This window comes from Panthera leo, chromosome B4 (genome assembly GCF_018350215.1).
Source record: "Panthera leo isolate Ple1 chromosome B4, P.leo_Ple1_pat1.1, whole genome shotgun sequence".
Lineage (NCBI taxonomy): Eukaryota > Metazoa > Chordata > Mammalia > Carnivora > Felidae > Panthera > Panthera leo.
In genome coordinates, this window is record NC_056685.1 from 75304872 (window position 1) to 75448549 (window position 143678).

Genomic DNA, 143678 nt, shown 5'->3' on the forward strand with positions numbered 1-143678 from the left:
ACCTTGTGATTTACTCATTTACTCATTTGCTCTCTTGCACTCCCCGAATGCTCCTCTTGTCTCCACCTCTGCTGCCTTGTCATTCCTATCAGGATCTCCATTTTTCTCTTTCCACCAGGGATTATTTGATCTGTAATAGATTTTCTTCTGCTGTTCCCCGAAATCACCTTCCCACCCAGTGCCCTTGAATACTTCCTTGGATCCATCCAGAAACTCACCTAACCACTTGCAAGTTTGCTCCCATCACCTTGGCTTTCATCTGCATCCTTTTTAGTCCAGGTCCCTGCAGCAGAGCCGGTGCTGCCTCCCACCCTCTCCCCTGCCCTTTTGTCCACCAAAAACTAACCTCCATCTGCTGAGTTTGTCTAAAGTCTGTTCTATCCGTGTCACAAGAGAGTTGGAAGGGAATTGTGAGAACAGAAGGGGAGACGATGACAAAGTGCAAGAAGGATTGAGAATCTTGGTCACCCATCCCATTAGGCACAACACATAAAGTTATTTCAATTTCCCTTGGATATCTTCATTTTTCTTCATGCCAAACATCCTTTCCTGTCCCCGCCAAGGATAGCTTTTTTGGGCTCCCTTTCTAGGATGCCCCTCCATTACTTCTCCACCTCTTCCCTTCCATATACCTGGGGATAGAAGCCAAAAAAGGGGGGGGTAAATATACAAGGCAAGAGTTAGCTATTTGGCTGGAAGATGAGGCTGGAAATGTAGACTGGGAAACAGACTGTGATTGATTATTGGGCATCCCAAATGCATTTATTTAACAAATTGTTATTACATACTTATCATGGGCTAATTATTGCTTAGGACCAGGAATACACAATGGATTATAAATATAAATCTAGGGGTGTCTGGGTAGCTCAGTCAGTTAAGTGTCTGACTCTTGATCTCAGCTCAGGTCTTGATCTCAGGGTCGTGATTTCAGGCCCCACGTTGGATTCCATGGTGGGTGTGAGCCTACTTAAAGTGTGTGTGTGTGTGTGTGTGTGTGTGTGTGTGTGTACACACATATGTATAAATATAACATTGAGGACCTCATAGTCTCTTCATTTCAGTCTTAGGGGACTTTATGGCAGTTCTAGTACAGCAGAAGTTGTGTCTCATCACGAAACAATCCTCCTTTTCTAGCCACACCTTTTGTTCTCTCTGACACAGGGGTCTGCATGGCTGAGCATGAGAGTAACTTCAACACCCAGGCCTTCAATGGGAAAAATGACAATGGCAGCAGTGACTATGGGATCTTCCAGATCAACAGCAAGTGGTGGTGCAAAAATAACTCCTCCCCTTCAGCAAATGCCTGCAACACAATGTGCAGTAGTAAGGACACCTTCCCCTCTGAGGGCTGGGTGACATGGGGCAGGTGCACTGCTCCCTAACACCTGACCCTTGGCCAGTGCTGTAGAAGTTGAGGATAGGGAAGAAAGGGGCCCAAACAGTCTTCCACAGAGCTCTTCCTGCCAGAAAGGAGGAAGAAAGATACAATGACCTCTGACTAAGCCTCACCTTCTGGGCTCCCATCCCTCAATACATGGCATCCTGTTCCTCGCACACACATGACTGTATCACCCGTCCACATACCCCACATAGCACTCTGGACACACTAAGTTTTTCCTGAAAACAGAGGTTCTCCCGGGACCCTCAGGTATGTCCTGGGTGCCCTCCGGAAGGAACAATGCTCAGAGGCAGATTCAAAGCAAGGCAAGAAAATCCAGGCAAACAGAAGGCAAACCCACAGAAGAGCTCCAGAGATAGAGGGTTTCTGACTCCGGCTCCATTTCCTCTGGGAATTCCTCTCAAAAAATCATTGATTAATGAAACAGGAAAAGGGGTTTTTCCCTCCCTGCTCAGCCACTTTTCCTTTCAGGGTTTCTGGATGACAACATCAGTGATGACATCACCTGTGCCAAGAGGGTTGTGAAAGATCCTAATGGGATGTCTGCCTGGTAAGCAGAACATACAGGGCAATGATGAGCCACGCTGCCAGGGATGGACCCAGACAGTATTCGGGATGCTGATAAAATAAGCAGCATCTCTGCCGTAGGATTCTTCCTGGGCTTTGTAGGGAGCTGAGACTCTTCTCCCGATGTGAAATGAGGCAGAGTAATACCATGATGTGCTCACCCCATGCATCTCTGTGGCACATGTTCTTAGACGGGCAAACCCTCCCTATTGAGCCTCTCCCACAGTATAAACTGAGTCCAGCCTGCAGACCCTACATCCCCTCTCAGCTGAGCCACTATACACTCCTGCCCCTGCCTCTGATCTATGCTGTATTTCTCTATTCTTAGGGTGGCCTGGGTAAGACACTGCAGAAACAAGGATTTGTCCAGATATCTAGCCAGTTGTAATCTGTGAGACTGTCATTGAATATGGCTCCTGGAGAAAGTGGCCAAGTTCTTGGAAACTCTGAATTTCTAACCCCCCTCCCCCATCTCTGCCTCCAAAATAAAAGTTACTCAAGTTCAGCTGTCTTAAGTATCATGTTTAAGGACTGGGTTATGATGAGACTTGCTACCTGCTATAGACAGCTGAAGATCCTCATTTCTCCAAGCCCATCACTGAAGTTCCCTGTATCTCCTCTGGAAAGCCAGTTAAGGAAAATCCTTTCCTGAGAACTGCTTGAGACTGAAACTGACCGTTGAATATAGCATTCTTGATGTAAGCTCTTATGAAATTCAATAGGTAGAGGTGGCTGATATTATTCTCCATCACCATGAAGGAGAGTTCAAGACGAAAGAGAAGAAAATTGTGGGAAACATTCAGTTTAGACATAGAGAAGGACTGGAAGAATGTCAGGATGATTATGTTGGCTAGGGTAAATGACTAAGCTGCTATAACAGAACCCCAAAAACATGGCATTCTCACAAAACAGTCCAAGGTGCATAGACAAGCTCCTTTGTCCCACACAGAGATTCAGAAATTCAGATTCCTTCCATCTTGCACTTCCACCACCCTTTAAAGCAGTGCTGCTCAAAGTGCGGTCCACAGACCAACAGCATCAACAATATCTGGATACTTGTTAAAAATGTAAATTCTTAGGGTGCCTGTGTGGCTCAGTCATTGAAGCATCCAACTCTTGATTTCAGCTCAGGTCATGATGTCCCGGTTTGTGAAATTTAGCCCCACATTAGGCTCTGAGCTGACAGTGTGGAGATTCTTGTGATTCTTACACTACCTTTCTTTCGGGCTCTCCCCTGCCTGTGAAAGGGCTCTCTCCTTCTCTCAAAATAAATAAATAAAACTTTTTTTAAAAAAGCAAATTATTGGGCCCACAGTAGACCTACTGAATCACTGTTTTAATCTCTGTGGTTTTTAAATTTTTTTATTTTTATTTTTTGAGAGAGAGAGACAGAGAGTGCATGCAAGTGGGGGAGGGAGAAGGAGGGAGAGAATCTTAAACAGGCTCCATACTCAGCACAGAGCCCTACATGGGGCTCGATCTCACAACTGTGAGATAACGACCTGAGCCAAAATCAAGAGTCAGAAACTCAACCAACTGAGCTGCTCAGGCACCCCTTAATCTCTGTTTTAATGAGCTCTCCAGATGTTACTTATGCATTAAAAAAGAAATTGAGAAGCACTGCCCTAGGGTATTGTCCTACAAGGACAAAGCTAGATTGAAGACATTCCATGCTCTAAATTGAGGATGGGGAGTAAGTTTGGAGAAACATACATGCAATGTTTTAAGGTCCAGGCCTGAAGGAGGCACATGTCACTTCCATTAATACTCCAAAGACAGAATATAATCACCAGCCATTCCCAGATGCAAGGGGGCTTAGGAAACATAGTACCAGCTAGACAGCCCAGGGCCTGTTAATAATACTATTACAGGAAAAAGGGGAAATGGATTTGGATGGACAACTAGTAGTTTCTGCCACAGTAATTAATAAATCATTAAGAAAGTAAATCACAATCACATTCCTATGGTATAAATGTTTTCATATAACAGTATTTTTGTGCCCCACCATCCGTTTACACATATCTTGTGGGCAAGGTTCTTCCGCCTCTGGATAAAAACTCAGGCAGGTACCATGACTTTCATGGTCACCCTCAGATAATGAGAGCACACCAACTCTGTCCAAGGAATTTTCCCCTCCTCTCTCCAGCTCTTTTCTTGGCATCTCCAACATCTTTTATAGACTGTCAATGGAAGATTCAATTAAAGATGCAAAACAGATTCCCACAATCTCTTTTTTAAATATTTGTAGTCTCGCAACCATCCAAGCACCCTGTCCCTTCCTGTACTAGAATGAATGGTTATTCCCAATTCCTTACCCCCTCTGTCATGGGATATTCCAGAGCACTACAATGGACAGAGTACCCACCCACCACATGGATGTTGAACTTGGTCATGTGATTTGCTTTGCCAATAGAATGTTAGCAGATGTGACACAAGTAGAAACTAAAAATGTGATTGCATGGTTTCGTCTGACCCCTTGTGCTCCTGTGATTGCCCGACAAGAGCATGCCCCAGGTACTCACTGTCCCCTCACCCCCACCTGGGCTCCAGAATGAAACATGTGGAACAGACTTGAAACCAGCCCAAATCCTGGTTCCTAGAGTCCCCTCCCCCTCCACTCAATCAAAAATCCACCAGACCCAGGAGCAGGAAAAAAAAAAAAAATGTTGTTATAAGCCACTGAGTTTTGAGGTGGTTTGAGACATAACAACAACAACAACAACAACAACAACAACAACAAACTAATACTCTTTCCCACCCTTGTGTCTTCTCAGAGTCATCCCCTTTACATGACCACCACAAATCCTACCCCTCACTTAGATTACCAGCAGGACTCTTTACTGTGAGAATACAGATGCTGTACTTCCCTTGATGGATTTGTATTAATTTAGTTAAAATATATTTGCTGAGCCTTTACTTTGTGGTTAGTTGCTCTGAAAAGAGGTTTAGATGAGGGCCTTGCCCTTTTCCATATTGCAAACCCAGGGTGGAAATCTAAATTCCCTACCCAGAATAATCCAACCAGTAACTAATATAAATGGGCCCTCAATCAAAATCTAATATAGTTCCTTTCCTCTCCCTGCATAAACCAATGATGGGAGTGTATACATAGTTTTTGTAAATGTTGGTTAGGCATTTGTGAAACAAAAAAATTTTGTCTCCTCTGGGATGCTTATTTTTATTCACCGCTGAAAATGCAACAATGTTCTTTTTAATTCTATAAAAATCACTGAAGAATAGCTGAGGCAATGTAAAGAAAAACAAAACCAGAAGACTCACACTACCAAATTTCAAGACCTATTACAAAACTATAGTAATTATGATAGCACGGTATGGGGGTACAGATAGGCAAATAGACTCGTGGGACAGAATGATGATTCTCACAAACCTGGCCAACTGATAGGACAAAGGTATTGCAGTGGGGAAAGGATGATATTTTTAATAAATGGTGCTGAATCAACTGGCTATCCATATGGCTGCTCTTATTATCTTTTATTCATCTCAGAGCTCTCTGTGGTATTAGAAGAAGGAACAGACACACATCTATGATTCTAACCAGCTACGAACTTTTCCACTCATTGAATAAATAAATATTTAGGGACGCCTGGGTGGCTCAGTCGGTTGAGCGTCTGACTTTGGCTCAGGTCATGATCTCACCATTCATGAGTTCAAGTCCCACATGGGGCTCTGTGCTGACAGCTCGGGAGCCTGGAGCCTGCTTCAGATTCTGTCTCCCTCTCTCTCTGCCCCTCCCTGCTCATGCTCTGTCTGTCTGTCTGTCTCTCTCTCTCAAATAAACTTAAAAAATATTTTTTTTTAATTAAAAAAAATAAACATTTAACAGAAAGCAACAGAAGAGGTAATAGTAGACTTTTTTCACCTTCCCAAGATCCAGATATAAACTGGACTTTGAAATATTTTGCCTCAGAGCTGCAGAATCAAACAAAACATTGGCCCCAAAACCTCAGCCTTTTGTTTTGTTTTGTTTTGTTTTTCCTTTTTGCTACACCAAAGGAAGCTGCACTGGAAAGAAAGGCAAGCAAACATTTCACCCCACAGCAGAGAAGATCCCAGGATAGAGAACACCCAGCCGTGGAGTTAGCAGAGTTCTTCTCTGGTGGGAAGAACTCATGCCACACACAATTAATGCTCTGATCTCATACTGTATCATTTTACTCAAAACCAATAAGCTTCCTTTTCTCCAGAAAAAGCAGAATGAGTTTGTTGTTCGCATTTTTAGAAATCCTTATTTGAGCAATACAACCTTGCGGTTTGAAGGGAGGAAAGGAAAAGTTTGGACATCAGGGTTACAAATCCTCTCTGACAGGTATGGCCAAGAGTAGGGGAACTTTGAACAGACATTTCACCAAAGAAGATACATGGATGGCAAATAAGCATCTGATGAAAAGATGACCAACGTCATTAATCACAAGTGTAAAGTTAACAAAAACAACGAGATACCACTATACACTCATTAGAATGGCTAAAATGAAAAAGACTGACCATACCAAGGGTTGTTGACGAGGATGCAGAGGAATAAACTCTCATGCACCACTAACGAGAATATAAAATGATAAAACCATTTTGGCAAACGACGTTTTAGTTTGATCCAGCCATCACACTCATGTGTTTACCCAAGAATAAAGGAAGTGTATGTGCATACAAATGCATGTACAAAAGTGTCCATAAATGCCTTATTTGTAAAAGCCAAATTCTGGAAATAAGCCAAATGTCCATCAACGTATAAGGAATAAAGAAATTGCAATATATCCATGTAAGGGGACACTACTCAGCAATAAAAAGGAACTATTGATACACACAATATGATTAAGGTTCAAAATAATTACGCTAAATGAAAGAAGTCAGGCCAAAAAAGAGTATATAATCCCATTTATACAAATTTATATAATTCCATTTATATAAAACTCTAGAAAGTGCAAACTAACCTATAGTGACAGAAAGCAGATCGGTGGTTGCTTTGGAAAGGGGATAGAAGGAATGTGGGGGAGGGGCACCTGGGTGGCTCAGCAGGTTAAGCATCTGACTTCAGCTCAGGTCAATATCTCATGGTTTGTAGGTTTGAGACTTGCATCGGAGTCTGCTTTGGATTCTGTCTCCCTCTCTCTCTGCCTCTCCTCTGCTAGCACTCTCTCTCTCAAAAATAAACATTAAAAAAAAAAAAAAAAAGGAAGAAATGTAGGGGAGACACTACACAAAGACCCAAAAATGTTTTCAGAGGAATGGATATGTTTACTATCTTTATTGTGATGAGTCTATTATTATTCATGAGTTTATACATATGTCAAAATGTATATTTTGGCAAATTGTATACTTTAACTATGTACAGCTTATTTTATATCAATTATGCCTCAATAAAGCTATTTAAAAATGTTTTTTTAACGTTTATTTATTTTTGAGACGGAGAGAGACAGAGCATGAACGGGGGAGGGTCAGAGAGAGGGAGACATAGAATCTGAAACAGGCTCCAGGCTCTGAGCTGTCAGCACAGAGCCCGACACGGGGCTCGAACTCACGGACCACAAAATCATGACCTGAGCCGAAGTCGGCCACTTAACCGACTGAGCCACCCAGGCGCCCCAAAGCTGTTTTAAAAAAGAGGCGTGCCTGGGTGGCTCAGTCGGTTAAGCCACTGCCTCTTGATTTAGGCTCAGGTCACGATCTTATCGTTCATGAGTTCGAGCCCTGTGTTGGACAGTGACAGTGCACAGCCTGGTTGGGATTCTCTCTCTCTTCCCCTCTCTCTCTGCACTTCCACTGCTCTTGCGCTCTCTCTCCCTTTCAAAATAAATAAATAAACTTTAAAAAAAGAAAAGAAAAACTGTTAAGGGTCTACCATAAGCAAGAATAAGATACAAATCTCAAAACTGCACTCTACCTCAAAGGAAAGAGGTTCAACTAAAACTTCAAAGTTAATATTCTACACAACTGGGATAAATTCATTACAAGAATACAGACTGGTACGTGCTCCATGTAAAGTGATCTTACTCATGAGTCTATCTGGAGTCTTACATCAGCTCTGACACTAACTACTTGCTCTTATGGGTTGAATTGTGGCCCCCAAGAAAAATACGTTAAAGTCCCAATTGCCAGAACCTTGGAATGTGAACTTATTTGCAAAGTAGGGTCTTTGCAGATGTAATTAGTGAAGACCTGATCATGAGAAGTAGGGTGGGCCCCTAATCCAATATGACTGGCTTCCTTCTAAGACGACAGCCATGTGAAGACACAAATACAGGGAAAATGACATGTGATGAAGACAGAGATTGGAGTTATGAAGCTGCAAGCCAAAGAATGCCAAAAAGGCTGGCAAACCACCAGAAGCCAGGATCAGGAAAGGAAGGATCTTTCCCCACAGGTTTCTGAGGGAGCATGGGCCTGCCAACACCTTGATTTCAAACTTCTGGCTTCTGGAACTATGAGAGAATAAATTTCTCCCCCTGCATTAGTGGGGGAGGTGAGAGGACCTATTGCTCTAAGAATGCCCTTCTGCCTGCATCTGACCCTTTGTCACAGCTACTTAGGACTTCTTTCTGCTTGTTCCACTCCTTACTTGGTCCTCATCTCTAAATTACAGGACATTTCTCCTCCTGTTAAGCATTCTTTCTCAGCATTCATTGGATACCTAAATTCCTTATCCTTTGGGATTGGTGACATACTATAGATTGCCAGAACTGGAAGAATTACTACTGCTGTTATTAGTACTAATTCCACTGGGTTACACTTACTTAGTGCTTCTATGTGCCAGGCAGTTATAGATTCATCTTCATTTCACAGAAAGGGAAGTTAAGGCATAAGAGATTAACTAATTTGCCCAAAGAATTTCATATATAATTTATTACAATCCTTTTTTAAGTTAATTTATCTGAGAAAGAGAGAGAGCATGCGAGCAGGGGAGGGGAAGAGAGAGAGGAGACAGAGAATCCCAAGCAGGCTCAGCACTGTCAGTGCAAACCCTGACATGGAGCTGGATCCCATGAAGTGGGAGATCATGACCTGAGCCGAAATCCAGTCAGATGCTTAACTGACTGAGCCACTCAGACGTCCCCTCTTTTTTTTTTCTTTTAAAGTTTAGTTTATGTATTTTGACAGAGGCGGGAGGAACAGAGAGAGAATGAGAGTGCATCCCAAACAATCTCTATACTGACAGCACAGAGCCTAACCTGGGGCTGGATCTCACAAACCATGAGATTGTGACCTGAGCCGAAATCAAGAGCTGGATGCCTAACCAGGTGCCCCACAATCCTCTTTTATAAAAAGTGAGGAAACCAAGACCCATAAATATTACTGACTTAACCAAGTGTATTAGGTTCCTGGGGCTGCTGTAACAAAGTGCCATAAACTGAGTGCCATCAGACTACAAAGCATGCCCGGCCCTTATAAAGGAGAGAGGGAAGGAAAGAGGGTTGAGTAGAAAGCATCCTAAAGTCCAATGCAATTCTACACATTTCGTAAGGTCAGTGGTGAGTCCATGAGCCAAAGTAATTCTGGGAGACTGAGTTTCCCAGAAATAGGCCTGCCTCAGTACTTCTGCCACACTCATCCGGCAGTGGGAATCATGACCCTGATGTGAACATGGTGCCATGGCAGGAAGGAGAAAGTAGTTGAGAGCACTAAACTGCAGAATTTGTGCTAGTTATTTTTGCGCTTGCCTCCAAGGGGGTCCCTGACACCAAGTACAGATACAAGCTTAGGAGAAGATGCCATCAAGTGGAACTGATGGAAAAAAAAGAAGTATTGCTTGGAGTTAAAGACTCAGTGCTCCATAATGGGGGTGTGAGAAGAGATGGGAATGAATTCCCTCTCATACTACAGTATGAGCACCAAAAGGGCAGGAGCAAGCCAGCTACCTGCCCAAGAGCCTAGCATAATACTGAGAACATTAGAAGGTACTCAATAAAGGTTGTAGGTTCTAGGTTCACTTATTTATCAATTAATGTTCAAATACAAAGGAAGTGAGAAAGCAGGTAGTAGAGTAAAAGTGTGAAGGGAAGAAAATAAAGTCATGAATAGGCTATATAGAGAAGCAAAATGAGGTACTCCCACCAAGACCTATACATGGAGGTATAATTGACCTTAAAGAATTCAACCAAAAAATAGATCCATAATGGATCAGAGAAGACACATGTAAAGTTACCTTAAAAATATAGAATGGCCCAGGGGTACCTGGGTGCTAATACACATAAGACAGCATTCTCACTTGCAAAATATTAGGATATTATATTGCTGCTGGACATCATGGGAAATAGTACATAATCCAAAGTACCCATTTTTGAACACACATTAGTTGCATAAAATCCCATTCCCATTTCATCACTTCAACCCTGACATTAAGCCTGCCATTTCAACCTTCACATTTCAGTCTCTTGCCAAAGTTGCTTCCCTATTTCTTGTAATCTCTGGGCATCGGAAGACATTCCATTCTGCATATTGGCATGTAAAAATTACCTCTGTGTCCATCATCAAAAAATCAAAAGAATACCATAAAGCTGAGCCATGAATGAGGGAAAGGTATTGGAGTGAGTGCACTAAAACAAAGAAATACAAGTTGCCACTAGGTCCAACCTTTAAGAGATAATCCAAATGTCTATACTTATATTTTTAAAATAGAATAATAGGGGTGCCTGGGTGGCTCAGTCAGTTAAGTGTCTGACTTTGGCTCAGGTCATGATCTCACAGCTTGTTAGTTCAAGCCCTGCATTGGGCTCTGTGTGGACAGCTCAGAGCCTGGAGCCTGCTTCGGATTCTGTGTCTCCCTCTTTATCTGTCTCTATCTCTGTCTCTCTCTCTCAAAAATAAACATTAAAAAAGTTTTTTAATAAAAAAATAAATAACCAGAAAATTTATATAAAGGTATATGCTTTTCAAAAAAATGCTTTGTTTTATAATTTTTACTATGGAATTATATAACATTTTAAATAATTATAAAATAACCCATTTGGCAAAATAATTATTCAAGAAGGAACCATTCCAAACTGACTTAAAAATACTATAATTTAAAGTGCGCTTGGGTGGCTCAGTCAGTTGAGTGTCCAGCTCTTGATTTCGGCTCAGGTCATGATCTCACAGTTCATGGCATTAAGCCTTGTGTCAGGCTCTACACTGGGGGCTCAGAGCCTACTTGGGATTCTCTCTTTCCCTCTCCCTCTCTCTGCCCCTCCCCCCTCTCAAAATAAATAAACATTAAAAAAATACTATTATTTAAAATACATATACTATGTGGGGAGCCTGGGTGGCTTGGTCGGTTGAGTGTGCACCTCTTAATTTCAGCTCAGGTCATGGTCTCCCAGTTCGTGAGATTGAGCCCTATGTCTGGCTCTGTGCTGACTTCACAGAGCCTGCTTGGGATTCTCTCTCTCCCTAAGTAAATAAATAAACTTAAAAAAAAAAGAGAAAAGTTTAATCTAAAATGATGGTATGGACCCTAGGCTTATCATGGGGAACATGTCATAATATATAAAAATATCAAATCACTATGATGTATACTTAAAATTAATAGGATATCCTATGTCAGTCTATGTCAATTAGACTTCAATTAAAAAATAAAATGAAAAAAAAAAAAGAAAAAAGAAAACAAAGGGGCGCCTGGGTGGCTCAGTCGGTTGAGCGTCCGACTTCAGCTCAGGTCATGATCTCGCAGCTAGTGAGTTCGAGCCCCACGTCGGGCTCTGTGCTGACAGTTCAGAGCCTGGAGCCTGTTTCGGATCCTGTGTCTCCCTCTCTCTCTGTCCCAACCCACTCACATTCTGTCTGTGTCTCTCTCAAAAATAAACATTAAAAAAAAAAAAAAAAGTAAATAAATAAATAAATAAATAAATAAATAAATAAATAAAATGATGGTGGGATGCCTGGGTGGCTCAGCTGGTCAAGCATCCATTTCTCGATTTTGGTTCAGGCCATGATCTCATGGTTCATAAGATCAAGCCTGCTGTTAGCACAGAGCCTGCTTGGGATTCTACCTCTCTGTCTCTTTCAAAATAAATGAATAAACTTTAAAAATAAAATAAAATGATGGTAAAAAGAAATACATGCAAACACTAATTGAAAGAAGCTGGTATATATATATTAATGTCAGGCAAAATATACTTTAAGGCAAAAGCATTATTAGATATAAAAATAATAGATTTATTAGAGGCAGAAAGTAGGAAGAAATAATAAAGATAAAGGCACAATCAATAAAATAGAAAAAATCCGATAGAAAACAACAACTCAACCCCAAGTTGGTTCTCAGGAAAGACAAAGGAAATTGATAAACATTTGGAGAGACTAAGCCAAAAATGGAGAATGCACTGATAACCAATAACAGGAATGAAAAAAAGAAAATCACTTAATATGATTCAGTCCTCGATAGGATTATATTACAAACAACTTTGTAATAAATTTAAAGTTTATGAAATGGGAAAATTCTTAGAAAAAATATAACTTACCACAATTGACACAAGAAACAATACATTTAACAATCATTTACCATTAAATAAATTCAATCAGAAAATAAGTATTTTCCCACAAAAAGCAACAGCAACAACAATGAAAACACCTGCAGTCTCACAGTGCCACAGGCCATATCTACTAAATATTCAAGGAAGAAATAATTCTAAACTTACACAAATTATTCCAAAGAATGGAAAGAGATGATAGAAGCCCAACTCATTTTATGAGGGTAATATAGACATGACAGCAAAACAAGAAAGGAAAATTACTGGCCAAACCCAGGTGCAAAAAATCCAGTACATATGAAAACTAAATCTAGGAATCTAGGAATATGTAAAAACACTAATAAATTATTGCCAGTTGGGTTTATACAAGGAATATAAGGAATGTTTAAAATTAGAAATAAATCTATGCCTTTCAAATATTAGAGATTAAAGAAGAAAAATAATAACCATCTCAATAGATGCAGAATTATTCTAATAAAATTCAGCATCAGTGATTTTTTTTTTAATTTAGCTAACCAGAAATAGAAAGGAAATTTTTTAATCTAGTACTAGCTACAAAATAAAACTTCAGCACATTTTTTACTTTTATTAAGATTTTATTTTTTATTCTTTCTTTAAAGATTTTATTTCTAAGCAGTCTCTACACCCAGTGACCTCACAACCCCGGGATCAAGAGTCACATGCTCCACTGACTGAGCCAGCCAGGTTCCCTTAAATTGGAAGTAATCTCTACACCCAACATGGGGTTTGAACTTACAACCCCAAGATCAAGAGTAGCACACTCTACCAACTGAGCCACCCAGGCACCCCAAACTTTTTAAATCCAGTTCCTTCTGAATCCAAACCCCATTCATTTGGTCATATTTTAAGTAAACTTTTTCAAGTAAACCCATGAAGTTGAGTATGGCTGGAAAGTAGCACTTGAAAGAACATTTCTTTGAAACAATTGTCATTAGATAATTAAGGTCAGATCATGAATAGTCTTAAGTGCCATGCTAAAGAGGTTGTTTGTCTTCCTGACAATGAGGTACCAGTGAAGGTTAGAGGTTGGCATAAGCAGTGGAAAGACCAAATAAAATCATTTCAGAATGATTTTTCAGAAAATCATTCTGGCTGCAGTATGGATTTAAAAAGGTAAGACTTCAGGACACCTGGGTGGCACAGTCAGTTAAGCATCCAAATTCTTGATCTCAGCTCAGGTCTTGATCTCAGGGTCATGAGTTCAAGCCCCACGTTGGGCTCCACACCGGCTAAAGCCTACTTAAAAAAATTAACATAGGGGGTGGGGCCAAGATGGCAGAACAGCATGGAACTTTTTTTTGCATCTCTCGACCCTGAAATACAGCCAGATCAACACTAAGCCATCCTGCACACCTAGAAAACTGATTTGAGGATTAACACAACAATCTGCACAACCTGAACCAGAGAACTCAGTAGGTATGTGGTGCAGAGAGGTGAACTGGGGGAGAAAGCTGCAGAGGGCAGGAAGCTGTTTTTGCTTGAGAAGAGAGGATGGAGATGGGGGAAGAGTACGGAAAGCATCCCCCTGTCCGAAAGCAGCTGGGGAGAAAAGAAAGAGTATGCAAGGGACTGAACAAAAAAAGGAGGAAGGAGAAAGGAGAAAAGAGAGGGTTTAAATTCCATTAAGTCTCTATAAACAGGGGCAGCACAGAGTCTGAAACTCTGCAACTCAGTACCTGGTGGTGCTCTCGTGGGAAGGGTGAATCCCCAGGAGCAGAGAGCGAGATCCGAGAGGTCCTCAGACCATATGGGGAGGGGAGAGGCTGTTCCCCTTCTGGGAGGACATTTGGTAGAGGCTGTGCAGCCTTCTCACAGGCAAAGGTCCCAGTGGACCCCAGAGAACAACCGTATTCACTGTTGCTGGAACAAGGACATTAAGGGGGAAGCCTGGTGCCAGATGTGTGTTATGATTTTCCATAATCCATGAAATGCTGCTGCCACACGAGCGCGTGAATTTTTATGGGGCGGGCTAGCACCCAGTCGCAGTCTCTAGGCATCAGCAGGAGCACAGTCTCCCGAATGCTCCTGGGGGCGGGCCAGCACCCGGCCATTGCTCAGTGAGACCCTCCCTAGAAGGCCTGAGTAGGTCAAAGCCGCAGTCCCTCAGAAATGAGGGGTTGGGAAACAGCCACATCAGAGATAAAACTCAGGAGGGAGGTGCCGCCTGACAACTTGATGGCTTGGTCACGGACAGTGTAAAAGCGGGGAATGGATAGAAGCCAGAGACAGAGGAGAGGTGCACGATTGCTGGTCAGGGAGAGCACTGAGTTCTGATACTAGAGACTGGGTAGCTGGGTGGTGCCATTTTCACTCCTCCTGCACATGTGCATAGACACACACAGGGGCCACAACAATCCACCCAAGTAAGCTAAGCAGCGCCATCTAGTGGAAAACGGAGCCATTACATAAACCCCGCCCAGCTGGGCCAACCTCCCTCTTCAGGAACAACAAAAGTTTCTGCCTGCTTAGTTTACAGACTATAAAGTGCTTCATAGATTGACTTCTAGGAGAAACTGATATAATTTCAATCATAGTTCAGTCTGTTTGCTGGTCCATCCAACTTTTCTTTCCTTTTCTTCTTGAATACAGAGAAAAAATTTATTTTTATTTTCCATTTCTATTAAAAATGTTTTTAATTTTTTTCTACTATACTTTTTACTTTTTTGTAAGTTTTTCAAACTCTATTTTTTAACTTCCATCATTTCATTTTATTCTATTTCATTGTATTCATTTTTTCAAATTTTCAAATATTTTCCTTTTGTTTTCCTTTTCTTATCTTTCCCTTTTGTCTCTAATCTATCAAGCTCCTTTCAATAACCAGACCAGAACACACCTAGGATCTAGCATCCTTTATTTTTTTTGCGTTGTTTTTAATTTTAATTTTTTTTTTACCTTATTAATTCCTTTTCTTCCTTCAAGATGACAAAACAAAGGAATTCACCCCAAAAGAAAGAAAAGGAAGAAATGACAGCCAGGGACTTAACACAGATACAAGCAAGATGTCTGAACAAGAATTTAGAATCACAATAATAAGTATACTAGCTGGGGTTGAAAACAGATTAGAATCCTTTCTGCAGAGATAAAAGCTAGTTAGGATGAAATAAAAAATGCTATAACCGAGCTGCAATCTCGAATGGATGCCACAGTAGCAAGGATGGATGAGGCAGAGCAGCAAATCAGCAATACAGACGACAAACTTACGGATAACAATGAAATAGAAAAAAAGAGGGAAACTAAGGCAAAAGAGCATGATTTAAGAATTAGAGAAATCAGTGACTCATTAAAAATGAACATCAGAATGATAGGGGTCCAAGAAGATGGAGAGAAAAAGGGGTAGAAGTGTTGTGTGAGCAAATCATAGGGGAAAACTTTCCTAACGTGGGGAAAGACAGAGACATCAAAATCCAGGAAGCACAGAGGAGTCCCATTAGATTCAACAGAAACCAACCATCAACAAGGCATATTGTAGTCAAATTCACAAAATACTCAGGCAAGGAAAGAATCAGGAAAACAACAAGGGGAAAAAAAGTCTTTAACCTACAAGAGAAGACGGATCAGGTTTGCAGCAGACCTAACCACAGAAACTTGACAGGCCAGAAAGGAGTGGCAGGATATATTCAATGTGCTGATTTGGAAAAATATGCAGCCAAGAATTCTTTATCCAGCAAGGCTGTCGTTTAAAATAGAAGGAGAGGGACACCTGGGTGGCTCAGTTGGTTGAGTGTCTGACTTCAGCTCAGGTCATGATCTCATGGTTTGTGGGATCGAGCCCCACGTCAGGCTCTGTGATGAAAGCTCAGAGCCTGTTTCAAATTCTGTCTCTGGCTCTCTGCCCCTCGCCCGATTGTGCTGTCTCTAAACTAAATAAACATTAAAAAGAACTTTTTTTAATAATAAATAAAATAAAAGGAGAAATAAAACATTTCCCATTCAAACAAAAATTAAAGGAGTTCATGACCACTAACACAGCCCTGCAACAAATTTTAAGGGGGACTCTCTGAGGGGAGAAAAGACAGGGAAAAAAAAAAAAAGACCAAAAGCAACAAAGACTAGAAGGGACCAGAAACACCACCAGAAACTCCAACTTTACAGACAACGTAATGGCAATAAATTCGTATCTTTCAGTACTCACTCTAAACGTCAATGGACTAAATGTTCCAATCAAAACACACAGGGTAACAAAATGGATAAGAAAACAGGATCCATCTATATGCTGTTTACAAGAGACCCACGTTAGATCTAAAACACCTTCAGATTGAAGGTAAGGGGATGGAGAACCATCTTTCATGCTAATGGTCACCAAAAGAAAGCCAGAGTAGCCATACTTATTATATCAGACAATCTAGACTTTAAAATAAAGACTGTAACAAGAGATGAAGAAGGGCATCATATCATAATTAAGGGGTCCATCCACCAAAGAGACCTAACAATTATAAACATTTATGCTCCAAATGTGGCAGCACCCAAATATATAAATCAATTAATCACAAACATAAAGAAACTCATTGATAATAATGCTATAGTAGTAGGTGACTTCAACACTCCACTTACAGCAAGGGACAGATCATCTAAAGAGAAAATCAACAAAGAAACAATGGCTTTGAATGACACAGTGGTGCAGATGGACTTAATAGATACATTCGGAACATTTCATTGTAAAGCAGAGGAATAAACATTTTTCTCTAGTGCACATGGAACGTTCTTCACTTCTCCAGAATAGACCACATACTGGGACACAAATCAGTCCTCACCAAGTACAAAAAGATCGAGATCATACCATGCATATTTTCAGACCACAATGCTATGACACTAGAAATCAACCACAAGAAAAAACTTGGAAAGATAACAAATACTTGGAGACTAAAGACCATCCTGCTAAAGACTTAATGCGCTAACCAAGAAGTTAAAGAGACAATTAAAAAGTACATAGAAGCCAATGAAAATGATAACACCACAGCCCAAAACCTCTGGGACGCAGCAAAGGCGGTCCTAAGAGGGAAGTATATAGCAATCCAAGCCTTCCTAAAGAAGGAAGAAAGGTCACAGATACACAACCTAACCTTACACCTTAAAGAGCTGGCAAAAGAAGAGCAAATAAAACCCAAATCCAGAAGAAGGCAAGAAATAATAATGATCAGGGCAGAAATCAATGCTATCAAAACCAAAAACAAACAAAAAACAAAACAAACAAACAAACAAAAACACACAGTAGAACAGATCAATGAAACCAGAAGCTGGCTCTTTGAAAGAATTAACAAAATTGATAAACTCCTAGCTAGTTTGATCAAAAAGAAAAAGGAAAGAACCCAAATAAGTAAAATCAAGAACAAAAGAGGAGAGATCACAACCAACACAGCAGAAATACAAACAATCATAAGAGAATATTACAAGCAATTATATGCCAATAAAATGGGCAATCTGGAAGAAATGGACAAATTCCTAGAAACATATGAACTACCAAAATTGAAACAGGAAGAAATAGAAAATTTGAACAGACCCATGAACAGTAAAGAAATCGAATTAGTAATCAAAAATCTCCCAAAAACCAAGAGTCCAGGGCCAGATGACTTTCCAGGGGAATTCTACCAAATATTTAAGGAAGAGTTAACACCTATTCTCTTGAAGCTCTAATCAAAAAAAAAAAAAAAAAAAAAAAAAAGGAAGGAAGGAAAACGTCCAAATTCTTTCTATGAAGCCAGCATTACCTTGATTCCAAAACCAGACAAAGATCCCACTAAAAAGGAGAACTATAGACCAATTTCCCTGATGAACATGGAGGCAAAAATCATCAAGATACTAGCTGACTGAATCCAACAATGCATTAAAAAATTATTCAGGGCGGGTTCAATATCCTCAAAACAATCAATATGATTCATCATATCAATAAAAGAAAGGACAAGAACCACATGATCCTCTCAATAGATGCAGAGAAAGCATTTGACAAAATACAGATCCTTTCTTGATGAAAACCCTCAAGAAAGTAGGGTTAGAAGGATCATACCTGGAGATCATAAATGCTATATATGAACGACCCACTGCTAATATCCTCCCCAATGGGGAAAACAGAGCTTTCTCCCTAAGGTCAAGAACAAGACACGAATGTCCACTCTCACCACTGTTATTCAACATAGTATTGGAAGTCTTAGCCTCAGTAATCAGACAGCAAAAAGAAATAAAAGGCATCCAAGTTGGCGAGGAGGAAGTCAAATTTTCCCTCTTTGTAGATGACAAGACACTCTGTATAGAAAACCCAAAAGATTCCACCAAAAAACTGCTAGAACTGATCCATGAATTCAGCAAAGTTGCAGGATATAAAATCAATGCACAGAAATTGATTGCATTCTTATATACCAATAATGAAGCAACAGAAAAAGAAATCAAGGAATTGATCCCATTTACAATTGTACCAAAAAACATAAAATACCTAGGAGTAAATCTAACCAAAGAGGTGAAAAATCTATACACTGAAAACTATAGAAAGCTTATGAAAGAAATTGAAGACACAAAAAATGGAAAACTATTCTATGCTCCTGGATAGGAAGAACAAATATTATAAACATGTCAATACTGGGGCGCCTGGGTGGCTCAGTCGGTTGAGCGGCCGACTTCAGCTCAGGTCATGATCTTGCGGTCCGTGAGTTTGAGCCTCACATTGGGCTCTGTGCTGACAGCTCAGAGCCTGGAGCCTGTTTCAGATTCTGTGTCTCCCTCTCTTTGACCCTCCCCTGTTCATGCTCTGTCTCTCCCTGTCTCAAAAATACATAAAAACGTTAAAAAAAAAAATTTTTTTTTAAATGTCAATGCTACCCAAAGTAATCTACATACTCAATGCAATACCTATCAAAATAACACCAACATTCTTCACAGAGCTAGAACAAACAATCCTAAAATTTATATGGAACCAGAAAAGACCCCGAATAGTCAAAGCAAATCTTGTAAAAGAAAACCAAAGCAGGAGGCATCACAATCCCGGACTTTAAGCTGTATTCCAAAGCTGTAATCATCAAGACTGCATGACACTGGCACAAAAACAGACACTCAGTTCAATGGAACAGAATAGAGAACCCAGAAAAGGACCCACAAATGTATGGCCAACTAATTTTTTGACAAAGCAGGAAAGAATATACAATGGAATAAAGATAGTCTCTTCAGCAAATAGTGGTGTTAGGAAAACTGTGGACAGTGACATGCAGAAAAATGAACCTGGACCACTTTCTTACACGTACACAAAAATAAACTCAAAATGGATGAAAGACTTAAATGTAAGACAGGAAGCCATCAAAATCCTTGAGGAGAAAGCAGGCAAAAACCTCTTTGACCTTGGCCACAGCAACTTCTTACTCAACACGTCTCTGGAGGCAAGGGAAACAAAAGCAAAAATGAACAATTGGGACCTCATCAAAATAAAAAGCTTCTGCACAGCAAAGAAAACAATCAGCAAAACTAAAAGGCAACCGACAGAATGGGAGAAGATATTTGCAAACGACATATCAGATAAAGGGTTAGTATCCAAAATCTATAGAGAACTTATCAAACTCAACACCCAAAAAACAAATAATCCAGTGAAGAAATGGGCAAAAGACATGAATAGACACTTCTCCAAAGAAGACATCCAGATGGCCAACCGACACATGAAAAAATGCTCAACATCACTCATCATCAGGGAAATACAAATCAAAACCACAATGAGATACCACCTCAAACCTGTCAGAATGACTAACATTAACAACTCAGGCAACAACAGATGTTGACGAGGATGTGGAGAAAGAGGATCCCTTTTGCACAGCTGGTGGGAACGCAGACTGGTGCGGCCACTCTGGAAAACAGTATAGAGGCTCTTCAAAAAATTAAAAATAGAACTACCCTACGACCAAGCAATTGCACTACTAGGTATTTATCCAAGGGATACAGGTGTGCTGTTTCGAAGGGGCACATACACCCCAATGTTTATAGTAGCACTATCAACAATAGCCAAAGTACGGCAAGAGCCCAAAAGTCCATCAATGGATGAATGGATATTACTCGGCAATCAAAAAGAATGAAATGTTGCTATTTGCAACTACATGGATGGAACTAGAGGGTATAATGCTAAGCGAAATTAGTCAAAGACAAATTATCATATGACTTCACTCACATGAGGACTTTAAGATAAAAAACAGGTGAACATAACGGAAGGAAAGCAAAAATAATATAAAAACAGGGAGGGGTACAAAACATAAGAGACTTAAATATAGAGAACGGAGGATTGCCGGAGGGATTGTGGGAGGGGAGATGGGCTAAATGGGTAAGGGGCTTAAGGAATCTACTCCTGAAATCATTGTTGCACCATGCACTAACTTGGATGTAAAAAATAAGTAAATGATAGAAAAAAAATAAAAAAGAAAAAAAGAAAAAAATTAAAAGGGTAAGATTTCAAGCTGGGAGAGGAGTAGGGGGCTATTGTCTTTCTCAAGAGAGAACAAGGGGTTGCAAATTCCAATGTCTGTAGGAGCCTGACATTAAGTGAATGAAGCAGACAGGGTCTAAGACAAGAGAGAGGTGAGATCTGTGGAAAATGAAAAGCACGTATCCCTAAAAAAACACTATTCGGCTCCAGTCAATTGTTTCATTCAAGAATATTGCTCAGTGGCAGCTTTTTCTACCCACGGGTCCTGTCCTCATGCTTTAATAAAATCACCTTTTTGTACCAAAACAAAACAAAACAAAAAAGGAATATTGCTCAGTATCGCTAGAGCTTCCAAATTATCAAGACATTTTTAATGTAACTTTTTTATTTTCACAATTGTGCAAAAAAGTCCTCACATATAGGCCAAACCTGGTAATGAAGGTCATCAGTTTGCAACCTGTGGCCCAAAATAAGGTAATGTCAGTAGAGATGAAGAAAGGAAACAAACTCAAGGGACATTATGAAGGAGGAATTGTGATAGCAATCAATCAGGTGTGGGCAGAAGAGAGAACAATGGAATACTTCTAGATTTCCAGTTTGGTCACTGGGTGGATGGTATGCCATTCACTAAGCCATGAAACACAGGTAGAAGAGGTAAAAGGAACATTTGGGTAGCTGTAACTAATCAGCTGAAGGAATGACTGGGGTTGGAGCTGAAGTCATTTTCCAGCTATATCCGTTCTCTAGGCACCACCACTCCCATCCCTACATCTTTGGTTCAGCTCCATCAGTGATACCTAGTCAACTGATGAAACATGGGACATCAAAGTGACACCTGGTACTAAGCAGACTAAGTTTGAGAAAAGCTGGGTAGATACATCCATCAAATGGAACCATCCATGGAGGCTAGCAGTGAAGCCAGGTGGTATTGTGTAATGTTACAATGGTGACAGTCCTGGTGACCTAAGGTTACAACCAAAGTGGCCAATCATTGCAGGTTGAGAGATCTGGGGAGCTGAGCCAGTTGGGGACCTCAAAGTGTTAGGAAAATGAAACAGGGAACCCAGAAAATATCCTCTCCTCTTAAAGGAAACTTAATTTCAAACATTGAGACTATGATCACCTGCCCATTACACCATCCCTGGTTGCTGGAATCTGAAGGCATTAACCTATCTTTATTTATCCCAGCCACACACTGGTCAAAAGGCTTCCTGAGAGAAAGGAAATCCTGCCATTTGGGACAACATGGATGGACCTTGAAGGCATTATGCTAAGTAAAATAAGCCAGAGAAAGACAAATAGTGTATAATCTCACCTACACATGGAGTCTTAAAAAAAACCAATTCACAGAAACAGGGAACAGACTGGTGGTTGCCAGAGACAGGGGTGGGGATAAGGGAAATTGGTGACCATGGACAGAGGTACAAACTTCCCATTACACAATGAATACATTCTGGAGAAGTAATTAGAGATTGAAAAAAAAAATAAATGGGAAGTAGGAGAGCCAAAGGGGTTTCTTAAAAGGAGGCCTCTTTCACCTGCAGCACAAAAGCACCCAGAACTGAGTAACGGGCTGAGATTTAAGAGGTAAATTCTAAAAAAAAAGCTCCAATGCTCAACCACAGTACTTATGCTAAGGTCAGGAGCCTGATTGGAAAAACCTGAGATCTTATAGTATTAACACATCTGGGTAGAAGCCCCCAAGAATACTGGCTCTGCAGACTTCCCTGAACTGTATTTGCAGAGGTGGCCCATCACTCCCTAGCAATAGCTAGCACTTCCCTCATGCAGGCGGGCTCTTATAGCCTTCCTCACACAAAGCTGTCTCAACCTCATCTCTCTTCTGCCAGGCTAGTAACCAGGGTTAAATCCCAGCATAATCCAGCTGGAAATGCAGTGGGTCAAATAAAGATACTGTACCACAAACGAACTAAGAACTAGCTAGCATATACTGGTAGGAGGCAGGGGAATACCAAGGGTATGCCTAATCAAGGGCACCAGAACATAAAACTGGGTAAGTCATGGACTTGGGAGCATGTCCTCAGTACTCAGGATTTAACATCTTGGCCAGGAGCCCAGGGAATGGGGTAAACTAGCTTCCAGGGAGCCTTTCAGAAACCTGGGGAAAAAATGATAGCAAGCACTCAGCGAAATGAAAATGCCAGAACTGCCCTGGCAGAAGGCAAAGCAATCAAAAGGTGCAGAGAGGAGGATATGCCAAATTGGGTCCATTTTGAGAGGCCCAGAGGACATCCTCATTCACCAAAGCCATCAGGTAAGCAGGGCACCAATATTACTAAGTTCAGTGCGCCTTCTCTGGAGGCCAGGACCGAGCTTGGTAATACCTGTGAAGATCATGGGGCTACTAAATAATGTAAGTCAGGTGGGCAGCACTTTAACTGACAAAAATCAAGGGACAATTACAGGTATACCTCATTTTATTGTGCTTCACTTTATTGCACTTCGCAGATAATTGCGTTTTCTCACAAAATGAAGGTTTGTGGCAACCCTGCATTGAGCAAATGTATTGGCACCATTTTTCCAACACCATTTGCTCACTTTATGTCTCTAGGTCACATGTTTAATTCTTGCAATATTTCAGACTTTTTCATTATTATATATGATCAGTGATTAGACTTGCTGAAAGCTCAGATGATGGTTAGCATTTTTTTAGCAATAAAGTATCTTTTAACTAGGTATGCTCTTTTTTTAGACATAATGCTACTGCATACTTTAAATAGACTATAGTATAAACATTTTTATATGCATTGGGAAACCCGAAAATTCACCTGGCTCTTTATCTAGATACTTGTTTTACTACAGTGGTCTGGAACCTAACCCACAATACCTCTGAGTTAAGCCTATAATAGATAACTTCTAGCATAGGTAACTCAAACCTAAATGAACTTCTATTTTAACCCTATCTTTAGATTCATCATCAAAATGATCTTGACAACTTATGTCTCTCTCAGTGATCTAGCATCAGGCCTGACTTCAATGGAAGTTTTACATAAATATATATTCCAAGCTCTGGAGAATTCTATGATAACCAGACATTAACTGGGAGAAAGAAAGGCAAGTGGAAGTAGGGGACACAGAGAGCAGGATGAAAATAAGGAAGATACTTGGAACTAGTAGGCTTTAATAAGGAAATTCCACCCCTTTCTACCTACTTCTTACAGGTTTTTATGTTATCCTCCAAACCAAACCAATTTACCGAAAATGTATCTACTTCTTGGAAAGAAGTTTATCTGTCCTGTTTTCCCTTTCCCATCAGAGACAACTCCCTAAGGACTCCAAAATATATATATGTTCACAAATATAAACAAAACATGCATTCAAGTGATTGTTTTACATTTTCATAACATTTTAACATTTAATAGAAACTATATACAATAATTTTTTATTGTATCTTACATAAGATAGCCACTACAGAAATTTACATAGGTTAGAAGCAAGATGGATGGTTAAGGAGGGCCCAGTCCTGTGGGCTATTCTCAGAGGTTATAGGTCAGAGTTCACTGGAGGGTTGAGGGGGGGTTCAGATTATCCAATCAGGTGAGAGGTGAAGAAAGGCTAAAACACAAGCCATTAGATAGAGAAAATCAAACACTGGGTTTCATCAATATCCGAAGGGTACACATCTCCTGCCTAAACACCTATGTGGATTTATTCCAAGACTTGGGAATTCCCATTACAAAGATGTCTCTCCCCTCAGGCATGGTCCCAAATACTCTCTCAATCCCAGCAGCTCTGACATGAATCACCGATCTCTCTTCCTTGCACAAAGTGAGAAGGCATCCACAACCTGTAGATACTACTGGTCCCTTCCCCCCAAATTTGGTTTGACTACAGCACTCAATAACCCAGAGGAAAAACAACGTAATCGGAGTTGTCCTTCAGTGAGAGAGAGTCATAAATATTTGTTTAAAGAATGGAAAATTCAAATCCTCCAAAGTCAAATGGTTCCCAAAACAAACTATCAACTGATAGAAGAAGGTTCTGGCTTCCCATTTGCAGTAGCCACTCCACTTTGAGGCAGTGGTGCAGAGACTTTCTCAGAATTTCGAGACCCCTGTGATCTGCACCCATCTCCAGCCATCTGTATCTGGCCCTGTTAAAAGAAAATCACTTTGGTTACAAATCCATTCATTAGGGTCTGAAACATGAATCTGAATTATCAAGATCAAGACAGCAGACATAAAACAACTCTGAGCAGATGCTCTTCCCCATACGTAACAATCTCTGACCCTTGGGAGTAAGCAGTCATTAGCTATAGCATTCCTGAGGCTCTCCCAATGGGAAGGAGAACTGTGGGTTGTTTCTTCCAATGAAACAGCCATTCTTTGCTGAGACTCCAGAACAGCCAGCAAATCACAGGAAGATAGTTCTTTGGGCCTCTGCTTGAAACCAACAGCATAATACAACTGCTAGTCTTCAGTCAGAGCCACTGGTACCCCACCCAAGAATCAAAGAAAGAAGCCATATCACATTACTTGTCCATACTCTATGAGAAAAACAATTCCAGTGCTGAACCCTCCCTTTAAAAAGAACCATTTATGTAGACTCCTTGTCTTAACCTCTTCTAGTTAACTACATAAACAGTTTCCTGCTGAGATTCTGGGACTAGTGTCCATCAGGTGTTCTCTCTAAGGGCCCATCTGGAGAACTGCCATCTGGGGCACCTTATAGTCCTCTTGTGATAACAACCCCACTCACTGGGAGTACATGCTAGCCATAGCCAGCAGGGAGACCTGTGTCTGGATGGGGTTGTTCTTCACTTGCCAGAATATCCACTGAGCCTTCAGCAATTTCTTTGACTGAATGATCTTCAAGGGTTAGTGAAGGATCAAAAAGCAAGGGTGAAGGAGGGCACTGCATACCATCACCCACAACATCCAAGTCCTAGGAAAAGAAAGAGAAAAGCCTATCAGGAACACCAAGGGAACCAATAAGCTTAAGTTGGCATATTTTTCAATAAACCTCAAAGCAATTCTCCCATAGTTCCCTCACCTCCTTGCCTACTTTTAATCAAAAAAAGATCTTCCCCAAATGTCTAACAAATGGGGTAAGATCCAAAAAGCACTAAAAACTTTTCCTTGCTGCTGAGTATAAAGCACAGACCACTACAGTAACTTAAACCCATATTTTCAAATTGAAAAATTCAGAGACAGAAAGAATAGTAACTGGAGGGAGAGAGGAAACAGGAGTTTTAGTTCAATGGGCACAGAGTCTCTGGGCTGATGGGAAAGTTCTGGAGATGGTGATGGTTGTGCAATACTGTGAACGTACTTAACACCACTGAATTATACACTTAAAAATGGTTGAAACAGTCAATTTCATGTTACAAATATTTTACAAAGAAACTCTATTAAAAAGAAAGCATATTCCCTCTAAGACTAACTGTAATCAAGATCTACATTCACCGACGTTGAATATAATACAGACAATCAGCATAATCACAAACTAAAATATTGCTTTAACAGATTGGACAATATGAGGGGTGCCTGGCTGGCACAGTCGATGTAACATGCGACTCTTGATCTCAGTGTCATGAGTAGCCCATGCTGGACACAGAGCTTACTACAAAAAAAAAAAAAAAAAAAAAAATGGACAATAGAAGATTGCTTGATTACAATGCCCTAACAGCCATAGTGAACTACAAAATTCTACTCTGATTAAGTCCCTATCCCCAAACAGCAAATCCCTGATTTTTACACATACTCCAGTTGCTGAGAGAGAAAGGAAAAAAGCAAAAAAGGAAAAGGAAAAGGAAAAGGAAAAGGAAAAGGGGAAGGGGAAGGGAGAAAAAGTATGAACAATTCTATAAACTATGTTCTTCCAATTGAACTAGCCATTCCCATTGGGGTGCTGAATGGCTAACAGACCACAGAAACACATTACTCTTGGCTCCTGTTTGAAACCAACAGCTACAGCAAACCACTGGTCTTGATTCAGGGCCTAAGCATTGCAAAGCCATAGACAATGTGTCAAACTGACTTTCATGCCACCAAGAGTCTACTGCTAACCTCTCCTTCACAAGAGTGAATATTACCCAAGGGTTTCTACTCCCCTACACCCAATCCACTTAGCCCCACAAAGCCCCAATAGAGGTTCAAAGTTTCCAGTAATCTAGCTTCACAAGAAGCTTAGTTCTATGCTTTTAAATTAAGTCTAAGAATATGAAACCCTTTCGCTTTCTTTGGTGTGCTAATCACACTTCACAATTAAGGTAAAGAATATAATTAAAGAATGTACTAGACTTAAAGCTGATTAAAGCAGAAATTTGGAAAAGGGTACGGCCGGCTAACATCTATTTCAGATGTGTAAGAAACTTCTGTACTATTCACAGAAACCAGTGTTTGCACATGGTTAAGCCTGTGAACTATTTTCTCCAATTCTTTTAATATGCACATTATACAAATAATTAACATGGAATTTAAAAGAACCCGTTTAGGTGGTACACCACAAAGTTTCCAAATCTCAGGACAACAATGGTAAGGAAATGTCTTCAAAACAAAATAGATACTGAAAAGGCTTTTCTCACATAGTTATGTTGTCTGTTACAAGAATTAAAATTGGGGGAAAGAACCTAAAACAAGAGAGGAAGAAGGGATCAGCAGAAATGCCTATCACAACAGCAATATTCAGAGATATAAATCCATCAGGACACAAAGAATATATATTTTGTTCTGATCTCAAAAATCACACACAAAAAGAGAGGAACCTCAAAGTAATAGAATTAAGGTATTAGGTACTTGCCAAACATCCTTGGATCAAAGCACAGAAAACAGGCAAATATAACACCCAGATGAAAGACTGAATTTTAACCTAGATTAATACCTAATACCAGGTCTTCCCATAGGTAAAGTTCTTAACTTCTGGTAAAGTTACCAGAAATTATTAACAAGTTATAGAAATGGTGTATAAGGCAGAATATAGGTTACAAGCTAAGAATGCTTGGTGAAATTCATACAGTTAAGAAATCATTTTTTTCCCAAATTTTTTATGCTAATAAATATATCCAGAATTATAGGACAAAATTTCTTTTCTAAAACTGGATTTTGTTTCAACATTTTCTGGAGAATTTTTACCTCCAAAGATTAAGAATAAAACTAACTTTTAATGACCAATATGGTTTATCAAAAGTACATTAATATGAACATAATAGATGTTCAAGTACAAAATGGAATGTTTATCATTTTTAAATCTCTAATGTCAAAGGTCCATCTTAAAAACTCACTGGGTTCCCAAAAATAAGGGGTTACTTCTCATACATTCTTTTTAAGTTTATTTATTTTGAGAGCGAGCAAGCACGTGCATGAGCACACTCACAAGTCAGGGAGGGGCAGAGAGGAGACAGAATCCCAATCATGGTCTGCACCATCGGTGCAGCGCCCAGTGCTGGGCTCGAACTCTCGAACTCATGAGATCGTGACGTGAGCAGAGATCAAGAGTCAGATTTTTAACCAACTGCACCACCCAGGCGCCGCTCCCATACGTTCTTTTTAAAAAATCCAAACAACAAATAAGAATTAACAGATTTGATAGTATATTTTAAAATATTTTTTAAGATTCCTTAAATGTCAAGCTTCACCTATGATCACATCTTATAATCTCTAATGTTTTGTGAAAAATTCTCCAAAAAGCAATACTGAGATGACAAAAACAGGTGAAAAGGGAAAAGCAAAAAGGTCAAACAGAAATGGTTCTAAGAAATTAAAATCAGATGATATAGAATTTACTAACCTAATACATCTATATAAAATACATTTGCTACTTTCTACATATGTACATTAGTACCTGAAAGGAATCTGGTGATGTGCTTATTAGGTTAATTTTTAGATCCTATAAAGCTGCTCATGTTACTAAAAGTTAGGAAGAAAAGAAAAGAAAAGAAAAGAAAAGAAAAGAAAAGAAAAGAAAAGAAAAGAAAAGGAAAGAAAAAAAAGAAAAGGGCACCTCTGCATTTTCTTCACATTTAAAATGAAGGAAAGTGGACAAACTCTGTCCTTATCAATCTAGGACTATGTATTCATTTACCCTCTTCAACATAATCTCTTTGGAAAAATTTGGAAAGCACTTAAGTATATAATAAGGTCCCTTTCTAGTTTTCATATTCTATGAAATGTGTGAAAAATTTTTAATAAGAATTAAGATTATAATAAAAATTGTAATTTTATTATAAATGAAGTAATGAAAATCAAAGTCTAATAAGCATGTAAACCATACATAATCAAAACAGGGGGGTTATGGAAAAAAATTAGAATCAGTTTATTCTTTTGTTTTTTAAGTTTTTATTTATTTTGAGAGAGAGAGAGAGAGAGATCTCGGGGTTGTGGGTTTGAGTCCCACATTTGGTGTAGAGATTACTTTAAAAAAATAAAATTTTAGGGGCGCCTGGGTGGCTCAGTCGGTTAAGCGGCCGACTTTGGCTCAGGTCATGATCTCGCGGTCCGTGAGTCCGAGCCCCGCGTCAGGCTCTGTGCTGACAGCTCAGAGCCTGGAGCCTGTTTCATATTCTGTGTCTCCCTCTCTCTGACCCTCCCCCGTTCATGCTCTGTCTCTCTCTGTCTCAAAAATAAATAAACGTTAAAAAAAAGATTAAAAAAATAAAAAAATAAAATAAATAAAATTTTAAAAAACAAGCACACCTGGCTGGCTTAGTTGGGAGAAGCACGCAACTTTTTTGTTTAAGTTTTTTTATTTTGGGGAGGGGCAGAAAGAGAGGGAGACAGAGAATCCTGCCCAAGCAGTCTATGCACTGTCAGAGATCATGACCTAAGCCAAAGTCAGACGCTTAACCGACTCAGCCACCCAGGTGCCCCAGGATCTTTTTCAGATATTACCCTGTCCTGGTATATCCCCTTTTTTAGCAAGCAATACCCTTGAGGCCACTCAAACTTTGCTTCTACCCTTTGCAAAAATCTTAAAACCTATATTCAATCTTCCATTTAGATTTGTCACATTAAATGTGACATGGTTATATATAATACACCTTTTATTATGAAATTCAGAAGAATTATCTTCAGAATAAATAATGAAGACCTTTATCCAGAGGGCTAAATATTAAGCAAAGTACTAAGCTAGAGATGGTGTGTCAACTGATGCCTGAAGTCAGACAGTAGGGTAGTGCTAATTAGGGAAACGAAATCAGAGATGGGTTTATGGGCTGGGACCAATTGAGGAACAAGCTTCAAAAAGTAGTGTACATACTTAGAAGGCTATAAAAATAAATAAAGAGATCACTGCTGTTCTAGTCCATTCACAATAGAATCTATGATAACGTATCAAAAATAAAGCCAGTAGCCAGAGCTAAGTTTACAGTCATTTTCTGGGGGGCACGTTAACCTGAAAACGAAACCTTTACTACGACAGAACAAAAACACAAGCTTACAACTGTCAAGAGTAGATCTCAGAATCCATTTGTATTACTAAGATTCTAGTGAATCACTCACCTTGTGGGTACCAAATTTCCTGGCTACACCAAATCCATCCATAATCTTAACTTTCCAACTTCCCATAGGTTACAGTTTATTTTCCTTATCATTCTTGCAGTAAAACTTGCCAATTTAACTGTCTCTAAATCAATATGCTAACATACAAATACAACCATACATATATCATTTCAAAAACTTTATCAACTCTCCTGGCCACAAAAGACTAACCTAGTCTCACCATTAACAAATAAGGCCTTGCCTCAAGGGCCAACCAGAGCAGAGCTTCTCTAACTTACATCACTGAACTCCAGAGGTAAACTCTCAGTGGGCTGAAGCTCGGCAGCACTCAAGTACAGATCCATGGGGCCGGCTTCCAGATCGTGTGGCACAGACAGTACCTGCTCGGGCTTATACATCTGAGGAGGCAACTGGAAATGCAGTGGGCAGCAGGGATCCTCAGAGAGGCTTACAGGAACTGGTTTGTTGCAGGGTACCTCTTCAGACCCCTGGCAGCATTTGAAGAGAACCTGATTCGTGTCCTGACAAATATCTGTAGAAAAACGGTCAAGGGAAATAAAATGGATCTATCGGAGGCACAAAATAGGAAAGAGTTGTCTGCCATGTAAAATTCAAGGTGTGGACTACGGAGACAACTGGTTACATTTGAAACAGAACCAAACCCAGTTAGCAATTTTTAAAGTTCTTCTCAAAATAAGTGTCATTCACTAGCATCTAATTCTAGCTCAAACAGCAATTTAAATCTAGTCCCCAATCTACACTTCAGGATCCCAGTCATTTAAACCAGAGACATTAATCTTGTTCTCACTGAGGAGAGTCAAACGCAAAACATCTGAAAACAGTGCTAAGCAAATAGCAATAACAATTCTAGGTCTCTACACCTATTCAGAAGAAACATGTTATGGCAAAAGCAGGTGGATAGCTTGCAGAGGCGGTACCACCTCCTTCCAAGAATCAAGACACAAATGTTTCTGCTCTGTTAAGCAGACTGGCAAAAGATTACAAAAACTTTTTGAATTTTATTTCCAAACTGTTCACAGGTTTTATACTTAAAGCAGCAGAGAACTGGGGAAAATAGAACCTCTAGTAACTAGGGATCTTATCTTGACAATAAAAATAAACTTATTTTATTTCCATGCCCCCTTCCCTTTTGAGGGGGTGGGGGTACTAATGCAGAGGAGTTGCATGCTCCCCCAGAAAGAAAGGAAATAGAATTTCCCATGGAAAGGAACTACTCCAGGAACATTTCAGGAGTACTAACAATTACTTCTATTAAGAGTAAAACAGAAAAGGGCCAGTTTCCAAGTTGGCAAAGAAGCTCTGTAAAATGAATCAAAATTAAAATCATGGTTAGGTAAAACAACAAAATTTAGTTCCAGTTACTCTATGAAATAGTTTTTTACTCAAATGATACCACTTCTTGAAATCTTAACTACATGTTTTTTCCCTAGATTAACAGACAACTGTTATTTCAAATGTGGGTTTATTTTTAAACCAGAAAGCTCCATTTCCTATAAACTACGTGTACCCAGGATTATAGAATTATGAGTAAACTTTTCTCCCACATTTTGTGATAATTCCTAAAAATTAAAAAAAATCTAACATACAATTTATTTTTAAACCAAGTAAAACTTCTTGAATAAGCCATTTCTCACAATCACTTCTTGGAAATCTAAGGCAGGGTTTCACAACCCTGGCACTATTGACGTTACTGGCTGCCCAGTGCACTGCCAGGTGCTTAGCAACACTCTGGCCTCTACCCACTAGATGTCAGTAGCATCTCACTGTCACTCCTGAATTAGAACAAGCAAAATTGTCTCCACACATTGCCAAATGAGGATAAAATGGCACCCAGTTGAGAACCACTCCTCTAAAAGAACAGTAAATAGTACAAAGTAAACAATATTTATTGAATGAAAACGAACAATCAAATGAACAAGCACATGAATCTAATAGGAACAATCAGATTTGCATTGCTTAAGAAAATCTAAACAGTCTCCAATGTGCTTAAAAAGCCCAATCTTATTAAATTATTAATACTTAAGATCAATCCATTAAATTAAATGTTTTAATCAGAACTTTTTTCATGGAATTCAAAGAACTTTCGTAAGTCTCTTATTTAATACAATATATATATCTTGGAAAAACCCTCCCCCCCATCCTCCTCCACCCCCTTTCCTTTCAGATGGGGACAAGAGAGACAAAGAGAAGGGAATGGTTGACCTACAACTAGAGTCTGGGTCCTTCACTTTCAGTCCAGTGCTGTCTCCATTAGACCAGAGTAAAGAGTTAACAGGTCCCCAATGGCAGTCGCATCTTTCTCTGGGAGAAGGACTTAAGGAAGGGTAAGTGACTTAAGCAACTATGGAGCGGAAAGGAAAAGAGCATAAAACAAAAAAAATCATACTTCCCTTCTCTTTTCAAATACATTTCATTTTCAACTCTGCTTTTTAAAATATTAATATTCTAATAAGCTATTTGAGAATAATACTGTAAGTCTAAAATACTCCTTAATATCTGTAAATTGAGTTTTTTTGACTTATAAATTCAAGCTCACTGAAGAAAACCTGCAAGTACAAGGCAGAGGAATAAAGGGCATTCACAACCCCACCATCCAAAAATAGTCAATTTTTACTTCCCCTCCCAGGATTTGATTATATGGAATTCCATACCCTATTTTTGTCACTATCAAACATTTTTCTATGTCACTCATTAATTTTATTAAATAAAATGTTTAACCCCTGACCTATTCCATATTATATAATAATTTTCTTCTTTGTTCCCCATCTCTGAGAATTTCAAGGCTGTCTCTAGTTGAAAAAGTTTTATGTAAAAATATTGGTCTTTGCATTTGATTATCTCCTTAAAATAAATTCCCAGAGGTGACATTATCATATCAAAGAATATGAATACTGTCAAGCTGCTTTCTAAAAAGTTTGTGCCACTTGATCTTCCCACTGACAGTATTTAGAAGGATCCATTTCACCATAACCTCAACCTGAAATTCACTGAATAAACATCATATATATACAAACATCAAATTCATAGATTAAAATTTTCATTTCCTGTTTCACTTATGTACAGTGAAAACACTTTTCCACTATTAGCCATTTCTACTTTTAAATCTGTCCACCTTTGCCCAATTATGTTTTGAGCATTTATCTATAGTTTTTAATTACCTTGCACAAGTATTTTGTGTATTAAGGACAGTAATCCTTCATCAGACATTTATTGCAATAATTAATAAACTAGTAAAACATTCAATAAATAGAATAGAAAAAAGTCTTCTTTTCAAAGACCAAGAAAAGGTTCTCCTTTTTCTATTAAAAAGATATTTTATTTTCCATATACTTTATATCTCCTTCCAGGCAAATGAAATCCATCAAGATTTATGCCTTTAGATAATAGTATTTAACAAGTGCTTTACTGTGAAAGCAACTTACTCGATATCCATAATAAAGATGCACTTTCACAATCGAATAAACAAGTCAAAAAGTCTTGTAACCTGATAGTAAACGTGACCTCGTAGCCGAATCAAGAAATGCTATGATGGTTCAAAGGCAAACTAATTGGGAGGGTAGGGGTGGGAGCATTCCATTTTTGGAAACAGATAAGCTTCCAATTTGAATAAAGTCTAAAATACACAAATTGGCCATACAAAAGATTAATTCTCAAAGGAAGGTCACAGTTCAGAACCTATTGTTTTTTTGGTGGAAAACCCACAGTAAATTTTTTTTTTTGATAACTGGACTTAACAGTATTATAATTCCAATGAACAAGTTCTATCAGGGATCTCTATAGTTTGGAATCCCAGTATTAATCAACAACAAATAAATATTAGCCCACACCTATCTCTAATGACTCAGATGTTTCTTTCTAATGAACTGACCATTACATTTCCAAAGTTCTGAAATGGCCAACAGACCATAGAAAGACATTTCTTTAGGCTCCTGCTTGAAACCAACAGCTTCGACAAACTGCTGGCCTTGATTCAGGGCCAAAGGAAAACAAAGACCTTCAATTAAGCAAACTATGAGATATTCCCACCAGCCTTTAGCCTAGCTAGCAAACTGAAAGGAATAAAAAAGATACGGGTAAGGCAGTGTCTGGTCATTGGAAGAGACTGATTGGAACATCGAACATCATCCACAAAGGCCAAGCACCTCTGACTGGAACGAGTCGTATGAGCCTAAAACGGAGAAAATAAATAAACGTTCAAAAGAAAATACAACCAGTTATCTATGACAATACTAACTTATATAACATGTAAGGTACACCCTTAAAGGCTAAAGAAAAAAAAAACCCTCAATATTTGACAAATTTACTCACAAGACTATATGAAAGAAAAAAAAAGTTAAAACCTCATGTTCAAATAATGAGTCAACCCTAATCCAAAATACTTCTCCAGATTATAAGAATGTGATCAGCCTAATGGTTTTCAAACTATTTTGTCTTTTAGAAACCCTTCCCCCCTTTTTACGGCTTGAACTCATAACCTCAAGATCAAGAGTGGCATGCTCCAAAGACTGAGCCAGCCAGGCACCCTAGCAAACCACTTTTTAAAACTGTAATTTTATAGGCGCCTGGGTGGCTCAGTCAATTAAGTGTCTGATTTCGGCTCAGGTCATGCTCTTGCAGTCCATGAGTCTGAGCCCCACATTGAGCTGTGCTGACATCTCAGATCCTGGAGCCTGCTTCAGATTCTGTGTCTCCCTCTCTCTGCCCTTCCCCTGCATACACTCACTCTCTCTCTCTCTCTCTCCCTCACACAAATAAATATTTAAAAAAAATTTTTTTAATTGTAGTTTTATGTGGAGCCTCAACAAATAAAACAGATAAAAATGGAATTATCATTGAGGCAGAGACCAAGGGCTTAAAAAACAAATTAAGAATGATCACTTAACTGTGCTCTTTTCAATTTACCCGACATCCAATTAAAAATTAAGTCAGATTTCAGAGCCAAGACTATACAATATTTTGACTATTTGTGACTTTGTAAACAACGCAAATATATGCCCCTTAGAGGTATAAACACAAATTACCTGTTGGGCAGCACCATCTGTGGCCAGCATTCTGCGTTCCTTCAGCTGCCTATGTAATAAGGCTTCCACTCCATAGCGCTGACGATACCGCCGAAGACATTTTAGACGCTTTAAGTTCTCTCGTTCTTTGGCCAAAAGTCCCTCTGGGCCAGTCAGGAGACTACTACCTGGTGAGTCACAACAGTCAAGACGCTATGTGCCAAGTAACCAATGAAGGATGGCTTCCCCAAATTAAGAAGAAATAAACTGGGAAATCTTTAGCCGTAAGACAGCCATCTTCAAAAGCAAATTTTTCACTCCAGGTACCAAGACAGAAATACATCTAAGTACTACCAAATGCACATGTTGAACCCACAATACAACAGCTTATTGGAACTTAGCATAAAACTTGCCTAGAGCTTCATGTTCCACTTTGCGATTATGTAAATAACGTCGCTTCTTCTCTTTGAGCAGATGCTGAAGTCGTTTAAACTGATCGATGTACAAAGACTGCAACCGAATTAGTTTCTCACGCATAATCAGGGCAACTTCTTCTGCTGTATAAACACCAGCATGTCTACAATGAAACAGAATTCAGCAAAGCATAAGAAAACACAATAAACCCCAAGCTTAAAAGGACACAAGGTTAGAGGTGAGACTTAACCTTGTTACTTAACAAGAAGTCACCCAACTGCCCATCAACAGATGAAGGTAATGATGTGGCATATATATAAATGGAATATTTACTCAGCCATCAAAAAGAATGAAATCATGCCACTTGCAACGTGGATGGAGCTAGAGTGTATTATGATGCTACACAAAATAAGTCAGTCAAAGAAAGACAAATACCATATGATTTCACTTATGTGGGATTTAAGAAACAAAACAGATGAACATATGGGATGGCGGGATGGCGGGATGGCGGGATGGCGGGATGGCGGGATGGCTGGACGGCTGGATAGATAGATAGATAGCTGGCTGGATAGATAGATAGATAGATAGATAGATAGATAGACAGACAGACAGACAGACAGACAGACAAAAAAGAGGGAAAGAAACCATAAAAGACTCTTTAACTACAGAGAACTGAGGTTGCTGGAGGGGAGGTGGGTGAGGGATGGGCTGGAAGGGTGATATGTATTAAGGCGTGCACTTGTGATAAGCACTGGGTGTTATGGAGTCTTTTTTTTTTTAAGTTTACTTATTTATTTTTGAGAGAGAAAAAGAGAAAGCACATGTGCACAGAAGGGGGAGAGCCAGAGAGAAAAAAATCCCAAGCAGGCTCCACACCATCAGCACAGAGCCCGATGCAGGGACTGAACTCACGAACTGTAAAATCATGACCTGAGCAGAAGTTAGTCATTTAACCAACTGAGCCATCTAGGCGCCCCAAGCATTGGGTGTTGTATGTAAATGATGAATCACTGAATTCTATTCCTGAAGCCAATATTACACTGTTTGTTAACTAACTAGAATTTAAATAAAAATTAGAAAATAAAAAAGAACTCACCACTGAGACAATCACCTTATTAAATATGAACATTGTCATGCAACATGCAAGTTGTTATTAAAAAACAAAACAACAGGGGCGCCTGGGTGGCTCAGTCGGTTAGGCGTCTGACTTCAGCTCAGGTCACGATCTCGCGGTCCGTGAGTTCGAGCCCCGCGTCAGGCTCTGGGCTGATGGCTCAGAGCCTGGAGCCTACTTCTATGTCTCCCTCCTTCTCTGCCCCTCCCCCGTTCATGCTCTCTCTCTCTCTCTCTCTGTCCCAAAAATAAAAAAACGTTAAAAAAAAATTTAAAAAACAAAAACAAAACAACAAAGAAAATCTCCAAGTATGGATGCTAATGTATAATCTCACAATATGAGGAAGGGGAGATGTTTCATTATTTTCCCCAGTTATGTTACATTATGTTTAAGAAAAAGTGAAGATATGGAACACTCAAAAATTTTTATTAATCTACATTCTTACCCCATTTCATAATTTAGTCACTTACCAGTCAGGACAGCTTAAAAGTATTCAATTTAGTAGCATTTATATCTTAATATATTTTAAATTAAGTACAAAAGGTAACAAATAATTTCAATTTCTAATTTAAAATACATTCTTTTTTTTTTTTTTTTAATTTTAAGTAGGCTCCACGCCCAGCCCAGAGCCCAACTTGAGGCCCAAACTCATGACCTGAGATCAAGACCTAAGCTGAGATCAAGAGTTGGACATTCAACCGACTGAGCCACACGGATGCCCGGTAATTTAAAACACATTCCTATATTGGGGTTTACGTGGGCCCTTAAAACACTGGTCCACAAACGCTATTCACTGTCCTCCAGCTCATTTCCTTGACAAATTTCTCAAAATACAGTACCCTAGGTTAACCTTTAATTGCCAAAGATCTAGATCCACACCAATTTTACTAAGCTTTGCCACCAATTATAAACAGAATTTTTTAAAGTTATTGTGCTGATTATGAGGTCACAAAGCCAATGAGTTAAACGGCGGTTTAAATGGAGACTTTCCAGACTGATTTAAGTAACTCAAATGAAAAGACTAGTTGCAAATTTAAAAGACTTTTGGTTCCATTTGCCTTGTGTGATCATTAAACAGGAAGAGCAAACTAGGTATGTACCTTGACTTGCTATTTTCATTCTGAGTAAAAAATTATTTCCTTCACTTAAAACACAATGCATGCAAATTACATACTCTAATTTTAGGGGCACCTGTGTGGCTCAGTCAGTTAAGTGCCCTACTCTTGATTTTGGCTCTGGTCACATGCTCACCGTTGAGCCCCATGTCAGGCTCTATGCTGACAGAGCAGAGCCTGTTGGAGATTCTCTCTCCCTCTCTCTCAGCCCCTCCCCTGCTCACAATCTCTCTAAATAAACAAACAAATAAATATGGCTGTTCCAGACATTCATGGCTAATTATTAAAATCATGTTATTAAAACCAGGACACACGGGTGGCTCAGTCAGCTAAGCATCTGACTCTTGATTTTGGCTCAGGTCATGATCTCACAGCTGTTGAGATCAAGCCCTACATCAGAATCTATGCCAACAGGGGGGCCTGGGCGGCTCAGTCGGTTCAGCGTCTGACTTCGGCTCAGGTCATGATCTCACCATTCATGAGTTTGAGCCCCATATCAGGCTCTCTGCTGACAGCTCAGAGCCTGGAGCCTGCTTCGGATTCTGTGTCTCCCTCTCTCTTTGCCCCTCCCCCACTCGTACTCTGTGTCTGTCTCAAAAATAAATAAAACATTTAAAAAAGTTAAAAAAAAAAAAAAAAAAAAAAACCATGCTGACAGCCAGAGCCTGCTTGGAATATTCTCTCTCAAAATAAACAAACATTAAAAAAAAATTTTTTTTAATAAAAGCATGCACCAACTTCCCTTACTCTGATACTCATAAATTTAAGTCAGAGATTTATTATCTGACTGCATCTTCTTTTTTTTTTTAATTTTTTTTTTTTTAACATTTATTTTTGAGACAGAGAGAGACAGAGCATGAATGGGGGAGGGGCAGAGAGAGAGGGAGACACAGAATCGGAAGCAGGCTCCAGGCTCTGGGCCATCAGCCCAGAGCCTGACGCGGGGCTCGAACTCACGGACTGCAAGATCGTGACCTGAGCTGAAGTCAGACGCTCAACCAACTGAGCCACCCAGGCGTCCCTCTGACTGCATCTTCAACAAAGAGGGAATCATCTTACATTCCTTGTATATTAGTGTCTCTTATCTAAGGGCATTCCTCCAAATTTATTTTAATAACAATGAAGACTCAATAACTTGAAATGACCTTTACCAAAACTAACTCTGAATGCCTGTAGAAGTCATATAATAAAAATTACTTTCTAAAAAGGGAACGATTGAACAATTACTCTTTTTTTTTTTTTTTTTTAAACTTTTCTTGGCTGGCTATTTCTGTTGTTGTTGTTTATTTTAGAGACAGAGAGGGGGAGAGGGGCAGAGAGAAAGAATCTTAAGCAGGCTCCACACCCAATCTTACCATTGTTGAGATCAGGACCTCAGCTGAAATCAAGAGTCAGATGTTTAACCGACTGAGCCACCCTGGCGCCCCTAACAGTTACTCATAGGCTAAAACTTCACCAGTGCTGGATGTTGTTATAAATGGACTTTTCAGATTCCTTTTTTTTATTTTTTATTTTTTATTTTTTAGCATTTATTTATTTTTTGAGAGGCAGAGAGAGACAGTACGAGCATGGAAAGCACAGAAAGAGGGAGACAGAATCCGAAGTAGGTTCCAGGCTCTGAGCTGTCAGCACAGGGCCTGATGCAGGACTCGAACTCACCAACAGTGAGATCATGACCTGAGCCACCCAGGTGCCCCTCAGATTACTTTTTACAAAGCAATTAAGTAAATGGTTACTTTGAGGGAAATCACATACACATACCTATAAGGGGGAAAAGAAACTATGCCAATATTAATCCTAGTTAGGATAAAATCTCTAATGACATCATAAACAATACAAAAAGCACCCTCCTGGAACAAGCAAATGAAGACGATATATGCTGTAAATTGCTAACGATTCAAAAAGTGGTCCTAGTGACAATAAGACACTGGCACCAGAGATGAAATTCAAAGAATTTCATTAAATACTCTTTTATTAAATTTAACAAGACAGTAATATGCAACCACATTAACAAATTTAATACTCTAAGACATTTCACAACTGTATTTACATCCCTAAAAATGCAAATATCTTAGGAGGTCAAAATTTTTTGGATAATCTCATGGGGGAATTAAGGAAAGCCTTATATTTAGTTGCCTAATAGTTGACCATACTTGGGGCTTTACTTTCCCCCTTGGAATGTTCCTTTTAGGAGAAATTGACACCACATACCTAGTCCTTTTAACATTTATACTTCTCATTAACTGGTATTTTTAAGCTACACTAGCATAAATGTGTCCCCAAGAGACTGATCCACTCTAGATTACTACTGACAAAATCAAGTTTCTGGACCTTCAAAGCTATTTACCATACCAAAGGACAGTCACTTTGTGACCCTACAGAGCATATACCTCTTCAAAGCAGCAAGTCTGGCATTTCCAGAAGCACAATGGGGGGGAAAGAATGTTTGATATTAAGTTACCAAGTAAATAAACCAAACAAACCGAAGTTACTATGAGAGAATTCTGCTAGATAATGACTAGATAACGAACATTCCTTTGCAAACTACTTAGATGGAACTTTCCAATAAGTACTTCCTGAAGAGCTGACTACACTGACATTACTCAAGAAAAATAGACGCAATTATTATACTCAGAAAATGTAAACCTAAATGACTTTTTATGAACAGACTAAAAATTCATTACCCCTCCCACTATTTATAATACTTCTATGCAAATGGTCAGTGGGAAGTATTAGACAGTAATCAAAAAGAATGAAGAAAACAAAAAAAGAAAAAACTCAAGTAAACACAAACCATGAGACTTTTGAGTGGCAACGTTTTTGTTTCTGTAACTCCAAGGTGACCCATGGGTTAAATGAAGAGTAGAACCTTAGTTAAGATATAATTACATACACATATTACTCACTTCTGGTTTCTACCTCAGTTTCTCTTAGCCATGAAACCAAAGGGCACTCTTGAACATCTTTTTATTTTTCCACCAGGGGGAAAAAAAAAAAAAAACACTCATAAAATGTAACTCTGAAAAAAATGTATTCAAATACAATCACATTATTGTTCCTGAGATTTAAGCCAGGAATCCACTTACATCAGTTTCCTCTTCTCTAACTGATCTAAGCCATTTCTCAACCAACCTTCCACTCCTATGTCCAAGAAATTTCCTATTTTTTCCCCTATACTTTCTCATGTGTAGAATTTGATACCTAAAAACTTCCCCAAATTCCAAGACTTCCAAACAAGAATCAAATTTTGCCTTGCAGCAAGATGGTGATGAACCAGGACACTTTAACATACAGAAGCTATTGAGCTATTACTGCTCACAAATAACTAAGTTATCTTCAACACGGCTAGGTTATTAACCTATTAATAGTTTACTATAGTTAATTAACAGCATTACTGTAGTCCACACACTGACTGCAAAAAATATTTAAAAGCCTTATGTGGAGTTACAACTTACTTTAGGGGATCTTCTTGATCACTGTCTATGCTATCAGCTTCACTGTCAGGGTCACCTCTCCATGTCTGATCCACAGTAATGGGTTCCTGCTCCCCATCACTCCAGCTGTCTTCATCTGAGGCAAGGAAGGGAGAGCAGCCATTAAGACTTCCCACCTCTGTAACTCCACCACACAAAACTAGATTACTTAACACATCAACCCAAACCTTAAAATTTAAAACAAAACAAACAACTCCCCCCCCCGCCACCTCCCCCCCAAAAAAATTTTTTAGCAGAAAGGCACTGGCAAATTAAGTCAGCTTAAAAAATACAACCCAGGTAAGCGTACTTATAACATAAAGGAGGTAACCATGCCCTCAAAAAGACAGAAAGGTCAACTCAAAATTACTCTTGCTTCCTGAAATTACCTTGCCTAACAAAGACAAGCATAAAAACAGCTATGAAGGAAACAGTCATAAAGTCAAGAAAGTAAACCCAAGCACAGGCTACTTCAAACTGAAAAGAACTGGTGAACATAGCAATGCTGGAATTCTCATCAAATTGTCAATGAATTATATTATTACCGTATTATCACGTGTCCTATATGTTCAAGATACTGTGCTAAATAAACCAAAATAAGTTCTTTAACTTACTTTTTCCTTTTTCATTCTAAGGAGAGAAGATCCTTACCCAGAATTCGGCTGGCTTCGCTGCGGCTACTTTCTGGAGTCTGAGACCCCAGCTCTGTCTTAGCATAGGAGCTCAGCTGGCACAAGAGTGTTTCACCCATAGGCCCTGGATTAGTCTTCTTCATTTGAGCATGAAGTGCCAGGGCATTCCTACGGGCATGTTCAGCACAGAAAGACACCCTAAGAAGACAAAATATTAACATTTTATACTCAGGTCCCTTCTTGAAAGAGTTCTACCATTTTCACTGTCACTAATCTTTAGATCATTTTTAGGAAATTAAAATTACTATTACCTTCATTTATAAATTAAAAAGGCCAGTGAAGCAGAGTAATTTAACTAGCCCAAGGTCAACTCATTTGGTATTACTAAGGGGAAATGCAGGTATCATAATCTGGTGCTTCATTCATCAAACAAAACATTCCAACTATAAAAACGCTGACATCATCTTAGAACAAATCAAAGAGATCCTCTTTCATCTTTCAAAATTGGTTCTGGAAGGCAACTCTACACTTTAATTCAGTATCAATCCACTGAAGGTAAGAAGATGTGGGACACAATTTTAAAACCAAAATATACATGCAGAATTCACTAGCCAAGTTATGTGAATACTTTTGCTTCTGTGATGAAACCTATAAAGCTTTTCTGGGGAACCAGAATACACATACACGCAGTTTTGCATATTACTTAACAAGGATCAGGGATGACCCACAGGGCCATGGACTCCAGAGTTAAGAATAATCTAGAATATCCCTTTATTTTATAGACAAGAGAAAAGGTCTAAACAGATTAATTGAGTGGACCAAACGGAAGTGGTCTCTCCAGTTTTCAACGTTTTTATTTTTTCTCCCCAAGGATATATCCATAACCCCAATTTTACAAAAATCCCAGATATTCCCAAGCCCACAATATACCACATCTCCCCTCTCGCTTTAAAAGTACAAACGACATAGATTATTATCTACACATATATACCCATCTTTCTTCTCAGGCTTTGGAGCAGCACTGGGACATCTTTTTCCATTCTTCGTCGATATATAACTACACTGCTTGAAGGGTGCATTCTTGTCTTCAAGGATATGCTTAATACAAAACTCCTGCCCCTCCAGACGAGGTTGCGAGCATGGGCGATGAGTGAATGAACAAGACAGAGGCTCCTGAGACCTGGGCACTGGGGTTATCCTCCCCCGATTGGTCGGCAAGACGTGGATCCGAATCCTGTTCATACCAAAACCTGCAGGGTCACACACACAAAAAGCCCTTACCCTTCCCGAAAATTCCTGCTCTACGACATCCGGGCAGACTGCAGATAGTTTCCAAAGGACAAGCAGAAGTCACGCTCTGTAACTCCCCTCCGCACAGGTCTCCCCAGGCCATTAGACAATTTGTCTCACTTCAACCTCTGCGCCATGCCCGCCCCCACCCTGAACACAAGCACGTCGTATCTCAGACTCGCATGGCCGGCGCACGAGGAAGGAGCGCCCGCCCCACGCGGTGGCGGCAACGCCGCAGCGCCGCGCCCGGCCTCCGCCTCCGCCTCTTTGCACGCCGCCTTTGTCCCAGCCCGCCTCAGAGCTCACGGCTGGGCCCTGCCCGTCCTCGGCCGCCTGTGCAAGCGCCATTTTGTCCTCCGGCTCTGGGCACCAGAGAATCTGGCTTCTGGGAGCCCAGAGCAGGAGAGCGACATCCAGGCTGTTTGAGACAAAGTAACAACTCGGAGAGGGCAGGAGGAGCGAAGCAGCAGCCTAACCGCAGAAGAGAGATCAAGCACCGCGGCCATGTTACCTGTGCCGCCGCGCCGCGCCGCTAGGCCTCTGCCCGCGCCAGCCGCTTCTAACTCGGCCCCCCGCTCCTTTCCAGGCTCCCAATTCCTGATTGGCTACTGTGCCCACGGCGGTGTGTCACCATTGGCCGAGGCCAGCTACCTATCATGTCTGGGGGGGCGGGGCGCTGAGAAAAAGCGCGGCTGGGGTGGCTAAGAAGACCTGTCCGTCAGTCAACAGCTCCGCCCCGGGGAGGGTGAGGTTGAGGGTGATCTTGCTGCCGGAGTCTTTGGCGCGGCGGTGCTGTTTTTTTCTACGTCACAGCGTGGCTTCCTTTCGGTATACTTTTGGGACTACTTTTGGCCGCTGTGTGGTTCTAGGGTGCTGTTACCTCACCGTCCCTACACAGCGGGTAAAAAAAATCAGTCATATAGAGGCCAAAGGATCACGGTACAGTTGACTCTTTATACAGGAAAAAGCTGTAGTTTTCTTTTGTGAGCAGTTGGTTTGAGTACGGAGTCTGGGAAATTAAACACTTGATTTTTCAGAGCAACCCTAAGAGGCAGAGGCTATTATTTCCATTTTACAGATAAGATAACCAAGGAATAGAATAGGCCTAAGTCTAGTAAATGGCAGAAGGAGAATTTGAACCCAACCCTCATTCTTTATCCCTTTATAGTACAGAGCATTGGACTGAGATAAGGAAATATGAGTTCTGGTTTAGGCCTTGGTTATTGAAAATTCTCTACAATTTCATGCTAAATAATGGAGGTATATAGAAATGGTAGACACTATCCCAATTTTATCATACGTTAGCAATTTTTAGTTAAAAACATCTTTTTTCATCACCACACCTCTTGTAGAAATGAACCAACAATCTTTCCCTCTAACCCTTCTGGATCTTTTTTGCATCCCAACATTCCCAAAGCTTCTTTATCTAGTGTCAGTTTCATTTAAAACGTTTCTCCAGTACCAATGAGCAGGTATGATTCACAGTGCAGGTGAGTATAGAGAATCTACAATGCTCCAACAACAGCAGTCAGCTTAGTCACAAGGGATTAAAACAAAAATGGGAGGTGGAGTAGGTAGAGGAGATGCCAATTCCAGATTAGGGCATCCCTAGAAGGCCCATTACTGAAATTCATTCAAGAAATATTTACTGAGTGCCTAAGTGCCATGCACTAGACATACAGAGAGAACAGGAAAGATAACCATGCTCTTTTGAAGTAAACATGCTTGAGCAGTTTGAGATTGTGGATGCAATACAAACATAATATTAATAGCAACTGCGATTTATACACATAAGCAAACACTCCGACCTTCAAAAGGGGTACAAAGAAGATATTTGTTATAAACACTCTATAACTCCAAACTAACTGGAGGAAACCACATTACAGAAAATATGGGAATCAGAATCTACAACCAAGGACACCTGACTGACTCAGTCAGTAGAGCATGCAACTCTTGAACTTGGCATTGTAAATTCAAGCCCCACGTTGGGTAGAGAGATTACTTAAAAATAAAACCTAAAAAAAAAAAAAAAAAAAAAAAAAAAAAATCTGTAACCAAATGTGGTAATATCATAAAGGGATATTAAAACTCTACTATACTGAACAATGAAAAGAGGCTTTAGGAACTAGATAGGGATACAGCAGACTTTAACTAGGTCTACCATAGGTCTTAGTTGAAATAAAACCCTCCTGCTAAATCCAAGAAAGGCAAAAAAGTTGCTATGTAGAGCCACTTCCTTCTAAGTGAGTAAGAGGGCAGATATTATTGAAGGGTCAAGATGTTAGCAAACTTTTTGTGCTGTTTAACAAAGTAGATGGCTGTTTGTAATCCACTGAACACTCTGCTAGGCATTAAATAGGTTAAAGTGGACCTGAGGATCTTTGTAAAGAAAAATTGGCAAAGATGAATTTTTTTAATCTTTTTTATTTAAGTAACCTCATTTGGGGCTCAAACTCATGAACCCAAGATCAAGAGTCGCATGCTTTCCTGACTGAACCAGGAGGCCCCACAAAATCAGGTGCCCCACAAAAATGAATTCTTGAGAGTTTTTCAGAATTTGGAGTTTTGGGGACCAGTCCTAGAGAAAGGTATGCATGTGAGACAGAGACAGAATGAATATGAATGAATGCCAAACTCCTCCTCTTTCTATAGTCATTCTCATCTCAGTATGACAACTCCATCCTTCCAGTTGGTCAGGCCAAGCACTGGGAATCATCCTTGACTTCTCTTCCAACCTTACAGCAGATCCTATGGCTCCATCTTCAAGATACGTAATTTCTCACTACCTAGTCCGAGCCACTCTCATCTGTTACCTTAATTATTATGAAAGCCCCTTTAGCTTTGACTCATGCAATCCATCTTAAATACAGCAGTCCAAATGAACACTTTAAAACCTAAGCCAGATCTTGTCACTTGTCAGCTCAAAGCGTTTCGATGGTGCATTTCACTGTCTACAGAATGGCTTACAAGGCCTTATAGTATCTAGCTTTCCATTGCCTCTCTAACCACATATCCTGCTACTCTCTGTTCCTCACTTATGTCCCTATTAGCTACACTGGCCTCATTGCTATTTCTCAAACCTGCCAGTGTATTCTCACTTCAGAACCTTTGCACTTGTTTCCTGGAATGATCCTGTAAAGTTCTTACCCCAACTATTCTCACGGCTTGCTCTCACCTCTTCCAGATCTTTGCTGAACTGTAATTTCACGAGGCCTTCCTTCCTAGCCATCTTATTTCTGATTTCAAGAGCCTTACCTACACACACACAAAACATCTCTATCCCTCCTTCTCCCCTTTACATTCTCCAAAGTCCTTGTCATCTAACATACTAAGTTCTACTTATTTATTTGTTTCCCCTACAACTACAATGTGTAAGTTCTGTGAGGGAAGGATGTTTGTGGTTTACCGCCATATCCCCATCAGTAAGCGGTACACAGCACTTGATAGGTACTATTTTCTTTTTTTTTTTTTTTAATGTTTTTATTTATTTTTGAAGGAGAGAGAGAGAGAGACAGCATGAGCAGGGGAGGAGCAGAGAGAGAGACACAGAATTGGAAGCAGGCTCCAGGCTCTAAGCTGTCAGCACAGAGCCCGATGCGGGGCTCGAACCCACAAACTGTGAGATCATGACCCGAGCCGAAGTCGGACGCTTAACCGACTGAGCCAGCCAGGCACCCCTGATGGGTACTATTTTCTAATGAAGGAATAAATGTAAGGTAGAAAAGTGCCTGAAACTACTCTTCAGAAAAGGTTGATCTAGTATTCAATTTTAACTTGCTTTTATCGCTGTGGCTTTTTGGTTACCTGTTGGTTTTGTGTTATGTGAAATGAAGAAAAGGTGCAAAAAGGTAGCACACATAGGACAGGTGACATAAACCACATGAGTTCAGAAATAGGCCCCAGAGCTACAGATTGCAGTGAACACATGCCTCTTATACAGTAAATGCAGTCCACAGAAGGGGCTTCAAACTTTCCTCAGAACAATGAATGAGATCAAGCCATTCTTATTCAGCTATCAAGTGTCATGGAAACCATCATCACATAAACATTAGAAGATGAAGCCTAATTCTATCAATTAGTTTAACAAGCCCTATTAATGGGGATCCAGTTGCACACCACCTTTATATTGATTTATACCTCATCTATTCCCAAGGATGACAGTTGATAGTAACTCTAACAAAGAGAAATCACTAAACTTATGATTTTGTAGTATCATCCATCCTTACATTATTTCTCTTCTCTGCCATTCAAACCAGACCAGAATTCTTAAAATGTCAGCAATTCCCACAAAAGTTTTAGGAGAGGTACAGCAAACAAAAATCCTAAGTTGTCATATTTTAGAAAATGGAAGGATGACCAGAACTCAAGTGATTTTTTTTTCAGAAGTGTACATCATTCTGTTAAATTGATCTTTTTTCCTTGTAGAGTTTACTTATTTTTGAGGGGGGGGGGGGGGGGAGGGGCAGAGAGAGGGTCCCAAACAGGCTCTCCACTGTCAGTGTGGAGCCCAAGTCAGGGCTTGAACTCCCAAACCGTGAGATCATGACCTGAGCCAAAATCAAGAGTCCGATGTTTAACAGCCTGAGCCACCCAGGAGGCCCCGCCTTTTAGTTTTTAAACTATAGCTTCCTCTAACTTTGTTATAATTTGCGAGTATTTTAGCATAAAATCCTTTCCCTTTAAATGTGTAATTTACATATGTGTGGTTTTACATGTCCCAGAAAGAATATTCACTATCAATTTTTCCAAGCACCACCAAAAATACTTTATTGAGTGAGGGTTTTTTCCCCCTCTGACTACACCATACTACCATACTACCGGGTTCACTGTGACCACCAGATCTTAGGTCCTTCCAATGAACTCAATTCACACAGGATCCTGTGTAGTCAGAAAGTACATACTACTACCAAAACTAAAAACTGTAATCATAACAATAAGGTGACAGTTAAAGACTAATTTGAAGACTTAGGACACATAAACAACAATCAGATAAGTGTTTTATCATTAACATTTATTGATGGGATGGATAAATACATATTGAGAAACATACTTGACAGCAAGATATCAAACTGATAGCCAGACTATAAAATGTATACAACATCCTTTTTTAAATTTTTTAAAAATGTTTTGAATTTTTTTACAAAGAGCCCTTACTGTAATGGTCACTTACATCCTATCAATCACATAACAACAGTAGAGATCCCAGGGGTAGCATCCAGAACTGAGGTGCCCCAAGGAGGACAGAGGCAACAGCAGAATAGTATGCTGAGAAAGGACTCTTAAGAGCAATACAAAGAAAACAGACAAAAATATTACCACAAAATTGTACCTGAGTGACATAGATTGGTAAAGTATTTTACTTTTTTTTTTTCTTCTTTGCTCTTTGGTCTGATAAGAAAACGGACAGTTTCAGGTGTGTGGAACAGGATAAGGAAAGGTCAGTTTCAAATCCAGAAACCTAGGTTAACACTAAGTTAGGCTGCCGCATTCTTTTCTTTGGGTGCTTAACCCAGACAGCACTTCCATCTTACAACAATTTCCAATGTGATCAACCACTAATCAGTTAGTTCCTCAGCATTCGACTGAAGAGTTCCTGATAACCTGATGGAGACATACTTGCTCTGGCTTCAATTAGCATGCTGTCAAGCATCCCTCTCCACGCTTAACGTGGCAACGGAAAACCCGAGTCTTTCTCTTCTTTTGATTCAACCATAAATATGCACTCACAAAGGGGAAGAGCAGACACTGCTTTTTAGTAAACATTCATTTTCTTTCCCTCCCTTTTCCAATGCCAAGTTCATATTAAAAACTTTAGAAACATTAAAATGGAAGGGTCTCCCACTTAGAAAATAATTCTCACTCCAGGCCACTCTATCAGGTAGGATTGCAGTACCATGCTTGTTTCAAACTCACACCCACAGAGGGATAAAACGACAAAATAAAACTTGATATTCTGATAGAACATGAACATTTCTTAAACCATCAGGAGCAAACCTCAGTTAAAAGCTGGGTGTTAAAAAGCAGCAACATGGGAAATCTGGGGAGGTATTGAAGTCACTGAAAGCTTAGTGGGACTGCGGAGGGCTTATTTCTCACCATGTGAGGGGTTGCATAGACTGCTTAAATTCTCCTAAACCCAAGAGAATAACATTTGTATTCCAACTTCAAGATGTTCTAGAATATCCCTTTTCCTACCATTAGTATCAAAAGAACTTATCAACAAAAGAATAATCCTTTAAAGAAGTGATTTGTTCCCAAGTTCCCACAGTCCCTGTGTATCTGTGGGAAACACAAAATCCTACCATACTGGGATAAGATCCCTCTAATTGCCTTTGTCCAGAAGCATAGTATGAGGGGTATACATTTTCAATACGGGGAATTAGGTAGCAAAAGTTTAAGGAAATCAAGCACTGATGTTACCATGATTTTATTTCTATACCCTAATCCATTGCTGTTTCCAACTGGAGATTTAAATTTTTTTTTTTCTATCAACCCTGGTGAAGCCAATAATACGTAACTATGACAAAGGATATATTGAATCAAAATACTAAAATCTTAAATAAAAAAAAAAAAAGAAGAAACTGAGAGTCTCAGATATTGCAACACATTGATTCATGAGTGAGAAACTTAGACTAAGTCCTACGTATTTTCTAAACCCAAAAAGCATAACTGATATTGCAGAAGACCAATTTAGCTTTAAATTAATGCTTCACTAGAGGTCAGTCAACAGCAACACAGGTATCTGATTAAAAGCGCTAAGGACATTCCACAGGTGTTTGTTTTTGCCAACATGAGAGTCAAGCAAGGTTTTAGTAATGAGATTTATAGAACTTGAAGCTCCGGGCCTGCTTACCACCACTTATCCTTTTGATAGTCTAGGTTAAAAGGAGAAAAAAAACCCATGTTTAACTAGACTAACTTTGGATGTATAAATCCCATTCTCACCCTTTGAAGGTGTGAGCATAGAGAAAACACAGAGTTTAGAAACCACACTACCCTTTGAAGCCTAAATCTATGTTAATTTGAACAATATGCATGCTAGCTGACAGGCACATCTGCTAACCCAAATCCAGCAGCTTCATGCAAAGCACATAGGACATTCATGACATATGAACAGATCTAAAAGCAAACACTGTAGGTATCTTAAAACAGTATCAGCAGGCAGTAATATAGAAGTCTTTAAACTGACCTATATCAGCAATGATCTACTAGTGCAAACGCCAGACTACACAGCAGAAAGCAGCCCTCAGGCTCTAAAAAGCACTTTTTCTAGTTTACTCCTGACAAAAGGTCTAAGGAACTAACTACAGACTGCCATGGAGAACGGCTCGGAGGCCAAATGGATATGTATGCCTCTGTGGTGAAGGGAGTGCATATGATTAGAAAATATGTGGCATTTGATGAGAAAAACTGAACACTGTAAAAGGTATTTTCATAATCAAATCAGTGATCAATTCCACCAAGACACAAATCCAAACTAAATAAACTTTTGGGAAGGTCAGGAAGGAGAGCAGACTCCACCAAACAAAATCTAAACAAATAGCCTAAATTTAGTAAGCACATCATAAATCTACCAATTACATAGCACAACACAGAAAATATCAAGGAGAAAGAGGAAAATGCCATCTGTAAAAACGAAGTAACATTCCAAGTCAAAAGTATTACTGGTTTATAGATCAGCAGAGAGCTCATTTTACACAGCAATGGCAGGCACTCTAGACAGTTCAAATATGCAGAGATACAGGACACTAATTCACCTTAAAGTTTACTGTACAAATTCCTTCCTACATTAGGCCAGTGCATCAACAATTCCAATTGCCTTGGTTTTCTCCCCAATCTGTTCCTGGCAAGCAGCAGCACATGTACAACTCCTGTCTCCCTATGACTTCCAATGAAAAATATTCAATTTCTCTATAAAGAATATTTGGTAAAGGAAGCTGCATTAAAAACAAGAAGACAAATTCAAATTGCATCATCTTTTCCATAGCAAGAAATACCATGAAGACCAAAGACTATCACATCAAATGATCTGTAGCTTGGTGGCATTTTCAGTTACACAACTTGGCTTAGAATGCTTTCTAGCCCCTTGAAAAATTTTTTTCCTCAGCAAAAGTGTTGAGTGCTAGGATCCTGAATACCACTTATCCTGAAATCTGGGATAGTCAAACACCCATAAGAATAGGACTCCTAATCCATTTTTTTAAAAAAAATTCTTAGAAACCTGAAAAACCTCTGCCTAGAAGCTAAAGCCACCAAAGATGAACAATCTGTACCTGTGGGCTAGGCTTGCTCACCCTCATGACACCAGTACTGTTAAATTCACAAGCTCTAATCTCTGAAGTCATATAGGTTTGCAAAAATTAAGGATGCAGCTGTTTCCCTTTAGATATACAGATAAAAAGCAAGTCTTACATTCATAATGTAATTTAAAACACAATATCCTAAAAATACCCAATCACAATTTCATTGTTTTCAGTATCCTCTAGCTCCATGGCTTCTCCCAGAACTACTCTCATATATGGTCTGGGCTTTCATAGGCAGGATATACAGCACATCCCCCTTCCCTTCAGAGACCCTGAGACTGCTCTCACTTGAACACTTTCCCAAAGCCCAACTTGAAAAAAAGACACACCCAATTCTGTAGGGCAGAAGCCAGACTTGCTCTCCAATCCTTCTTCCGCAACCCCACCTTTGCTCTGCATCAAAAGGAAAAGGGGGGTAAAAGTTTTTATAATGGAGTCCAGAGTCAGGGCACTGGCTACACTTGCCCAAACTAGAATTTAGAAGGCTACCAGTCAATTACAACATAAAGAAATGGGAAAATACCATGTTAAACACATGCCTCTTCCTTCCTTTATGTTCTAAAGGCCACACCGTGTTCTCTCTAGTAGACTGTTGGGAAGTGAAAATGGTGAGGGACAGGGAGGGAAAGATAAAACATGATTTTTAAACACACATACTTAAAAACGCACATACCCACACTTACATACACACTTAAAGGTCTCAACACTTCAAGTGGCCGGAGCCTATCAGAACTCAAGGCCAAAGCCTACCCTCCCATCCCCCCTACACACCCCCCACCCTCCAATCCCACCCCCCAGGAGTCATTGCTATGTATCTCATACACACAGCAAAATCCCTATCCCCTCCCCAATGATATAAAAAAAACTAAACAGATAACTTACTTTCTTTAAATTATTTTTAAAAGTCTCTTAAAAGATTTTGACGTTTAAATACTTCCTCTCTTCTGATAATATTAAACACCAAAAGGATCCACAACTGTTTGATAAAACCAACCCTCCATATTTCAGTCCTGGCAAGAAGAGGGAAGACATCAACTCTAATCGATCTAATTAGGAGGTGGAGAGGCCAAGAACAGAGAAAGTACTCTTAATCCTTCACAGCTTAACACATTCTCACCTCTCTAATACCAGTAAAAACTATAATAAAATAGTTAAATTTCTGAGGCAGTAGATATAACCAAGCCCCTCTACCACCCTCCCACCTGCATGTCAATATTCATTTATTCCCTAGTCCAAGAAGGGTGACGTATTTCATGAGGGAAGTAATTTCCTTAGTCCAGAATCAGTAGTTAAAAAAAAAAAAAAAGTTGTTTTTATGGAAGTTTTTTTTCTCCTCTTCTTTTTCTTTACTTAGGAAGGGGTGGAAGTGGTGGAGGAGGTTCTGATGGTAGAGGTGGGAGCCGGGGTTTGTCTGTATTGCCAGACCTGGAGGACATTCCACCACCCCGTGGATTCAGATATTCACCATAAGAATGAACAAATTCAAATGCAGGGGCTGAGTGGGCTGCACACCTTGGGCACTGAGAAGGGAGTGAAGCATATTCACAGTATCTTGATAGTCTATTGTCTGGGTTGTGTTGTGACCATTGGCCCCAGTGGGCCCTTTGTCCAGTTTCATATGAGGAACTCGAGTTTTACAGCTAGGCTGTGTAAAGGGAAGGCCACTTGTGTCTGAGCTATGCCCAGGCAACTGGGCCATTGTAGGAAGAGGAGGGAAGGGGAAATTTATGGAAGAGGATTTAGTACTCTTGGCAATCTTGGCTGGATGATCAAACACTGCCCCTCCAGTCTCTTCAGAGGGGCCCCTTTTACGAGTAGAACTGGAAGAGGAGAAAGAACTAGACAAGCTATAGGGTTTGTGTGCTAAGGTGCTTGTCTGGCTACTATGTTTTGGATCACCTGGACGTTTGTTCCCAGTACCAGCTGGAAGCTGTGAGTGAGAGTGCTTGTGTGAGTGGTGATTATGATGATGATGATGATTAGATGGGTGGGTCTTGTGCTTTTCTTTGTGCTCTCGGCTCTTTGTGACACTGTCCTCTACAGAATTGTGCTTGTCAGCTGCAGCATGGACTTTAATGCGCATTTTTATCTCCTCTGGTTTTGAAGAGGCAGCTTTATCTCCACTCGCCACTGGGATTCTCATTTTGAGAGCTGCTTTGTCAGGTTTTTCCAGAAAAGGCCGCTCAGGGTTTTCTGAGCCCTCTACGGGCATTTTCAGAATGACTGAAGAATGGCTATCATGGTGTGACAGAAGATTCTGGGCAGCATATGCATATTGTGACTTCACATTGGCCTCCATGTTCTCTAATTGCCTCTTTTGGGCAGCCAACTCTTCTGCATGCTTTGCACGGTATTCTTTCAGAGACACTTTAGCTGATGGCACACTCTTACTATTTTGCTTCTGGGAAATAAATGTATTCGAACCATCCTGTTGCAAAGAATGATCAACTCCTATAAGTGCTAAATTCTCACTAGTCCGATGACCCTGAGCAGGTTCCAGTTTAAAAGGGGGTTGGGAGGACAGCCAACGTTCGCCCTGCAACATCTCCACATTGCTTAAGTTGCTGGATGACTCTTCAGTGGCTGGAAGGGAAGGCACTGCACTTGTGGTAGAAGTTGACATGCTCATTAAACCTGCGATAGTTGTGTCTGAAGAGCTCTGGGAAATCATACTGAGAATTGTCTGCTCCGAAGTGTTTTCATCTGTTCCTCGATCATCTGCTTTTGTTTTCTTGGGAGCCTGGCATGCCTAGAATGAAGCAGATGACATCTCTTTACTTCAGGAAATTTATAAAATGGAAAACAAAAACAAATAAGCACAACCTAAAATAAGAAGACTGCTTGCTGAAACACTGGAAGTTTCAGATACTGCACAGGCAGTTGGCTACTCTGAGATCAATAATTATAACCACTAGAAGTCAGATTTTAAAAACCTTCAATCAAGAGTCATACAAACAGATCTCAAAGAGATCTCTTTACTCCCATGTTCACTGCAGCACTATTCACAACTGCCAAGATAGGGAAGCAGCCCAAGTGTCCATCCATCGATGGGTGAATGGATAAGCAAAATGTGGTACTTACATACAATGAAATTGTGCTTAGCCATAAAAAAAAAAAAAAAAAAGGAGGAGGATTCTGGGAAAATGTCAAGAGTAGAAAGCACCAGGAATCTGTCTCCCCACCTAGAAAACAATTGGACTGGCAGAATCTGTCTGATGTAACTATTCTGGAGTCCGTTGAAGGCTTGCAACTTTTGGGGCAAGCCTTGGACAGTAAATTGAGGTTAATTTATATCAGTTCATCTCTCAGCACATCAGCAACTACCCATCTCCTACCCCAGCCACAATGAAGGCAGTTGTGCACCTGCTCCTGGAATAGCCTGCACACACTTTGGGGAAGCCAGTACCAGCAAAAGACTATCCTACAAATATCAAGCTCTGTGCTTTGACCCCTGATTGCAGCTTCTGATCACAGAGGTACAGACCAAGAGGCAGGCAGCCACTGTTGTTGTGCCTCCCTCCACTGTTGCAAGCTCCTCCCCTTCTGGCTAAAGTAACTTCCAGGGGATCTGAAGCACCTGCATCCTTTCTCTTCATTTTTTGCTTTTTTCCCCTTTGGGGAGCCAGACATTAAAGATCAGGACATTAGAAAACTTGGACCACACATTCCCAGGGAAAGGATCAGAAAAGAAGTGAGAATACCTTAAGTTTACACCTCAGGCTGATCCTCATCAGCGACACCATACAAAATCAAATCCACTCCACATCCAAAAACAATAACAAAAACAGAAAACCCTGGGAATCTGATTTCTAGAGTTACCACATTATTAGATTCAAATGGCCAGCATTCAACAAAAAAATCACAAAGCATTTAAAGAAACAGGAAAGTATGGCCCATAAGGAAAAAAAATAAATCAACAAAAAAATGCCCCTGGGAAAGACCTGATGGCAGATCTACTACACAAAGACTTTAAAATAACTCCCTTAGGGGAGTCTGGGTGGCTCAGTTGGGTGAGCTCCCGACTCTTAATTTCAGCTCAGGTCATGATCTCACGGTTCATGAGTTTGAGCCCCATGAAGGGGGCTCACTCTCTCTCTCAAAATAACATTGTAAAAAATTCAAAAAAAATAGTCTATAACTGTGCCTTTGTTTCCTACATGATTTAAGAGACTTAATACATTTTAAGGGAAAAAACACAATTATCAGTGTAAAAGCTAGTTATTACTGTAACTTTGGTTTGTAATTCAAATCTTAGTTTCTATATAATTTAAGAGCCTAATGCATCTAAAAGGATTATTAGTTTATGTTCTGGGGGCATGCAATGTTTAAAGATACAACTTTGTGACAGCCAACAATCAAAAGATGTGGGGACACAGCTAAAAGGAGGAGTTTTGTATGTATGTTACTGAAGTTAAACCAATATAAATTCAAATTAGTATAACTTTATGATGTTAAATGTAATCCTCATGAGAACCACAAAGAAAATAGCCATAAAATACACACAAAAGGAAATGAGAAAAGAATTTAAAATTTTCACTATGGAAAAATCACCTAAAAGAAGACAGTAATGCAAGAAATGAGGGACAAAAAACTATAAGGCATATAGAAAACAAATAGCATAAGCATAATGATATCATTTATAATTACTTTTAAGTGTAAATAGATTAAATTGTCAAAATGCATAAAAACATATGTCCAACTATATATACGCTCTCTACAAGCAACTGAGATCCTAAGACCCAAACTTGAAAATAGGAGGAGGGAAAAAAATACACCATGCAAACAGTACCCAAGAGACAGCAAGGGTGGCTAGTGGTATACTTTTTTTTTTTTTTAAGGTTCTAACTTTTTTTAAGTTTATTTATTTATTTAGAGAAAGAGAGAGAGAGACTGCATGGGTGTGTGAGTGGGGGAAGAGCAAACAGAGAATCCCAAGCAGGCTCCATACTACCAGCTTGGAGCCCAACACAGAGCTCGAACTCACAAACTGTGATATCATGACCTGAGCCAGAACTGAGAGTAGGACATTTAACTAACTGAGCTACCCAGGCACCCCCCAAGGGTGGCTACACTAATATAAAACAAATACACTTTAAAACCAAAAAAGTTTTCAAAAAAAAAATAAAAAAGGTTTCAAGAGAAAAGAGCATTATATATTAATACTAGGCTCAATACAACAACTATAACTATTATAAACATTTACACACCCAATAAAAGACCATCAAAATACAGGAAGCAAAACCCACAGAATTGAAGGAAGAAATAAGACAGTTTTACACTAATAGGTGCAGACTTCAATACCTACCCACAACAATGGACAGAACAAACCAACAAAAGATAAACAGAGAATTTAAAAAATAAACCAACTAGCTCTAACAGACATATATGAACAAACACTCTACCCAACAACACTATAAACATTCTTCTCAAGTACACATAGGGCAATTACCAGGATAGACCATATGTGAGGCCACAAATTAAGTCTCAATAGATTTTTAAAAGACAGATACCATACAAATTAACTTTTTTGACCACAACAGGATAAAGTTAGAAATCAGTAACAAAAGGAAAACTGGAAAATTCACAAAATTGTGGAAATTAAACAGCACTTTTTAAAAATATTTATTTATTTAAGAAAGAAAAAGAAAGCTCAAGCAGGGGAGGGGCAAAGAGAGAGGGAAACAGAATCCCAAGCAGGCTCCGCCCTGCCAGCACGTAGCCCAATGGGGGGCTCAAACCCACAAACCGTGAGATCATGACCTGAGCCAAAACCAAGAGTCAGATGCTTAACTGCCTGTGCCACCCAGGCGCCTCTAAACAGCACTTTTAAACAACCAATGGATCAAAGAAGAAATCAAAGGGGAAACTGGAAAATACTTAGGGATGAATGAAAACAAAAACACAACTATCAAAATTTATGGGATGGGGGCGCCTGGGTGGCTCAGTTGGTTAAGCGTCCGACTTAAGATCATGATCTCATGGCTAGTGAATTCGGGCCCCACACTGGGCTCCATGCCGACCACTCGGAGCCTGGAGCCTACTTTCGATTCTGTGTCTCCCTCTCTCTCTGCCCCTCCCCTGCTCGCACTCTGTCTCTCCCTCTCAAAAATAAAACAAAACATTAAAAAAAAATTTTTTTAATTTATGGGATGTAGCGAAAGCAGTGCTAAAGGAGAAATTTATAGCTATGAGCACTGACATTTAAAAAACAATAAAGATCTCAAATTAACAAACTAACCTTATAACTTGAGCAACTAGAAAAAAGAACAAACTAAAGCCAAAGCAAGAAGAAAGGAAATACCAAAGATTAGAGCAGAGATAAACAAAACAGAAAACATAATAGAGAAAAATTAATAAAACTAGAAGTTGGCTCTTTGAGAAGATCAAAAAAGTTAAACCTTTATTTAGCTAAATGGTCTGAGAAAAAAACAGAAGACTCAAACCACTAAAATCAGAAATAAAAGTGGAGACATTGCTACCAATTCTACAGAAATAAAAAGGATTATAAGAGTACTTTGAACAATCATATGCCAACAAATTAGATAATCTAGATGAAATGGACAAATTTCTAGAAACACAAAACCTACCAAGAATAAACCATAAAGTGTAGAAAATCTGAACAGATCTGTCTAGTCAGGAGACTGAATCAATTAAAAAAAAAAAAAAAAACTCCCAACAAAGAACAGCCCTGGACCTGATGGCTTCACTAGTGAATCTCAACAAAACGTTTAGAGTAACACCAATCTTTTTTAAATTTTCCCAAAAATTTGAAGAGGAAGGAACACCTCTCAACTCATTCTATAAGGCCAGCATTACCCTGATATCAAAGCCAGACAAAGACACTACAAGAAAACTAGAGCGCCTAGGTGGCTCAGTCAGTTAAGCGTCTGACTTTGGCTCAGATCATGACCTCACGGTTCATGAGTTTGAGCCCCGTGTTGGGCTCTGTGCTGACAGCTCAGAACCTGGAGCTTGCTTCAGATTCTGTATCTCTGTCTCTCTCTGACCCTTCCCTACTCTCTCTCTCTCTCACAAAAGTAAATAAACATTAAAAGGAAAGAAAGAAAATTATAGACTAATATCCCTTATGACCATTGATGTAATAATTCTCAACAAAATACAACAAACTCAGAGCGCCTGAGTGGCTCAGTTGGTTAAGCGTCCGACTTCAGCTCAGGTCATGATCTCACGGCTTGTGAGTTTGAGCCCCGCATCGGGCTCTGTGCTGACAGCTCAGAGCCTGGAGCCTCTTCAGATTCTGTGTCTTTCTCTCTCTCTCTGCCCCTCCCCCACTCACACTCTGTCTCTCTCTGTCTCGGTCTCTCAAAAATAAACATTAAAAAAAAACCCTAACAAACAGAATTTATTAGCAGCATATTAAAAGGATTATACACACTATGACCAAAGGGATTCATTTCTGAAATGCATGAATGGTTCAACATACAAAAATCAACCATGCAATACATCAAACACAATAAAGGAAAAAACCACATGATCGTCTAGATACAGAAAAAGCATCTGACAAAATTCAATACCCTTCCATGATAAAAACACCTAACAAACTAGGACTAGAAGGAAACTACCTCAAAAAAAAAAGCCATATACAAAAAACCCACAGCAAATATCACATTCAACAGTGAAAAACTGAAAGCCTTTCTGCTAAGATACAGAAAAAGTCAAGGATGCCCACTCCTATTCAACAAAGTACTAGAAGTTCTCATCACAACAACTAGGCAAGAAGTGCATGGGTGGCTCAGTGAGTTGAGCATGTGACTCTTGATTTCAGTTCAGGTCATGATTCCAGTGTCATGGGATCCACACCTGCATCAGTCTCAGCACTGAGTGTGGAGCCTGCTTAAGATTCTCTCTCTCCCTCTGCCCCTCTCCCCTGCTCGCATACACTCACACTTTCTCTCTCACACTCAAATTAAAAAAAATAAAAATAAAAGAACTAGGCAAGAAAAAGGAGTAAGTATTCAAATTGGCAAAAAAGTAAAATTATCTGTTTGCAGATGATATAATCTTGCATAGAAAACACACACACACACACACACACAAAAATGAATTCAGCAAAATAGCAGGATACAAAGTCAACACATAAAATTCAGTTGCATTTCTATACATGAAGAATCTGTAAAGGAAATAATGAAATAATTCTATTTACAATAGCATCAAAAACAAAAACAAAAACAAAAACGAATGACTAACATAACAACTTGTACAATTAAAACTGCAAAACACTGTTGAAAGAAATTAAGACATAAATGAAAACTCGTCCCATGTTCTAGATTCAAAGATTTAATATTGTTAAAATGTGAGTATTATTACCCTAAGTAATTTACAAATTCAATGCAATCCCCACCAAAATCCCAATGATGTTTTTTGGCAAAATAGAAAAGGCTACCCTAAAATTCATATGGGATCTCTAAAGACCCCAAATAGCTAAAACAATTTGAAAATGAGTAACAAAACTGGAGAATTCACACTTCCTGATTTCAAAACTTACTACAAAGCTACAGTAATCACTGTACAGTAATACAGTGTGGTACTGGCATAAAGAGACATACAGACAAATGAACAGAATAGAAAGCCCAGAAATAAATCCATGCAATATATAGCCAAATGATTTCTGCCAAAGGTGCCAAGACCATTTAACGGCAAAAGGATACTTTTTTTTTTTTTTTTTAATGTTTATTTTGAGAGACAGACAGAGCATGAGCAGGGGAGGGACAGAGAGGGACAGAATCCAAAGCAGGCTCCAGGCTCTGAGCTGTCAGCAGAGCCCAATGCAGGGCTCAAACCCACGAGCCACGAGATCATGACCTGAGCCAAAGTCAGACTCTTAACCAACTGAGCCATCCAGGTGCTACAGGATAGTCATTTCAATAAACAGTGCTAGGAATACTAGATATCCACATGCAAAAAAATGAAATTATACCCTTGCCTAATACTACATACAAAATTAACTCAAAAATGGATACAGAACTTAAAACTCTTAGAAGAAAACACAGAACAAAAGCTTCACAACAGTGGATTTGGCAACTTCCTGGATATAATATCAATGGCACAGATAACAACAAAAAGAACAATCTGAACTTCAAAAATTTTTTTTATTTTTCTAATTAAAAAAATTTAAGAATCACTTCAAAAAATTAAAATTAAAAACAGCAATTCCACTTCTGGGTACATAACCAAAAGAATCAAAAGCAAGGTCTTGAAGAAATAAATACTTGTACACCCATGTTCACAGCAGCATTATTTACAATAGCTAAAATATGGAAGCCACCCAAGTGTCCATCAACAGATGAATAGTTAAGGAAAATGTGGTACATACACACAATGGAATATAATTCAGCCTTTAAAAGAAACAAAACTCAGTAAGCTACAACATGGATGAGCCTTGAGAACATTATTGTAAATGAAATAAGCCACAAAAAGATAAATACTGTGGGTGCCTGGGTGGCTCAGTCAGTTGAGCGACTGACTTCAGCTCAGGTCATGGTCTCACGGTTTGTGAGTTCGAGCCCCGCGTCGGGGCCTGTGCTGACAGCTTGAAACCTGGAGCCTGCTTCAGATTCTGTGTCTCCCTCTCTCTTTCTGCCCCTCCCCCACTCATTCTCTCTCTCTCTCTCTGTCTCAGAAATAAACATTAAAAAAAAAAGATAAATACTGTATGATTCCACTTCTATGAGGTACTTACAGTAGTCAAATCATAAAGACAGAGAGCATAATTGTAGTTATCAATGGCTGGAGTTGGGGGAGGGGGAATAGGTAGTTATTTAATGGGTATAAAGTTCCAGTTTTACAAGATGAAAAGAATTATGGAGGTGAACGGTAATGATGGGTGCACAACGATATGAATATATTTAACACTACCGAGCTATACACTTAAAAATAGTTAAGATGGGGTCCCCTGGGGGCTCAGTCAGTTAAGCGTCTGACTTTGGCTCAGGTCATGATTTCATGGTTCGTGAGTTCAAGCCCCACATCGGCCTCTGTGCTGACAGCTAGCTCAGAGTCTGGAGCCTGTCTTCAGATTCTGGGTCTCCCTCTCTCTGTCCCTCCCCTGCTCCTGCTGTCTCTGTCTCTCTCTCTTTCTCCCTCAAAAATAAATGAAACATTAAAATAATTAAAAAAAATAGTTAAGATGGTAACTTTAATGTTATATGTATTTTACCAAAATTAAAAAGAAAAAAAGATGGAAATCCAGCCATCTGCCATAATATGAACAAACCTGGAAGGCCTTTTGCTGTGAAATATGCTAGACACAGAAAGACAAAAACACTGCATGATCTCACTTATATGAGAAATCTAAAATAGTTAAACTCATATAGACAAAACAGATAGTGGCCTGGGGGGAGGAGGAAAACAAGGACATGTTAGTCAAAGGGTACAAAGTGCCAGTTATACAAGGTAAGTCCTAGAGACCCACTATACAACATAATGTCTGTAGTTTAACAATATAGTACTGTATATGCGAAAATTTGCTAAAGGGGTCAATCTCGTTAGGTGTTCTATCACCTGCCAAAAAAGTTACATTAATCTATACCAATGCTACAGGCAATTAAAAAAGTGAATCTGTGCATATCTAAAATCCATTTGTGAACGTCTATGCCTTATGACTGCATAGGACAGCAGTTAGTCCAAAAGCAAATTCCAGAAATATTGGTGAGGTGTGATGTGATTACCATGGTGACCTATGTACTCATAAGCCTCCTTTGAATCCTAGGCAAACTCATTTTCTACAATTCACTGAGCTCAGAAGAATGAAATTAAGTTTATCAATCTGGATTTCTGAGAATGCAGGGAACATCTTAAAACAAACTTTCTATCTGACACTAGGGGGAAAAAAGATTCCATTATGCATAAGTAAAACTTTGAAAAATATTTGAAATACAACTTTAGCCTACAATCTAAATAAAAACAAAGTTCTAAAATCCATTTAAAAAGCAAATAATGTCAGGGTGCCTGGGTGGCTCAGTTGGTTAAGTGTCCACCTTTGGCTCAGGTCATGATCTCACAGTTCATGAATTCGAGCCCCACATCCATCGGGCTCTGTGCTGACAGCTCAGAGCCTGGAGCCTGCCTCATCCTCTGTGTCTCCCTCTCTCCTTACCCCTCCCTGTTCATGCTCTGTCTCTCTCTCAAAAATAAATAAACATTAAAAAAAACAAACTTAAAAAGCAAATAATGTCAAAGACAGCATGATACCAGCTCTAACCCTGCAACTCCATCTTTCCTGTACCAGAAGTCAACACTTTTATGACTCAGAGAAGCCATACTTTTCCCAAAAGTCTCCACACAGAAAACACTCAACCAATGTTGCTAACTGACTATATCACAGGAGTTGCACAACACAAAACAAATCCTGCTATTACCTACCACCATGGACTTCTGGGCCAGTATCCAAGCTATGAAGCTATCAGTATATAACTAAGAAAAGGAAAATTCCAAACATGGGGTACGTATCCAATTCTGCTATATTCACTGTGCAGTCAAAAGAAAAAAAAATAGTTTTGTACCGCAAGCTGACAGCAAAAATTCTTACCCTCCAATTCCGAATTCGTTTGAGCCTGTTGGGAGTTTTCTCCAGAATCTGTAGAAATTCATGTGTCAGTTCTACAAATGAAATAGAACATTTGAGAAAAACTTAAAGCACAAGTAAAAACCAAGAATAACCTCAACTAACTATTTTCTTCTGAATCAAGTCACTTTGGGCCAGATATGTGACAGATCAAGAGCAAGTGCTTTCAAAGGTCCCTTACTCTAAAACTTACCATCTAAAAGTTCCAAGGTCACAGTGGCGTCAACATACTCCCACCAGTGCTTCCCATCAGTTGAGACTGGGATCTCCCAGTTGGACCACTTGCAAGCCAGATGAATGCAGACACAGGCCACCACAGGAGGTGTGTACTGCAGGCTAAATGTGGTCAAATGCAGGCTGACATCAGAGGGAAGGAAACAAGAGAGTGTCATGAGCTCTCAATTCTGAACCCAAAGTTAAAACTCTCCATTATTTAAAAAGAAAAAAAAAAGTTAAAAAAAAAAAAAAAAAAAAACCACTGGGGAGTAAAAAGGGCAAGAAATATCCAGTGCTCTGATCCAGCACTCAACATGACTTTCCATTAACCCACCTGCCCACTCAGGTAACATTTCTAAACATTTTGGCTACACATCACTCAATCCACATACTGACGAAGGACAAGGACCAGGACCAGGACCAAAACCAAACAGACAAGGAACTCTGTTATTTAAAATAAGGATCTATTAAAATAAGCTTCTTCTGAGAAGAAGCTTAGAACTTAAGGAAAATTGTAAGATTTTGGCTATGTGTAACCCCTAAACCAAATACTTAAAACCCCCTTAAAATTATCTGGTCTCTTGCCAATCACAGGTCTGGTCCACTTAAAATAACGAATAGACAATCACTCTCTTAATTGTGAATGTGGCTGATTGATGGTTTACTTCAAAAATGTCTCCTATCAGGCTATAAAAGTGAACTTCTTAGTCCCGGCAGTCAACAGAAGTTATCTTTGGTTTCCATGAACAATCAATTAGAGATGAGAATGAGCAAATAATTTGGTAATACAAGTTATATATTAATTATTTTAAAGCAAGAAAAAAGAAAATTATTATAACTCTTTACACATATATATATGCCCATTTATCTGGAATGGAGGAAGAAAAAGGAAGTCTTTTCATTATCATAATTATTGCAGAATCCTCCAAATTAGATTCTCAGTCACTGTCAATGAACCCCAAGTTTACCTAAACTTACAGAACTATGCTCTTGGATATTTTAAAGAAAGGTAAGACATGCAGAATTGAGTAGGCTACCAAACAATCAGTACTGCATAATTATATTACCTTAGCAAGTTAAACAGCATGGAAATTTAAGGTACAGTATGAAAACTGTATAGAAAAATCAACATTTACCAGAGAATTGTCTGTTAACACATTGTTATCAAAGATCCATCCTGGGTCCTTGGGTTCTAGTTTACTAAGTGCCAGACCTGGTATCTTTCCACATACCCCTCAAAAGGTGACAATTCCAACCCAAGTAAAGTCCTATCCCAAAATATAAGGGAAAAATATTAAAATATAAACCTGTTGGTTGCCATGAAGTAAGAAGTCTGTGCTAAGTCCTTGCTTGCTAAAAAAAAAAAGGGGGGGAGGGGAAAAATTATTAGTTCCTTTCATTCTCAACAATCATTTAGTGAATATTTAATATTTCCACGTAGAGAATATCATAACGAATAAGGCAGACAGGGTCCTTGATCACCTGCTCTTTAACATTATACCAAAAGTGACAAATTAGTTTTTGTAATTACAGTAACTATGCTGCTTCCAGACCTAGGAACGCAAGCTTTCTACACACCAAATATTTGGGGTACTTGTTTAAAATGCAATTCCTGGACATCCTCCCTACAGTGTGACTCAGTATGTCTGGAGAAGGATACAAGCATTTTTAACAGGTAACCCAGAAATTCTGATGCAAGAGTTCACTGAGAAATACTGAACTGGAAGATGAACTAATTTAGAGGCAAGATCAGAACCCAGAAGACCTTGATATATTTGGTAAAAGTGATTTGTGCTTTAAAAAAAAAAAAAAAAAAAAAAAAAAAGGTTTTTAATGGAGTATCCTGTGATTCATACCCCAAATCATCAAATAACATGAATTACTGACATATCATAATCAAGGGGAAAAAAAAAAAAACAATGACACATCCCTCTTTCCCCAAAAAACTTCTCTGGGTAAAATAAAGCCAATTTTAATCTTTCTTAAAACTTAGTCTTTTCAATATTAGCATGTATCTACCTCTCTTTAACCTTATCCTTGTTCAAAATAAACCTTCTTATGCTTTCAAAATATAAAGAACTTGGGGAAACTTTGGAAGGCAGCTATGCTCACCACTATACCACCAATGCTGCACAAAAAGTTGGGAAAACTTTGGGAATTTACAGATGAAGCACACATTAGCAAAATATAAAATAAAGCCAAATGTTAGTTTCATCTACAAAATGAAAAGGCAATCCAATGCACAAGTGTCTAGATATTGCTACTACTATTAAACTAAGTAAAAGGAACAAGGTTTCATGCAATTATAGCTACTAGGTTAAATTAGAAAAAAAAAGGAAGTCCTGCCAAGGGTTTGTCAATCATGGAAATAAGTCAAATAAATTCTACATGATCCTCTGAGTGGCCTAGGACAATCAACCCTAAAATCAAATTAAGATCACCACTCCCAAGATAACCTTAAACTGCTATTAGATACTCATGATTTGACTTTATAAAATCTGCTCCAGGCTCTGAGAAACATCCTCAAGAGGCTAATTCTCTTTAACCGGAGAATTTTTCTTAAAAAATTTAAGAACCAAGAACCCAGGGCACCTAGGTAACTCAGTGGGTTAAGCGTCCAACTTGGGTTCATCATAATCTTATGGTTCGTGAGTTCAAGCCCCAAATCAGGCTCTGCACTGACAGCACAGAGCCTGCTTCAGATTCTCTGTCTCCCTCTCTCTCTGCCCCTCTCCCACACGCATGTTCTTTCTCATTCTCTCTCAAAAATAAACATTAAAAAAAAAAAAATCCTCGGGGCACCTGGGTGACTCAGTCAGTTAAGCGTCTGACTTCAGCTCAGGTCATGATCCCACCATTGGTGGGTTTGAGTCCCACCAACTCAACTTTAAAATGCCAAGTTAGAGGGGTGCCTGGGTGGCTCAGTCAGTTAAGTGTCCGACTTCAACTCAGGTCATGATCTCATGGTTCATGAGTTTGAGCCCTGCGTTGGGCTCTGTGCTGACAGCTCAGAGCCTGGAGCCTGCTTCAGATTCTTTGTCTCCCTCTCTCTCTGGCCCTCCCCGACTTGTGCTCGCTCGCGCTCTTTCTCTCCCAAATATAAACATTAAAAAAATTTTTTTAATAAAATAAAATCCCAAGTTAGAAACACTCATTTTGATTTAAACCAGGTAGTCCTTTCAATTTAACTTCTAGCTAAATTAGCTGTTATATATCTGTCCACCATAAATAAATCATAGCCATTAAATGGTAAAACAATTTAAGACAACCGTTTCAAGTTGGGATTCCTTACCTCGAACCAGTTGAGTGCACTTTACCACATGTGTATGTGGATGATCAATTGTTAGTTCAAATCCTTTTAAAAAAATAAAATAACTAGTTAAAAAGCTAAAGATACTAGAGTCATTTTATACTTCTATCTGAGTCATCATTAAAGGCCTCTCTCATTTTCCTCTCCCAAAAGTGCTGTTCAGAGGCTAAGAGGGTCACACAACATACACAGCATGCTCTTCTCTAAGACATATGATCTTCAATGACACTTATATCTTGAGCTAGATAATAAAGCTAATGCACTTTTAAGACTCCTGAGGAACCAATAATCTCTAAATAGAAAACACTTTTTCTAGGGACAATAGAATATAAGGTTAGAATAAACAGTCATTCAAGTATAACTTCTAAAGCTTAACCTTGAGAAAACATTTTAAAACCTATTCCTCTTGGGGCACCTGGGTGGCTCAGTCAGTTAAGCGTCTCGGTTCGGGTCATGGTCTCACAGTTGGAGCCCCACGTTGGGCTCTGCACTGACAGTGTGGGGCCTGCTTAAGATCCTCTCTCTCCCTCCATCTCTGCCCCTCCCCTGCTCATGCTCTCTTTCTCTCAAAATAAACAAACAAACCAAAAAAAATACTCCTTAAAAAAATTTTTAATAAAATAAGAATTAAAAAAAAACTACTACTTTTATCTCAGTTTTGTTTCTTTCCAACATTCTAACTTATAATAGTAAGTAGTAAACATTTATTTAACCCCAAATGGTGTTTACCAAAAATACTTAAGGAGAAATTGGTCTATAAAAAATTTTTAGTAAGTTTCTTTTCTTTTGCATATGTAAATAAAATTTTCTAGATACAATTAAAAAATTCTACTGAGAAATTTACATGATGTAAATTATTCTAAATGGATGACTCAGGCAAATTAAATCTTAGTGGCTTCCACATTAAAATATTAAAAATTTATTCCACCAGAAAAATATCATTGTCCCCTAAAATATGTTACTTTGAAGATAATTTAAAGTAAAAAGCTAATTAACATAAACTTCAGAGATAAGCTTTGCAGAACTGTGTGTACAGACATGCAATAAAATACAGCTATACCAGTAACTTTCCAACACGACTCAGGAAATCTTCCCTTACCCAGAGAAGAGAAAAATAGCCCAATAGAACTAAGAAAAAAATCTTTGTTTTCCATATTTGGTAAGCTTTTAAAAGCAGTGTCTCTGATAAAAATAATAATAGATAATAGCATCATCAGCATTGCCCATCAACCATGATAGCTTGAATTTCTCCACCTCCACTTTGCTAAACACTGACCACCAATTTTAAAAATAAATGCTATATCTAAATATAATGACAAACATGGGAATGCAAGGTGGTGCAGCCACTCTGGAAAATAGTATGGAGGTTCCTCAAAAAACTAAAAATAGAACTACCCTATAACCCAGCAATTGCACTACTAGGCATTTATCCAAGGGATACAGGTGTGCTGTTTCGAAGGGACACATGCACCCCCATGTTTACAGCAGCACTATCAACAATAGCCAAAGTGTGGAAAGAGCCCAAATGTCCACTGATGGATGAATGGATAAAGAAAATGTGGTATATATATACAATGGAGTATTATTCGGCAATCAAAAAGAATGAAATCTTGCCATTTGCAACTACATGGATGGAACTGGAGGGTATTATGCTAAGTGAAATTAGTCAGAGAAAGACAAAAATCATAGGACTTCACTCATATGAGGACTTTAAGAGACAAAACAGATGAACCTAAGGGAAGGGAAACAAAATTAATATAAAAACAGGGAGGGGGACAAAACAGAAAAGACTCATAAATATGGAGAACAAACTGAGGGTTACTGGAGGGCTTGCAGGAGGGGGGATGGGCTAAATGGGTAAGGGCCATTAAAGAATCTAGTCCTGAAATCATTGTTTCACTATATGCTAATTTGGATGTAAATTTTTAAAAATAAAAAATAAAATTAAAAATATATTATAATAATAATAATAGTAATAAAATAAATATAATGACAAACAGATCATAAAAATCCATAAAGGAAAAAAGTTCTTTAGTTTCTGCCATTATTTATCAGAGAGTTAAAAACGGGGGTGCCTGGGTGGCTCATTTGGTTAAGCATCGGACTTCAGCTCAGGTCATGACCTCACAGTTCATGAGGTCCGAGCCCTGCTGACAGCTCAGAGCCTGGAGCCTGCTTCAGAATCTGTGTCTCCCTCTCTCTCTGCCCCTCCCCCGCTCACACTCAGTGTATGTGTGAGTCTCTCTCAAAAATAAACAAACACTTAAAAAAACTTTTTTAAAAATTGACCAACCTTAAAAAGCAAATCATGAACCCAAAATTTAAACACCCTGCTAACTGCTACTCTATAGGTTGGCTATACCTGCACTCTCCACACTCTACAACCTCTATAATTTGCAAAAACCTTCAGTAGAAATTTTCTTCCTGTTTCCTATTTTGCAAATTTTAAAATATTATATTACATTCATTTTTTAATGTTTTAAAGAAAAATAAACTTACCTAAAGTCTGCAGAATTATGCTTTCTAATATCACCAGATCTTGAACTTGTTGCAGGTAAGCCTGCAGGTGAGAAGATAGATAAATTATTCCCCAAAAAGGCACACTATATGAAGTGTAAACAATTCTAACACCCCTTCCAGGGAAACCAAAGCAACAAAAGGCAGGAATGGAGTTAGGAGGTAGAGTAGGAACTAAAATAGAATCCTTGTATCTATTCAGCACAAATTCTCCTCTTAAAAGAAGAAAAAAAGTAGTATACTGAGATCTAACACTTTATTGATAACTGGCTACAGAAAAGGCACCAGAGATTTGGCTCACTTTCAAGAATAATATTTGTGATGTAGACACAGATAATTAAAAATACATCTTTTTCAACATCACCAAAATACATCTGTAGATCCTTCCTATAGTACTATAGGCAATATCAAACATTTGACTACTGATAAACCTTTGAGGTAGATTTCTAAAAATTATAAGAAGAGTTCAAAGGAAAAGGGAATAAACTAACAGAAAAAAACTCTCTCAGATTTGTACCAGCCAATACTATAGCCACTCTCCACACATGGCTACTGAGCACTTAAAATGTAGCTAAATTTAAATGTGTAATAGAATATACATCAAATTTTGAAGACTTAATTTAAAAAAATGATGCAAATTACCTCAATAATGTTTTAATATTGATTTTATGCTGATATTATATTTGGTGTTAAATTATATAAAATCATTAAAATTTCTTCTTTTAAATGAACATTCCATTTTTTAAATGAAGATTTTAAATCAAATTCAATGAAATGTCAAAAATTTTTAATTACACATGACTCCCATTATATTTCTATTGGAAAGGAATGGTCTAGACCTCTAGGAAAATGAGACTGAGGGAGGAGTTAGATCTATATACTGTAGTGAAGTTTCCACTTTATGATCCTGAGGAAGTCCAGTAAGGACTTAAACTATGCCAGTTCTCCTCTCCATATAGTGAAGAAAATATCTTCTAAGATTCATCATCTCATGTGAGCACTGGGTGTTGTATGGAAACCAATTTGACAATAAATTATACTTACAAAAAAAAAAAAAAAGAAAAAAAAAGATTCATCATCTCATGAGGAATAGAAACTCAAGTGAGGGGCACCTGGATGGTTCAGTCAGTTACGCATCTGATTTTGGCTCAGGTCATGATGTCACGGTTCCTGAGTTTGAGCCCCACATTGGGCTCTGTGCTGACAGCTCAGAGCCTGGAAACGGCTTTGGATTCTGTGCCTCCCTCTCCCTCTCTGCCCCTCCGCCCCTCCTCTGCTCATATGCAGTCTCTCTCTGTCTCTCAAAAATAAATAAACATTAAAAAAATTAAAAAAAAAAAAAAGAAACTCAGGTGAGAAGTTATATAAATACACTTTAAAGGGAAAAAAGTGAGAATTATTTTTTGTTTTACTTTGTTAAAATAAAATTTTGTTTTATTTGGTCAGTTCTATGGACCAGTGTTATTTACTAGTCTAAAGCCAAAAAAAAAAAGAGCTACTGCTGTACCCAGAGAAAATGATGTCAAGACACTGCAAAACAATTCACATAATTAGGGGCTATTATCAAAATAAAAAGAACCCTCTCAAAAATTACTTTCTCCAATATGAGCAAAACACGCAAATTTATTTGATAAAGGATGACTCATGCATCCATTGTAAGAGACGGAAGTAATCTAGTAACAGAAACCCATAGTTTAAATACTTACAAATGGTCAGACCTCAAAATTTCTCACAACTCATCACTCTCCAACAAGACTTTAAGTTTATTTATTTTGAGAAAGCGAGAGAACACACTCTAGAGAGAGCACACAAGAAGGGGAGGGGCAGGGAAAGAAGAAGAGAGAAGTTTCTAGATAGGTTCCGTGCTGCCAGTGCAGAGCCCAACATGGGGCTTGAACTCACAAACTGTGAGATCATAACCTAAGCCAAAACCAAGAGCTGGACACTCAACCATCTGGCCACCCAGGCACCCCCCGCACCCCAAACAGACTACTAAAGCCAGGACAGAGTTTCCCCTCTTTAAAAAATGGAGGGTAAAAAAAAGCTATGTGCACATGCATAGGACAAAGGTCTGATGAATATATACTGGAATTATAATCAGTAATATCTTGCTAAGAGGAAGGAAGATGAGCTTTAACTTTTACTTCAAATGATTCTTAAATGTTTGGATTCTTTTTTTTTTTTCCATGTTTATTTTTGAGAAAGTGCACCATCAGGGGAGGGACAAAGAGAGAGGGAGCCGGAAGATCCGAAGCAGGCTCTGCAGTGACAGCAGAGAGCCTGATGCAAGGGCTTGAATTAAGAACTGCAAGGTCATGACCTGAGCGGAAGCCAGTCGCTTAACCAACTGAGCCACACGGGCGCCCCAAATGTTTGGGTTCTTTCATAACAAGCATATAAATCTTTTGTAATTTCTTTAAAAGTTGAAAAAAAAAAGTAACAGGACTCATTTTTTTAAGAATTCACAACAAAAATATACTTGTAAGAGTACTATTCACAATATTATACTGGTAAAAAGTTGGAAATTATGTTAGCAGAGAATGAATGATTATGTATGTACATAAGGAAATAAATTATCTCAACATTTAAAGAAAATGGAGAATAAGATGGGAAAATATTTGGGGGGCACCTGGGTGGGTCAGTCGGTTAAGTGACCACCTCTTGTTTCGGTTTAGGTCATGATCTCATGGTTTGGAAATTTGAGCGTCGTGCCAGTCCTTATGCTGACAGTGCAGAACCTGCTTGGGATTCTCTTTCTCCCTCTCCCTCTGCCCCAATCTCTCACTCTCTCAAAATAAATAAATAAACTTAAAAAATATATATTAAAAAAAGAAAATATCTGGGATAATAATAAGTGAAAAAGACATACAAAATATGTACGTGTGTGGCTACTCATAGAAAAGCAGCTGGAAATAATGATTCACCTACATATCCGTGGTTCAAATTATATCTAAATAATATATTTTCTTTCTGTTTTCCTGTGTTTTCCAATTTTACTATAATGTATACAATTAACTTTTGCCATAACGTTTCTGATTTTTTGTAAAGGAAAACACTGAAAGTTTAACAGCCCCCATTTAGACTTCAGCAAATCAAAGTTACAAAATTAAATCATCATCAAAATAAAGAAAAACAGATATGTGTAATTAATCCCTTACCTCACTCCTAGTATCAGGAAGTGATTCCTGTGGATGGAGACAAGCATGTGCTACCTTGATGACGTGTTCCAATTTTTTTGGTTGCTCCTCTACTTTAGCTGCTAGAAATAAGGCCGCTGGAGCCACAGACTGGATGGAGAGAAAATAAATCGTATTTATTCCTAGATCGAAGGAGATCTAAAAAAGAACTAAGTCTCAAACCAAGTTCTTGGCCTGCCTCAACTTCATCACTTCTTGTTAATGCCTTTTCTTCTACTTAAAATATCCTCCCCTCTCCTACCCATTAATTCACATCCACTCCTGAAAACCAATCCTTCAACAAACTAAATACCTAATGTAAGAAACTACTAGGTGTAAATAGTTGGCTTTTCATTTAAAATGAAATTCTTTCTTTAAGTTTATATCATAGCCCTCTGTATACTTTTTTTTAAAGGAGTACACTGAAAGTAATTAGTGGTCGCCAGGAGCTAGAAGAGAAGAATGGGAGCGACCACTAATGCTTAAGAAGTTTCTTTCTGGGGTAATATAAATGTTGTGGAATTAGATCATGGTGAAGTTGCACACCTTTGTGTGTTAACTGTACACTTTAAAACCAGCTAATCATACACTTTAAAGGATAAATTTTATTTTATGTGAATTATCTCAAGTACACTTACATATGAGGGAGCACAAATCTCAAGGGAATTCAAAGAATATTATTACATTCAAGAGGCTATACAAAGAAAGCACTTAGGGAGGGAAAGAATCTCAAGCCAACACACAAGTAGACAACAAATTCAGTCACTAAACAATATAAGAGATTAGAGCAATAGGACATAAGTGTAGCTTGGTAGTGATCTAGAAAACCTCAGGAAGAATTCTTTTGAATCTTAACAAGAATACTTCAATGAATCAAAGATGGAAATGGCAAGAGGCAGGAGTCAAAGAAATACAATAAATAATTTTTTATACAACTTAAATATCCACTTTACTGAGTAGAACTGACAAGCATTCTAATACTTATTTGTATCCCTGCTATCTGCTACTTTGCTAGAAGAGATTTTTATCCACAAATTCAATTCACAGTAACAATTCTCTTCCTTCATATTGGCTGCATATTTCCTTCATATTTGTATGGAGCCCTATTTGTATGCAGCCAGCTCCATATACATACATTCCTAGACCTTAGGATAAGCACAGCAGAACCAGAGGAAAATTGTCATGAACAAGATGTGGGGAATCAGAGCAGGAAGCACACTAAACTGAGTAGGTGACACAGATAACAGGATATGGAACACAAAAGATCTTTAACAAGAGAGTGACACTAGGGGCGCCTGGATGGTTCAGTTGGTTAAGGTCCAATTTCGGGCTCAGGTCATGATCTCATGGTTTGTGGCATCAAGTCCAGTGTCGGGATCTGCGCTGGCAGTGGGGAGCCTGCTTGGAATTCTCGGTCTCTCTCTCTCTCTCTGCCCTGCCCCCTTCACATGCATGTGCGCACGCTTTCTCTCTCTCTCTCAAAAATAAATAAAATGAACATTAAAAAAACAACACACAAAAGAGTGACGCTAAAGATTTTAGGGAAAAAAATGTATAGTTTAAGAAACATTTAGAAAGATATCTTTGGTCCCAGGAGGGACCGAAAGGAACAAAGAATGAAATGCATTAAAAGGTAATTTAAAAAAAAAATTAATAATCCAGGTATTAAAAAATAAAGTTTAGAGTAGGAACTAGCAATACAAATAAGGAGGGGAAAAAAAACACAGACATGATTTTAGAAAATTAATAGGGTTTCACTAAATGTATGTATTTGCACGCAGAAAAAAAAAATCCTAAAATGGTAACAGGGTTATCTCCAAACAGTGTAAGAATATCATCATTTCCTCCTTTACTCTCTGTCTTCTTTTAATTTTATGATGATGACTGCGCACCAATAGAGACATAAAAACAGTTAACACTATAAAAATTAACAGGACTTTGTAACGGATTTGAAAAAATGGAAAAGAACTACTTAATGACAATACTAAGATTCTAAGCCTACAACTTTGCCTTCAAAGAGCTAAAAATATATTTGAAAGGCAGAAACTAAAACATAGTATACTAACAATAACTAAGAATGCAAGATAATAATGAAGTGACTACAAGAGATAAACTTTAATCTAACTTTTGTGCAGTCAACCATGTAAATACTCATTGTTCCTCATGGAATCACTTACCAAGCCAGTTTAGCAAAACATTTTCCCATTAAAGGCAGTTTCTAAGAGGAATTCTTATACCAGGTAAGAGTTTAAGATTTTCTCCATTTTGTTTTACTTAAGTTTATTTATTTGAAAGAGACAAAGAGTGAGTGGGAGAAGGGCTGAGCAAGAGGAGAGAGTGAGAATCCCAAGCAGGCTCCGCACTGCCAGCGCAGAGCCGGATGCGGGGCTCGAACCCATGAACCGTGAGATCATGACCTGAGCCGAAGTCAGACGCTTAACTGACTGAGCCACCCAGGCGCTCCTACATTTTAAAAGAATAAAAACGCTGGGGCGCCTGGGTGGCTCAGTCAGTTAAGCGTCCGACTTCGGCTCAGGTCACGATCTCGCAGTCAGTGAGTTCCAGCCCCACCTCAGGCTCCATGCTGACAGCTCAGAGCCTGGAGCCTGCTTCCGATTCTGTGTCTCCCCCTCTCTCTGCTCCTCCTCCTGCTCGTACTCTGTCTCTGTCTCTCAAAAATGAATAAACATTAAAAAACATTAAAAAAAATAAAAATTAAAAAAATAAAAGAATAAAAATGCCACTTAATATTTGTTTGCTATGTACAGGCATTTTGTAAATTAATTCATTTAAATCTTATTAATACTCTATGAGACAGGCACTGTTACTGACTCCAAAGAGATGAAAAAACTGAGGCCTACGTAACTTACCCAAAGCCATAGAACTAGTAAGCAGTGCAACAAAAATCCAAATCTAGACAGGTCTCACTCCAGAGCCCATCCTCTTAACCACTAAGTTTGACCCCTTACGGATTAGCTAATCAGAAGAAAATACACATAATCAAATCAGTTAGGTATCAAAATACAACACCCACATTTTACAATATATGAAATACAACATAAACACACATACCAAGTTGCTCACCACTAATTTTATATTCCCCCATTTGAAAATATTTAAAATAATACATATAGAAATTCAATTCATGAGGTTAAATTTCTTCTCAAAACGAGAGTAATGCAATGCCAGTATTTAAGTAAAAATAAATCTATTTAAGTAAAAATAAATCATTCAATCATGTTCACTAAAGAAATAAAACTTACTTCCATTGAAAGGCAACCTCTCTATCTTCCAGGGTGTTTGAAATATATTTTATCTTGATATAAGTGATGCAAAATACAATAATGCAAAAATTAATCAAGTTGCACACTTCAGATTTTTATGCTCTACTGTTCAACTTCAATAAATTTTTTTAAAAAACAAATGTTTAAAAAGCAAGAGCTCTAGGCTCCAAAACACTGAAAAATGAGAAAAGTACCCACAACATGTGAAATACAGCTGTAATACATAAGAGCTCATATAAATTAGGAAATCAGGATAAAAGCGGGACAAAGGGAATCAACAATTTTTAGTCAATTCTTCAATTTCATAAGAACAATGACCAATAGGTGTAAGAAACTCAACTTCACTAACTGAAGAAATGTAAATTAAGAAAATAATTTAGGACTACCTCTATCTTGTTCACCACTGTATCCCAAGTGCTCAACAAGTAGTTAAAACTTGGCATTTCCTGATGTAATGAATAGAAGTTCTGATGTAATGAATACAAGTTATTTGTGATGAAGCAGAGAAAAGGATCCTCTCTTACAGTGCTATAAACAATGCATACTGATACAATCTTTCAGTAGGGCAAACTGGCACAATGAAACAATGTATACTGATATTATCTCAGTAGGGCAAACTGACATAAAAATTTTTCAAATGCAGTCTCCCGGACACAGCAATTCACCTATAGGAATTTATATTAGAACAAGCACATAAGTCACATACTATGTATGTACCAATTTTATGTAACACTATTTGTAATTAATAAACTAGAAACAACCCAAATATCTACCAATAGGGAGCTGACATAAATTATAGTAACTACACAAATAAATACTATGTGACCATTTAAAGTATAGTGACCCTCAAAAACACATTGGGGGCACATTTGGGGTTTGGGGCACCTGGGTGGCCCAATGGGTTAAGCATCTGACTTCGGCTCAGGTCATGATCTCCCAGTTTGTGAGTTCGAGCCCTGTGTCAGGCTCTGTGCTCAGAGCCTGGAGCCTGTTTCAGATTCGATGTCTCTGCCTCTCTCTGCCCCTCCCCCATTCACACTCTGTCTCTTTCTCAAAAATAAACAAACATTAAAAAAAAAACTAAAAAAAAAAAAAAAAAACCAAACAAAAAAACAAACAAAAAAAACCCACGGGTTTGAACTGTGTGGGTCCACTTATATGTGGGTTTTTTTCTATAAATATAGTCCAGTACTATAAATGTATTTTCTCTTCCTCATGATTTTAGTATTTTCTTTTCTCCAGCATATTTTATTGTAAGGATATGGTATATATAACACACACAAAAAACGATGTGTTGACTGTGTTATTGGTAAGGCTTCTGGTCAACAGCAGGCTATTAGTTAAGTGTTTGGGCAATCAAAAGTTATATGTGGATTTTTGACTATGTGGGGGTCAGTGCCCCATCCCCACCCTGTTCAAAAGTCAACTGTAATGAAAAACCAATACAAAAAGATAGAATATACAGTTAACTGATAAAAGCAACTCGCATAAGAGTATAGTAAGAAATGATTTTTTTACTAGAAATAAATACTAGTATATTTATAAAAAAATGTCCAAGACCCAAAATGACAAAACATTTATCAGTGGTTACCTCCGGAGGGTGGGATTACAAAGGAGCTTTCACTTTCCACATTATACATGTCTTTCTTTCCTACTTTTTTTTTTTAAGTTTATTCATTTATTTTGAGAGAGAGGGAGAGTGTGCGAGTGGGGAAGAGGCAGGGAGAGAGAATCCCAACAGACTCTACACTGCCAGCAGTGAGCCCAATGTGGGGCTTGATCTCATGAACTGTGAGACCATGACCTGAAATCAAGAGTCAGACCCTTAACCGACTGAGTCACCTAGGCACCCCTACATTATACATTTCTATATTAATTTTTACCATAAGTATTTATTACCTTTGTAATGGTAAAAAAAAATAATAACATGAAAAATGCATGGCAGCTTGACTGGACAAATATCAATGCTACAATAATGTATGATGTGCTTTATAATTTGAATTTCAACTTATCACAAGTAAACTCTTAAAAATTAAGATATTAAAAGGTGATATTTTTGATCTGTTAATTTTCAAATGTGCCTAAAATCAATTCTCTAGAGAGAAACAACAATCCCAAATTTAAAGTCACTGGATTTTGGGAAAGGTCGTGTCATCCACTAGAGTCTCTCTATATTGAATAATTATCAAGTCATATTCATTCAAATTTACTGAAGGTGCTTTGGAGGATATACAGAAAAGTGAGTCTCTGTCCTTGCTAAGCGTATAATACATAGGAAATAAGGAAAAAATATACTTTACCATAATAAAAGAGAAGACATTTAGAAAACTTTTAGAATTGGCAAGACAGCTATGGACTTTGTCTTCAAATTTCATTCTTTATCCACACTGCCTTCTATTCTAGAACTATCAGATACCCTCAATAAATGCTTTTCTCTGTCTTAGTTTGCTCCTTGCAATCAGAGGTAGGGCATGGTTGCAGGTAAAAGGTCTACTGATAGGACAAAGCCAAGCTGACTGGATAATTGGCAAAAATTCGGAACACTTAATCCACAGATCCAAAGGGTTTCCTGTGAGTATGCCAATATCTTACAGGAGCAATAGCTAGCTTCACAGATTCTCTTTCTATGGCATTAAAAAAAAAAAAAAAAAAAAAAAGAGGTCAAGGCTATCATCCTAAGGACAAGTCTTGAAAACTTTTCCACAAAACATAACCTTTCTTTAAAAAAAAGATGAAATATTTGACTCACAAATCCATACGAAGTATTCATCAGGTTTAACCCTATTACCTTGTGATTTTATTAAACAAATATAGTCTTACCTGCAACTGGGAAATCACTATGCACTCGCTTCCAAGTCACTTATAATAATGTTAAATAGGACCATTTCAGGTATCAAAACTGAAAATAGCACTATTTACAATTCTGTCCAGAAAAAAAAAATCCCTTTATTACTATTATTTTCTTTTTCCTGTCTTAAAAGTCACCCCCCAGTCATCACATAATGTGCCTTCCCTTCCCAACTGGTCACTGAATCATTTACGTTCACCTGTTTTCCTGTGACTATATTATTATTTAGTATTTCAAAAATTACACTGAAATTAAGCATTGTTTCCCCTTTAATGCTCCTCTCCCATCCCCAAAATGCTAAGTTTAAGTGTTCAATAATCTTTTTATAGAGAATCCACCTATTCTAAGGATACACTAAGCCTACCAAATAACTACCTAAGCAGGAAAATTGGAAGAACTGGATTCAGTGTGGCACATAATGATCCCATTGAAATCCCAGTTCACCAACAAAGATCACAAACACACACACATGTTGGAATCGATCACGAAAGGATTACACATACAAAAAAAGACTTACATTTCGATGGAACTGTGTAAAGGACTGAATCATGTAGAATCGATGCATGTATACTATAGCAGTGTTGATAGTCAATTGTGAGCTAAAATGTTCGTTAAGGCCCCAAAACAGACTGGCAGCACGATTCCCGAAAATACAACCTGTATATCCTCCCAAAAGGACCATGCAGCCATGCACAATACATGCTTCTAAAGGAAAATCATACATAATTTTCCAAATTAAAGAGCAAATCTGTTTTCTTTCACCAAGTTATTAACCACCAATTGACACCTAACATAATGCCTTACATACATACAACAGATATTCAATATAACAATATGCTAAATTGATACACAAGCAAGCTTCTTAGCACGTGGGGATCAAGAAGGATATAAAAAATTTACGTAAGACCTAAACCAGTCACTTGCCTCCTGAAAATCTTGCAGTGGTGATCCATTAGCTCAGGGTATCTCTTCACATGACTTACAACATTACATCTTCCGTGATCCGGCCCCTAGGTATGACTCCACTATCTCCTCACCTTCTGACCTCTAGAAATTAACTTTCCACTCCCACTTGTCTCTGGCAACTAATAAGCCTTTTCATATGGTGATCCCTTGGACCAGAAACACTATGGAATGATTTTATATTCATTCACTGACAAGAAAAAAACTTAAATGCCTTTACTTCTAAAGCCCTCAGAAGACAATGTGGGTTGTTATTCAGAGAAAAGGTCGTCATCCCATGACGTCAACAACCTTAACAACAACACACATATAAAAAAGGATTAAATGTATGGAAACAGAATTTAAAACAAAAAAAAAGCTTAACTTAGTACTGAACTGATGCTTAGGAAACAAAATGGATATCTGCAACAAAGAGGACACTTCTTTTGAGAGGAGCACAACTTTAAGACACAAACATTACAGCCAGCAACACACTTAATCCACTCAGAAACACACTTAACCCAACACACTTAATCCACCCAGAAATAATTTTCCACTCTCAGACTTTAAAACTATATACGCTTTGTCTGTTACAAAATGAGTATATTTTCTAACAAAAATACTTCAAGTGAAATAAGTCATTAAGTTACCTGATCTTTGAAATGCAAAGAAAATACACATTAGAACTCTGAGTAATTTAAAAACCCAACATTTGTAAGTGCTTATTTATTTAAATGCTTTTTTAAAACATTAGATCCTTGGGTCTGTATCCTTACGAACAGAAACTGACATCCTTCTTTCCTCTGGAATTCTATAGTTTTAACAGTAGCTACCATTTGAAAATCTAAATACCACGCATTGTGTTGGGCACAGAAACTACATGCAAGGGGTAACACTCCATTTTACAGACGAGAAAACCAAGAATTTGACAAGTTTCCTAAACAGCTAATAATTGGGAGGAACGGATTTTGAACCTAAGCTGGGGCATTAATTCTAGGTCACCCTTTCTTTATAAGCCCTTCAGGTCTTGAATTTCTCAAAACTCTCTTTAAACACTAAGTTCAAGAGGCAGCCATCAACAGTGAAACCTCTACCAAACCCTTAGGGCATAGCGGAAAAGTACAATCTGAAAGTCACCAGACCAAGAGACCACAACACAACGAAAAGGGACTAGGAAAGGCTAGTTAAAACACAAAACTGCGAAGGATACGAATTCCCAGCAAGGCTGATGGCACTGGTGAGCGAGCGGGAAATTAACTCCGCTTCGCTTCCCTCGCGCAAACACTGAATTTGAGGCTGCCCCAACGCAGGTTCTACCACCTCGACATTCAGCCCCTGCCTACCCTGTTCCCTCTTCCGTCCCTGACATAGCCTGAGGCCTGGACGCCCGAGCTAGGCGGGTCTGACTCCAAGGCCGGAGGCCTAGGCCGCAAGGATACACGTTAAGACGTTGTCCCATGTCCTGGAGCAGATTGGCCGCCTGCTGGCGAGAAGAAAGTTCTTTATCTGGGTCCAGGCCAAAACGACGGGACGGGCTGTTTTCCAGCTGTTCTCGAGTAAAATACCACCGTTTGTTGTTGTTCTTCCTCTCTCCCTCCATAGTGCTTCAACCAGAAGGCAGCGGCGGAGGCTGCAAGCACTTCCCAGCGTCACCTAAGCGGCGACACACATCCGCTGTGCGGGGGCAACCGCGACGTGACGAACTTCCGCTGGAGGATGGACGGCTAGGTTGTGACAGGCTTCCGCAAAGAAGGACTAGATCAGGGGTCTACTTCCGGAATGGACCTCACGACAGCCTGTAGCCGAATTAACAGCCAGTAGGCAACCAGGAAAGACCTTGAGTCTAGGACGCAGGCGCCAGTCATGTGACCCCTGGGGGTAGGGTGGGGTTAGAAGTTCTCGTTTGAAACCCCATCTCCTCCCGCGAGATCTGGGTTTAGCCTTGGCGTGGTGGAAGAAGTGGCGGGGTAACTGTTGTGGCGGGCGTAGGCGCCCGCCCACGCGCCCCTCGGTGGTTCTTCAGAGAATTTCGTTTGTGGTGGAGGTGGAGGTATAAAAATGGTGCCGATTCTGAACTTGACAGAAAACAGGTGAGACTGTCGAAAACTGAAGAAAGTAATCAAAAAGAGTGACCCTATCATATATCGTAATATAAAGCAACAAGAAAGCTGTTACGTTGTTGGTAACAGTGTAAACTACCCGTTTACAAAGCCGCTTTACAACATTTATCCAAAGCCTTGAAAAAATTCCTATCCCTTGCTACAGTAATTCAACATAAGGGAATGAAATGAAATGAATAGTGTTAATGAATTTAGCGATTATGGGGCGCCTGGGTGGCTCAGTTAGTTAAGCTTCGGACTTCAGCTCAGGTCATGCATGATCTCACAGTTCGGGAGTTCAAGCCTTGGGTGGGGCTCTCTCAGCACAGAGCCGACTTCCATCCTCTGTTCCTCTCTCTGCCCTTCCTCCCTCTCAAAAAAAAATTTTTTTTTTTTAATTTAGTGATTGCTATGTTCCAGGCGCACTATTGACTCTTCATTTAAAAGGCCCAATATCACTACCAAGAGATAGTAGTACTTCAGTCCTCGTTTGGCGGACGAATGAACTAAAACTCCTTCATTGTGGAAAGCTTCCACCTCCACATAACACACGCACAAGTTTGTAAGTCCTTGTCCTCCGTCGAGATACACTCCAGCTGAACGCACGGGCAAGATACTTAGCCTCTTTGTGCCTCTCGTATAAATGGAAATGGTAATAATAGTACCTACAGGTTGTGAGAAGGATTAAATGAAGCTATAATTAGTTAAAAGCCTTTGTAATAGTACCTGGATCATAGGAACATAGAAAACATTGATTAGATGTTATCATAGTGTTTATTATATTAAAATTGAGGGCAAGGACAATGCCTTCTTCATCTTTGTGTCCATAGCACTTACCTAGTGCAGTCCTGGCCCTAGTAGTCAATAAATATTTGTCAAATATTTGCTCACAACACCCTACAATAAAGAAACGGGCTCGGGGAGATTAAGTAGTTTGCCCTACACTACACTGCTTACAAGTGTAGGTTTTTAAATCAAATCTAATGCCATAATTCTTTCCATTCTAGTAAACTGTATTCTTGCTTTTCTAAAACACTCAATTTGCCTTAATTAAATTGGTATAGATTTAGAATCTTTGTCTTATAATATTTTGAGTTTCACCATTTTAGACGTGGCTGTTCTCACTCAGTTGGATTCTAATTCATTCTCAGAAGTATTTCCTTCCATTTCAGGCCCTTCTCTGCCATCTACTACCTACAGTTAGCATTAGTGACATTTTACTACAGAAAAACTGAGGTTCAGGAAGATTTAAGTGACTTATTTCAGGTTATAACATTTAAAAAAATGTATGATTTGAAACTTCTGATATCACAGACTTGTTTCTTTTAGTAGAATAAGCATTTTTTCAATTATATAGTCATTATATAATCTTTTAAACAGCCAAAATTATTTCTCCCAGAACCCTCTTGCCTGTTTCTCTGACCTGTGTTTGGTTCTCTATTTGATCCCTTGGACTAATGACTCCATTTTGAATTTGCTATCCTGGCTGAGTATACCAGTCTTCCAAGAAAAAGTTCTAAGAAAAAGTTAGCAGTATCTGCTAAGCTCTAGGCAATGCAGGTGGTAATCAATGCCTTGCTACCCAGGCATACAGGAAATATGAGAAAGGAAATATTCTTTGAAGATAAATATTTGAAAGTAGGCAGCAATAATAATAATTGCTAAACATGAGTTTTGCATCAGGCCTGGATTCAAATCCCAGCTCTTTTTTGTTGTTGTTGTTGTTAACCTTCAGCCATTTTTAAGTGTACTTAAAAATGTACATTCCATAGGGTCAACTGTAATCACATTGTTATGCAACTGGTCTCTACAACTTTTTCATTTAGCAGAACTGAAACTCCATACCTATTGAACAACTCCTCATTTCCCTCTCTTCACACCTCTGACAACCCCCATTCAATATTGTGCTTCTATGAGTTTGACTGCTTTAGCTATCTCATATAAGTGGAATCATACAGTGTTTGTCTTTCTGTGACTGGCTTGTTTCACTTAGTGTAATGTCCTTAAAATTCCCAGCTGTTCTTTTAACTAGCTGTGTGATCTTAAATGTTATCTCTGGATCCTGGCGGGACACCATCTGGCACATAGTAGGTATTCACTGCATGTTTATTGTCAAAATAATGTTAACCTTCAGGGCGTCTGAGTGGCTCAGTCAGTTAAGCATCCAACTTCAGCTAGGACGTCATCTCACGGTCCATGAGTTCAAGCCCCACCTTGGACTCTGAGCTGACAGATCAGAGCCTGGAGCCTGCTTCAGAGTTGGTGTGTGTGTGTGTCTGTCTCTCTTTGCCCCTCCCCCACTCATGCTCTGCCTCTCTCTCTCAAAAATAAGTAAAAACATTTAAAATTAAAAATAAATAAAAAATAATGTTAACCTTCAGATAAGTTGTTCTGAAAGAACAATTGACAAAATCTTAAACCAGAGGAATTTTCCTTTTTTTCTCTTCTTTTTTTAATTTAAATAGGACCCTATTTCCTATAAATGAAACCCATCAAGCTACTCTTCCTCATAACTAGATTAATCTTGTTCTGAATGTAGGATTATACCATATCGCATGGTTTGATCTTATTTTGCATTGTGCTTACAAATGTCGTATTTCATCCACGTTGAACATTACCATCTACTACTGTTAAAACAGTTTCTTTCCAGGACCCCTGGGTGGCTCAGTCAGTTAGGTGACTCTTGATTTCGGCTCAGGTCAGTATCTCACAGTTCATGAGATTGAGCCCTGCATCAGACTCTGCACAGACAGCTCAGAGCCTGCTTGGGATTCTCTCTTTCTCTCTCTCTCTCTCTCTCTCTCTCTCTCTCTCTCTCTCTCTGCCTCTCCCTGCCCCCACTCTCTCTCTCTCTCTCCCTCTCTTAAACATTTAAAAAAGAAATTTCCCCCCAAAAATTTCTTTCTAACATTTGTATAGTCTCCAAATTAAAACATGAAAAGACGGTGTGCCATTTGTAACTGTTCCTAATTCCACATTCAGTTGATGTCACTCTGATAGCTTGAAATTGGCCATGGTGTGTGGGTGTTCTGGTAAATTATTAACAACTAGCTATCCAGAAAATAATTATATGTGTACATATACATACATAAGTTTATACATAAACTTACCAACATAAAAGATGTGTAGCACACAATTTCTAAAAAATAGAGTATACAATCTTTATCATAAATTTCTTTTTTTTTAATGTTTATTTAAACATTAAATCAATGTTTATTGAGACAGAGAGACAGAGAGAAACAGAGCACAAGTTGGGGAAGGGCAGAAAGAGAGGGAGACACAGAACCCAAAGCAGGCTCCAGGCTCTGAGTTGTCAGCACAGAGCCCGACGCAGGGCTCAAACTCAGGAACCATGACATCAAGACCTGAGTTTAACCGACCGAGTCACCCAGGCATGCCTACAATCTTTATCATAAATTTCTTATAGCCAGTTGATTCTCACAGAATACTTTAACCCACTTTTGCTGAATTCTTTTTTTTTTTTAATGTTTATTTATATTTGAAGGAGAGAAAGACAGAGCATGAGCGGGAAGGGGCAGAGAGAGACACAGAATCTGAAACAGGCTCCAAGCTCTGAGCTATCAGCACAGAGCCTGATGTGGGGCTCCAACTCACGAGCCATGAGATCATGACCTGAGCCAAAGTTGGCCACCCAACCGACTGAGCCACCCAGGCGCCTCCAGTTTTGCCAAATTCTTGTTTTAAGAACTAACCTGTGATTTCATTTGACAAATGAGAATAGTTTTGACTATTGGTTGACATTTTCATTTATGTTAATCAATAAAATAAAAGTGAAACAATGAGACTTAATGTTGGAACTCCACTTATTTTCAGTGACTTGAGCAACATTTTTGCTGACTTGGATAATAGTTTTTGAAAACTTGAAGAATCTTTCAATTTTTTGAGCTATTGACAATTTAATGGCTATAGACATGATATACTTTTTTTATGTTTATTTTTTTTAATATGTTTATTTTAGAGAGAGAAAGAGAGAGTGGGGCAGGGGCAGAGAGAGGGAAAGACAGAGGATCTGAAGTATGGTCTATGCCAACAGGAGAGAACCTGATGTAGGGCTCCAACTCATAAACCGTGAGATCATGACCTGAGCCAAAGTCAGAGGCTTAACCAACTGGGCCACCAAAGTGCCCCAACATGATACACTTTTAAACTTAATCTACATTAATTTATTCTCTTATCGCTTTCTTAAGTCTAGTCAACAAAATAAATAAATCAAGCTTTTGTTTGTAGCATTTGCCAATTCTGTATTGTAAATTCTCCCATTATGGCCAATTTCAGGCTACAAATATGACATCACTGAGCATGAAATTGGGAAGAGATGAACACACCATCACGTAGTATTTCCTCCGTATAGATAACAATAGACAGGGACTTCTGGTTTCCAATCTGATATGTAAAGAGCTTGGAAGTCATTGCCCCTGTTCTCATAACAACAAAAAAACATGAACAAACTGAAAATCAACAACCCTTGTTAGATCCAGCAGAGAACTGACATGACAGGGCAAACCTCCACTATAAAAACTAGAAAGACAGAATCAGAAGAGGCAGAACAGAAACTCATGATTTACTGGGAGCAAAAACTACTTTTGAAACCAGAAACTGATAGGAATACTTGGGCAGTTGACTAACTGCTGGAGATTGCACATAGGCTAGATTGAGAGATTGAAACAAAAACAACAACTCCTGAGGGCCCCCACATTTTCATGAGTTTTACCTCCAGGAGCCCCATAGGTCTTACTATGAAGATTGGAGAAAAATCCCCTCATCCTTCTGGCAGGGAGAGAGAAAAAATACTTGGAAATAGACCCAGAGCATTCAGTTCTCCTTAACAAAGGCCTGTCCTCAATGGTAGCTACTTAACAGAGCCTAACCAACATAGGAGAAGGAAAATAACCAACTCCAGCCTCCTCTAGCCTGGTTTCACCTAAGATGGGGGTGGGGGAGGGGAATAAGTTAATAAGCATTTGTGAAGGTCAGTCCAGGGAGGACACAAACTCACTAAAATACTGAGACCTGATAGGATTATAAAACGCTTCCCCCCGGGGCACCTGGGTGGCTCAGTCGGGTTAAGCGGATGACTCTTGTTTTCGGCTCAGGTCATGATTTCACAGTTCATGAGTTCCAGCCCTGCATCAGGCTCGCCACTGACAGTGTGGAGCCTGCTTTGGATTCTCTTTCTCTCCCTCTCTCTTTGCCCTTCCCCTGCTCATGCTCTCTCTCTCAAAATAAATAAACTTAAAAAAAAAAAAAAAACCACTTCCCCAGCTTCCCCCTCTTATCAACACATCAGTAGATCTGTATAATAACAGGATTACAATGGAAGGAACTAAAAATTCAGACCCTATTTAAGGAGTCTGTAGGTAAACCCAAAGATAACATAGGAGACAGAGACATCAGAGGAAATTTTAGCCTCTGACAGGTATAGCCATAGCAAACAGGAAATACCAGCCTAATTCCCAAACAGATAAATATAAAACCCCCATTCCTTTTACCCAATATGTCACATCTAACTTTCTACAAAAAGATTATAAGGCATACCAAAAGGCAAAAAGTACTGTTCAAGAGACAAAGCAAGCATCAGAACCAGACTTTTGATAATTTTGGAATTATCAAACTGGGAATTTAACTGACTAATACGCTAAGGACTCTAAAGGAAGAAGTGGACAACATGCAACAAAGATGAGTAATGCAAGCAGGGAGATGAAAGCTAAGAATCAAAAGGGAATGTTAGAGGGGCGCCTGGGTGATTTAGTTGGTTGAGTGTCGGCTCTTGATGTCGGCTCAGGTCATGATCCCAGGGTCATGAATTCAAGTGCCACATCAGGCTCCATGCTCAGCATGGAGCATAGGATTCTCTATCTCCCTCTTTCCCTCTCTCCCACTCCTACTCTCTTTCTCTAAAAAAAAAAAAAAAAATTACAAAAGGAAATATCACATAAAAAACACTGTAATAGGGGTGCCTGGCTGGCTCACAGTCAGTAGACTTTTGATCTTAGAGTCATGAGTTAAAGCCCCATGTTAGGCCTAGAGCTTACTTCAGGGAAAAAAAAAAAAAAAACAAAACTGAAGAACACTGTAAAGGAAATGAATGCCTTTGATGGGCTTATCAATACACTGGACACAACCAAGTAAAGAATCAGTGAGTTTAAAGATATGTCAATAGAAACTTCGCAAACTGAAAAAGCAAAGAGAAAAAAGAATAAAAACAACAATATCTAGATACAATACATATAAATAACTTCATAAGCCTATATATAATAGTACAATGTAGTATAGGAAGAGATGAGTTTTTAGTATCTATTTTATTTTTAATATCGTTTATTCAATTGTATGTTTAGATACTTTTTAATAGTGGCTTGTTTAACAACGAGCTTGCAAAATTCCTGAAAATTTAACAGGCAGCTAAAAACTAGTGTGAACTGATTGAGCGCTCTGCTTGAAATAGCTTAAAGACTCATCAGGAGTACCATATTTACATTAAAACACTGTCGTTTCCATCATATGCTAAACACTATACTGAGGAAATTGGCATGCATTATCTCATTTAATTCTCAATCTATGAAGTAGAATCTAATCTCAATTTAATTCTAAATCTATGAAGTAGATACCATTGCCATTTTTAAAAATAAAACAGAGGCTTAACCTATTCAAAGATCCCAAGAATATGGCAAAACTAATATTTGACCCCAGGTCTGTGCTCTTTCAACTCGCTGCCTTCTGAAACTTACAGTACACATAAGACTGGGACAAGAAAAAGAGTAACTGGCACTTGATTCCTCCATTTTTCTGAAGTTATTTAGCCCACTCCCACTCCAGCTCTACATTGAACCCATAAATCCTGTCTCCTTAGATAAAGGGAGTGTCAGTCATAGTAATTCTTCAGGGCATTACCATGGTTACCAAACACAGAGACCAGTGCTCCAGCCTGGACATTCCAGAAGAGGACAGGGAGGAGCTAAGATGGCCTTCTTCAACTTATATCTATTGGGATATCAAAATTCCTTTTGGAACAAGAAAAGGGACGCAACTAAAGAAACAAGTAAGGGGAATACAGGGTAGAGGAGAAGAGCTGGTGGTAGATATAGAAGAGCTTCTTCTAAGCCGTTTCTTTTTCTACCTTGAGTTAGAGCTTTATCCCCCACAATTAACAATTACTCTATAGTTAAAATTATGGAGTAGCGAGATTATCCATTCAGCTTCCCTCTTCTGTCATTTAATATCCATGTTGAGACATTCAGTTTGTTCAACAGAATAAATGTATTCTCACTCATTTGTTCATTTAGTTAACATTTACTAAGTACAGTTTTGTGCCAGGCTTTATATTGGTGCCTGGGGTAACAAAGATGGATAGGAGGTCTCTGCCATAAAGTGGCTGCTGGATAAAGATAAATATGCAAACAAAAAATTTGCAATATAGTGTATGAATAAATTAAATATAGAATGCTTTGGAACTACAAAAGAGGAAGTACCTGATACTATTGGATTTGAATGAGCACAAGAGAATCCTTTAGAGAATACTTCACACAGGAAATGCTCCCAGAACTAAGAGTTAAGAGATGATTGGAGGTCACCAAGTAGACAAGAAGGGAATATTGCACAAAGGAACAGAGACTTGAGAGAGAGCCATACTAAGTGAACTCCTTGGGTATAGATAAAGTGTAAAGAAGACAAGTGCTGAGAAGTAAGCCTTCAAAACTTGTCAGGGGCCAGAAAATGGAGGATGCTGTTAGCCATGCTAAGAATTTTAACTTTATAGGGAACCATTGAAGGATTTTTAATAGGCAGTGAGTAAATACCCAATTGTATTATCTTCACAATGCCTAGTAATGCCTAATACATAATACACTATGTATTATGCAAGAATACATAATACAATTAATAAATACTTGTAGGTAAATAAATTAATAAATGATATTTGATCATCTCTAAAACAAGAAGTTAGAGGAGGCTTTGGAGGAAATGTGATAATTGGTTAAGGTCTTAAAAGATGAATTGTTTAAAAGCACAGAAATGGATGGGACAGGGCATTTCAGGAAAAATGGAGAACATATGTGAAGGAAATTAAGTGTAGGCAGGTAGTAAAGCAAAGTTTTATTGGGGTGAAGGGAGGGGGTGGGGTAAGTATAAAGCACAAAGTTAAGGTTGAGAGAGACTAATCCTGTATAGGCCTCTATTGGCACTCTCTTTCCTCTTTCTAATGATATCAGAAAAGCTCTGTTTTTACATACCCACCTTTCAGGTATGGTTTGTACAAAGGGTCCCACTGGTGAACTCTAGAAATTCCTTAATACCCCTACACCACCCCTCCCCCACTGGCCTCCACCCAGCTGTGTCCCAGCATTATGCCATGGGGCCGCCATTGTCTCCAAATAAGGAGCTCCTCACCCTCTCTCAGAGAAACACATTTGGCTTAAGCCATAAATTTTCTTTGTTCCAGGCCAAAAATAGGCCTCTCCTGGCTGCTTCAACCCTGCCTGCCCCTACTAGATGGGACTTCTCACCATTAAGGGAACTAAGCCCCAAGCCTAGGGTTTTTCTACCCAGTTCGCTACCTAAACTCCAGTAAATAAGACCTGGTATCAATCCAAAGAGGCCTGAGTCTCATTTCTGATTAATTTCATCGTAGGCTAGGCAGAAAAAAAAGACTTCACTTTATAAAACTGAAGTCCCCTATGGGGTAATAGAGATGTATTCTGATATCATCTGCTTACCCAATATTTTTCATTCCAGTGGCAGACTATCAGAGGCTGTAGGCTTAGCCAAATTGTTGGCTTAAAATGTAAGGTTAGAAGGAAGACTGGACAGGAGTGCCTGGGTGGCTCAGTTAGTTGAGTATCCAGCTTCATCTCAGGTCATGATCTCATAGTTATGAGTTCGAGCCCCACATCAGGCTTGCTGCTGTCAGCTTAGAGCCTTCTTTGGATCCTCTGTCCCCATCTCTCTGCCCCTCCCCCAATCTCTCTCTCTCTCTCTCTCTCAAAAATAAATATTTAAAAATTTTTTAAAAAAAGTAAGACTGTACATCAGCTTTGTCACCCCTACAAGTTGTTTCCCCCTCCCCCCTCAATTTTACACCCTCATGCATGATTCCATTTAATTCTCTCAACATGCCTGCGAGGTAGGTATTACTATTCTCTTCTTATCAATAAGGAAACAGGCCCAAAGAGGTTATTAACTTATTTACCCAAGATCAGTGATAGAGCCAAAATTTGATTCCAAATTGTCAAACACATATTGCTCATATGTGGATTTTTTTTTACAAATATGCTACAACAAAAGAAAATTACAGAAAATTATACAGGTCTTTTGCTGTGAGCAGGCAACTGTACAAATGATTGATGATCAGCCTTTCTAGGAAAATCTGTTAACTCCTAAACCCTGAGTTTGAATGGCAGGTGGGCTCACTGTTCTCTAACAGGTGGTTCTCAAGATTGCCAGAAGCCTACCATTCACTGGAGCTGAATGTAACTTTTTGCTCAGCTAATGTCCAGAATTGTTGATTTGGGAACTCTTCAATGGAGTCAATGCCTTATAACCTTCTCTCATAGCCCCTGGGCAACTTCCCAAAAAGTTACAGTTCTCCACCCTCAAAGTGGTGTTCTGCAAGCATGGGGAAAAGTAACTGGGTGGGTTCTTTCTCTCTTTTTGTCTCTCTCTCATACGCACAGAGTCATTATTATGTGGTCTCTTATATGCAGATATCAAAACAATAGTTTGATGTTTCCTGTGCTTAAAACTCAAACTTTGCTGGAGTTATTGATGAAACCCAGTGATATAAGTCTATCCACATCCTATTACTCCATAGAAAACTAGGATGTTTCAGTTCTGTGACAAGAATTTAGTGAAGTCACCATTTGGCAAGGTAACTAGTTACCACTGATTCCATCCTTCCAGGAGGCACGTTAAACTAATTGTGGTCCATATAACCCTGGAGTGTGGCTAACCTAATCCATAAACTCCTGACCACCAACTACAGATCCCTGGTATAAACCTGCCAATATATGTCAAGCTAGCAAGCTTAGATCAATTAATAAATACTATATAATACAAGTTGAATATAATTACAGTTGATCTTTGAACAATGTAGGGGTTAGGGCCACTGATCCCCCACATAGTAAAAAATCTGCATTTAACTTTGGACTCCCCCAAAACTTAACTACTAACAGCCTATTGTTGACCAGAAGCTTTACCAAGAACATAAACTGTCCAGTTAACACATATTTTGTAAATTTATTATATACTGTGTTCTTATAGTCAATGTAGGAAAGAGGAAATGTTAAGAAAATCATAAGAGAAAATATATTTGTATATATTTTGTTGTAGTATATTTATGACAAAAAAATCCACATATAAGTGGACCTATGCAGTTTAAGCCTGTGTTGTTCAAGGGTCAGTTGTACAGTAGACTCTTCTGGACAAATAGTTGGTCAAAGATTACATTGTAGATTGGGAAATCAAGAAAAGATACATACCTTATACATTTTAGTTTCACTTAATATGTGTAACTGTAGATTCACCAATTTTTTTGACATGGTGCCAATTCCATTTCTTTGAAATTGTGTCCATTGATGACTGTCATGCCTTTCTTTGCCCCTGCAATGCATCATCTATAATTTTCTTTTTTTTTTTTAACCTTTATTTCTATTTGAGAAAAGAGAGAGATAGAGCATGAGCAGGGGAGGAACAGAGAAAGGGGGAGCCACAGAATCTGAAGCAGGCTCTAGGCTCCGAGCTGTCAGCAGAGAGTCTGATGCAGGGCTTGAACCCACGAACGGTGAGATCATGCATGACCTGAGCCGAAGTTGGACGCTTAACCAACTGAGCCACTCAGGTGCCCCTCATTTGGGTCTTTTTAAAGTGGAGTCAGGCATTTGCAAATTTTATGATTTTTATGATATTCTTCAAACCTTTTAGTTATCTTCCTCATGTGTAATCAGAAATACTTAAAAGTTATCTTTGTAATTCTTTTTCAGAGTAATATTATGGGGCACCTGGGTGGCTCAGTCAGTTGAGCGTCCAACTCTTGATTTTAGCTCAGGTCATGATCCCAGGGTCGTGGATCAAGCCCTGCATCGGATTCCGCACTGAGTGTAAACCTGCTTAAGATTCTTTCTCTCTCCCTCTGCCCCTCTCCCCTGCTTGTGCATGCTCTCTCTCTAAAAATTAAAAACTAAAACAAAAAAGTAATGGTGCTAAAAGTTTACAATGAAAAATAAGAATCCCCTACTCTACCCTCTCACCTCCAGTCTCCAGAGACAAATTTTGAACTCTTCCAGTTGTTTCTTTGGTACTTAACCTTCCTATTTTTAAAGAATATGCTTTTATGGTATGTATTGATTTATCCATTTTTGGCTATGATATATTGCTTTCCTGTTATGATAGTTGAGAATTTAGCTTTCTTATACCATATACCCCGTGCTTCTCTTCTCCCATCCTGGTTTTTCCGGTATAGTTATGTCACAGTTTTAGGTTTGCCGTAGGCAAAATTCTCAGAATGACCCTCAATGAATCTTACCTTTGTATAATCCCCTCCCCTTTGAGTGTGGGTGGAACCTCTGAATATGATGGATAACACTCCATGATTGTTACTTTATATGGAGAAAGGGAGATTATCTGAGTGGGCCTAACCTAATTATACAAGCCCTTTCAAAGCAGAGTGTTTCCTCCAGTTACCAGCAAAAGAGGAATTCAGAGATTAGAAGCACGAGCGGAATTTGACACATCATTGCTGGTTTTGAAAATGGAGGGGGCCACATGCCAAAGAATGTGGGTGGCATTTAGGAGCTGAGAGTGGTCTGGCTGACAGTCAGCAAGGCTGAGCCCTATAACCACAAGAAACTGAATTCTGCCAACAACCTGAATGAGCCTGAAAGTGTATTCTTTTTTGGAGCCTCACATAAGACCCCAGCCCAGCCAACACCTTAATTTTGGCCTGGTGAAACTAAGCAGAGGACCCAGTCAAGCCTGCCCAGACTTCTGACTTCTAGGACTGCAAAGTAATAAATTTCATAATGATGCAATTTGCTGTAGGTCTTTTTTCATTCATTGCAGTAGATACTTCATGAACCTTTTCAATCCGGAAATTTGTGCCCTTCATTTCTTTTAATTTTTTTATTAAAAAATTTTTCTAATGTTTCTTTATAATTGAGAAACAGAGAGAGACAGAGCACAAATAGGGGAGGGGCAGAGAGAAGGGGAGACACAGAATCTGAAGCAGGCTCCAGGCTCTGAGGTGTCAGCACAGAGCCCAACGTGGGGCTCGAACCCACAAACCGCGAGATCATGACCTGAGCCCAAGTCGGATGCTTAACCGACTGAGCCACCCAGGTGCTCCTGTGCCCTTCATTTCTAGGAAACTGTCTTTTATTAATTTATTCTCTGTTTTCTCTCTTCCCTCTTTTTGGAACTTCCATTTGTCAACTATAAATTCTTCTGAGCTGAGGGGCACCTGGGTGCCCCAGTTGGTTGAGTATCTAACTCATGATTTTGGCTCAGGTCATGATCCCAGGGTCATGGGATTGAGCCCCACTTCGGGCTCTGTGCTGAGCCTGGAGCCTGCTTAAGATTCTGCCCCCCCCCCCCCAAAAAGTAAATTTAAAAAATTAAAACAAAAAACCTTCTGAGCTGATTCTCTAACTCACTAATCATTCTCTTTATTTTCTTTGGGTTTTTAAAAATGCATTCCTTGGGAGATTCCCCAACTTTATCTTCCAACTTTCTGTGTTAATTATCTATTCTATGTAACAAAGTATCCTAAAACAGAGGCTTAACAAACATTTATTACCTCACTGTTTCTGTGACTCAGGGATCCAAGGAGCAACTTAGCTAGGTAGTTCTAGCTCAGGGTTTCTCATGTGGTTGAAAACAGGATGTCAGCAGGGGCTGCAGTCATCTGATGGCTATAGGCCTCAGTTCCTCTCTGGCTGTTGACAAGACACCTCAGTTTCTCACCACATGGGCCTCTCCATAAGCTGCTGCAGTGTTCTCACGTGGGAGGTAACTGCAGAGCAGGTGATCCAAGAGAGTAAGGAAGCCACAATGCCTTTTTATGACCTAGTCTCAGAAGTGACTATCACTTCCACCTTATTCTTTTTGTTAGAAGAAAGTCACTAAATGCAGCCCATGCTTAAGGGGAGGGGAAATAAGCTCTACTTCTTGAAGAAATAGTGAAGAAGTTGTGGACATATGTGGAAAACACCACACCTTTGTATCAGAACATTTTATCTTGGTTACTGTATTTAAGTTCCAAGGGCCATTTTTGGTTATCTGGCTTTCCTTGTGCATATCTTTTCTCTTTTCTTCATGGATATTATACTTTATTCGAAATTCTGTTCCCTGCATTAGCTCCATCTCCTCTGAGTTATTTTTCCTATGACCTTTTTTTTCTCATTGATGACTCTTGTCAAACAATTCATGATCCTTGGCTCTCCATTATAATTTAAGAGTGAGGAACTAAAAGCTGACTAAAAGCCTAGGGCGGGAATTGTCTATTGTGGCCTTCACTGTGAGCTTTCTTCTGGATAGCTACAATTTTTCCAGGAAGAATCGTATAATTGTTTCTCTGGGGCTTGGGTATAATGCTAGGACCAGGACAGGAGAAGGGAGTATTGAGAATCACACTTATGAGGATCTGAATTTTCACTTAATCATCAGATTTTTGGTCTTCCACCATATGCCATCCCTCACAGTGAATCCTGGCTAGGAGTGCAGTGCCTCTTAGATTCACTTTCCCCAAAGAAGTCTTTTTTTCCCAATTTATTGAGATGTAATTGACATATAACATTGTGTAAATTTAAGGTGTACAACATGTTGATTTGATTATATATACTGCAAAGTGATTACTACAATAATATTAGCTAACACCTCCATCTCATTACATAATTACCTTTCTTTTTTGTGGTAAGAACGTTTAAGATCTGCTCTCTTAGCACCTTTCAAGCATATAAAACAGTATTATTAACTATAATCACTATGCTGTACATTAGATCCCCAGAACTTATTCATCTTAAAACTGGAAGTTTGTATCTTTCAACCAACATTTCTTTCCCCCACCCCACAGCCCTTGGTAACCACTATTTTACTCTGTTTCTATGAGTTCAGCTTTTTTAGATTCCATGTATGAGATCATAATAGTATTTTTCTTTCTCTGTCCAACTTACCTTAGCATCATGCCCTCAGGATCTATCCGTGTTGTTGTTGCAAATGGCAGGATTTCCTTCTTTCTCATGGCTAAATAATATTCTACCATACACATATATACACACACACCACATCTTCCTTATTCATTCATCCACTGACAGACACTTAGGTATCCACATCTTGGCTACTGTGAATAATGCTGTAATGAAAATGAGAGTGAAGATAACTCTTTGAGATCCTTTTTTCATTTCCTTTGGATATATACCCAGAAGTGAGATTGCTGGGCAGAGAAATCTTCTATCTCCTTGTTGGGCTAAGTGGTTTTTCTGCTTGTGGTGCATGCTCTGTAGACAAAGTTTCAGTTACCACCTTCCTGTTCTCAGACCTATTCTTTACTCCTGCCTTCTGTGGTAGCTGTTACATTATAAAGTTTGAACCTCTCAGATGAAATGACCCAATTCTAGTTCTTTTTTTTTTTTTTTTTAATTTTTAAATGTTTATTTCGAGAGAGAGAACAAGCATGAGCAGGGAAGGGACAGAAAGAGAGAGGGAGAGAGAATCTCAAACAGGCTCCTCACTGCCAGCTCAGAGCTCTATGCAGGGCTCAAACTCACAAACTGAGATCATGACCTGAGCCAAAACCAAGTCAGATGTCCAACCAACTAAGCAACCCAGGCACCCCGGCCCAATTCTAGTTCTATCCTCCACTGTAGAAACTTAAGTTAGAACTGTTCCCATTCTGAAAGGTTAGTTACTACCCCTCTGTCCACTTGCCATTTTCCAAAAGATATTTCCACTGAAATGTATCATCTGCTGTTTTATCCTTACTCTCTCTTTGCCCTTGAAGGTTAATGCCGTTGTTGTTATTTTGATGTCATTTTAGCAAATTTGAGAGAGAAAGGAAATAAACTTATATGGTCAATTATTTTTTAAAAACTTTCTTTGGTGATATAATTTCAAAATGATATAAAAGTTGTAAGTTTAGTACAAATTCCCTATACTGTTTATCCAAGTTAGCCAATTTTATTTGGCCACATTTTCTTTCCCTCTCCCTCTCTTTCTCTGTCTTAGCTAGTTGAGAATAAGTTGCTCATATTATATTCCTTTATCCCCAGACATCTCAGTTTGTATTTTTTTAAATCTTTTTTAATGTTTATTTATTTTTGAGAGAGACAGAGCACAAGTGGGGAAGGGGCAGAGAGAGAGGGAGACACAGAATATGAAGCAGGCTCCAGGCTTCGAGCTGTCAGCACAGAGCCTGATGTGGGCCTTGAACTCACATACAGTGAGATCATGACCTGAACTGAAGTCAGATGCTTAACCGACTGAGCCACCCAGGCGCCCCTCAGTTTGTATTTTATTGTCTTAGATAACAACCCACAATATAGGTTTTAAACTCAGCAAATTTTAACATTGATACAATACTATTATCTAATCTATAGTCTATATTTCAGTTTTTCCAGTTGTCCCATTAATGTCCTTTAGAGAAAAATTTTTCCTTCAGAGATCTGATTAAGGATCAGCATTGCATTTAGTTGGCATACCTCTTTAGTCCCCTTTAGTCTGGAACAATTGCTCAGTTCCTTTGTGTGTCATGACATTGATACTTATTTTTTTTAATAGTACAGATATTTTGTAGAATTGTCCTTAATGTGAGTTTGCTGATGTTTCTCATGATTAGATTGGGTATAAATATTTTTGGCAGGAATAAGCAACAGTATGTCTTCAGTAGGTTACATCAGGAGGTCCCTAATGTCATTTTGCCCTTTATAGGTGATGTTAACTGACCTTTTGATTAAGGTGGTGTTTGCCAGTTTTCTCCACTGTCAAGTTATTATTTTTGTGTTGTAATTTGTCATTATTATTTTTGTTTTATAATTTGTAGTACTTTCCAGGAAGATACTCAAAAAAAATGTAAATACCTTATTCTTTTTTTCTTAAGTTTTTTTTTTTTTTAAACTTTATTTATCTATTTTGAGAGACAGAGAGTGTGAACAGGGGAGGGGTAGAGAGAGAGGGAGAGAAGGAAAATCCCAAGCAGGCTGCATCCACACTGTCAGCACAGAGCCTGACACAAGCCTTGAACCCACAAACCATGAAATCATGACCTGAGCCAAAATAAAGAGTGAGACACTTAATGGACTGAGCCACCCAAACTCCGCATAATACCGTATTCTTCATCAAACTTCCATCCACTAGTTTTAGTATCTATTGGCAGTTCTGAGTGATACTATTTCGTGATAGCTACAAAATGGTAATTTTCTAACTCAAATCTATTTTAACTCAAGGCTTACAGTAATTTGTTAAGTTTTGAGTTTTTCTAAAACATTCAACTTACTTTTTGTATAATTCACTACTCTTTTTTAACACATAATCTATTAGTTTAATATTTTTTAAAACTGTAAAATTGCAGTTACAAAATAACCCAGCATAAATTGTTTGGCGGGGGGGTGGGGGGGGGCGGACCACACTACTGCCTCATGGTAACCAGTAACCATACAGTTTAATTTGTGGGAGCAGAAGTATGCAGATATGCTGAAGAGTAGCTCTCAGCTGCAACTGAAATGTTGCAGGCATCTTTTAATGTTTTTCAGAGGAAATGAAGAACATTAATTTACCTAGCAGTCCTATTCAGTGGATCTTCTACTATTTATAATATTGAGTTATTCACATTTTATGTTCTAAAATACCTCAAGAAAAAAAAATCAAGACATTGAAGGATCTTATGGGATACCTGGATGGCTCAGTCCATTAAGCGTCCAATTCTTGATTTTGGTTCAGGTCAATGATCTCATGGTTGGTGAAATTAAGCCCCACATCAGTCTCTGAGCTGACAGTATGGAGCCTGCTTGGGACTCTCTTCCCCTCTCTTTCTGCCCCTTCCCTTCTCACCCTCCCTCACTCGTGCACTCTCTCTCAAAATAAATAAACATTAAAAAAAAAAGAAGAAAATGTTTATTTATTTTTAAGAGAGAGAGAGCCTGAGTGGGGGAGAGGCAGAGAGGGAGGGAGACAGGATCCAAAGTGGGCTCTGTGCTGAGAGCAGAGAGCCTGTTGAGGGGCTCGAACTCACAAACCATGAGCTCATGACCTGGGCTGAAGTTGGACGCTTAACCAGCTGAGTCACTCAGGTGCCCCAGAAATTAAGGAATCTTAAAGAATTAATTACTAATAGACACTTAGATAACTTTGTCTTGGACCAAATTGGAGATTCCTGAATGTTTGCCAAATTCACTATGTGAGCTGAGCTAGCATGTAGGAGAGGGATAGATTAGAGCTCCCTTTCCAGGTGTAGCTTAGCTTCTTAGAATTCCTTGTGCCAAAGATGATGGTTCCTAGCAAAAACTGACGAAGTACCCTGAAATTCACATAGAAATTCATAGGACTCGGAATAATCAAAGCAACGTTGAAAAATAACATTGTTGGAGAACATACTTCCCAATTTCAAATCTTCTACAAAGCCACACTAATCAAGACAATGTGATACTGCCATAAGGATTGACATATAGATAGATCAATAGAATAGAATTGAGATCTAGAAATAAACCCTTACACTTGTGATCAATAGACTTTCAACAAGAATGCCAAGACAATTTAATAGGAAAAGAATTATTTTTTCAACAAATGATGCAGCAAAAACTGGAAATTCACTTGCAAGAGAATGAAATTGGACTCCACATCACACCATATACAAAAGTTAACTCAAAATGGATCATAGACATAAATATAAGAGGTAAAACTTCAAACTGTTGAAAGAAAAATCTTCATGACCTTAGATTAGGCAGTGGTTTCTAAGATATGATACCAAAAGCATAAGTGACAGAAAGATAGATAAATTGGATTTCATCAAAATGAAAAAAAAATGTTGTACTTCAAAGGATGCCATCAAGAAAGTGAAAAGTTTGTGAGTTTTTTTGGTAAATGTTTGGATTACAAGACAAATATAAAATAAATAAGTATAAACCTATATTAAGTCAATGATCACAAGAGAAAAACTTGCTAAACAGTTGCATGAAAAGTCTGTGAGTGCAATTTTGATAGGAAGTTTTTTCAAAAGTTTAAGTTATAATTCCATTTTTTAAAACACGAAAAGCAATGAAAACTATTCTATCACACTAACACAAAACTGATAAAATAATATAAAGCATACTATAGAATATAGTACAAAAGAGGAACCCATGGACCAATGTAAGTATAAATGGACAAATCCCACTGACAGATCAAATTCAAGAATGTATTAAAGATAGTCATCTACCGCCAAGTAGGGCTTATTCCAGTAATACAATGATGACTTAATATTGAAAAAGATTGATATATCATACCTATGTCAAATTAAAAAGATATGTACAACTATCTCACTAGGAACTAAAAAGGCATTTGATATTTTTTTAAGTTTATTTATTTTGAGAGAGAGAGAGTACTGTGTGTGCATAAGCAGGGGAAAGGCAGAGAGAGGGAGAGAGAGAATCCCAAGCAGGCTCCACACAGTCAGTGCAGAGCCAGACACAGACCTGATCTCACACAGCATGAGATCATGACCTAAGCCAAAATCAAGAGTGGGCCACTTAGCCAACTGAGCCACCCAGGCATGCCAAAGCATTTGATATATTTTTTTAAGATTTTTTTTTTAATGTCTATTTATTTTTGAGAGAGAGGGAGAGAAAGCACAAGCAGGGGAGGGACAGAGGGAGACACAGAATCTGAAGGAAGCTCCAGGGTCTGCACTGTCAGTGCAGAGACTGACACAGGGTCAAACCCGCAAACTGTAAGATCATGACCTGAGCCACCCAGGTGCCCCAGGCATTTGACATTTTTAAATTTTTGCTTAATGTTTACTTTTGAGAGAGAGAGAGAGAGCATGAGCAGGGATGGGCAAAGAGAGGGAGACACAGAATCCAAAGCAGGCTCCAGACTCTGAGCTGTCAACACAGGCCCAATGCAGGGCTTGAATTCACGAGCTATGAGATCATGACCTGAGCTGAAGTCAGACACTCAACGGACTGAACCACCCAAGTGCCCCTTGATATTTTTTAAAAAACTTTTTGTAGGGATGCCTGGGTGGCTCAGTTGGTTAAATGTCCGACTTTGGCTCAGGTCATATGTCACGGTTCCTGAGTTTGAGCCCCACATTGGGCTCTCAACACAGAGCCTGCTTTGGATCCTCTGTCCCCCTTTTCTCTGCACCTTCTCTCTCTCTCTCTTTCTCAAAAATAAACATTGAAAAAACACACTTTGTAAATTAAGAATGAAAGCATAATAAAGACCTCCCACATCACATCATACATAAAAATAAATTCCAGATGGATTAAAGAGCTAAATCTATAAAACAAAAGTATAGAAACATTAGAGGAAATAATATTTTTACAGTCTTAGGATGGTCTTGGAAAACTTTTTTCATAGGACATAAAGCCTAGAAGCCTAAGAAGATTGACAAAAATTTGTACTAAACAAAAAATTGTAAATTGTGTAACAAAAGACATTAAAGTTAAAAAGAAAGATTGAGAGAAAATATTGGCCATACAAAGATGTGTGTATATATGAATATATACATATATACATACATATCCTCATGTGTATAACTCATATACATAATAATATTCAGAATATATAAAAAGCTCCCAAGTAAAGCACCAATCCAGACTCCCCTTCTCATCTAACATCAGATATTTATTTATTGGGAACTGATTGTGCCAAGTACTGTGTTAAACACTGGAAATACAACAGTGACTAATAGACAATAAGTAAATAAACAAGATGTTCACAGATTATAACAAGTGCTAGGGAGGAAATAAGGGGAGGGTAATGCAATAGATCAGAAGTTATAAACTGCTGACTAGAGGCCAGGCTCAGCTTGCATTGTTCTTTTCTTCAAAAATTTTGGACCAACATTTAAAAGTTAGGAGATTAAGGGGTGCCTGGGTGGCTCCCACTTCCATTCAGGTTATGATTTCACAGTTTGTGAGTTCAAACTCCATATTGGTTCTCTGTATTTAGTGCAGAGCCCACTTTGGATCCTCTGTCTCCCTCTCTCTCTGCCCCTCCCCAACTCGAGTGTGCATTCTCTCTCTCTCTCAAAAATAAATAAACATTTAAAAAAATAAATGAAAATAAAATAAAAGATTTTATGTAAAATCCACATTCTTGCCTCTTAAAAAATTAGAACTGGCCACACTGGCCTTAAATTCCCATGTAACCACAAACAGCCAGAGCAAATAGCAGCTGCCTTGTTAGATGGGACAGGTTTCTTACTCAATTTGCTTTACTCATAAACATCTGTCTGGCTCTTACAGGCAACTGAGTTTGCAGATCTCAAAATGGAGAATAAGTTTATTTATTTTGAGAGAGAGAAAAAGCATGAGAAGGGGGCAGAGAAGGGGGGCAGAGAGAGAAAATCCCAAGCAGGTTCTGCACTGTCAACGTGGAGCCCAATGTGGGGCTCGACCTCACATACTGTGAGATCATGACCTGAGCTGAAGTAGGATGCTCAGCCGACTGAGCCACCCAGGTGCCCCTTTTATTTTTAAAGTTTATTTATTGGAGAGGCCCACTTTATTAAACAAAGTAATCCAGGAGGTAATGTCTGAGCAACACCCTGAAGAATCAGAACAACCCAGCCTTGCTTTATCTTCATAGAAAATTTTAAAATCTAGAAGCAATTCAAGGCCAAAACTATAGCAAAGCACCTGCACCCACTTTGATCACAGACTGCTCTCACTGCATCCCAGCCAGAAGCCTGTAACCCATCTCCCACTTCTGACAAGCCGTTTTAATAAATCATGCACATCCTGAAATATCTATGCACTCTGCCCATCATTCATGACCTCATAATAAAAAGAAACTTAGAACAATATTTCTGGCACTACTACCCTTTCCACAATGACATTCAGGCAACGTGGTTGAAGCCAGGCTTCAACCATGTCATTCAGATTTCTACCTAAAATTCCATTTAGTAGAAAATACGTTCTATTTCTAGTATTTCCTTGAAGCCTTTTGAGCTGTCTCAGAGCTGAAGTGTGGGCCCATGTGGCCAAGGTCTGGGGCACACTAGGCTGACTAGGAGCTTAGTATAAGGCTGTGAAACTCCAGGAAGTTGGAGTGTTGAGCTCCAGGGAAACCTATCAGGACAAAGGTTCATGTATTTGGCTCTCCTCCAGGACATTTAGTCTTTCTAGAATGATTAGTACTGTAACCGCAAACCTCAGATGGGCACTCAGGACTGCCTGACAATCCTATTATATTTCTCTAGTCACTCCCCTACTCCTCAAGGCAATTATTTCACATCTCTTCCTCCTCAAGTCTTTAAAACCCCTCTCCCATCCTCATTCTGAGCTGATAACGTCTTTGCTCCTTGTTTCACTAAGAAAATAGAAGCAATCAGAAGAGACTTTCCATCATCACATCTAACATTCCACTGCATCTGTAACTTCCCTCTAGCACAGTGAGTGAAATGACTCCATTTGTGCACTGGATCTCATCCCCTCTCACCTACTCAAGGATTTTGCTCCTGAAATTATCTCCCTCTCCTTCAGTTTTCCTCCTCCTAAATAAATCATTTCCATAAGTATCCAAATATTCTGCAACCTTTTGCAGGGGGGTGGGGGGGAAGGAAGGAAAGACCCTCCCTTGACCCTGAAAATATTATTCCCATTTCTTTCTCCACCATTCTCTCCTCCTTCCCACCCCTGATTATACCACAACTCCTAGAAAGAGTAGTTTGTACTCATCAGCTAGAGAAAAACAACCATGCTGATAGGCCTCACTTTAAATTCATAATCACTAAACTCAAGTGGGCCTTTATGGCTGCCCAGAAGTCAGACTACATTTCCTTGTTCCATGTACTGTCTCCTGGAGGCCTCTTCATACCTTCTCTTTCCTCAGACTTCCAACACTTCCTCCTCTAGCTTCACTTTCAGATAATGACTTGTTTTCTATTTCACAGTTTTCATTGCGAAAACAGAAGCAAGTAGATTATTTCTTACAACCTCACACAAACCACATCTATCCATCTACATGCTTCTGTGTCCATATTTGTCTTGTAATGAATGAACGGTCCACACACCTATTAAGACCAACCCCTCCACTTGTGCATCAGAGCCCATCTTTTTGCCTGTTCAAGGACACTACTCCAATACTATTTGCACTCGATTGCATCAATTTTTCTGTCCCTGGTCATTCCTATCTGCATACATGCATGCTACAATTTCTTCCATCTTAAAGCCCTATATTTCCTATTTCCCTGCTCCCTATACAGAAAAATTCCTCAAGAGAGTTGTCTGGTCTTGCTGACTCCATTTCTTCTCCTTCCATTCTCTTTTTTATTTTTTCTAATTTTTTTAATGTTTGTTTATTTTTGAGACAGAGAAAGAGAGCTCAAGCAGAGGAGGGGCAGAGAGAGAGAGGGAGACACAGAATCTGAAGCATGCGCAGTTTCCAAGCTATCAGCACAGAGCCCGATGCGGGGCTCAACCCCCGAACCATGAGATCATGACCTGAGCTGAAGTCCAATGCTTAACCTACTGAGCCACTCAGACGCCCCTCCATTCTCTTGAACTCATGCCAGTCAGGCTCTTGCCCCAATCATTCCACTGAAACTGCTTGTATCTAGTCACCAATGTTCATATCCACTTACCATGTTGCTGTTCTCTTAGCTCTCGTCTTGTTTAACACATCAACAGAAGAGTGCAAGAGGGCTCAGATCATTCTGACTCCTGGTACTACTGAGGCTGCTTGCAGTATATGGTCCGCTGGGAGAGGTTTGAGCCTGTAGACCACCATAATGGGGAACTTGCCCCATTTGTTTCTATTATTCAAAAACTGGTTTGGGGAATTAACAAGGAAGGGGAAGGAAGAGTATGGATAAGACACAACATTGTATTTGGCTGTTAGCAAGCCTACATCTACCTTGCTTGCCTCAGTCTTCCTAATCCCGACTGATATGTCCATTAATTCAAGAATCCACAGTTCCTGACTCTGCTCCCCCTTAGTTCCACAATCCAAACAATCTTGCAGGACAGATTTGTAATCCTCACTTGTCTTTAGAATGATTATCTAGCTGATTTCACCATGTCAACACATTCACTCAAGTGGCTTGACCCTTTTCTGTTCACCTGCACTAGCACTTGAGCCTGTTCTCCATGCTCAAATTAACCACACTCTTAACCTTGCCTATCACCTAGGGCTTTAACAGCAACCATAAAAATGAACCTATTAATATTAAAACTTCTAATACTCTTATTATAAGGATATTTTTAAGTCATTCACAATTTTTCTTTAAAGAAAGATAGGGTTTTTTTTTCTCCTGTAGGTGTGACTGTATTAACATTCTACTCAAAAGGGCCCACTCAAGCTTTCCTTATTATAGTCATAATGGAAACTCATAGAGGTGAGTCAACACATGTAACCAAATATTCTGTGAGTCTCTGCCTCCTTCCTTTCTTTTCCTCTTGATAAAGAACTAAAATAGAAAAACCAAAGGGATGTGGGGAGCATACTTAGGTCTATCTTTGACTTCATAACTCAGTTTTATCAGGTATCCAGGGTTGTTCATGTTCAGGGGGCTAACTCACACTAAGCAAATTCAGAGTGCCTCAGTTTCCTTGCCTGTAAATGGAGATAATAATGCCTTATAGATCTGTTGTGCAGATTAAATGAAATGAAATAATGTATGTAATACACATAAGACCTAGCACACAAAACTGTACAATAGGTGACTGGAGGAAAAGTTAGAAACCGTAATATATGTTAGTATATATATGTGGAATACATACTTTTCCTATGACCGAAATATCTTTGTTTACTTCTTGAGACATACTTGCCAGGATAGGGTATCTGGAAAGCAATATTTTTAACTATTAAGTTTCCTTGAGAAGCAAAAACTACTGGCTGGCTTCAAAGGATTTTTCCTCCAGTTACAGCTATCCGCACAAGAGCACCCCTCACCAGTGACCAGAACTCACATGTCCACCAATCAGTAGATTCCTGCCCTCCCAGATTCATTCTTCCTGATCCTAATACTGGTGGCCCCTGCAGTTTCGGTCCAGCTTCCAGAATTTGTTCACCTTATGTGCTGGTCTCTTGGAATGCCTAAGTTTTCCCTTCTCTGTTCTCCCCTCCCTGGGGAGCATGACCCTATATCTGCCCTTTGCTTTGCAGACTCTGTCTCACCACCTACTTTGAACTCTGCTCTCCTGTCTAAGCTTCATACCTGAGGAGTCCTCTTAGTCCAGAGTTTCATTGTCTTGAATTCAGACGAATTAACTTTTATTTGGCCCTTTGATGAGGCAACTCCGTTGTCCTGTTGCATGAAAACCCAGTGTCAGTCTAAACCTCATCATAACACAAATCTACACTCAGGACATTTCCCACTGATAGGAGTCTCAGAGGCAAGTTGATGGGAGTGGTGGTAGGAAGAGATTATTGTTGTTTTTGTCTTGAGACAAATGACAGTTCCCTGCCAGACTTTAGCAACTGCCCTCTAGCCAGACACAGTGACTACAAGCTCCACACATCTTCCTCCACTGCTGCTTTTATCATTCCTCTTCCCAGAGGAATTCACTGAGTACTCAGAGCTGCTCTCCCAATTCTTTTTTTTTTTTTTTAATGTTTATTTTTGGGAGACAGAGAAAGAACTTGAGTGGGGGAGGGGCGGAGAGAGAGGGAGACAATTCGAAGCAGGCTCCGTGCTGTCAGTACAAAGCCCAATGTGGGGCTCGAACCCATGAACTGAGAGATCATGACCTGAGCCAAAATCAAGAGTCAGACACTTAACCAACTGAGCCACCTGGGCTCCCGTCTAAATAATCTCTTCAAAGAAAGAGTAAGCCTCAAATGCATGGTAAAAGCTGAGCACTTCTCACTTGCATTCTCATTTTCTGGATCCTGTCAGAGGATATTAGATGATTTTCCCCACCCTGGCTGGAATGTTCTTGATCAGTCTTCTAGGTCTTCTGATCTTTCCCAACTGCCTGTTTGGTGACCCACCTGTTGGGAGACAGCTGGGGATGCCATTCTTAGATTCCAGCAGAGGGCACTGTAGTTCTGGCTTTTCAAATGGGAGTTTGAATGGCACAATTCAACCAAGAATGAATTGCCCAAAGCCTCTATAAACCCCTCTGCCTTTCGAAATGTATAAATTTACTGAAGTTAGAGAAATGTTGCTTGGAGGCACATGGGTGGCTCAGTCAGTTAAGTGTCTGACTCTTGATTTCACCTCAGGTCATCATCTCACAGTTGTGAGAGCGAGCCCCGTGTCAGGCTCCGCACGGGGCCTGGGTGTGGAGCCTGCTTAAGATTTTCTTTCCCTCTCCCTCTGCTCCTCCCCTGCCCCCAACCTCCCCACCATGTGTGCACTGTCTCTGAAAAAGATTTTTAAAAATAATAAAAAGGAAACGTATCTTGGAAACAACCCATACATCTTGTAGCTGCTATAGACCATCATCCCCTATCTACCTGAAACTAGAGAAGATACTCAGGCTACTCATAACTACAATCTGCCAAAGCCTAAGAAGGAGGCACCTCCAAGGTGGGTGACTATGTCTGTATAGCAGCAGATAGGCCACTTTTTCTATGGGACCGCAGCCTTTCCCCACTGGTTTTCTGCACTGGCACTGGTCCAGTCTACTGCAGAGTGGCCAACCAGGTTCAATCCTCTGCTTCCCCAATGCCGGTCATAGGAAATGATACTCCACATTTCAGTGGAGCTCAAGGAGGCAGGGATCTGCCTTTATTTTATTTTATTTTTTTTTTATTTTTTTTAATGTTTTTATTTATTTTTGAGACAGAGAGAGACAGAGCATGAACGGGGAGGGTCAGAGAGAGAGGGAGACACAGAATCTGAAACAGGCTCCAGGCCCTGAGCTGTCAGCCCAGAGCCCGATGCGGGGCTCAAACTCACAGACCGCGAGATCATGACCTGAGCCGAAGTCGGACGCTCAACCGACTGAGCCACCCAGGCGCCCCTGGGGATCTGCCTTTAGAATGAAATAATGAGATCATGTGCCACACCCAACTCAACACTGGTGAGCAGATACCTTTGACAGGACCCCCACTGAGCTGTACACAAGGGATCCCAACAAGAGGCCAGTTTTATCAGTTTGTGTTTTCCCTTAGTCCTTTGTTTTGCCTGGAAGCCCTGAATAGATGATTTCAAGAACAGGTTAGTGTGGTGGTTAACAGCCTGGGCTCTGGATCCAAAATACTGAGTTATATTCATGTCTCTGCCATATGCTAATTTAGTGAACTTGGGCAAATTAGTAAACTTCTCCGGGACTCTTTTCCCCCATTTGTAAAATAAGATAATAATAGTACCTACCTCTTATAGTTGTGCCGAGCACATTTGTTATTCATTTGGTTTATTGTTATCATCTCTAGAAGATCCATGTAGTCCCTTTTATATCAGCAGTCTGCAGCCAGCAGTAGGTCTGTTATCCCATACCCCATCTACTTCCCCTGTGTTCAGAATCCTGAACAAATGCACGACTTTGAGGAAGATATTTTTTGGACATGGAGGCAAAGGAACTGCCCCCATATGTAAAATGTGCCCGGTTCCCTGGTCTTATGCTCCTGTCTACTTCCTCCCAATGCACTGACGATGTTCTTGTGTCAATGAAGACAATAAATCAAGATGGTCTTCCAAACACTTCAAACTGCCTTCAGCCAATTTCAGTCTATGTTATTGCTCCAGCCAACTTCAAGGTATTAATGCCCAGAATCTGATAGGAAATCCTAGATAGGAGTCATTTTTTATGTAAAATACCACAACATTTTCTCTCAAACTGATCTGTGAATTTCTAGTCAGGGTGCTGTTACTGTGCTTACAGCAATACCAACTTGCAAGTAATGTGTGTTAGATATTATCACCACTATGTACTAAGCATCTGGAATGGTCAAGCAAGTATCCTAATCTACAAGTCAGAATTCTAGCAGCCATTGAGGTAGACCCATTCTAAAAATTCTTCAACCTGAAAACATTGTGACCAGTCACTCCTAGTTCCAACTAACCGGGGGCAATAGGCAAAGTAGTGGATAACAGTGGCCCTATGCAGCCTGTAGTATTGAGAAACCTGCAACAATAATTTGGGTAAGTGGAGGATCCATCCAAGTACCTTTGCACCACCCCAATGTCCTTCATGATACATTCAAAGTATAAGATGTGGTCTTATGGAAACTCCCAATTTATGGCCCAGTTCTAGAAGAAACCATCAGGGCCTTTTGTACCACCAAAAACTATATGGAGCGTAGTATTAACTGGGGGGATGAAGAACCTCTGTTACACTACCAACAAAATGATGGGTTCATCTACTCTGCCACAGTATAGTTTGCTTATAAGAACTCATTGCCTCCCTCTACCTCAACATGCCCATTCACAGTAGCTGTGGCATGATTTTTACCTACAGCTCACCACCCTTCAGCCCAGGTGGCTTCCAAAAGTTGGCAGCTGGGGGAAATTATGGGTTACCAAAAATATCTTCCAGTTTGCCAAAAACCCCATCCAAAGAGTATGCCAGCTGGTGCTTGATTCAGGAGGAAGGCATCCAAATGAGAGATACTGTCCAGCACACCTCCAAACACACAGTAACCACTTATATGGAAAGCTGGGAGCCTGCTACTTGAAAACTGAGATTAAATAGAGAACATGACCTGGCTGTACCCTTAAGGACAATCAGTAAGAGACCTCAGGACCAGATAAAGAGCTCCTACCATTACCTGCACCCAGACCAATAATTACTCTCAGTCAAGGTCCCTTTGCCCACTAGGAATATGGTCTTGCTCTTTCTCCTCAGTCCACATGTACTTGGCCACAGACATTCTGCCACCCCCACCTTGCCCAAAGTCAAATGACACTATTTCCAGGAACTGGCCCCTTATTGTGGTAATCTGTGATGAAGTACAAATCAGCCCCCAGGCTCAATTCAGGCTTGGAATTCAGAACTCAATATTCTGTCACCTGTCCAAATCCTCAATTGGCAAAGAGGGGATTCAAACAGTGCATCACTCTGGTGGTATGAGAGAGAATGTGAAAGAAGATTTCCACCAGAGAGCAAAAGTTGAGGAGGAAGGACAGAAACGAATGAATGGGGTCAAGCCAGAATGAAGGGGAAAGCAGGAGCCAGGGAAAAACTCCAGAAGACAGGTAGCATCCCCACTCTGTACCAGAGGTGAGTCAGCGATCACAACAATTTCTGGAGAGAATGGCTTCCAGTTCCTGACAAGCTCAGGAGTCTGAGATGCAAGCCAAATCTAGCCTATTTAAGCAGAACATGAATTTATTAAAAAAAATATTGGTGGGATAATATCAAAAAGCTTCTGCACAGCAAAGGAAACAATCAACAAAACGAAAAGGCAGCCCACAGAATGAGAGGAGACCATTGTAAACTGTATATTTGATAAAGGATTAATATTCAAAGTAAATTCCTGTAACTCAATAGAAAAAAAAATCTGATTAAAAAACTGACATAAGATTGGAGTAGACATTTATCCAAAGAAGACACATGTATAGCCAACAGGTATATGAAAAGATACTCAACATCACTAATCTTTAGAGAATTGCAAATTAAAATTACAATGAGGGGTGCATAGTGGCTCAGTCGGTTTAAGTGTCTGACTTTGGCTCAGGTCATGATCTCGTGGTTTGTGGGTTTAAACCCCACATCAGGCTCTGTGCTGACAGCTCAGAGCCTGGAGCCTGCTTTGGATTTTGTGTCTCCTCTCTCTGCCCCTCCCTGTTCTCTCTCCTCTCTCTCTCAAAAATAAATAAACATTTTAAAAAATTACAATGATATATCACCTCACACCTGTAAAAGTGGCTGTTATTTCAAAAGGGGGGCGGGTGGTGCCTGGGTGGCTCAGTTGGTTAAGCATCTGACTCTTGATTTTGATTTGTGAGTTCTAGCCCCACACCGGGCTCCATGCTGACAATGTGGATCCTGCTTGGGATTCTCTCTCCCCCTCTCTCTGCGCCTTCCCTGCTCTCTCTCTCTAAATAAGTAAACTTTTAAAAAGAAATAACATGTTGGTGAGGATGTGGAGAAAAGGGGGGGAACCTTTGTATACTGTTCATGGGAATGTAAATTGGTGCAGTGCGTGGAAAACAGTACAGAGGTTCCTTAAAAAAGTAAAAGTAAATCCTATTTCTGGGTATATACCCAAAGGAATTGAAATTATGGTCTCAAAGAGATATCTGCACTTTGATGTTCATTACAGCATCATTCACAATAACCAAGACATGGAAGCAACATAAATGTCCATCAATACACAAATGGATAAAGAAAATATGATCACACACACACACACACACACACACACACACGGGCGCACGAATATTATTCAGCCTTTAAAAGGAAGGAAGTCCTGCCATTTGCAACAACATGGGTGAACCTGGAAGACATGCTAGGTGAAATAAGCCAACAAGGGACAAATACTATATGATATCACTTACGTGAAAAATCCAAAATAATCAAACTTACAGATGCAGAGACTAGAATGGTGGTTGCCAGAGGCTGGGGGTAGGGATAAGTGGAGGGGTAGTAGTCAAAGGGTGCAAAGTCTCAGTTATATAAGTCCTAAGGGCACCTGGGTGGCTCAGTCAGTTGAGTATCCAACTCATGATTTCGGCTCAGGTCATGATCTCGATGGTGAGATCGGGCTCAGCACTGAGTGTAGAACCTGCTTGGGATGTTTTCTCTCTCACACATACACAAAATAAATAAACATTAAAAAAAAAGATGTTATTTAAAAAAGGTAAGTCCTAGAGATCTGTACAGATAGAACCTACAGTTAATACTGTATTATATACTAAAATTTTCCTAAAAGCATAGATCTCCTGTTAAATGTTCTTATCACAAAATAAATTACAATAAAGAGGGCAGGAGGGAATTTTTGGAGGGGATGGATAAGGTTTACGGCATAGATTGCAGCGATGGTTTCACAGGTGTCTACTTACCTCCAAACTCATTCAGTTATACATATTAAATATATACAACTACTTTTACATCAATTTTACAATAAAGTAATTTCTTTAAAAAGAATATCGGTAAGTGCATAGAGCTGTAAAAGGAACAGAGAACCAGGTTTGGTGGCTAATAACCAGAAAGAATGTTCAGAATCATGCTGCAGACCTGGCTGGCATAGACACTGCTGCATTCAGTACTGTAGCAGACACCGCAGACATCAAGGACACTGGGCTCTGGATGCTGCTGCTAGAAAGAAGAGGTAGCTTCGCTGCTGCAACTTCCCATTAGTAGAAAAAGACTTTACACAGCCCCTGCTTCTTTGCAGCCTCATCTTTGATTCCGAATCTGAGGCAGATGTGTTTGGCCTAGCTAAAACTCTTTGCCTATGCCCTAGCTGCAAGAGAGGCTGCACCTTAGTCCATCTGGGCTGCTATCACAGAACGCCATAGACTGGGTAGCTTATCAATAACAGAAATGTATTTCTCACAGTTTTGGAGGCTGGAAGTGCAAGAGCACTGTGCCAGCCTGGTCAGGAAGAGGGCCTTCTTTCAGGTTGCAGCCTTCTCATTGTGCCCTCATGTGGTGGAAGGGGAGACCTCTCTGAGGTCTTTTTTAGAAGGGCACCAATTCCATTCTTAAGGGCTCTACCCTTATGACCTAATCACCTCCTAAAGACCCCACTTACAAATACTATCACCTTGGGAATTAGGTTTTTGATATAGGAGTTTAGGGGAGACACAAACATTTAGACCTGGGTAAGGAAGTTCTGGTCTTTTCAGCCTCCATAGTGCGATTCCAGTTTTGCCTCAGAGAGGATTCCTAACCCCCCATAAGAATGCTAGGTCTATACTGCCCTACTCTAGGGGCGTCTCGGTGGCTCAGTCACTTGGGTGTCTAACTTCGGCTCAGGTCATGATCTTGCAGTCCGTCTGTTCAAGCCCTGCGTCTGTCTCTGTGCTGACAGCTCAGAGCCTGGAGCCTGCTTCAGATTCTGTCTCCTGCTCTCTGTCCCTCCCCGCTCGCACTGTCTCTCTCAAAAATAAAATAAAAACATAAAATATATACTGCCCTACTCTACCATACCTTACCTTACCCTACCCTACTCTCTACCACTTTTCTAGCCCCTTCCCTGCCCCTCTCCATTTTGCCAAGCACAAATCAGGCTCTAAATCAATAGCAAGCTGAAACCTCTCTCATACTTCTATCTTCTACACACTTGCTATCCTGCTGCCTGGAATGCTCTTCTTGATACCACTATGTCCCATGGACTCCTTCTTATCCTCCAAGACTTAGCTCAAACATAACTTTCCCTATTAGACCAGTTAAAGCTCTTCAAATATGCCAATCCCAGGAAATAGGTGTCCATCCAGATAAGGGGCCTTTTTCACCTGCACTAACCCTAAGGGTCTGTCAATATCCTGATTCCAGCAGGAAGCCATTCAAAACCCAGGAGTTGAAGAGAAGCAAGAGAAGGGTGAGGGATGTCTTGTGATCGGTTCCCTCTCCCTCCCTTCTGACACAGGCATTGTGAATTGACTTCTGAGATCTGAGATCAGATTTGACTGGCTAGGAGAGACCCCTGCCATGTGCCTGGTTGGTATGGAGACCAGAGACTCAGAAAACCAAAGAGCCCCACTTTGTAAGTATTTATAACAAGTCTGCTTCTTGTTTCAGACCAGAAGGAACCAGTGCCCACTAGGCTTCCCCGTATTATCTCAGAAGATGGGAATTATTCCGTACACCAGAATAGCCACACAAGGTATCATGAAGCTATAAAGAAGGTGTTGTTAAAGACATGTAAGTATCTTGGAGTGGGCACTATGCTAGGGGCAGAACAGATATGCCTGAGTTCATAAAGAATGGCTGGGCTGTGGTGGGGCATGATTTTAGGGCAAGGGGAAAAAAAAATAGCCAAGAAGGGGGGCTGAGAAAAGGAGGGAGAAAGTAGACTTGAATGGGGTAAGCAAGATAAAACAAAAATTGAATCAGACTGGAAGCTGAAGCCCCATATTTGAGTCCTAGTTTTAAGTGTCTCACCTTGGGTAGTCACTTACGCTTGCTCATTTGTTAAGGAAAAAAAGGGGGAAAAAAATGCCTGCTCTACCGAACTTATGGAACTGTGAGGATCACAACAAAATGAGATAAGACAGTACTTTTTATATTATATGCTATGCCTGTGAGTAGTGGTAGACCAAGCACTAGCTTTGGAATTTGAATGGAGTTTAAACTCCAAACAGGTTGTGTGACCTTGGGCAAGTTCCTTTAACCACTTAACCTCACTGAACCATGTGAAAATGGGAATCATACTCTAGCATTGTTATAAAAGTTAGAGAAAATGTACATTTAAAAAAGATTCTAGGACAAACTACTGATACATGTGAGAACTAGGAATCTTCAAAGAGTTATGCCATGTAAAGAAAGCCAGTCCCCCCAATGTCATTTATATAACATTCTTCACATGACAAAATTATAGAAATGAAGAACACATTATTGATTGCCAATGAAGGGGTGGGAGAACATGACTATAAAAGGCCAATTACCTTTCCCATTGGGAGAAACTGAGTAAAGGGTACACAGGATCTTATGTTATCATTTCTTACAACTATATATGAATCCATAGTTATCTAAAAATTAAAGTTTAACTCAGAAAACTAAGATACTTTCAGAAATTTAAAGAGACATATGTGTGAAGAGGAGTATCTAAGAGTTATTCCTAATAGCAAATTCTTTTTAAGAGCTTACTAGTAATCAAGAGGAAAACAACTAAGTAAAACATGTAACATCTACTCAAATGGTATATTAGGGATTTTTTTTTTAAATAATGATTATAAAGACTATATAGCCAGGATATTAGGCTATAATTAAGCTTAAAGAATATACAAATTTTATACAGTGGTATAATTAGATTTATCCAAGTAAAGAATAAAAATACAAAAAAACCTAGGAAAGTCTGATACACTATTCAAAATCTTAAGAACACCTAATACATTTAGAACATAATAGACACTTGATAAGTGACTCTATTAGCAGTACCTAAGTATGAGGTACTCATTGCTGAGTTTCAGAGAATTACCTGGAATGAGAAAAGGAAGCAATTTTTTTCAGAGAGGAGGGAAGGGAATGAGAATGATTAAGCCTGAGAGCAAGGGGGAAGAGCCAGTAGACCCATCTTGCACATTTCCCTAAGGGGTTGGCCACTTGTTTTTCCACCATCTTAGCACTTGGGAAAGCTCTCTTGGAGATGGGCTTAGTAACAGCAGGAAGAACCAAGACTGATTCAACTGACCATGAAGGGTATTAGATGCTGGAATCCGGAAATGAAGATGGGTGTGGTGACCAGATTCCCAGGACTTCTTCAGCACCTGGTCAGGCCCAGTTGCTAGGCTGGGCTTATACTGCCATGGGGGAGCAAAGAACTTGAAAAAATTGGATAACTTGCCCTTCCCCAACATTCAGTCCCCAATCAGGTCTTCAGAGTCCCCTTGACTGATGCTCAGAACTTCAGCTTCTGGCGGTCCCATGATCCAGGAGTGCGCCCAGAAGAAACCATGCCATGGATCCGGAGCCCCCGCCACTGCCTCGTTAAAAGCCCAATGACCAGGTTGGGCTGGGATGGGTAAGGGTGGGGAGGCAAAGGGAAGTACTCCATCCTTAGAGACTGCTTCACTCTACTAAAGAGTTAGGGAATAGAAGACAAAGTTTGGATCTTACCAGGAAAAGCTGGCCCCAGAATCTGGGCAGTGGTGGCATTCAAAGAAGTTAAAGATCTGTTTATGTCTGTGTATTTCATCTTGTGGATAGGACTTCTGGAGCAAGCACAAGACAAGTATCTATAGCTCTCCTGTGAGGTCCAGGGATGTTTCCACTCCCTTCATTGCTGTCTCCCACCCTCCAACCACCATTCATAGGCAGCAGCCCTACTTCCTCATTACTGCCCCTGCCCTTTCTGCCCTAAGCCAGTCTTGGGAGCTATGTTTAAGGACACAACCACACACACACCAGCCTGGCCTGGCTGAATCTGAGACCCTCTCTTTCTTTTCCAGGTTTATGGATCACTCTGTTCTGAGTGACAGAAACTTCAGTCTGTATTGAACAGGATATATTTGCACGATGGACTGTGGAAGCAGGGCAAAGAAGGAGAAAACGGAGAAGGTGTCCTGGTTCCACTGAGGGACTAATGGGAGGAGGGGACCTCAAGAACAGAGTAAACATTGGATTAGAAATCATTTGTGTGCACTGGCAGTGAGGGGGAGGGAAATTATTCCAATGCCCAAATTCCTATGAGATCAGATGTGTGGGAGCCAGAACTTGGTGTTTGGTTTGGGAGGGGCCAAGGTACAGGAAAGACTACTGAGGGTGTCCTTGACCTCAGGAATGGCAGGTGTCCGAGTAACAAGTCTGGGAAGACACACAATGGTCTTCATGATGCTGAAGGGCCTAGAGTAGTCATGCTCTCTGAAGACACTGCAGCTTCAGCTTGGCAGGGAAAAAACCAGAGGAAACCCTCTAGCCACAGAGGAAAGGCTGCCTCCTATACCTGGCTCTGACACTTCTGACCCAACCCAGGGCCCAGAACATCTTCAGAGAGCTGGGAATTTTACAAAGAGTTTGATTTTATTGATATTTAAATATATTAAATATTTCACTGAAATACATGGTATACCACCCTCCCCCACCCCCACAGTGGTTACATTATAAAACCAAAGTCCATGGGCCTCCCATCCACTGACTCCCCCACCAACTGGTGAGAAAGGGGGCAATGGTAGCCCAGGAAAAGGGCATGGCTGGCACTGTGGTATGGGGAGTCAGGGTGTTGGACAGTCCCTCCCACTTGACAAGAAGCAAAGACAAATCACCCAAGACTGAGGTCTTCCCACTCTGGTCTCCTTACACCCCTATCCCCACCCCAGGGCTCCAAGCAGTCCCTTTCCCATCCAGGGATATGTCTGGGGAGAGAGAGTTGATCTTCTCTCTGGACCAACTAGTCTTTTCCCCTCCTCCTGCCATAGCTAATGAAGTGCCTGATGACCCACTTGACTGATGCATCAAGATCCCCCAAGGCAGGCAGTGCAAGCCAGAAACCAGGCCTCTGCAAGGAGCTCGAGTCAGAAAAGGCATGAGGAAGGGCAAGGGTGCCACCCACCCCTTTCATTCCCCAAACTTAGCAACTCTGGAACCCTCTTCTCTGTCTCTCTAATCATCTTTAACACAAAATGATCTTCAAGCAAAATTCAGGCTAATGCCTCTGCTTAAATAGGTACAGACAGACAGAGAAACCAAGGCACCAACTAAGTTAGGTGGCAAGGAGGTTGCAGGGAAAGGAGTAAAAGGAAGGCAGAGATAGGAAGGGAACCTAGAGTCCAACCTCCTGACCCTCCTTCCAGCCCTTGAAGGCTTCATGGAGACTGGGGAGCCAGGAACATGCTAGACTGAGACTGAAGGCTGGGGAAAGCCAAGTTTCAGGTTCCCTTGCCCCATCCCCTAGTACCAGTATCTGGGTCCTCAGAGGGATCCCATGCTACCCCAGTCCCAAAGTATACCACCATCTGGGGAACCCAGGAAAGTCCTGAGGCTCTGCCCGCCAAACCCAGACAGTTCAAGTGCATGAGCACTGAGGCTCAAGCAGGCGCTTGGGTCCCTGCCCCAGGCAGGGAGACAGTCATGCTGCACACACGGCCCCCAAATGGCACTTAGGGATTTGGCACAAAAAGGACTCCTCTCCCCAGGGCCACCTTCCTCTTGCTGCCACACCCCATGCTACTCCTGTACAACCTAGGCGTCTCTCTCCATCCCTTGAAATCAGAAACCCTGCCTTATTCCCCGAAGACAGAGGCCCACAGGAGAGAGGCAACCCAGGGTGGAGAGCTGAGGAGAACCATAAGGACACACACAGACCTGGAAACAGATACACACACAAAAAGGCTGACAGGCACACACATTACACAGACATACAGGCCCTCCCCAGTGCCAAGACTTGGGAGGACAGGTTTGAGATCAGGGTCACCCTCCTCCATGCCCTGACCCTTTTCTATTTGGCAACAGAAGGGGTAGAGATGCTCTGTGCCCCCTTGCCAGCAGACAGCAAGAGAGCATGGGGGCAGAGTGACCTGATCCTGACCCCAATGGGGCCCTCAGATCAAGAGTCTGGTACCACCCCACTCCCTGGCCAGCCTGCTCTCTTGGGCATCTACAGGTGAACTTCCAGCTCCTGACCTTTTGACATCCCCACATACGTGCTTGCTTTCTGGCTGGGTGTTTTCACAGTACCAAAGGAGGCTAGATGCCCCTTTTCCTGGAGCTGTGCAGGAACTAGGGCTAAATCTGAGCTGTCAGAAGTCCCTTTGTTCCCCTTTGGGGACAGATCATGGGACTGGGATTTGGCAAATGGAAACATTCCCCTGAAATATGGACAGAGCAGGGTCCCCAGAGCATCTCCCTCGTCTGCCCTGTGCCTAGGAGGAAGACCCGACTGGGGTGGGGTATCCAAGGCCAGTGCTGGGGATGCAGGCATAGCAGAGGCAAGCATGGAATAGGCACTCCTCATGCCTGCCCCAGTCTTTGTACAAAATATTCCCAGGAAAAAGAGGGAAAGGAAGGGCCCAGCCCTGAGTCTGTTACCCAGACAGACAGGGAAAGGGTAGGCATGGCAAGCTGCCATTTTAATCCCTGCTGCCTCTGCCGCTGCCCTGCCCCCTCCCCTGCTCCCAAAAGCTGGAAGAGAGGAGAGGGAACAGCCCTATCCCAATTAGAAAAGTAAAAGTCACTTGCATAATCCTCTTGGTATCCCCCTGTTCACCAGCCTGAGGGCAGACGAGCATGGTCCAAGCACAGCCTGCTGGGAGGTTCCCTTTTGTGGTCAGCAGGGTCTGGAGGCTCGGTGCCCCCTGCCACAGCTCCACCCAGCGAGCACAGAGTCCACTCAAATGCCCACCTTGGTCCTGTCAGCTGAATGTGTAGTTGGGTCCTGCTAACTGGGGGGGCCCCCATTGAGGAAGTAGGTGGTCATCTCCCCCTTGCCCTTCACCTTGACCACCCCTCGACACTCCAGCTGGTAGCCCTTGGCAGCTAGAACCTGGTACAAGTCCGTGGTCACCTGGGGGATGGGAGGGGAACCCACTTAGCCTGGGATCCTTCCTGCTGCATTTGCAGGGGTCCAGGGGTTTCTAGTCATGCTAGCCCCCCATCCCACACACCCCCAACCACAGAACACTGCCACCCTACCCCTGTCCTAGCTGACCTGCAGAAGCCCTCCGGACCCATACCCTTCCCAGCCTCTGCTCACATCCCCCTCACCTGGATTCGGTCAGGGACCCCCGTGCTGTCCATACGGCTAGAGACATTCACTGTGTTCCCCCAGATGTCATACTGTGGTTTCCGAGCCCCAATGACGCCTGCCACGACTGGGCCCATGTTCAGCCCTGCGATGGGGACAGCAGCAAGAAACAGACTAGTGGATGTTCCAGAGTCAGCCCAGGGAGTCATCCCCCCTCCTGGAACCTTTAGAAGGACCCAGAGAAGAAAAGTGGCAAAGGGACAAGTGTCCTGGTTGTAAAGAATGGAAGATCTGGGTATGTCAGCTGAGCAGCTCCCCTGAGTTAAAATAGCTATTGCTATAACAGTAGTTAATCAACTGAGTGCTTGCTCTGTGCCAACCACTCTGGTAAGCTTTATGCATTCCATTATTTCATCCCTTCAACAACCCTAAAAGGTAGGTATCATCCCATTTTATAGATAACCTTGTGAAACGTAGAGGAGTTGGGCAACTTGCTAAACAAGCCAGTAGGTGGAACAACCGGAATTTAAACCAGTTATGAGTCCAGAACCCAGTCTGTTAACCATTACTCCCGCCCATCAGCTCCTAGGACATCTGAGAGGAAGTACCTCTTATTGGACTGGCCATAGGTGAGGGTACAGGTACTAGAGCTTAAATAAACCTGGTTCTGAATCCTAGTTCAGCCACCTACTAGTTGTTTGACCTTGGCCAAGTTATTTAATCTGAGAGTCAGTCTCTATCTGTAAAAGGGGATAACAATGTGAGGATTACGATGTCTCAGTGCCTAGCACACAGTAGGCCCTCAATCAATGATCTCTGTTCTTAATATGAGACGAGCTAGGAGGTGAGAGAAAAGGACATCCCAAAGGATTCCTGATGGGAAATCTGTGATGCCATCCCCAGCCTGATTCCTTGGCCTCACCCAGAAACAGCCCTGGGAAAAAGCTGCCAGGCAAGCGGGCCATCTCACCAATCTTCATCTGGAAATTGTTGAAGGAGTGCTCGTTGATGTGCTTCATCTGTTCCATGAGCCGCATGGCATAGTCAGCCAGGGCAGTGATATGGGAGCGGCCCGCTTGATCATAGGTGCTGGCATTCAGCCCTGAGGCAGCCATGTAGGTGCTACCAATCGTCTTGATCTTCTCCAGCTGCCGGAACCGCTCCTCGCTGATGATCTGGACAGCACAGGGAGACCTGGCTGTCAAGGCAGAGAGGCCAAACCCACCCTGCCCAATGCTCACTCATGCCATGCCTTGGCCTCATCCCCCCCTTCCCTGTTTCAACAGCTCCCATCCTTTTAGTGAGTGAGTCCCGTCTTCCAGTTAGTGCAGGACTGAGGGAGGAACTTGGAAAATAGGCCTCCTTTACAAGGCAGCCATCAGAACCTCAGGCCAGGACTCAAGCATACAGCTTTAGGCCAACTTCCAAAGCTCGCTCACAGAATCCAGAACTATAGAAGGGATATTAGCCGTCAATTATTCTAACCCTCACTTTTTGGGAAACTGAGTGCCAGAGGGAAGTGACTTTCCTCCAGAACACTAATGACCCATTCCTGACCTGGATACTCAGGATACTTCCTCACATTTGCTTCCATTTTCTCTATTGAGGGGCCCATCTTGCTTACTTGGGCTCATGAGGTTCTGTCCAGTTTACTGCCTTCTTATTCAGTAACATCCACCCGGTACCTATCATGTCCTCTCCGCAGGTCGTCATGTCCTTTGCTCCCCAGCCGTGATGACCCTGCCCCACTGGGGCTGACCTCGCTGCCTCGGACACCAAGGGTCCTTGTCCTTGTTTCTGCCGTACCTACCCTTACTCCTACCCTAACATCTCTGGGTCCCATCAAACCTCCCTTCCTCCTCCCAATCCAGCCACGCCTCCTCCAATGCTGGCCCTCCTATCCAAAGTTCTCTCCACTGCCCTGGTCCGGCTAGTCTCCCTTAGGCGCTCTGCCAGCACCAACCAACCAGATAAGTACCTCATCAAAGTCAGCGATGATTTCGTTGAGCAGCCGCAGGCACTCGACGCCCTCATTGTTTGCCTCCAGCTCCACATAGAACTCAGAAAAGTTGGCAATGGAGGCAAACATGACGGCCACACACTCACACGACTGATAGTAGAGCTCATCGTTCCGGCGCTCCCGGGCCAGGAAGTGGGCAGCCACGTCCTTGGGCAGAATGTTATGGAGCAGCCTTCGGTTGTATGCCTGCAGCTCCTCCATCTCCTCCTTCTCCCCTGTTGCCTGTGGACACCACACCCATCACCCACTGCCCAACATTCACAAGAGATAGGTGCAGTGGCCAGTGCCTGGAGACGGGCATCAGAAGGAATCACGGGGAAGAAGAAAGGCATGGACAGATGAGGCCTGAAGAACAGGCAAAGGGGTGATAGGGGCAGGGACAGAATGAGGCAGGGATAGGGGATGGGCACACAGAAGGCCTGGGGCCAGGGTGGGCCTGAGCCTTGGCCAGCTAACAAGATGCATTTCTGGCTTGACCCAGATTCTGTCCCCAGGATCCTCCCCCTGCCCCAGAGGCCCACTCAGTCACCTGCAGTTTCCAGAGGAAGTCCAGACGAGCAGTTGATTCCACCTGCTGGGCATGCAGATACAGCGCCAGAGCAAACACCAGCAGAATCACGGGGGTCATGTATTTGAGTGCCACCCTCCCTGCAGCTGGGCTGAGGGTAAGCAGAGTCAAGCTCAGTGTCTGCAAGAGACATGTGGCAGTCCTGCCCTTCCCTGCCCCAGAGCCCTCACTTACCAGTCCAGCCCGTCGAAAGTCTCATTGGAAGAAGCCCTGGCAGGAAGATACAAGAGACAAAGTCATCAGTTCTTGGGTTGCTGGGTGGGGGCAGGGAAGGGGAGACAGAAACTGCATTTACTGAGCACATAGCACAAAATAAGGCACAGGGCCAGGGCTTGTGCTTATATTAACTCATGAAGAGCAGAGGTTATGAGAAGGTTCCACTCCTAGCTCCTCCACTTACCAGTTCTGTGACCTGGAACAAGATGTTTAACTCTAGGCCTGTTTCCTCATCAGTAAAAGAGGGACAAGATCTAAATAGTGCACACAAAAGGCCTAGCGTGGCACCTGGCTTGGAGTAGGGCTTCAACAAATATCACTATAATCTCTACAGCCATCTACAATCTAGGTGCCACTGCTATTTTACAGATGAGGAAACTGAAGCTCAGAGAAGTTAACTTACCTGTCTAAGGTCACATAGCTAACAAGAGGCAGAGTGGGGTTCAAACCCAGTGGACTCCAGAGGCTTTTCCTACTACACAGAGCTATGGGATGGGGTTTGCAGAGGAAAAGCCAGTGTGGTGTCCCAGGCAAAGCCCTTAATCAGGAGTCGAAAGTTTTTGTTCCTAGCCAGGGCTCTGCCACCAAGCAGCTGTGTGGCCTAAGAGAATGGGTATGAAAGTACCATGCAAATGAGAGAAGGAATTCTTTAAATGTCTAGCCTAAAGACACAGGGACTTCCCAAGACTGGGGTTTCCTTGGGGTGACGGTCAGGGGTCATATGCTGGGAGCTCCTCTACTGCCTCTTTTCCCCCTAAAGGTGAAGAGTGTGAGTAGTGACATTGCGAGGGCACAAGAGGCCTGGGGACCAGAAAAATCACAGTGACCCAGAAGGGTCAGGAAGCTCGCAGGGGATTAAAGGGATTGAGGATAAACTCACAAGCCATGGACACCAAGCAGCAGGTCATAGTTGTCAAAGATGGTGGCTGGGGGGCCCAGCAGAAGCAGCACCAAATAGATGAGCCCGAGGACAAAGATCATTGCCAACTTCCCGATGCTACTGATGTGTAGGAAGACAGAGCTGGCCAAGAGACTCAGCAGCATGTTCCCAACGAAGTACTGGGGGGCAATGGCAGAGGTGGTGTTGGACGAAGACAGAAGTCATGCCCTCCCCCACCCATTCAGGAAGAGCACCGCACTTCCCTGCCTGACCTAAGCTCCCCTCCACAACCTCAAACCCAAACCTCCTTCACCTTCCACAGCCAGCCCCACACCACTCCAGGACCCCTAGATGTTCCTCCAGTAGGAACTCTGGTGAGATCCTGGGTCCCCATTGCCCATCAGCAGGTCTGGCACAGAGGAATCAATAACTAGTACTGATTAGGAACCCCCCACCCCATCCCGCCTGAACACGGCTTGGACACCTCAGGGAAGCTGCAAGTGGGTGCGGTGCCCTCACACAGGGGAGCATCCAGGCCCAGAGAGTAATTGAGCTGCTGCAGGTGGCAGGCAGTGATGTCAGCAGGTGTTACATTCAGCATCCGGGCTGCACAAGTCCGTATGGGGGTGTGGTTACAGGTGAACTGCAAAAGTTGAGGGAGGCATATCAGGGTACGCATGGAGGAGAGGGGCTCAAGGGCCATGCCTCAATGCCTTATACCCTGAAGGTCAAAGTTCTCACTAAAGGATGACAGGAGATGGGGAGAGCAAGGAGAATGGGGGACTAGAGTTAACCCCACCCCCTCCTTTGGGATAACAACCTCTTGGAGGGCAGGAAATGGGTCTTATTCCTTTCTGTAGCCCCAAAGCCCAGAGCAGTGCTTGGCATAGAGGAGGGGTAGAAGAATCCCCACTTGACCTTTACCATGTTGGCGATGGCAGAGGTGAACACAAGCAAGACTGAAAAGATGCCAACCGCAGTGCTGTGTGCCCGAGAACGGACAATGCTGCGGGAAAGGCGTTGCAGGGCCTTGGGGAAGAGCTGCAGACAGGCAAGAGACCGAGAGTTAGAGACTGTGTCAGCCAAGGGGTAAGGCCAACCAGGGATGGGGCCCAGTAAGGGAGGCCTGGCCTTCTCTTCCCTCTCCCTGCATGATTCCTCACCGCCCCGGCCCAGCTTGCCCTCCCCAACCAGCCCTGGAAGAACCCCCAACATACAGAGCCACAGGAGTACACGGCACAGGTCAGCACAGTGATCAGCAACAGCAGGAAGATACTGGCATAGATCCCAAGCAGCAGAGTTGAACTAGGGCAGAAGAGGGCCAGGGAAAATGTTACTCTGGAAGTTCTGGGTATCCTTGTCCCACTCCCCAGATTGGCAGGGTGCAGGCTCCCAGGACTGTGAGCTTGTATGGGTGTTTAAGAAGGTTCTGGGAACTGGTGGAGGGAAGAGAAACAGAGCAAGGAAGGGCGGGGCTCTCACTGTGGGAAGACGAGGAGTTGGATAAAGCAGATGAAGCAGAAGACCAACAGCGCACAGGCTACGTAGGCTCCGAAGCGGGGGTCCACCTTCCGCGAGTACTGAGGGAGAAGAGGCTGAGCTGGGGGCTGGGCTCTGCCCTGGGGGAGGCAGGCCACTGCCAGGGGCCTCAAGTAGGGGGAAGCAGTGGCTCAATTAATAGGAATCCCCACTGTGCCCTGTGGTCACCCCCCAATCCTCAAAAAACCTGCTGATCCCTCAGTTGTGCTCAGCCTCCCCCCCTGAACCTCCCCTCCTACCCCGGCCCTCATCCCCCTTTGCCCTTAGCCTTTGGGGGCAAACCTTCTTTTCAAGATCCTCTCTCTGGAAGGTGAGCAGGAAGCGGCGCACATGGTCCTTCCGTAGTTGATCGATGCTGCGGGCATCGATGGCACGGCCCAGGAACTCATCTACCTCATCCTCAGGGTTCAGGGCATCTTGGGCACCCCGGCTGAGGGCAGGGGACATGGCTTCACCAGGGGCATGAGCATTACCACGTGAGAGGCAATGAGAAAGGAAGGGCATGGGCAGCACCCAAAGAATGGAGTAGCTGTGTGGCACCTACTCCCACAGGACACACCTACAGTCCAGGAAAGAGGGGGATCTCGGCTCCCCCACAGCCCTGTCCCAGGGTGTAAGTGCCTTCTCCCTCCCCTTCCTCCCTCCTCAATAACCTGACTTACTTGTCTTTGCTGGAATCATCAATGCCCTGGAGAAAGGGACAAAGTGTGCAATGGGGTGAAGGGCAGATACATCTCCGCCTCCACAATCCCTTCCCCATTCCCAACACTGTGCTGAGTGTTCCCCCCATGTACTTTGGAGCGGCTTAGGACCCCGTTATGAAGTCACCCCTCCTGCCCCCAGTACCAGAAGTCATACACGGAGATGTATGAGCCAGAACAAGGAAGGCCAAAGAGGGAAGAGGGGCACAGCGTGTTAGGAAGGTGAGGCCTCAGGTCCTAGTGCTGTGGACCCCTCACCATCTGGCGGAAAGCCTTGGAGTCCTTGGTCCGGGAAAAGGCGCGCTCAGGCACCCAGCGTGGCATCAGTCCTTCCATGGAGTTGGCCCGTGTACGCTGCAGCTTGGCCAGCATGGCCTTCTCCTCTTTCTGTGCAGGAAGCACGGGCACAGGATCAAAAGAGGGTCCCAGACAAGATGTCTGTTTGCTCCCTGCATTTGCCCTTCTCCCTGCCTGCCCCCACCCCCACGCCCACCCTGGACTGACCCGTTTCTGGCTGGCTCCCAGGATGAGGAAGGTCTCAATATGCTGCTCCTTGAGGTATGCATTACGCTCACCACCACGGCCTGGCTCCACCTCATAATCCCCATTCAGGTACTGCAGTGTGGCCCGAGTGATATGGATGCGGCTGTGAGGGAACAGGAGGGTGAGACCTGGGCTAGCCCACCTCACTCCCATCCCTGGCCACCCGGACCCGACACTCACCCGGCCCGGCCCCCCGCCTCCATGTGGTTGGCCAGAGTCACGTCATTGGACCACACATCGAATTGCCATTTCCGCAGACCAAGGACGCCACAGTGCACACGCCCGCTGTGGATGCCCACGCGCATGTTCACGTTCACACCTGTCACCTCACGCACCAGCCTGGGAGGAGGCGGCTCCGGCTCAGCTTCTGGCACAGACATCCCCACCCCCAGCCCAGAACTCAGGCCCTTCACTCCCCTCAGAGCCAAGCAGGCAAGGACAGACCCAGATGCCAGACATGAGAACACAGCCTTGGCTGGACATGGGCAAAAGGCTGCGTGGGTCTCAAGGACAAAGGTTTGAGAACTGTGTTCACCAGCATCCTGTGGAATTGAGCTACAAAGGGAGGAGTCACTGCTCTCCCCTTAGGCTTGCTCAGCTAGCATTCTCACCAGCCCAAATCCCCTCACCATGGCTCCCCTACCCTGCCTGGCTGGCTGGAGTCTAAAGTGCACAAGCTGAAGAAAGATCCATTCCCCTCCCAGGCGATGGATCTCCAAGACAGAGAAACAGCCAAAACTGAGAAAAAAACCCCAAGGACACATCAAAGGGTAAGAGCTGGTGGGGGCACCCTCAGTTCCAGGGAGCCTGGGAGGGACACTGCTTACGAGATGGCCTCGATCATGTCCACCCCCATCTCCACACAGCAGTGGGCATGGTCTGCTCGGGCTTCCGGCAGCCCCGACACACAGTAGTAACAGTCCCCTAAGATCTTGATCCTCAGGCAATGATTTTCCTAAAGGGGAGAGAGTTAGAGACAGTCACTCCCACTCTCTTGCCCACCCAGCACCCTCACTGAGTCACCATCTAGCCCACTGCCCCAGGCCGCTCCAATGAGGCTATGTTCTCACCACATGCAGCCCTGCCCCCCCAGCCCCAGCACCCTCACCGCAGCCAGTTTGTCAAACCGGGCAAAGAGCTCATTCAGGGTCATGACCAGCTCCTGCGCAGTGCACTGGGATGCCAGGCTGGTGAAGCCTTCAATGTCTGCAAACAGGATGCTGTGGACAATGGGAGAAGATGGAAGGGCCACGTGGCCCTCAAAGACTCCCAGGTCCCCCATCCCTCCTGGGATCCTCCCACCCCCAACCCTACCTGACATTGTCATGCTTCTGGATGTAGATCTTGTGGAACATCATGTCTTCTTTCTTTGTGTTGATATCTTCTTTCATCTCCATGGCAACGTGCTGGGGCAATACTGATAGCAGCAGCCGTTCCTAGACCAGTAGTTTCAACAGGGCACCACTATCTTCTTAGCCTCACACTGTAATTCCTCCTGGTGCCTCCACAACCCCAGAGGCCTCCCAGACCCCCCTGGAGACCTGAGTTTCCCTTCTGGGCCTCCCCTATTACAGTCTACAGCAGATATACCTCCCAGCCCTCTCTGACCACCCCCACGCAACCCCTCACTCATGCTCCCATCTACGCCCTCCCACCTTCAGACAGGACAGGAACCCCAGTGTCACAGGGCCTATGCTGTGCATAATCAGGGGGAACCATTCAGACTTATTCCATGGAGTGGTACAAGGCAGCAGATCCAGCATACAGGTTATCTGGGGGCGAGGTGGGGGAAGGCCTTGGACAGGGAGAACAGCCCCACCTGCTGCCGATTCTCATGCTGCAGGTGCAGCCGGGCCTGGATGTAACCACGGGTCTCCTGAAAGGCCTGGCGCTGAGACACCTCAGCTGGATAGTGTGTGCAGATGCCAATGACGTTGGTGCAGAGGAACAGCAGCATGTTGGCACCAAGCTGCAAGAGGGTGGCAGAGGCAGAATGGTGACCACCCCCCACCTACGCACAGGTGCAACTTGCTATCCTCTCTGTGGATGCATTGCTTCGGGAAGGAAGCCCGGATCCTGTGCCCTGTCTGTCCCCAAGCTCTCCCCACCCCTGTAATACACTTCCTTCTTCTCCCACAGGACTCTGGACCCCTGCCTGGATCACTCCACAGCTAGAAATGAGAGCTTCTCACAACTCCTGGGAGCAGAAGCACCAACCAGGGCAAGGTGGGTCATGAGGCCGGGGCCTGGAACACTATGACTTCCTGCCCCACAATCAGCCCAAACAAAAGACAAATGCTGCTCCTTCTGCATGTGGTTCTCCTCACACGACAACACCCAGGAGACTCGAGCTCTATATCCTCCTGTGAATGCCCAGGACAAATCATCTCATCTCTCTGGGCCTCTGTTTGCTCATCTAGAACCTGGAGCGGGACAATAAGAAGATTTCTAAGGTTCCTCCCTGCTCCGACATAACTTGATAGAATAATAATTATTATTATAATCACTGGAACTAATTTGTTGGCTGTCTCCAATATGGCTGGCTTCTATAGCTGCCTCCTATACAGTAACTAATGGATTTCCTACAACTCTATGAAGTAAAACTATCTCATTTTAAAGGTGAGGTACTCAAGCACAGAGAAACTAAGTAATTTGCCCAAGATCACACAGCTAATAGTGGCTGGTGTGGGACGTGAATCCAGGACAGTCAGACTCCAAAGCCTCTGTCCAAACCCTACTGCTGGTACATTCCAGATTTCCAAGATTCCTACTCACTCCACTCACCCAAGCTCTTGAGGTCCAGCCCCATAGCCCAGGCTTGAGAGTCATCAATTCAACTATCATGAAAAACTCTTCCTAACTAGGAAGTGTTGCCACCATGCCCAGCACCCCCAATACTTGGCACAGCCAGCCCCCATGCCCTAGGACCCTGATCTCAGGACGATCACCTCTCAATCAGCATCAGTAGCACTGACTGGAGAGCATGTCTAAGAAAAGCTGGCCTCAGTGTTTCTGGAAATTCAGGGGTTAGCCTGGCACTTGTGGCTCCACCCGAGTTGGCTGGGGCAGGGCTCTGGTTTGGGGAGAAGGGAGGGAAAGAGCACCAACTGGAAGAAAGGAATTCTGGGCTCTGCCCAGAACCAGAACCAGTCTTGCAAACTTGGGAAGGTCAGTTCATCTCTGGGACCTCAGCTTCAATTTTCTTAGGTAAAATGGAGGGGGAGATTCAGCAAACCCCCAGCTATTTCTAGCTCTGACCCTCTAGGACTGGCCTCCCAGCTTTCCTTCCCGGTCCAGCTCACAAGGGCCCCCCTCCCAGCAGCAGGGGTGAAGAGGGGGGCACATTATCTCCCTCAGGAGTTTCTAAGAATAGCCCCCAGTCGGGGAGAAGGGAAGGGGGGGTAAACCAGGCAACTTCCCTTCCTGGCCCCAGGAGCCCAAGAGGAAAAAGTGAGTCATGGTGGAGGGAAGGGGAAGGGGGACGAGAGACTGAAATAGATCTGTACACAGACCCCTATCCCACTGTGAGAAAAAATGGATGCCAGGGCACTAGAGGAGATTCCAGGCTGCGCCAGGGTCACTGGGTGAAACTGCTCAATGTGTCTGAATGAGTGGGTCAGAGGAGAACGAAGCCTCCTTCCCATGAGCAGGGCTGGATCTGGAAAGGGGCTGCCCAAGGAGCCTAGAAAGGAGGCCACAGACCCACACCATCCAGACACCCATAGGCCAACTGAACACAGGGAATCCTTCTTAGTTCAGAGAAGGGGTATGGGCAACCCTGGCTCTAAGGACTGGCACAGGGGCAGGGGTGACTTTCTCCCCTCGCCCCAAGAATGTGCATGCTGAGACCTACTGGGTAAGGCTGCAGCTGGGTGCCCCTGGGGAGGCAGGAGGCTGGCAGAGTCCTGGCCTCCATGGGGCTGCACCTCCCCAATCAAGCCTTGGGCCTGGCTCTGGGTACCATGCCAGCTGAAAGCAGGGAAGAGACACCCTCCTACCCCTGGCCAGCCAGAGAGCTGGCTTCCTCCAAGCTCTTCCTTCCCCAGGAGGGTAGTCCAACTCCAAAGCCCAGCACAATAGCTACCTGGTGAGAAGTGGGGGGCCCGCAAGGACAGAAAGACCCTGGCCCTTTAAGAGGTCTGGCTGTCTTGTGGGTGCTGCTCCACAAACAAATGGGCTATAAAGTTACTTTTAAAAAGGTACGTTCTGTTCCGGAGCACAAGCTGGGCGGAGAAGGGCATCATGCCAGAGCACCCAGCTTCTCACCCTGGGAGCCCCAGGCAACTTCCTCTTTGTGGGTGGGGCTAGGGTGGGCTACAGGCCACAAACCCTAGACAAGGCAGAGGCCAATTCCCTCAAAACTTGGGCAAGACAGACACCCTCAATATCAGGGTACCAGCACAGGGATCATGAGGTGTGTTGGTTAGGGGCCGTGTCTAGAGCAGCCCCTGAAGATCAGCTGGGCAAGATGTCCTGGTCTCTGCTCCCTGGTCAAGCGGATGACCTGAGATGGGCAACTCCACATGCTCCTGTCTCTCTGAAAGGGACTTCTGGGAGGGCCCTTCCCTGAGTACCATCCCCTACAGCACTCCCACACCTCCCTGCCCCCAGGTGAGAACCCTGCCCTGTAGGGTTCTACTCCACTCTGGGAGAGGGTGGAGACCTAACAGCAACATCATGAGGTAGATACTATTTTTATCCCACGTTTACAGACTGGGAAGAAGGCTGGGAGAAGTAAGGTTAGTTGTCGTAAGAGCTCACAGAAAAGAACGCAGCCCATTGGACAACCAGGTCTGCCAGGAGCCAAGCCTTGATTTCTCACTCAAATACCATGCTGTCAAGCCCCACCCCACGCACCACTCAGAACCCAGATGCAATAGCTGGCATGGGCAGAGAACCTAGAGGCAGGGCTGCCAGACCCCTGGTGCTCAGTGGGAGGAGGGTAGGAGGAGATCAGACCCTGATGCCCCTCTTCCAACCCCACTCAAACCACTCCCAGCCCAGGAGAAAATGAATCCTACTTATCACCCTCCGCGTCCTTTTAGAGACTGCCTTGGGCCAGGAGAGAAGCAACTCCTCTCTTGCTAACTGCATCCAAACCCCGCTTGCTCCCTCCAGGTCACCACCTGGAGCTGCTTTTCAGGAATGGCACCAAGGCCTGCGTCTCATGTATCGACTTGGGGCCAGAGATGTCGCCAACACTGCTCTCTCAACCCCGCTCCTGCCCTGGGGCTAAACATCACATTCCCACTTCCAGCCCTACGTCAGGTCTATGGGCTACACGATTTCAGGTGCCTCAGGCCAAAGAGCTGTAAACCATGACCTTTGGTGAGAGTACAAGCTGGGTCCTGGGGCCCTCCCTCTCCTCAGCAGTGCCCTCTGCTCCAGATCCCAGATGGAGCCGACCCCTGAAGCCTCGCCTCCCATCATCTGCCCTTCCTCTTGGACACAACCAGACATCCCTACACCCAGTCCCCACCCACCCTCGAGTACCAGACCCCTTCTCATTCCCGGCCTGGTGCCCCCAAGCACTACCCTGTGCCTGCTTCCTGACTACGCACCTGCTTCCAGAGGAAGGCATCACCATGGTTGAGCTGCCAGGCCAAGATCAGATGCAGGGTGGAGAGGCCCAGGCCACTGAAGACAGCCGCCCGCATGCGGATGGGTAGGAGCGTGTAGGTGATGTAGACAAAAAACACGGGGCACCAGAGGCCCACAGAGGGGCTGCGGGGGTTGGCTGCCAGGGCACCCCCAACCTGCACGGCTGCCAGGATGCCCAGCACCACATAGCTCACCACCCACATGGAGTCCTGGCGGAAGCTGTGCCGGTTACACACCACCATGAGCGCTACGAAGAGGGCGGCGGCACAGGCCAGTAGGGCCACATAGGCAGGCTGAGGGCGGGCAGGTGCGGCATGAAAGGCTAGCAGCACAGCCGTCAGCAGCACCAGCACGGCCATCAGCAGCGTCAGGCTGCTCTGGTTCATCTGAAAGAAGTACCGCTGGTACAGGCGCTCCAACTTGGCCGAGCGGAACTGCTTGGACTGGAACACCTGGGCCAGACGGCGCCAGCAAGACCGCCTACCCCGGGCTGCCACGTCGGGTGCCACCTCGGCTGCCCCGACCGCCGCCATCGCCTCAGTGTCCTCAAAGCCGAGGGCCACCGCCCGCAGCCCCGGCTCCTTGCCTGGGCCACCTCTCCGCATGAAAGTCTCATCCTGCCAGGGGCACCGAGGAGGAGCTGCAGGGGTGGGGCTGGGGGGCTGTGCATCCCGGAGGCAGCTCATATAGCGCGGTGTGCAGAAGCCGCTGGTCCGAGTCCCACGGCGTGGACGCTTCTGCCCATTGCGTTCACCCCAGGCTGTTTTCCGTTCATCCACCTTGGGGACCAGGAGGCCACTAAACCAGGACATGCTGCTGAGAGAAGGGAACGAGTTGGTATTAACACCACCGTCACGGCCTACCGCCACCAGTAGCTACATAAACCAAGTACTTCCACAGCCAAGCTAAACGCTTCTGACACACCACTCACATAAAAGTATGGAGGAGGACGACGGGATCCCCATTCAGCAGGTGAGGAAACTGAGACAGAAGCAGGCGGGTAACTCGCCCTACATCAAGCAGCCACGGAGGTGTGGGCACCAAGATTCTAACCCAGATCTGCCGGACTCCAAAGCAGTACACTTCAACATTCACCTCTTCCCTAAAAAGCACTGATTTCTTGGTGGTTACAAGCTCGAGTGCCTGTGTCAGTAAGCAAAGGAGGTCTGGGAGGAACTGAAAAGTCCACTCCCGAGCACCGGGGCAGGCACCACACCAGCACATAGCCGGCACGGGCATCCCAGTGGAGCCTGATCTTCTGACTTTCAACAGAAGCTGAAAAAAATGTACATTTTAACATGACATCTCCTGAGTTTTAAATGCTGGCAAGTAACTCACATTTTTCAACACTGCAAGCCAAATAAATCACGTCTATGGAATGAATTCAGCCTGTGAGCTGCCAACCAGTGACCTCTATACAAAAGGGAATCTCTTTCTACATTGTTCCTCATCGTACTCACACCATGCACACTTCACCAAGCCAAATTCAACTTCTCCCTCGGGTCACAGCTTAGATGGAACTTCCTCAGGGAAGATGTCCCAGCTCCCCCACCCACACTAAATTTGGCCCCCTGTTTACCCTCTGTACCTTTCCTCCATAGTACTTATCACAATTAAATTGCCCCTTGTTCATGTGTCCCCACCCCTCTCACTATAAACTTTTGTGAGGGTAGGGATTGTCCTGTTTTGCTCAGCACCTTAGCCCCAGCACCGAGTACTGAGCCTGGCTCATGGTAAGGACTTGAGAAATGTATGTTGAAAAGACAGAGAGAAAGCTCAAGGGCACTGGCATAGAGCAGCTACTGTGTAATAATAATAAAGACTGATAATCCTATGATTCTTCATCTTTCTCACCGCACTCCAGTTCTATTAGCCTCCTTGCTGGTCCCCAACACACCATGCACGGGGCGGCCTGGGACTGTGGTGCCCGCTGCCTGGACTAAGAGCTCCTCCAGGTCACAGCTCAAGTGTTCCCTTATCAGTGAGTCTTTCCCTGACCATTCTATTAAAATAGCAACCCCCTTTCCTGGAGCTCCCTATCTTTCTTCCCAGCTTCATGCTTTATTTTTCTCCACAGCTCTTATCAGCAACTGCCATTCTATATATTTTCCTTATTTGTTCATTGTCTCTCCTCACTGGAATGTCAGCCTCATGAAGGCAGGGATTTGGGCCCATTTCGCTCCCTGATGTATCTGCAAACACCTAATAGGGTCTAAATAAGTGTTCCTAGAGTGGATGGGTAGATAATATTTTCTCTGTGCTTTAAACTCTTCGAGGTCCCTTTCACATACCTAATTCCATCTGATCTTCACCAAAGCCCTGCGAAACTGCTCCTGTGGCCACCTTGCACACAGATTTGACGGGGGGGGGGGGGGGGGGGGGGGGGAAGGAAGGAAGGAAGGAAGGAAGGAAGGAAGGAAGGAAGGAAGGGAGGAAGGGGGAAAGAAAGAAAGAAAGAAAGAAAGAAAGAAAGAAAGAAAGAAAGAAAGAAAGAAAGAAAAAAACACGGTGCACAGCAGTTCTATACAGCTGGCCCAAGTTACAGAGATCCTAGGTCACCAAATCAGCCCCAGATCTCAGGTCTCCTGGAGGGTAGTGCCTTCAACTGGGGTGGGGAGGACTCCATGACAATACCCTCAATGTGTCTCCTAGCTGAGAGCAGCTCAAGAGAAAGTGTGGATGAGAGCATTCTCGTCCACAGATGCCTGTGTTTCTAACAGGGCCACACTCCTCCATGCCCACAGGGCACCCTGGGGCTCTTTGTATTTAAACCTTCAGAGCTAGCAGCCTTGACATTTGTCCTCACTGGAGGGGGGGAGGGGGGGGGAGTAATGCCCACAGGATCAGCAGCTCAAGACAGACAAGTGGCACTTCGAGCAGACACCCAGAGGCCCACTAAACAGAAGGCAGACTGGGGACCTCTCTGCATGCTAGAGACCCACATCCCTGGATCACTCTCAGCCAACTTCTCTCAGCATCCCTTCTCCCGTATCCCACAGAGCACCGTGCCCTCCTAACATCACCAACAGCACCCTCTGGAGGGACAGATCAGAAATCCCAGACTTTGGGTCAGGTTGGCATTTGGAAAAAGTCACCAAAGGAAGCCTGGCTCTTCAAAATACTTCATTAGAAGCACGATTTTTGGAGCAAGACCAGGCTTCAAACCTTAGGGTAATTACATGCTGGCTGCACAGCCTTGAACAAGTTACTATCTCCCTGTATCAGTTTCTTCATCTGTAAAATGGGAAAAGTAATAGTCATGAAAAAAATCCAACAGTATCTTTCACATAACACACACCCGATAAATGAGTTCTTCTCCCCCACCCTTTACCACTTTGAACCCAAAACTCTGCCAGCGTCCAAGAAATGGAAAGACAGAAGAGCCACAAGCAAGAACACACATCTCCCCAGCCAGTCAGACACCTGGTTCTATCAGTCCCCACGTCCTTGGCTGTAGTCCCCAGAGCTGCTGGAGACAAAGCCCAGAGTGAGCAGGTTTCCCACCACCCCTACCAGGACATTTTGCTTCAGCCTCCTCCTACTTGCCAGTCCCCTGCCCTGTATTAACCATTCCTCCCCCCGCTTGAAATGGCCCAGACCTCTGTTCCCAAGGGACCTGTTTCTGGCCATGTTCCCAGCCTCCTGGAAGCACATCCTAGCATCTGGCTCATACCCACAGAGGAAGGGGCAGACACTGTCCAGGAGAACGCATGACCATCCCCAGAACACTCTGACTCCCCAAGAGGTTAGCTTCCGAGTTATGTAACTGTCCAACTAACTGCAACCACCCCACCTGGCACTCCACCCCAAGCACCACTGCCCACCTTGGAGAACTCACGAGGCTCCTAGCACTCCTGGCACCCCAGACTAGCCTGGTATGACAAGGAACAAGGGAGGGCACTGCTCAAAGCCACAAAACTTCCCTACATGCTCCCCCAACCTTCGTTGTCCAGAAATAATCCGTCACTCTGAACCACAGACCACCTCCCTCTTCCCCTGCCTCCAACCCTTTCCGCCCCTGGGTCCTGGTCCCTTGCTCTCTCTCACAGATGTGCTGCTCCAGACACCAGCTCCCACAGCCAGAGCCACATCCATTCAGCTTGGCAGTTGGAGGCCCAGTGCCTCCCAGACCTCAAGTCCCTCCCAACACTGATCCTCCGGCTTGAGACCCAGAGTCTGAAGCAGGCCAAGGCCCAGCCCCAAGGATAGCTCTGCCCACTGCTTTGCCCAAACCCTCTTCCTGGCCACCTCTGTCTGTCCCTGCCCCTGCCCTCCTTGGCAGAAGGAGGCTCCAGGGGATTTAAAGTGACTTCAGAAAGTTCATGGTAGAAGGCGCTGCCCAGGCAGGGCCCTTCAGTGCCAGCACCGCCCACCCTGCTGGGAAGTGGGCCTCAATTCCAGGCCTTTCCAGATGTAGAGGAGCCTCCCCCAAGGCCTGTATCTGGAGGTCCAGGATTGCCTTGGCCTGGCTTCCCCAGCCTTCAGTCTCCCTGAAGACCGCAGAAGGCTCCTACTTCCACACCCAAGCACACAACCCCCACTAGGATTTTCCACCCACAGGGGTGTTCTAGTAAGGGGAGGGTATGGGGAAAGAGTCTCCATCTCGGGATTCCACCTCTAGGTTTTCGGTCAGACCACGTTCAGAATAAAGTCTGCTCCCCACCCTGACCCCCTGCAGCGGGCAGTGACACCACCCTTTTCATCGCCAAGCTCTGGGGTTAGGGGAGTTGGGGGGAACTCCTGCAGGCTGAGGGCATTCCCTCCTGCCGCCCAGACTGCCCTCCTCCCTTAAACACAATCACAGTCTACCCCAAACTCGGAGGCTCACCCCACAGCCCCTCTGCGAAAACCTCACCCAGTCCCTCCCCCAATACGTGCCTTTCCCCGGGTCCCAGCAAGCCGGGCACTCGCTTCGGGTGGAGGAAGGCGGTGAGGGTGGGAGCCTTGAGCCCCTCATCTCCTCCCCGATTTCTCAGTCCAGCCCCAATGGCCTCAGGCTCGCCTCCAAACACTATCGAGCCTCCCCATCTCGCGCTTCTGTGCCCCCAACAAAAAACCCTCACTCTCGGGAGCCGCGCGGAGTCTTCACTCTCCCCCCCCCCCCCACGAGACCCGAGCGCCCAGCGCCGCCGCTCCCCCCCACCGCTCCTCCGCGCGGGCTCACCTGCCTGCCGGGCTCCGCGCCTCCCCCGGGCCCCCGCCCCGCCACCGCCGCGGGCTCCGGCCGGGCGGCCGGCCGTCCCGCGGTCCTGCTCCGTGCCCGCGCGTCCCGGCCGTCCCTCCCGCTGTCCGCAGTCCGCCCGGCCCGCGCCCCCTCCTAGCTGGCCAGCGCAGCCGCCCTCTACCCCGGATCCAGAAGTCCCCTCCCCGCCGGCTCCCGGACTCCCCGCCTTAAAGGCACAAGCTCCTATTGTCTGGGCGCCCCCTCCCCCTCCGCCTCCCGAGACGCGCGCGGGGGCCCACTCCCCTTCCGAGGAGCCGGGTAGGGGTGGGGGAGCCCGAGCAGCGCCCCTCCCTCCGCGCGCCCCCTCCTCTCTCCGGCCGCTCCCTCCCCCAGTCCTGGGAAAACAAGTGGCTTCTGTTCTGGGATCAAGACCCTAGGGGAGGGGGCCGTCCCGCCCGCTGCCCCTTCCCTCCACCCCCTGGATGCCTCCTGCAGCGTCCTCCGCCCACCCTCACCCAGGGGTCCCCGGGAGCGCCAGCAAACCCACTATTTCTCAGCGATTACCCACCGCCCCGCCCCGTGCCAGGAGGGTCGGCTTCCTTCCGGCCGGGGTCCCTAGAGGCTGAACCTGCCCCCCGCGCCCACTCCTCAATCCTCCACCCTCCCCCCCCCCCCAGCCCCCACCCTGCCATTCCCGCCCAGCCGCCGCGGCCCCGCTCCCTCCCGCGGGAACTCAGTTTAATAATTAATCAAGATTTCATTCCACCGGGCGCCAGGTGTGTGCGGCCTGCTTCCCCACAAGCCACTTGTTTCCTTCTTCCCCAACCCTCTGGGGCACCGGCCCGACGCGAACCTGCTGCACCCAGAGCCCAAGAGGGAGACTGAAGGCAGGGGCGCTCTCCCCGCGGCCCACTGCCCCACTCTCTCGGCAGCCCCTCCCTCGCACCTGACAACGGGCAGAGGCCCTCCCCCGGGCACCATTTACCCAAAGGGTTGTGCTTCCCTGCAGCGGGTGGGGGCGAAGAGGGGTGCATTGCTAGGTGCACGTACTGAGAAATTATTTGGGATTTTTATTTATTTCCCACGTTTTCTCGCACAAAGCATCAACCCAAGTTACCTGGGTGATGGGAAAATCACGTGGAAGCTGCTTTAACCCTTTAAGGGTTTGAAACATGCTATAGCCAGAAAGGGAAAGAGAGTTAATTCCCAGAATGTGGGTGAGTCTGACTTTGGAACGAGTGCCATTCATTGCTCCAGAGCTGGGAAGAGGGCAGCTTGCCTGGCTTCCCTTGGAAGCCTGGCTAGTGGTTCCCTCAACCACACCCATGGCTCCTTCTCCCGTAGGCAGCTCCTTCCCCACCCAGGGTCCCACCTCAGCTGGCTCTTCAGCGCCTCTACTACGCTGTAGACCTTCAAAGCCCAACTCTAGTCCTGCCAAATCCCCACTGGGGTTCCTGAACCCAGGATAGAACTTGAGGCAAGGAAGAGAGGGGAGGAATTAGGGAAATCTGTTTCCATCGCTCATCGGCCATATGTAATAGCAAACTATGTGCTTTGGTAAATCATCACTTACCCTCTTGGAGCCTCATCTAAAAAATGGGAATTTTTTTCAAGATTTTATTTTTAAGTAAATAAGTCAGAGAAAGAAAGATATATGATTTCATTCATATGTGGAAATTGAGAAAATAGATGAACATAGGGGAAAGGAAGGAAAAATAAGACAAAAACAGAGGGGGAGGCAAACTGTCAGAGACTCTTAAATACAGAGAACAAACAGGGGTGATGGTGGTGTGGGGGTGGGTTAACTGGGCGATGGGCATTAAGGAGGGCATTTGCTGGGATGAGCACTGGGTGTCATACATAAGAGATGAATCACTGGGTTCTATCCCTGAGGCCAAGACCACACTGTATGTTAACTAACTTGAGAACAAAAAAAAAAAAAAAAGATTTTATTTTTAAGTAATCTCCACACCCAAAGTGGGGCTCAAACTTACAACCCCCGAGATCAAGAGTCACACTCTCTACCCACTGAGCCAGGCAGGCACCCCTAAAATGGGAATTTTAAAAGATTCTACTAAAATAAAATAGAAAACATAAAACAGGGATAAAATGATCTGCCTTGTCTTTCTTACAGGATTTTAAGGCTCACACAGAAAAATGTTTGAAAATGGGAAATGAAAATGAGAAAGGTTACAGATTATTCTGCCGTGGACGATTCTCGGTTATACAGGCCTGGCCTATCATTTGACCTTTGGGGCCTCTTTGCTTGACTTCTCCCTTCAAGTAGCCACTGTTCTCACCACTATCAAAATTTCCTCTCCACCCTTAAGCCAGTATCTGCCATTTACCTCTTAGAATAATACGTTCATGGGCCATACGGGGAAAATCCAAAACACAATTGAGAAAAAAATAAAATTTTGAAATTTACGTGCATCTATGTGCATTATAACGTTATTTTTTTGGAACTGAAGGCTTTGTCCTTCATCGTCTTTTGGAATGAAAAAAAAATTTGACACCAACCAAGTCAGCTGGAAAAATGTGCCAAGGGTCCATCTCTGGGTGCTTTCAGTCACACAGGCCTCCCCTACCCTTGTGTATGGCCGGGTGTTAGTCTGGCCTCCTGAGTTCTACTGCCGGTTGCTGGAGGGCAGAGGTACCATCAGCCCTTTTCTTTGCTCCTCCTCACCATCAGCACCTTACACAGAGGACCTCTTCGAGCACTATAGACTGGCCCTGAAAAATGATTCCAGTCTCTTGTTCCATGGATAGGAAACGTGAGCTAGGGCTAGACACATGGGAAACACTCAATTACTGAATTTTTAAATGTAGAGGACATTAGAGCAGGAAGGGGTCATCAAGATGGTCAATTTCAGCTGCTATCCTTTTGGTAATTTTAATAGAAAGCACTTGGTTAGCATTTACTATGTGCCAAGTTTTCTTCAAAGCCCTTAACACAAAATAATTAGCCTAATCCTTATAAAACTGCCTGATGCTATTATTGTCATGTTCATCTTAGACATGGGAAAAATTGAGGCACAGAGAGGTCCAACAATGGAGTCTCTGAGACAGTGGTTCTCAGACTTACACTGAGCCCCTACCCTAGAAGAAATGATACTCTTAGCAGAACACGATGAAATAGTAACATATTAAAATAACAGAAAAAATAAATAAAATAACTAAATCACGATTTTGTGCTATTGCCAGATCTGACAGAGTCTAGAATCACAGACACCAAAGACGTAGGGGGGAAAATATTGGAAAAGTCTTAACACAGAGGAAATTCTACCAATTTTTTTTTTCTTTGAACTGGGACAAGATGGCTCTTGCTGAATTTTCATGACAGAATACCTTGCTCCAGTTTACAGAATATCAGCCCCGCCCGCTGAGCCCAGTTTGAGAACCGCTACAAGTAAAATATTCAGAAAGGACCTCCTCATCACAGGATGGAAAATAAACCTCAAGTCAGGAATTAATTGAAAGGTCTTCACCCTGACAATGAAAAGAAAAAAGGAGCCAAGGCAGCTGGCATGAACTGTTTCTATTTCTCCAAGTCTAGCTTGGTCTCAATGACCTTGGTTTTTCTAATACAGACCACACTCACGGTGATGTAGTCACACCTCTCATTTTCAGGAAGGAGAAATTCCCACAAGGAGAGTGTATCACATGTAAATGCAAGTTTCATATACCCCTAAGTGTATCTGGACAACACTCTATAAATATCCTGTGTTGAAAACATCCTGTAACAAAACTAATGGATGGGCTTGAGTCCCCTGAGTCTTCCCAGAGGCTAAGTGAATCTCTGCCTACTCCCTTTTACAAAGCAAGGATTCCTTTTACAGTGCAAATAACCATTCCCTAACTTCTCTGTCTTAAACATCAGATTTCTGCCCATTACATTTTCTGAAAGTAAGAAAGAAAGATGTGCAAAGAGAACCCACGTTCGTTCAATGCAGCATATATACCCTGCCCACCTCACCACCCCTAATGAGACTGCAGCACCCCAAAGATTTTGGCTTCCTCTAGGTCCCAGGGCTGGAGGAGGCCTTGGCCCCCACCCGTCCCACAACAACTGCCACCCACAGGAATGAAATGATTGACCATAAGCTCCCAAGGGATACAAACTTCCCTTGCCTATTCCTTAGCTCCCCACCATTCATTCATTCATCCATCCTTTGCACAAATCTGTACTGAGAGACTTCTATGGCCAGATAGGGCTCTGTTAATAGGCACTAAGGATATAGTAGTTGAACTCGGCAGACTGGCTCTCTGTTCTTATGGAGTTCACCTCTAGTGGGAAGGGACAAGAAACCGGTGAACAGATGAAAAGGTAGTTGATGGTGATAAGTTGCCATGATCACAATTAGAAGTGGGGATGGATAGGAAGTGACCGGAGGAGAAACCCAGGCTGGATTGTCCAGGGGCCTCCCTGAGGAAGTGACGTTCACGGAGACCTGAATGGCAAGGAATCAGCCATGCAAAGAATCTGGGTGAAGAGCGTTCCAAGCAGAGGGAACAACTCGTGCAAAAGTCCTAAGGCAATAGCAAGTTCACTGTGTTCAAGAAACAGAAAGAAAGTCAGCGAGGCCGAAGCCCAGTGTGTTGGAAGAGAGTACAGAGTGAGGTCAGAGAAGGAGACATGCCTTAGCTAGTACAGAAGCTCACAGGCCGGGGTAAGGAGTTTGGATTATATTCAAAGTGTAATGAGAAGCCTTTGGAAGATGTTAGGCTCGGAAGCGGCATGATCTGATTTATGGTTTTAAAAGATCGTTGGCTGCTAGGTACAGAATAAATCAAGGGATCAAGAGATGCAAGGGAAACCACTTAAGAAGCTATCATAGTGGCACAGGGAGAAACGGCAGTGGCTTGGACAAGGATGGCAATAGAGGGCTGTTGAGAAATGCTTTGGAGTTGGAGTACCGAAGCCAGCCTTGGTTCCCTGTGTGTGGTTTATTCATATCAACAACCGAAAAATATCTATTGAGCACCTACCATATGCCAGGCACAGTGCCAGGAACTGGACGTTACAGTCCGAGGAGAAGACAAACCTACCTCCGCCTGCCCTATTGCCATAGAAAGCTCTAGGCTGGGAAGCTACTGCCCATCCCCAACCCTGCCCCATTTTCAGGGCCAGAGGCACCCCACCCCTGCACTCTACTCCAGTGCTGAGCTGGGGTTGATGGGGTGGGGGGAGTGTTTACAGTTGGAGAATTGATGCCATAAAAAAGAGTCCAAAGTTCTCCCAAGATCTCAGAACAAAGACCAGGGGAGCCCAAAGCCCTAACAGTGGGGAGAGGGTGCAGCCAGGGCCACAAAGACAAGAGAAACCTGTTGGTACCCACACTACTGCTCCTTCTTTTCTGGGTCCCCAGAGCCCAGCCTGGGGAGCCCTAACCAAGCCTGACTGCCTCAGCCTTCTCCACCATTCCTAGTAATTCTGCTGCCCCAATAACCTCTTGCTCCCTTCATAGATTTCTGAGTCTCATGTGCCCTCTGGTGGCAGATTTCTGACACTGCATTCCCATAGTTAATCGCCCCAGGTTTTCACTACTTAATCTACGGTCTTCTCCTCTGGCTCCCTGCTCCCTGCGGGGCAGTATGGGAAATCCTGGGAAGGGCTGGGAATGTCACTGCATTAAAGCAAAGGGTCATATCAGTTTCTGAGGCACGAGCCAGCTCTCCATCTGCGACCAGATTTGTCTTTTGTTTGTAAACTGAATAAACTATTTTTGAGCATCTACTTGCTGTGAGCTGATCCCAGGCACCAGCCTGTGTGAAGCTGACCCAAGCTCAGATGATCAGGCACTCCAACCAAGGGCTTTGAGTCTAGAGCTGGTGAAGTGAAGAAGCTAGAGCAGTTTAGAATTTATTCTGCTGTCGGCGATGGTGTGCCCAGTGACAGTGGCAAGAACCTCCAAAACCAAACCCTTCCATGGTTCCTGCTGCCTAATTTCCCTTTGTTCCTGCATGTTTTTAAAGACTGGTTAGTACTCTGGCCTTTCCATCAATTCCATGGAAAAGTTATTCCTTACCCCTCCAATGAATGTCTCTTCCCACATTAACTGGAGTTGGTTTCTGGTTTTGTAACCAAGAAGACACCTGGTACATTGGACAATTGATCAAGCCTCCCTGAGCCTTGGTTTCCTCCTCAGTAAAAAAGGATGATAACAATGGCTTCCATATGCAAGGCTGTTTTGTTACGTGTGTTAGTTACCTAGTGCTACATAACAAATTGCCACACATTTGCCATCTTAAAACAACGCACATTTATTATCTCATAGGTTCTGTAGATCAGGAGGCTGGGCATGTCTAAGCTGGATGCTCTAGGCTTCAAGACCTCACAAAGATGCCAGGGCTGCACTCTCATCTGAGGCTTGAATGAGAAAGAACTCAACTCCAAATTCAGGTGGCTGTTGGCAGGATCGAGTTCCTTCAGGTTGCTGAACGGGCCACATGGGCCTCTCCAACATGGCAGCTTGCTTCATCAAAGCCAGGAAAGGATAGAGTCTGCTAGCAAGATGGAAGTCATATACATCTCCAAAGGCAAGGGAATTAAAAACAAAAATGAACTATTGGGACCTCAAGATAAAAAGCTTCTGCACTGCAAAGGAAACAACCAACAAAACTAAAAGGCAACCGATGGAATGGGAAAAGATATTTACAAATGACATATCGGACAAAGGGCTAGTATCCAAAATCTATAAAGAACTCACCAAACTCCACACCCGAAAAACAAACAATCCAGTGAAGAAATGGGCAGAAGACATGAATAGTCACTTTTCCCAAGAAACATCCAGATGGCCAACAGACACATGAAATGATGCTCAACGTCACTCATCATCAGGGAAATACAAATCAAAGCCACACTGAGATACCAACTCACACCAGCCAGAGTGGCTGAAATGAACAAATCAGGAAACTATAGATGCTGGCGAGGATGTGAAGAAACGGGAACCCTCTTGCATTGTTGGTGGCAATCCAAACTGGTTCAGCCGCTCTGGAAAACAGTGTGGAGGTTCCTCAAAAAATTAAAAATAGACCTACCCTATGACCCAGCAATGGCACTGCTAGGAATTTACCCAAGGGATACGGGAGTGCTGATGCATAGGGGCACATGTTTATAGCATTGCTTTCAACAATAGCCAAATTATGGAAAGAGCCTAAATGTCCATCAACGGATGAATGGATAAAGAAGATGTGGTGTATATATACAATGGAATACTACTTGGCACTAAGAAAGAATAAAATCATGCCATTTGCAGCAACATGGATGGAACCAGAGGGTATTATGCTACGTGAATAAGTCAGAGAAAGATATCTCATGTCTTCACTCACATGTGGATCTTGAGAAACTGAACAGAAGACCATGGGGGAGGGGAAGGGGGGAAAAAAGTTACAGACAGGGAGGGAGGCAAACCATAAGAGACTCTTAATACAGAGAACAAA

The 143678-nt window shown here is 42.0% G+C and overlaps 5 protein-coding genes and 3 non-coding genes across 18 annotated transcripts in view; 2 read left to right on the forward strand and 6 right to left on the reverse strand.

Moving 5' to 3' along the window:
* Window positions 1–2725, forward strand: part of LOC122225640 (lysozyme C, milk isozyme-like) — a 2939-nt gene extending 214 nt beyond the window's left edge. The window contains 3 exon segments of the mRNA XM_042948480.1: window positions 1162–1323; window positions 1871–1949; window positions 2295–2725. Of these exon segments, the coding sequence (XP_042804414.1) occupies window positions 1162–1323; window positions 1871–1949; window positions 2295–2361 (308 nt within the window). The 3' untranslated portion in view covers window positions 2362–2725.
* A 21484-nt stretch (window positions 2726–24209) lies between these two features.
* KANSL2 (KAT8 regulatory NSL complex subunit 2) lies at window positions 24210–43920 on the reverse strand. 4 transcript variants are annotated; one of them, XM_042946379.1, is made up of 10 exons: window positions 43856–43920; window positions 43046–43304; window positions 42074–42252; window positions 41405–41519; window positions 35720–35883; window positions 35328–35494; window positions 34378–34474; window positions 30666–30817; window positions 25613–25732; window positions 24210–24941 (listed from the first exon to the last, which is right to left on the reverse strand). In XM_042946379.1, the coding sequence occupies exons 2-10, from the start codon at window positions 43294–43296 to the stop codon at window positions 24810–24812; spliced, it is 1377 nt and encodes a 458-aa protein (XP_042802313.1). In that variant the 5' UTR covers window positions 43297–43304; window positions 43856–43920; the 3' UTR covers window positions 24210–24809. The 4 variants fall into 4 exon arrangements, with proteins under 4 accessions (XP_042802313.1, XP_042802309.1, XP_042802310.1 ...); XM_042946375.1 differs by having other exon boundaries at window positions 30564–30817; XM_042946376.1 differs by having other exon boundaries at window positions 24726–24941; window positions 25582–25732; window positions 30564–30817.
* Window positions 25144–25278, reverse strand: LOC122225737. Its single transcript, XR_006205341.1, has one exon. It is a non-coding gene; the product is annotated as a small nucleolar RNA SNORA2/SNORA34 family (small nucleolar RNA).
* LOC122225736 lies at window positions 26659–26791 on the reverse strand. The gene has a single exon (XR_006205340.1). It is a non-coding gene; the product is annotated as a small nucleolar RNA SNORA2/SNORA34 family (small nucleolar RNA).
* Window positions 34150–34286, reverse strand: LOC122225735. Its single transcript, XR_006205339.1, has one exon. It is a non-coding gene; the product is annotated as a small nucleolar RNA SNORA2/SNORA34 family (small nucleolar RNA).
* Window positions 43921–53002: 9082 nt separating the features above from the next.
* Window positions 53003–81405, reverse strand: CCNT1 (cyclin T1). 2 transcript variants are annotated; one of them, XM_042946386.1, is made up of 9 exons: window positions 80964–81405; window positions 79100–79181; window positions 72433–72561; window positions 69257–69317; window positions 66740–66802; window positions 64755–64800; window positions 63425–63588; window positions 63196–63266; window positions 53003–54396 (listed from the first exon to the last, which is right to left on the reverse strand). In XM_042946386.1, the coding sequence occupies exons 1-9, from the start codon at window positions 81122–81124 to the stop codon at window positions 53101–53103; spliced, it is 2073 nt and encodes a 690-aa protein (XP_042802320.1). In that variant the 5' UTR covers window positions 81125–81405; the 3' UTR covers window positions 53003–53100. The 2 variants fall into 2 exon arrangements, with proteins under 2 accessions (XP_042802320.1, XP_042802321.1); XM_042946387.1 differs by lacking the exon at window positions 63425–63588 and having other exon boundaries at window positions 54308–54396.
* Window positions 81406–88553: 7148 nt separating this feature from the next.
* On the forward strand, window positions 88554–115956 carry TEX49 (testis expressed 49). 2 transcript variants are annotated; one of them, XM_042946388.1, is made up of 5 exons: window positions 88554–88680; window positions 105085–105162; window positions 113405–113527; window positions 115187–115331; window positions 115774–115956. In XM_042946388.1, exons 1-5 carry the CDS (start codon window positions 88602–88604, stop codon window positions 115820–115822), a joined length of 474 nt encoding a protein of 157 aa, XP_042802322.1. In that variant the 5' UTR covers window positions 88554–88601; the 3' UTR covers window positions 115823–115956. The 2 variants fall into 2 exon arrangements, with proteins under 2 accessions (XP_042802322.1, XP_042802323.1); XM_042946389.1 differs by lacking the exon at window positions 105085–105162 and having other exon boundaries at window positions 88556–88680.
* A 215-nt stretch (window positions 115957–116171) lies between these two features.
* ADCY6 (adenylate cyclase 6) lies at window positions 116172–136255 on the reverse strand. Of its 6 annotated transcripts, none has more exons than XM_042946384.1 (22): window positions 136236–136255; window positions 131032–131887; window positions 127290–127439; window positions 126785–126906; window positions 126579–126690; window positions 126298–126425; window positions 125651–125809; window positions 125432–125573; window positions 125186–125314; window positions 124889–124914; window positions 124509–124656; window positions 124170–124267; window positions 123905–123992; window positions 123612–123728; window positions 123172–123330; window positions 122688–122866; window positions 121766–121801; window positions 121553–121682; window positions 120982–121245; window positions 119974–120178; window positions 119024–119148; window positions 116172–118823 (listed from the first exon to the last, which is right to left on the reverse strand). In XM_042946384.1, exons 2-22 carry the CDS (start codon window positions 131881–131883, stop codon window positions 118698–118700), a joined length of 3495 nt encoding a protein of 1164 aa, XP_042802318.1. In that variant the 5' UTR covers window positions 131884–131887; window positions 136236–136255; the 3' UTR covers window positions 116172–118697. The 6 variants fall into 6 exon arrangements, with proteins under 6 accessions (XP_042802318.1, XP_042802319.1, XP_042802317.1 ...); XM_042946385.1 differs by lacking the exon at window positions 136236–136255 and adding an exon at window positions 132969–133311 and having other exon boundaries at window positions 131032–131884; XM_042946383.1 differs by lacking the exon at window positions 136236–136255 and adding an exon at window positions 132926–133311 and having other exon boundaries at window positions 131032–131884.
* Window positions 136256–143678: the final 7423 nt, after the last annotated feature.

Bases quoted from the DNA above. Each gene is read 5' to 3' on its own strand.
- CCNT1 (XM_042946386.1), bottom strand. From the start codon at position 81,124: ATGGAGGGAGAGAGGAAGAACAACAACAAACGGTGGTATTTTACTCGA. The intron at 72,562-79,099 runs GTAAGTCTTTTT...CTCTCCATCCAG, and splicing joins TTACACAGTTCCATCGAAAT to TCTGTGGCTCCAGCGGCCTT. The intron at 63,589-64,754 runs GTTTATATTTTA...CTCTGATGTCAG, and splicing joins TACTTCATGGCAACCAACAG to CCTGCATTTGACCACATTTA.
- ADCY6 (XM_042946380.1), bottom strand. From the start codon at position 132,310: ATGCCCGTGCCGGCTATGTGCTGGTGTGGTGCCTGCCCCGGTGCTCGG. The intron at 126,907-127,289 runs GTGGGGCTGTTC...CTACTGGTCTAG, and splicing joins AGCATGAGAATCGGCAGCAG to GAACGGCTGCTGCTATCAGT. The intron at 125,810-126,297 runs GTAAGCAGTGTC...GCCTCCTCCCAG, and splicing joins GACATGATCGAGGCCATCTC to GCTGGTGCGTGAGGTGACAG.
- KANSL2 (XM_042946375.1), bottom strand. From the start codon at position 43,296: ATGAACAGGATTCGGATCCACGTCTTGCCGACCAATCGGGGGAGGATA. The intron at 34,475-35,327 runs GTAATTTGTGTT...TCTCCGTTTTAG, and splicing joins CAGATGGTGCTGCCCAACAG to GCTCATACGACTCGTTCCAG. The intron at 24,942-25,612 runs GCAAGTGAAGAA...TTCTTTTAACAG, and splicing joins AAGGCTCAGTGGATATTCTG to GGCCAGATACAGATGGCTGG.
- TEX49 (XM_042946388.1), top strand. From the start codon at position 88,602: ATGGCCTTCTTCAACTTATATCTATTGGGATATCAAAATTCCTTTTGG. The intron at 88,681-105,084 runs GTAAGGGGAATA...TTTCTCCTGTAG, and splicing joins GGACGCAACTAAAGAAACAA to GTGTGACTGTATTAACATTC. The intron at 113,528-115,186 runs GTAAGTATCTTG...CCCAACATTCAG, and splicing joins GAAGGTGTTGTTAAAGACAT to TCCCCAATCAGGTCTTCAGA.